Genomic DNA, 144,179 nt, shown 5'->3' on the forward strand with positions numbered 1-144,179 from the left:
TTTACGATTCCAAAATGTTTTTGCGGGCGTAAAATGAATAAGAACAAGAACATGTATTTAGTTTTGTTTTTACCTTCAAGGAAGGTAGACTGCATTAATAGTTTATACATAATATATACAAGTAGAAGAAACAACTAAAACACAAATAGTGCTACAATAACCACATCAACAATAAACACAACGGTTTCATAACATATTTAATTTGTAAATTACAAAGTCACTAAGTATTACACAGTTGTGCTAATCCGAACAGTTTGAAGGCAAAATGTATAAGCATTGAAAAAGGTTGGAAATTATAACAAATCAGGCTTAAGATTTTTTTATACACGTATGGAGTGATTCAGTACAAGGACAAAATTATCAAGCATGAAATCGGACTATGATTGTTGCGAAATAATTTCTGACAAAATATAATCAATATTAAATATTATAGAATATATAAACATGTTCACATAAAATCAATGGAAATAGTTAATAATGGAATAAAGGAATAAGTTGAAGACAATGCAATAACTATGAAACACTGTTCCAGGTTAGGGGAGGGTTGAGGGCTCATAAATATGTTAAACCCCGCCAGATTATGTATGTGCCTGTCCCAAGTCAGGAGACTGTAGTTCAGTGGTTGTCGTTGGTTTAAGTCTGTCATGTTTGTTTTTCATAAATTGTTTTGTCATAAATTAGGTTGTAAGTTTTCTCAATTGAATTGTTTCATATTTGTCATGTTGGGGCCTTTTATAGCCGACTTTACGGTATGGGTTTTTCTCATACAGCCCATACAGTTGCCTATACTTGCTTACCTCCACTTTATTTGAACTTTGGTGGATATATATAGTTGTCTCATTTGCAATCATATCCTATCTCCTTATTTTTATATACAAATTTTGATATTGGCAATGAAAGGAAAAGGGGGTTAAAATGAATATTGAAATTCAAATTTTACACACTCGACTCCTTCAAATTAGTAACAGACGTACAACAACAAAAAAACTCATAAAAGATTCCAGGCTTATCATTGTGAGCGTCATTGTATTTTTTGTTTACAAAACAGTAAAATATCAGAAATTCAAGGAAAATTCAAAACGAAAAATTCTCTTATCAAATGGCAAAATCAAAATCTCAAACACATCAAACGAATAGGAAGTCATATTCCTGAATTGTTTCAGGCATTTCCTTATGTAGAAAATGGTGAAGTAAACCTGGTTTTATAGCTAGCCTAACCTCTCACTTATATGACAGTCGCATAAAATTCCATTATATTGACACAATGTGTGAACAAAACAAACAGAAAAAAAATTTAAATGTCAAACATAGAGGTACAGCAGTCAACATTGTGTTATAATCTTAATCCCTATAAAAAAAGACAAATATGTCAACAAGGAAGAACAAAATGACATACAGACCAAAGCACATAGGCAAAAATATACAAGAATACAAAAATGACCATAGCACAATAACACAATGGCGGGATGTTTAAGTACTGAGCCACACCAAAAGATCCCAAAAGGGTATTACCAAAAAGGGCTAAACAGTAAAAGTTATTTCCAAAGAGAAATAAAAGAACACTACAACACGTAATTAGGATGATAAACAAAGTCAGTGACTACAATCTATACTTCCAGACCATCATGTATTATTTATGCAGTTGAATATGTATCAACAAGGTTTTGGTATCTTCTGAAGAACTTGAGCAAAAGACTCATCAGTGACGAAAAAAAAAATGTTAAAAAGGCAAATCAAGCAGAAAGTTGTATGGCATTGCGCTAAAACACCACCAAACAACACATGGTGCAGATAGACTGACTTGAAAGAGGCCAAACATTTGCTTGGTAGTAGGTTTTCAAATGTTTTTTGACATTTGATATGTTCTCAACTATTTGAAAATATAATATAACCAAACAATTACCACTGATCTGTTTAGATTTAAAATCCTTTTTTCTGATGGATGAAAGATAAGTTCATTTAACAGAACAGATGCTTTATGTCAAAAACATTCCTGTGAAATACCATGTTATGTTAGCAACAACTATATTTACATAATAAGAGCATATCGTTGTGAAATACCATGTTATGTTAGCAACAACTATATTTACATAATAAGAGCATTTCGTTGTGAAATACCATGTTATGTTAGCAACAACTATATTTACATAATAAGAGCATATCGTTGTGAAATACCATGTTATGTTAGCAACAACTATATTTACATAATAAGAGCATTTCGTTGTGAAATACCATGTTATGTTAGCAACAACTATATTTACATAATAAGAGCATATCGTTGTGAAATACCATGTTATGTTAGCAACAACTATATTTACATAATAAGAGCATTTCGTTGTGAAATACCATGTTATGTTAGCAACAACTATATTTACATAATAAGAGCATTTCGTTGTGAAATACCATGTTATGTTAGCAACAACTATATTTACATAATAAGAGCATATCGTTGTGAAATGCCATAGTATGTTAGCAACAACTATATTTACATAATAAGAGCATATCGTTGTGAAATACCATGTTATGTTAGCAACAATTATATTTACATAATAAGAGCATATCGTTGCATTTTTGTTCAAAACTATGTTTATGAAGAGGCATTTTTATTTACAAATGTACATATAAAAGTAGCTGCTTAATAAACACAATATACAAAAGTTAATGTCAAAAAAATACAAAAACATCCTCAGGACAAGATTCTGTCACTGAATTATTTATTTCATATGTACATACTTTATTATTCATTAGACTTACAATTTAGACCTAAATTGACTTTTAAGGTAACATTTAACAGCTTTAAGAGATTAACATACACAATTATGACTGAAATGAAATTGATAATAACCTAAATGCAGCTACGTAGGTTATTCAAAATTTACCAAAATAGTACATATAGTATATTGTATAAAGTTATGACATTTCCTTTAAGTTGCACTTTGTAAATACAGCTGTTTCACAAACCACGCCTCTTTTGGGATATATCCTATTGATAGATGTTTTGTTTACCTACTGGTTCCCAGATATTATATCTATGTTTCATCTCAAAGAGACACATCTTGTGAACTTTACCAGTATGAATACACATGGATAGCGGCCAAATTAAGTTCTGAGAAGGACAAAATGTTAAGTGAGAGGAAGTACATAATTTTAGTATACATGTAGGTTTAAATTCTTGGAAGTTTGAGGCATATAAATGTTGAAAATATGCCGCACAGCCATATGTTTTGACCTTTGAAAAAACAGTAGTGCATATGAACTTTCCAATTACTGGTTCCGAATAATTATATTAAGATACATTAAAATTATTTTATATGAATATAAAATATGTCATGACTGCTTCAAAGTTATCATATCTGTTTTGAAACGAACACTCGTAGGGGGAATACTCAGAAAAGGGGTACATATTTTAGTGTTTTTTCTTACCAAGCATGACACTTACACATGACATATGTTTAATATAAAAGATTGTTATCAATAATATATTGTGATTCATTCACTTTGATGGTTTAAGTGACCAAATCATTAAACATTGGATTGACAATACCTCCTTCTATTCATTGTTTACTGGTGTTTGTCCTAGGTGTCTTTACCTTCTCGTGTAAAGTTTGCTCTGAAAGAAATTACATTTATTTAAAACATGAATGAAGGGTTGCCATATCTGTGCTAGTAACTTCTGTCTTTTCTATTTGATCTGCTAGATCTGCATAAATTGAGTCTTTTTGAAGGGCTTTGAGAAATTCATTAAATCCCTGTTCAGTTTTACGCAACAGCATGTCCATTAAATTCCTGTTCTTTTCCTGTGGTGTTTTACCAGATTCTATCTTCTTCCCATCATCAACTGACAATACCTCTCTTGATATTAGATGATCTACTATGTTCTCGTGTTGTATATCAGTGATGACCTTTAGGTAGTTCTTTTGTAGACGAACTTTATATAATGGAAAATTCCAAACTAATAAGCCTACAAAATACAAAAAGATTTTGTTTTTAAGATAGTGCTATTGACCTTTTATGACTAAAGACGAGGTTAAATCCAGAAAAGTGATTTGAACTACATGAAATTTATAACGTGTATTCATTTTTTACATCACTCGGTCTATACCTCTGCTGGTGGATTATACGTGCCCTAGAGTTTTATTAGCTCAGTATTCAGTAATTTGCTACTCGCATGATTTAAAGCAAACCCTTCTTAAATTTATCGTTTGTACATTTTTAAATTATGCAGAAACTAAGGTTTCAACTCATTCGGGCAAAGTTGGCATTAGATGGATTTGGCCATTTTTTAGTACTTTTCAGGTGTGTAGCCCTTCTGCTGTTTTTGTTTTATTCACCCTTTTCTTAAATCTAATGTCTCATGAATAAGATGAATGCCATCATAGAATGTAGTATTGATAGATATTACATTTCTTCAAACAAATTGAGATATATGCTCTGAATTTATCAAACACATATGATAAGTGTTAGACATTTTAAAGAGAGCTGGTAAACATACTTATTCAAAATTTATAGTTAGTTACCAATTTGTTTGTTATTTTATTTTCTCTCACTTTGATTTTTTTTTATAGTTGACCAAAACTAATGCCTTTGCATTATATATGTTCACTATTCTTTTCTACAGTTGGATCTAAGAAGTGAAATTCATCTGAGGTCATATTTGCCTGATTCGTAACAGGTACTTAATGAATTGTGACTTCATTATAACTGTAGAAAAGAATTTTGGTCTCAATGTCTGAGATCATAATTACTCAATGTCACAATGTCTAAGATCATAGTTATGTAACATAAACTAAAATTAGTCCTGAAAAATTCATCATATATACCAGTGACCTACTTTGGTATGCCAGAAAAGTAGTATACTTATGATAAATTAAATACGACGTAATTGATCTGGTAGATAGTCTTTAGAATCAAATACATTATATCTATTTTGAATGAATATATAACAACATTTAAAAATGAGTTCAGTAAAAATCCTTCTTTGTTTGTGTTTATAATAAACCCTTCAGACATACCTTTAGTTTCAGCAGATGCTGATGTTGGACTTGGACTGAAATCACATTTCAAATCATTAGCGATATCTTCATATCCATAAATACGTAATCCATCAACAAACACACTGTAAGCAGGTTCTCTCCTTTTGGTCACAATATCCAGCAATGCTTTGTTCTGATCATCTTGTCCAGCATGTTGTTCAATACGGCGTCTGTCGTCAACCGATATCACCAGATGTGTCATCATATGGTCTAACATTTGGCTGGTTTGTATTTCCTGTATGATTCTGTTTGCATTATTTCTGATCTTATCTGTAATGATAAAGATTAAATATTCAAAAGATCACAAGTGTATGACTGTTTCACGTATGGCAACAGTAGTATACCGCTGTTCAAAACTCGTAAATCTATGGACGAAAAACAAAATTGGGGTAACAAACTAAAACTGATGGAAACGCATTAAATATAAGAGGGGAATAACGACACAACGTTAAAATGTAACATACACAGAAACAGATTAAGCATTAAACAAAATCCGATGAGAAAAACAAATATAACATCAAAACCAAATACATGAATATGGGATAGAAAAGTACCGTGACAGGTCTTATAGTAATGTGAATTCACAATATCAAATATAAGAGAAAACAAACGACACAACAAAAACACAAAGTTAAAATGTTACACACACAGAAACGAACTATACTATAACAATGGCCATTTTCCTGACTTGGTACAGGACATTTTTAAAGATAAAAATGGTGGGTTGAACCTGGTTTTGTGGCATGCCAAACCTCGCACTTTAATGGCAATGTTAAATATAACATTGAAATGACAACATAATATTACAGGACTACAATACAAATAAATAGGAGAACGTATTAGACAAAGAAACACATGATTAATAGATAATAAAAGGCATCAAGTTTAAAATTCAATACTTCTAACTTTATAAGATATCTTATAAACTTTATTAGATATCTTACAAACTCTATAAGATATCTTACAAACTATATAAGATATCTAATGAACTATATAAGGCTTTTCTACCTCAGACATAGATTACCTTAGCTGTATTTGGCAACACTTTTAGGAATTTTGGATCTCAATGCTCTTCAAATTTGTCCTTTATTTGGCTTTTTTAACTTTTTTGGATTTAAGCGTCACTGATGAGTATTTTGTAGACGAAACGCGTGTCTGGCGTATATGCAAACTTTAGTCCTGTTATCTATGATGAGTTTTATTTATATAAGATATCTTAATATACAGTTTATGAGATATCTTGAAGTTAGATTAAATAACAAAACGGCTTGCCATATTAACCACTGAAAAAAATCATCCATTCAGTATTTTTTCAACAGATCATCTTTATAAACTTACATTGATTCATGTGGATTTCAAATTGAACTGGCTAATTGTCCAATTCAGAAAAGCAATTACAAAAGGTTATATACTTAATTGATAAAATATGTAAAGCCATTACACCAGGCACCAGTAAACTTTAAAATTATTTGGATCATTTTTATATCTTTTGAATCAGTTCCATAATGATGACATCGTTTTCCAGGGGGGGGGGGCTCATTTCACGAATGGTTCATCATTAACATTATTTTCAAAAACGCTCAAACTTTTGTCTTTTGAGGAAATAGAGCAAAATATAAAATAATGTCTTTTACAAAACAAGTTTTAATCAAGTTACATAACCGGCTCTGCTGGGTCGATCTGCTTTTATAAGATCGGCGCTAATTTAAATTTATTCATCAATGTTATATCAAAATTTAAATTTGTTCTTTGCCGAGGTCTGCTTTGACACCAATTTTGACAAAAAGCATGTTTTTGATCAACCTGCTGAGTGATCTTACTTTTGCGAATTCAAATACTCCCATAACATTTTTTTTCACTTGAATCCGGCTGCTAAAATCGATTACTCCACGTTTACATAATTAAATCGTTGTTAATAAAATGTGATCGTAGTCAGTATTCTTATCCGGATTTTACTACGTTTTGACGACAAACTACGAAAAATTATAGTTGCCGTAATCGGTGACTGAAACTTTTCCGGAAATACTGATTTTTATTTTGTTTTCCTGAATTGGGAATTTATATTCACAAACATTTTTTTGGGGCCGCTGGCAGATTTAAGGGCCACTAAATATAAGCGGCCCTAAACTATATAGTGGAATCATCCCTGATATCACAGCACTGTACATTACCATACAACATTCTTATTTGAGGGAATAAATCACATTGTACTGTTTCAGTAGGGACAATCACCTTAAAAAATCCTCCTGTATGCTCCAGATGAAATATGTTGTTAATATTAATATGCTGAATGCTGTTTGATAAAATAAAATATCTTCAACAACAATATATGAGTTCAATCATATAAGAGGTTAACAGTTAATAAAATAGAAACTGAAGATGTTATTTTGTAAAAAAATAAATGGTAGATTGAATAACAATCCAACACCTAAACTAAAGTGGTATAGTCGGGACCCCCTATTGGCATGTTCCTACAGTCAAAACAGTAGTATGCTGAATCAAAAATGCTTAAAAGTATTCCAGTTTTAACTATAACGATACACATATAAACATTTGAAGTAAGGGAACTAGCATATATAAAGTTAATTTGCATATTCTACAAAAACACTAAAACTTATCGATTGTCTTAGTTCAGACTTAAATCAGATATTTATAAGTATGATATAAATCATGGCAATGGCATGAGTCGGGACAGTTAAATAAATACATTGCACTTTCAAAGTTATCTTGTTGATATGAAAAAAAAATGGAGCAATACCGACTAAGGAGACACATTGTTCATGTTGTTAAGAAATTATATTGGGGCTTAATTCTAAATTACGTTTCATTTGTGTATGATTTATGAATCATAACGAGTATAAATAGAATAGCTTTTCAAATATTTCCTGTTAATAGCATATATAACATATTTTTCGAAAAAAAAAAGTTTTTTTTTTTAAGACAAAAAGGATTTCAGTACAAAGTATAAATGTTTGTCATAAATGTGTTGTTGAACTGACTCTTTTTAACTATCATAAATATGAAATCAAACAAGATTTTTTCCATACATGCCATAGTACACGACTCTTGCACTATAGTTTTCTATGTTCCAAACTCTAATATGGCATGCAATTAGAAAGACCATATCATAAAGAACATGTGTACCGAGTTTCAAATTGATTGGATTTCAACTTCATCATAAACTACCTTGACCAAAAACCCTAACCTTAAGCGGGACAGAATGACGAACGGAAGAACGAAAGAATGAGAGACAAACAGACCGAAATACATAATGCCCCTAGGTGGGTCATAAAAAGGTTAAGCAAGAAAAGGATGAGGATAGAGCAAATAAAATTAAATTTACAGTATATATGTTTATGTATTATTATTAAAATTAGTCAACTATCAAAAGTTGATGGCAATTGCTCCTATAAGAAGACATCTGATTTTGGTGAAATATTCTGGGTAGATTTTCTTATCTTTTGAAGTTTCTAGATATATAAAAAAAATGCATGTTACTCTTAAATTCTATAAGAAGTCATTACTGTCATGTGTTGAATATACAGGATTAACATGATTGACACAAGATACACTCAGAATCATTCAGCCAAAGTTTGGATACAGTTGGTCTTGTAAATGTTTTAAAAACTTTATTCAAAATGGACCATTTTGACCGATGTTAAGTCCAAAGGGTCCTAATAACTAAAACGGGTACTAAAAAATCTAAAGCTTTGACAGCATAAACAGTATTTACAGATTTTAGAAACATTTTTATTTTTGGTCGATTATTCATTGTTTTGTATTTTACCTTGTTGACTGATTTGTTTGTGGGTTTGATACGAAAAAAAAAATGATTTGTTTTTAATTTTTTGATATTGTCTTCTTAGTTTGAAATTATATAACCTTTTTTTGTTCCAAACTAGTGTATGGAATATGTTTGAATTGATTTTTATTTTGTCAACTCAGATGACCACAAGCAGCATACTATTATCACCAACTTTTTTCCGGAGACTGTAACTCAGTGGTTGTCGTGTGTGGATGTGTTACATATTTGTTTTACGTTCATACATTTGTACATAAATTAGGCCGTTAGTTTTTTCGTTTGAATTGTTAAACATTTCTGGATCGTTTATAGCCGACTATGTGGTATTCGTTTTGTACATTGTTGTAGGCCGTATAGTGTCCTATAGTTGTTAACTTCACTGTTATTTGGTCTCATGTGGAAAATTGTCACATTAACAATCATACCACATCTTCTTTTAATACAAACTGTTTGTTCAAAGCTATTGCAGAATATAATTTATAGTTGAGTTGACCTATATACTATCTTCTTCAAATGACTTCAAGACACATACAATTTCATCCACTTACCAGTAGCAGTTTCTACAGCTCTTAGTGTTTGCAGATCCACATTTTTTACAACTTCCTCTAAACACCGTGCACCTTTTCTACTATTCACCAGAGCTTGTTCAAGGACACGTATTGTAGGTTTTACTAATCTGTCTCCCCTCCACCTAAACAAAACGTCTTTACTCTGGGCGGTCAGGTCACAATTACATTTGTCTATGTTCTCTAAATCTGCTATAGACAATCCAAGTTCTATTCCTAGTTGAAAGACCATTTTACCAATCTGTGTTGATATGTTATCTAATATTTCATCAGTAGGAATTGAATCTAAGATATCGTCTTGAATACCTGTAATATCATTACAAGCATTACTCAATGACATTTAAACTTTATAAATGTTGTGGATACTTAGAAATTGTCTTGATTTATCTTGATCATAACTCATGAATAGTTGGTTTGAATAAAGGTATATAGGCAAATATGGAAACAATATTTGAGCGTGATACGGCTCTGAATTTGGTTGGAATTACATATTTAACACATAATAGGTTTCTGACACAGAATATCTGAAGTCAAAGAACTTAGAATTGGTTATAGGATTATAATTTATATTCAATGTTTTGCTTTTGTGCAATACACTATTCTTTTGCGAACTGACCTCATCCCCAAAATTTCAAATTTTATTTACCCCCCTTTTTTTGCTTCTGTGCAATACACTATGCTGTTGCGGATTGACACTCCTACCCACACATAAAGTTCTTTTACCACCCCTCTTTTTGCTCTTGTGCTATACACTATGCTGTTGCAAATTGACCCCCCCCCCCCAAAGAAAAATAAAGAAAAAAATTATCCCCCTTTGCCAAAAAAAAAATATCTAAAAAATATTCTTTTTTATTGCTTAAATCTGAAATGGGAAACTATTGCCCCCTTTCTTTTAATTTCAATTTTTTGTTTACCTCCTCCCCTCCTTTTAAAAAAAAATCATTTCCCTCTAGATATGGTCATAATCTGAATTCAAATTTCCTATGGAATTTGCAACCATGATTATCCGTTTAAATAAGTCATAAATGTCTTAAAATAGAAAATGACATACATAATCATGGCTTAAAATAGTTTTTCCTTAACAGCATTTGTAAAAAAAAAAAAATAATAATAAATTGACAGGCAATCACCTCAAGACAATACAACATTTATATATACATAATTAAAAGCAGTGTAAGAGAGGTAATCGAAATTTATAATTTGTCCGGTAATGTTTAATTATCCATTAACCTATTAAACCTTTGTTTTTCCCCTTATTCCCTCAGCAATCCTACCCCTTTGTAGTATAGAAAACACCATACCACAAGTTATTGTCTGAAAAATAGAAAAATGCTAATTTGGGCCCTTTTTGGGCCCCTTATTCCTAAATTGTTAGAACCATAATCCCCAAAATCAATCACAACCTTTCTTTCGTGGTAATAAACCTTGTATTTAAATTGCATAGATTTATATTTGCATTTACTAAAGTTATTATCATGAAACCCAGTGTCTTCGGACGACGGTGATTACGATGTGATACCAATATACGACTGCAAAAATGTTTGACGTCATATAAAAATATCAATGATTTGACCAATAAACAGATAAAGCGCTTAATATGCAATTAAGATATGCTACGCGAGGGGATATCAAAAGCACTAATAATCATGACAATTAGAGAACTTGAAGAACCTAGCTTTGCCATTTTAAATGTAAATATCTGTATAGTTCTAACCAGTACTCACTAGATATCACTTGTTTTCTCCTTCTCATCTGAAAAATGAATAAAATCAGACATTTTAAAAATAGTCAAAGTTCCACAATGCTTATTTAAAAATGATGAGTAGATCAGTGTAAAAAGATGTAAACTTGAAACATCTGAACATTGCTAGTTCAGAAAAGAATAATTTTTGATATCCTTTCCTAATTTCCCTATTCTACACAAAATCTTATTTAACAATATACTTAGCAAACATCACAACTTATGTGTTCTAATGGTTGACAAAAGTTTCAAAATAAATTAGTGATATATTTAGAACATCAGTCATGGGTTTGAACTCATTTTTGATATTAATGGCTTGAACTCAAATCTTGGGAAGGCTAAATGAATAAATAACTTGGTGTTCAAATAAAAAGAATGGCAATATTGTGCCCAAGCTAGATATGGTCGTCTTTGCCTGCTGCATTTTAAGTGTTTGAATCTGTAATGTACGCTTACAGAACAGTTCCCACTTGTAATATAACATTACACGATCGCTCTCCGCAAGATATGTAAACCATATGACAGCAATTTCGAGGAGTTGAATACCAAATATCTGTGAAACTTTGAAACATAGCTAAACACACCATGTGACTTGTGGTTCCAATAATTCATTACAGCTCAACTGCTTTCATATATTGTTATCCAAGCACATTAGACAAAAAGAATCAGAAAGTACCAAAGAGACATTCCAAACTCATCAGTCAATGATAAACTGACAAAGCCATGGCTAAAACGAAACGAGACGAACAGACAAACGAAGTATACACCACATTAAATTAATCAAAGCGCTGTACGCACTGTAGGCAGTTAACCAAAAACCAAGGCAAACATTATTATGAAAACTGTGGCAATATTGCTTCATTTTTTTTTTAAAAGATTTAAAAGAACAAACATTAAACATTCATATATAATTGTACATTTATGTTCATTTAATGAATTAATCATTAGGCAAATGATTCATATGTTATCAAGGTTTTCAATAGCAACTATATGTCAAGTATATTTTTCTTTCATGGTTAAGAGTCTTGAGTCAGCAGCGGAACAAATTCACAATGATTGAATTTCTTCTAGTTGATAGTAATTGTTCGTATTAGTTGACTGTTAGTAGTTCAAGTTGACTTTAGTGTGAGCTTGTAAAAGTATGAATGGACTTGCTTCCCCGGAAAGAAAACTGAGTTTGTGTTCTACAGTACAAAAGTTATGAGACACAAATCAGACAAATGTTTACTACTACAGGGATCAATGGTGAGGTCTGACTGACCTGGCCATAGTAAATGTAACTGACTCCCACCTTCACCCCAAGTCCATGATATCTAAGTTTGGAATAAAATGACAGGTGTTAAGTCTAGCAAAGTGATATGCATATGTGACGCCCATGAGATTGACCTTGTATGGCATTCAATCTTTTTAAAATGACAAACAGGAATGAATATGGTTTGGGAGTTGGTATCTCAATCTTTTACAACTTCACAAAACTCAAAACACACACAAAAGGGTGTGGGTGACCCTAGGGACTAACCCTATGTTTCATTTGATTTTTTATTTTGTCCAATACATGAATATATATGGTTTAGGGGTGGCTATCTCGACCGTTATCAAGTTTTCAAACAGGAGGGGGTGGGGACCCCAGTGACTTCCCCTATATTTCATTTGATTTGTTTTATTGTCCAATACATGAATATATATGGTTGAGGGGTGGGGATCTCATCTGTTTCCAAGTTATCAAAGAGGATTGGGTAGGGTGACCCTTAGGACTCTCCCTATATTTCATTTGATTAGTTCTTTTGTCCCATACATACAAATATATGGTTTAATTTAAAAGTGGGGATCTCGACTGTTTCCAAGTTCTCAAACAACATGAGGGTGCAGTGACCATAGAGACTCCCCCTTTAATTCATTTGATTTGTTAAATTGTCCAATACATGAATATATATTGTGTATGGGTGGGGATCTCAACCGTTTTTAAATTCTCAAACAGGAAGGGGTAGAGTGGCCCCATGAACTCCACCTATATTTCATATGATTTGTTATTTTGTCCCATACATGAATATATATGGTTTAGGGGTGGGGATCTTGACCGTTCCCAAGTTCTCAAACAGGAGGATGGGATGACCCACAGGGACTAGCCCTATATTTCATTTGATTTATAATATTGTCCCATACATGAATATGTATGCTTTAGGGGTTGGGATCTCGACTGTTTCAAAGTTCCCAAACAGGAAGGGTGGGGTGACCCCAGGGACTCACCCTGTATTTCATTTGATTGGTTATATTGTCCCATACATGAATAAATAGGGTTGAGGGGTGAGGATCTCGACTGTTTCCAAGTCTGAAGCAGGAGGTGGTGGGTGACCCTAGGGACTTCACCTATATTTCATTTGATTAGTTATATAGTCCCATACATGAGTATATAGGTTTGAGAGGTGAGGATCTCATCCGTTTCAAAGTTATCAAACAGGAGGGGGTAGAGTGCCCCAAAGGACTCCACATACATATCATATGATTTGCTTACATTCAGGTATCATATAATCTAGTTGCACTATATGTGTAAAATAAGAAACTTCCAGCTATTTTAACTGACCCATCAAAATTGAGAAAAAAAAATACCCATTGAAATTGCAGTAATATGTTTACACTTTAACTGTTCTCAGCTGTCACAAAGACTCACATTGTATTGGATTTTGACATACTGTTCCCAGCTGTCACAAAGACTCACATTGTATTGGATTTTGACATACTGTTCCCAGCTGTCACAAAGACTCACATTGTATTGGATTTTGACATACTGTTCCCAGCTGTCACAAAGACTCACATTGTATTGGATTTTGACATTAAAATTTGTCAAAAAGTAATTTTGAGTTTCAGTACAAAATATTTTCTGTTTTTTCATTCTTTTGCATATATCTTTTGGTTTTCAATTCTAGTGTTTATATTTATTTACCATGCACAGATGTATTTTGTCATCTGTCTGATTTTTTTAAAAGTTCAAAGATCGCCAAAACCCGGAATTACCCATATCCGCTTCCGGAATCAGATCAGATATTGTAATTTTCAGCCATTTTGTTTTCAATGTTGTTTTTGTCAGATACGATTTTACTCGAATTTACACATTATTTGTCGGCGATTTTCTGTATAAGGCTAGCGGTTGAACAAAATGAACATCGCTGTCATGAATAATAATGCTAAAAATAAGTTTTGATATCGTTTATTTGGAGACTTTGGTAAAAAGGTTTGCAAAGTTATTATTATTACTTTTATTTCCCGTCTCAAGTCGGGAATGTCGAGCGTAGCTAGTAACCAAATCGAAAGTCCGACTGCAAAAGTGGAAGTTTGCAAACCTCGGACAATCGTTAATTTGAATCCCTGCCTCCAAATTGAAAAGATACAAAAATTTCGTCTTACAATTTAAAATTGCCGCCAACAGCATGAACAGTGGAACTTATTTTAAGACTACTGACGTAGTTGACTACGTATTGACGACAAACAATATTCCTACGACTTTTGCCATTTGGAAAATCTAAACTACTTGCTTTTAGAGATTTTCGGCGATTAAACATTTCATACATTTGTTCTTTGACAGCTTAGCCAAAATCTCAGGGATAATAAACTGCATAAAGATCCCTAATGTGTCCTACTTCCTATGTGCAACTTCAAAACTTTTGGATAAATCGACGATCATTTAAGGTTTTTCTGATCATATTTTTTGTAATCAAGAATTAAAAGTATGAAAAAACTGTCCAATTAGTTATAAATAACATAATATGCAGCTAGATAATATCAATGGCACATATTTCAGCATTTATTGGGTAGAACACAAATCTAGGGTGCTGGCATAAGGCAGCTTAACTGCCTAAAAACTGAAGACTTAACAAAGCAAACATCAAGCTCTATAAGTAATAAACCACATGTTACTCCTGTAGAGTATGTCGACATATTATACCAATGATGAAGAGTTCGACATTAATTGACCATCAGTTTAATAGTAGTTCTTGGATTTTGAATTTTGTATCTAGTGTTATTCACGTTGAAGTCCGTGCGGTTGCCTATAATTGCTTACATCAACTTTAAATTAACTTTGGTGGATAGTTGTCTTATATGCATTCATACAGCATCTCCTTATTTTCATATTGAGGCATAACACAATAGGGAAATGGTAACTAACTATTCCATCATCAAATTTAGAAACTATTAGTCATATCAATTTTCCAATTCAGGAACCTGACCGAAAAATATTGGTTTAAAGTGAAAATTTGTGTTTCATGTCATTGAAACCAGGTTGAATATAGTTATTAAAATTGCATATTATTTTCATTATTTAAAACATTACTTACACATTTACAATTAACATATAAGCTGTAAAAAAACTAAAACATCATATACATGTATATAAATTGCTTTTGTATACTTATATGCTTTATGTTCAGTAAAATTATCAGGATATGCACAAACAAATGATGCACATTGGAAATAAACTAGATAAAAGGATTGCATTTTTCAAACGATGAACCTGTTTCGGAGATTTAGTATACTCATCAATTATAGTCAATTTCTTTTGCAATGGACATTTTCCTTATAAAAAAGGTAAAAAGAATCTTGGAAACTAGCCTAACAATGAAAACGTTACGTTGGTCGATGAACATTGACAATGAAGTACAGTTGAACTAAACATTGAAAGACTTTTCTACCTCAGACATAGATTACCTTAGCTGGATTTGGCAACACTTGTAGGAATTTTGGTCCTCAATGCTCTTCAACTTCGTACTTTATTTGGCCTTTTTAACTTTTTTGGATTCGAGCGTCACTGATGAGTCTTTTGTAGACGAAACGCGCGTCTGGCGTGTATACAAAATTTAGTCCTGTTATCTATGATGAGTTTATTTACAACCACTGGGTCGATGCCACTGCTGGTGGAGATATATTTCCCCGAGGGTATCGCCAGCCCAGTAGTCAGCACTGACACGAATTATCATTGATATGGTTATATTTATAAATTAACTGTTTACAAAATTTAGAATTTTTGAAATACTAAGGCTGTTCTACCTCAAGCATAGATTACCTTAGCTGGATTCGGCAAAACTTGTAGGAATTTTGGTCCTCAATGCTCTTCAACTTTGTACTTTATTTGGCCTTTTTAACTTTTTTGGATTCGAGTGTCACTGATGAGTCTTTTGTAGATGAAACACGCGTCTGGCGTGTATACTAAATTTAGTCCTGGTATCTATGATGAGTTTATGTACATATACCCGTATTTCATACACTTACTTTAGTTGACCTATTGTGAATAGCATCTTAGAAGCAGTCCATACAACAAAAAGTGTTTTTTCGGCAAAAAACAATGAACATGAGGTAAAGGGTCAGATCAACCCTTAAGACATGTATCAACACCTAACAAGCATTCCAGCCACTAAAAAAAATAACTTATTGCTTATAGTTTTAGACAAAGCTAAATGCACAAAAACTTGAAAATGAACCATGAAAATGATGACCAATTAAAGTTGACCTATTCCCTTTGATATCTGAGAAACATCTATATACAAGGTTTGAAGCACCTTCTGAAAAAGTCATTTTTATATACATAGTTTAAGCCATCGTTTAAGGATCCCTATGCATAGCATTCTTTTTTTTTGCAGGCAAGACAATACAAATAAAATCCCTATTGAAGAAGAATAACTCTTGTAGTGGGTCGCTCCTTTTACAAGTTAGCTTAGTGTTTGTTTTGATGTTTAATAATACAATTTTAGCTATTTTTTAAATATTTATAAAAAAACATGTTACAGTAGTCAATTAAGGTCTAGAACTAACTGTCTATTTTTGAACAAAGATATAAGGATATAACTAAAATACAAACTATTCTATCAGGGGCAAATTCAAATACATTTGACTTGATGTTTATTTTTTGCAAAATATGTCCTTCTCGTTTTCAATTTTTTCCTTGACAATATCTTTAAATTTCTACAATTCCTTCATACATTTACTGCGTTCCTGGAGTTGCAGACTTTGTCCTGTGTTGTTATGAATATCAGTGTATAGATAAACTCAGTAACTCTATCTGAATTTCATTTTTTTTTACATTACCTATCCCTTGATTACATTTTTTCCACAAATCATCAAATGTCTAATTTTACTACGAAAATTTACCTGAGGGAACTAATTAACAAATTACAATATTTTATTTTTCATTTTCATATTCAAGTTTCGTATCGATATACCTATATTTATATATGTAAGATGTTATTATTTTATTCGTACAAACATTAACATAAATGTATGCATCGTATTGAATAAAAAGACAATTATATTGAATTGGATATTCAATTGTTTCAAAACACACAAAATTATTGCCATGGATACAAATTTACTCTAATTGAAAATTGTGCTTCAAACTGGCATTGAACATTGAACATATAATTACATTCAGAATTTTAACTTCTTACCAAATATTTATAAGTTATTCTTCACAAAGAATAAATCACAAAGACCAAATATGATGCAATTCTCCTGAAACCTCTGGGTGAAGTTGACGGGTAAGAAAAACAGAAGAAAAACATGAAGAAAATGAGGAATTTATCAGTATCATACATAGCTTACCATACATAAGGTATGTGTCGTTATTTTCATTTCTCTTAAGCCTTTGGCCAAATCTCCAAAACGTATGCCATGGTTCTCTCTCAAATCAATAAGTGTTAAAAACTTGATCATTTGTGTATTTCTTGGGTAATTCTCTACTATATCATTCCATTCTGTTTCTTCCATTTCAAGATGAATAGCTAAATCATGTATCATGAGTTTGTCACAATTAACAGACAAACGTAGCAACTCTGTGTTACTTGGAATCTGAGATAATGCATCTTCACTCAAACCTTAAATTAATATATAACAAATATATATGACAAATTTTTACAGATACACTACATAAGCATACAGCTTTAACAACATATGAAATATTTATACAATGATAATTATCATATTTCTTAGAAAATGGTTAAACCTGTTTTCATTGCAAGATGAACCTCCAATTTAATTGACAGTTGTTAACAGCCGCATTACATTGACAAAATTTGATGAGAAACCCAAATATATAGGAAATTGGTAAACTTGACAATAATTTGTATCTAGCAGTCAAATGATCTTCTCAGTATACGACTTATTTATTTACATTATTCATAAAAACTGAGTTTTGATATCAAATGAAAGTAGATGAAAATATTATACTTATACTGAATAACGCAACTGTTCACAAATTGTAATAGAACGCTGTATACTTAGCCCGCTACACATGATATTTAATGGAACATCTCTTTGACATTCCTGGTACATGTACTATTAATCTTTCTCAAATTACAAAGTTTAAGTCGCCTATAGAAATTGGTTGATATGCATGATGTGTCTGTGATACAAAAAAAAAAGAAAACCAACAGAAGACTTGTTGTTTATGGAATTGCATATTAAGATACAAAATGTCTTCTGAACTATAATTTACCGATAGCTTCTTATCTTATTGTGAAATTTTAACTAAATGCACATTTGATTGGTGTAATTTGTAAGAACAGTAGGTAATGCTTTCTTTTTTGACATCTGGTATCGTTCCACTTTTAGCTCCAGAGATTTTCTTATGATTTGATTTGTTCCAAAAGTTCAACACCAGTAATCATCAATTGTCTCTAATTTATTTAAAGCAGATATTTAGTTCATATATAGAACTGTTTTTTAACGAGAAAACAAATTTCATTCAATTTCCCTTTAATGTATTATGCATCATCTGCAATGAAAATCCGGTGATGCATACTAAGAACCAATTGGAGATCTGTTTAAATATAAGTGTTATTGATTCCTTGCCATATTTAGCGTCTGAGGGCAAAGTCTGTTCAAATATAAGTGTTATTGATTCCTTGCCATATTTAGCCTCTGAGGGCAAAGTCTGTTCAAATATAAGTGTTATTGATTCCTTGCCATATTTAGCCTCTGAGGGCAAAGTCTGTTCAAATATAAGTGTTATTGATTCCTTGCCATATTTAGCCTCTGAGGGCATAGTCTCAATGTATATTTTCAGAATTTTTATGTTATTTTCAGTGTATTTTTTTTATGAGCAGTTTGATGTCATCTTCAAAGTATTTTTGGTTGGAATCGTAGCTGGAAGTTCTTCACAAATTCGATGTTTGATGACGAAAAACAAGAACTTTGTTTCTTTCGTTCCTTTTTAAAAAAAAAAAAACCTCACTGTTTAATCAAAAGATGTAACTGACCTATGAATGGGGAATTAAACTTGGTATAATTTAGTGTCTAATGAAATCAAACGTTAAATAGTAAAAGAAGTTTATTACAAAACCCAAGAGCATTGAAATCCAATAATTCTCATATGTTATATCATATACAACTAAGGTATCCTAGGGGTTGACACCTTCGTGGTTTAATTAGTTCAGTCAGTTAAGTTCTTCACAAATTCGATTTTTGATGACGAAAAAAAAAGAACATTGTTTCTATCATTCCCCTATTTTTGTAATAAAAAAAACCAACGCACTGTTTAATGAAAAGATGTAACTGACCTGTAAATGGCTAATCGAACTTGGAATAATTCAGTGTCTAATGAAATCAAGAGTTAAATAGTAAAAGAAGTTTATTACGAAACCCAAGAGCATTTAAATCCAATAATGTTCATATGTTATATCATATACAACTAAGGTATCGTAGGGGTTGACACCTTCGTCATTGTTCGTGGTTTAATAAGTTCAGTCAGTGAAGGAAGGAATCACTGAGAGGTCATGTCAATTCTTTATTAACTCTTTTGGTATTATTCTATCAATAACAAAACACAAAGTTAAATACAAAACACATAACTATACCTGTACAATCCGGATCACACTGCTTTTGTTTCTATTAAAGGAAAACAAATATATTACTATAAATTTAACATTCACAAGAAACTGCACAGACACTAGTTATAACAAAGCATATACTTGAACTCTTAACAGGAATTATGACCAGAATTGGATTGATTAACATTAAAATATCTTTCTGTAAATATCTTATTAGCTAACTGCAAACAGATTAACCTTAGAGTTGATATAAAACTCAATAAGGTAAACTCCCTCGTGAAATGTAAGTTATTTCTTGAAATTCCCGTTGAGCAAAAAGAACCATACCTTTTTAACAAATTGTACATATGTATTTAAATGGATTAAAAATTAGCCAATCGTAAATTTACTATTTTACTTTAATTGGTTGCTTTCCAAAACAAGATTAGATTTTATTTTCTGTTTGTGGTCTCGTCACATGTTATAATAAGAAAACAACAATGCGTCCATAGTACATAGATGCTCCACCTGCATTATCACTTTCTGTGTTCTGTGGACCGTGAAATTTGGGTCAAAACTCTAATTTGGCATTAAAAGTAGAAGGATCATAGGGAACTTGTGTACAAAGTTTCAACTTCAACTACATCTCTTTATTGTGAAATTGAGAATGGAAATGGGGAATGTGTCAAAGAGACAACAACCCGACCAAATAAAAAACAACAGCAGAGGGTCACCAACAGGTCTTCAATGTAGCGAGAAATTCCCGCACCCGGAGGCGTCCTTCAGCTGGCCCCTAAACAAATATATACTAGTCCAGTGATAATGAACGCCATACTAATTTCCAAATTGTACACAAGAAACTAAAATTGTGGTTGGGGAAATTAAGTGATTACACAAAAAACTTGCATATTCAATGCTAGTATTCAAACCTGTTTCTGGTTCCAAACCTTCCAGTTGAGTGTAATGTCGTCACCATGGTTACAAACGCACTCATCAGTTTTTAAAGCTAATCTTTGTTCTGGAAAGTAACAGATAAATCTGGAGCAGGAATACTCAGTGTGAAATGGTAGTTGACTGATGACTTTTTCGTGGACAGTGGACTGATAAAATTTCGAAATCCTCTCCAATGTTAAATGCAAACATTCTCTGACATTAGTGGCTATCTCAGGAACTATCAGGCCCTTGGAGCGTTTGTGGACTAGGTACAGTAAGATCTTGTTACCTTCTACACAGACAACGATATTATGCTCTTTATCAACTGATAACCCAACAAACCCAGAAAACATAAGTTTCCTTCCACGGTATTGTTTTAATGTCCACATACTCAGACATGCACATATGAGACGATTTGGTAAGGCAGGAGGTATGATGGTTCCTTTGAAAACAAAGGCCAAACTAAGTGTCCTCTCTGGTGTACATTCTTGTGTCAAGAAATCTGTATTATTTCTTTGTGTAAGCATACAGGGTACAAAGAAGTTTTCTATTGGTAGACGGCTTCCTGTTTTTGTATCATATCTCCGTTGTTCGGATACAATATCTAGATGTATCAGCATATCAAATATGTACTCTTTAAATGGTAAAATCTGACGGAATTCTTCTTGTTCCCAAATCTGGTAGAGGTCTACTTTTTGTATCAATCCATTTTCAGACATCTTTTGAAAGGTTTTCCTTGTTTTATTTTCTTTGGGCCAAAATGCAACATCTATAAAAATGAAATAAAGAATATGTTATCAGACTTAAAATATAGTTTATATTATTAGGTAATACCGGTTTGTAAAAGCTACATGATAAAACAATTTGTATCACTCATTTAGATCATCACTGGAAAAAACAATTTATCCTCATACTTCAATTAAATGTCTTTTATATCAGAACACATTTATTTTGGTCTAGTCTGTTATAACGGGTATTGGTGATCAAAGTTGAATCATTTCCCATTTAGAAGAAAATTATCTGAAACAAGGCTTGCATGTGCTGTGGGAAAACTACTAGATTTCAAATGTTTGCATGGTTTCTACATGTTTTCTGTAGGAGAAACACTACGAATGTTGTATGGCAGTCATCCATGATGACATCTTGTCAGTCAATTACTGTCTTTCATATTTTTACGTAAAACTGAAATTTACGTGCAATTCCAGAGAGAGACATATAATGCTTCCCTATTAGTAATTAGTTATTTATTTTCAGTAGTCAGGCTTTTATAATCCCTATACATCACCACCTGACTATGGTATAAGGGGTTTGATATATAAAACAAACAAACATGAATAATTGATTACATTGGTTTTTTTACCACTAGTAAATAATGTATTGTTACTGCTTCAAAAGACTTTCATTTACATATTACAGTATATTCCTTAAAGAGCAACTTAAAAAGATGTTTTCTTGTAAAACCCAAAATAGGACATTTAAAGAAAAAGTCAAAATAAGCTCCCCAAAACTCTGTGTCAGGCTTGCTCAGCCTATTAATATTAATGGTAGAGCCTCATTTTAATGCAAATTTTTCACAAATGTGTTTTGAGACTTAATCCACTTACTATATTTCAGGATTGCAATATTTCAGTGAAAAATAATGAAATATAGAAAAATGAGAGTTCATTACAGGTCAAAGCTGCATGTGCAGCTTCTCTCGATAGGGTTAATATCACCATTGTTTTTCTCCTTTTAGTCTTTTTTGAATTGACATTTAAAAAAAACGGTTTCAAAATTTATCTTGATAAATTGGCATGAGTAAAGTTTTATTCTGTCCAGTCAAACATTTCGTATAAGATTTCATTGCATATGAGATCACCAATCAAATCCCCCCTCTTTTTTCCTGTTTACAAGCTTTAGTAACCATGTCATCTAGAGTTTCCAAAATATTCTATAAAAGCACAAAAAATAATGGTGCTTCTTAATCCCCAAAATATATTTGAAGGACCAAGAATTATTTTTTTTGCAGTGAAATGCAAGGTTATTTTTCTACAGCTGTTAAATTCAAGGGAATATTTTTGTTGAACCTGTTTCGTAGGAAACCAGATGTGTCATTCTATGATTTGATGGTTTTACATCAAAAAGTTCAATAACTGATCACTAGATTGATCATAGATAATGTATTACAGATAAATATGATATTATAAAATAGGGGCAAAATATACCAGAGGGACATTCAAACTCATAAACTGACATAGCCATGGCTAAAAAAAGAAAACGACAAACAGACAAATATGATATTATAAAATAGGAGCAAAATATACCAGAGGGACTTTCAAACTCATAAACTGACATCGCCATGGCTAAAAAAGAAAAAGACAAACAGACAAATATGATATTATAAAATAGGGGCAAAATGTACCAGAGGGACATTCATACTCATAAACTGACATCATCATGTCTAGAAAAGAAAAAGACAGACAAACAATAGTGCAGAGAACACAACATAGAAAACTAAAGACTAAGCAACAATAACCTCACCAAAAACTTGTGCAACCAACTCGTGATAGTGTCTGTAAAAATTACTTTCAACTTCAATTTAGCAGGAATTCATGTTCTATTGGTGAGGTTCAGATTTCAGGATGAAATATGTTCCCCAATATAAATAGAAAGTGACACAACATGATGTGAGAACTAAACATGAATAGTTGATATTTCATGATCATGGAGAATAAATGTCTGTAGACTTTCAGACAATTGATTAATCCAGGATATCTTCCATCAAAATACAAGTTTCATTTAAATCTGTGTATAAAACTTGTTGTATCTTTTGACAAATATTTCAAAAATGGGAGCCAATGAATAATTTGTAACACTAGGCATCAAGATGGGCATTTATACCATTTTGTAATTGTGTTTCATTTGTGGTCAAAATGCATTGATCCTGCAACAAAATTGAAAATAGAAACATGGAATGCGCTAAAGAGACAACTACCCAACCAAAATGCAGAAAACATCCAAAGGCCACCAACACATTGAAAAAATCTCGCAACAGAGGTGTGCATCAGCTGGTCCCTAAACAATAATGTATGCTAGTTAAGTGAAACTGAATGTCACACTAACAATGTATACATTCACTTTCTATAAAAAGCCTGATATAAGAGTTTCAGTTTAAATATATAACAACTCACACATTGTCTCAAAACATAATTGTGTTGGTAATCAACTCATGACGAGATAGAACTACTTGCACTCTCAAAGTTTTTTAGCATTGTTCAAATATATTTTATATTTTGAAACCATGTAGTTCTATAGTTATACCGATACCTTTATACTTAATAAATATCAGTTTCAGTATAAATTGAAAAAAAACCTAAATAGGGAATGTGTCTATGGGACACAGATGATGCCCCAGCTTGCATATTACGGTAAAAGTGATGCTACCCAAATTTGTAAATGATCTGCTTTTTGGTAATAAGAATTATATTTAAGTTTCATAAAATTTTGTTGAAGTAAATTTAAGTTGGAGGACAGAAACGAAAAATTCCGCATTTTTTCCATTTGTAAAACTCTAGAACTGTAAAAGGGAAGGCACCAAAATTCAAACTTGATCTTTGTTTTGTGGTTATAAGCATTTTGTATAGAATTCATAAAGTTTGGTTGAGGCAGGGACTTTCTTTACTAACGGGACTGGTCACTTATAACGATATCTATACAAATTATCAGACTGATCTCGGCCGTAGCTGATGTCACGTGACTTTATAGAAAATCATTTCACATTTACGAAGTATTCTTCATAACCATGTTTATAAATAAACTATATGTTCAAGTTTAATAAAAAATCGTTTTTATGAAATTTTATAAATTTTGTCATTGCAAAATGCTGTTTTTCAAAAGATTTCTCGGATTGTTTTTTAAATATTGATCTTTGAACTTTGAAGAATTTGTTCGTTGAATTTTCAGTGGCCACCATCTTGTGTGATATGGAAACCATTTTACACAACTGGGTTGTTCTTCAAAACGATACGTCTAAGTTTAATAATTCATCCTTCTTTCAAAATCTTATATTTTTTGTCACCTTAAATCGCTATTAATCAGATTTTATATATACAACAAATAATAATTATACAATTACAATGTAATGTGAAGTACTCAAATAACTACTAGCATTGTACATCAGAGATACAAAACTAAGTTTATAGTTGGGTGGTAGCTTTAAACAGGTGGCTTAATTAGTTATCAGTTAAAATCAATAGAGACGAGCCCCGTTAGTATAGAAAGTCCCTGGTTGAGGCAAACTTAAGTAAGAAAATGGAAACAAAAAATTCAGCAATTTACCCATTTATAAAGGGACATAACTCTAGTATAGTAAAAATGACGCCACACAATTCAAATTTGATCTAAGTACCTGAGTAAACTGCTCGGTTGCCTGCTGTCGTACATCACCAATTACAAAAAAATATTTTCATTCAGAAATTAGTTAAACAAGTGCATGCATTTCACAATTATTAACACTGTGGATAAAAAAAGATTGTTTTTTTAGTAATCATATTACATAAAAGTTCTCACATACCAACACAACTATTAGTAAAGGATATTATCAAACAGTCTGTCACGCTCTAATAAAAGGTAAACACTTTTTGGATATTGCAACATTTTGACCTGCATTATATATATATGTAGGACTCAAATCTATGGCAGGTTTCAAATCTATGGCAGGTTCCTAATCTATTGTATATGTGACGTCAGGCCATCCCAAATCTATGGCAAGTTTTGTAATTTCCTAATCTATGGCGGATTTATGTTATTTCCAAATCTATTGCAAGTTTTGTGCAAATTGAAACTAATGCAGTACAGTTTCGACCAATTACTTGTCTTAAGCAAGTGTAAAGGTACGACAATGGGAGCGTGTCTGTAAACATTTTTGAAATATACATTCCATAATGGTCAACCCCAAAAAAAAATCATAAAGGAAAAATGTATATGCCTTGATACAGATTTCAAGATTAAAATGATGTGCTCTGTAAAAAATAAACATTTTTAATCTGTGCATGGTAACTGTTTAACAAATTCATTTAATCAACTAATAAGACCTTTGAAAAACAAGGAGGCGGTTTTTTATAAAAAAAAAAGAAAAAAAAAAGTAACAAATAAAAATAAACAGTTTGAATTTTCAAATTTTAGCGATATCGTTAATACATCTTTTTTTATTTAATGACGATTTAAATAAAATTTGTATCCGGTAATTTTTTATTTCACTTTATAAACTTTGCGAGCCGTAGACAGTAAACTACTACCAAATAGATATAGGAAGATGTGGTATGAGTGCCATTGCAATTTCTAACAGTAAAAAGTAAAATCACAAAAATACTGAACTCAGAGGAAAATCAATACGGAAAGTCCATAATCACATGGCAAAATCAAATAACAAAACGCATCAAAAACGAATAGACAAGCACTGTCATATTCCTGACTTGGTACAGGCATTTTCAAATGTAGAAAATGGTGGATTAAACCTGGTTCTATAGCGCTAACCCTCTCTTTTTAATAACAGTCTCATCAAATTCCGTTATATTTACATGATGCGTTAAACCATTATAGGTCAACGCCTTCAACAAAAGCCTTGACTTACACCTAACAGCAAGCTATAAAGGGCCCCAAAAACTCTTTTTTCTAAAATATGCGGTACTAAAAATAGCGGTGCCATAATTCATCGAGGCATTCGGCCAGTACAGCACATTTTGTCCATCTTCAGGGTTAATATGTCACATCTTCCTTTAAACTACCTGCAAATTGTTGTCAGGAAAATATCTTCATCTTGAATGGGGTTCAAAACTATATGGGTGAATTATGGCGTTATTCAATTGTGACGTTATATGTTACTCTTTCCTCCAGATGTGCCATAGATTTGGAGAAAACAAAAATCTGCCATAAATTTGAGTTCTTTGACGTTTGTAACGTCACATTTGCCATAGATTAGGAATCTGTCATAGATTTGGAACCCGCCATAGATTTGAGTCCTAAATATATTCACTACACAATGAAAAAACATACACACCTGTGATAAAAGATCTCATAACTTCCACCATAAGAAGGGGGTTGATCATTACATTATCTCTCAGCTGGGGGGTATCAAAATAAACAATCTTCCCCAGAGAATGATGAAAATGTAGAAAATCAGTCAACTGCTCAGGAGACAGGACAGACACCTCGCTGATATCATTTAATTCTTTAACTTCAGCCAATGACATTATTTGTTTTCCTTCTGCCACTAGTTCAGCGATCTCTAGCTCTAGTGGAACACAAGCATTGGGCATTCTCTCACCCCAGCATGGGTGGTCGAATGTAAGTTCTGTTATTGTTTTCTTTAGAACTTCTATTTCTGGGTCGGCTTGATCTTTGGCATTGACAAATATTAGAGGTCGTAGGACCAGATGATGTTTTCCCTCGTGGTCTTTAAACAACTCCTCAATTCCTCTGTTAAGCTCTCCACGTGTGATCTCAATATTCTCCTGTTAAACATAAAAAGTTGATAGAATAATACACTGTAAAGATACTGTATCACACACCTGGTGATTTATATGCATCTTCAATGGTGGAATATTCCACTGCGTACTACATTAATATTTATCTCAAATTTTTGAATGACATACACCTTCTCTTACAGGTCAATTTTACACTGTTAACCTATTTCTTATACTTTCAAAGATAACAGAATGAAATTGTTATCAGTTGTTAAATATTGCATTCCAATGGGAATACAATAAAAAGGGTCTTTTGAAAGAAAAACTTGTTTTTGATACTTTTGTTCGGTAATTCACTTTACCTACCTAGTAAAGAAACACAAATTAACAAAACAAGTCACATTTAATAAGTTGGCAATAAATCTAAAACAGGTCAAGAGTTTATTTGAGACAATATCCGAAAAAGTCTAATTTTTGTCAATAAGAAAAAACAAAAACAAAATCTTTAGACTCGGTATTTTAATAGCACGAATAGAAGAACACACATTAGGGATCTATAAACTGTTGTCTGTAATTCAAACAATTGTTTAATAAGCAAACAATGGCAATTTTAAATAAAGGGCTGCGCTTTAGCGCATGATACGCCCGTTGCTCCTTTAACATGTCTTTTATGCTCTAAATGAATTTATATGATCAACTAGAAATAGTGTGAGCCCTGTCAAATACCCCCCCCCCCCTCCCAAAAAAAAATAAAAAATAAATAAATAAATAAAAATGCAAAAAAAAACTATTAAGGCTACCTCAAATTTAACTAAGTTTGTTGTCTTAATTTTTCATCCATACATTCTATCTTGTTCACAACACACTTTCTGAGTACCAAATACCTTTTATATTTATTAAGGCACACACATTATATAAAAGTTATAGATGAGATAAAATAGACTAAGTTATTCTGAATATTAGCCTATGTCAATAGATATAAACAATTTATCAAAGTTGCATAAAATTTTGTGAAAGTGTTAGTTATTGTCCCAAAATTGGAAAATCCCCCCTTTTTTAAGCATAAAAATTCATAACACGGAAATGTAAAATCTGAAATTTATAAAAATTGAAAGGGAGCTTACATCAATAGATATAAATATTTCACCAAAGTTTCATGGATATTGGTGAAAGCCTTTTTGAGTTATTGTCCAAAGTGTTAAAAATCCCCATTTCTTTATGAATAAAGCCCCATAAATCCAAAACTTAACATCTGAAATTGATAAAAATTGAAAGGGAGCTTACATCAATAGATAAAAACAATGCACCAAAGTTTCATGGACATTGGTGAAAGCCTTTGTGGGTTATTGTCCGAAGTGTTGAAAATCCCCCCTTTTTTATGAATAAAGTCCCATAAATCCAAAACTTAAAATCTGAAATTAAAAAAAAACGGAAGGGAGCTTACGTCAATAGATATAAACAATTCACTTAAGTTTCATGGAAATTGGTGAAAGTGTTTTTGAGTTATTGTCCGAAGTGTTGACGACGGACGGACAGATGGACGGACGGACAATGGTATATCATAATACGTCCCGTCTAAAAGACGACGGGCGTATAAAAATGGTAAAAAAAAATTCCAGTTCTTTCCTGTTACCAAAGTGAATCAATTTTAAAAAGTTTCTAATGGGGATAAGGAATTAGTTTAAGACACTATTTGATGTTTACTAATATATCCTGCAATAGTTTATCAAATGCCAATTATTGATTTTAACATTTGCAATACAAAAGGTTTAGAAATATACTTAAATATAGTCAGACATGTCGGTAACATGAAAGAATCTTGAGTAACAGGACAACGGTAACATGACAGAGTTGGTAACAGAAAGGATTTTTCTGCTTTATTTTAAAGTTTAAGAAAAATACATCATTTTAGATTGGTCACAATTGGAAGATAACAGCAAACAATGTCATTTATCCTTTGAAACTGTATTTGCAAGATGAAATATCTGCCAAGGTAATGAAAAATTATAAAATAAATTCCTTGCTGTTACTATCTACTATACTAGAATTGCACAATGTTCTCTGCTGTTATCAAAGGGAAAAAAACATATTTTTTTATTCAATATACTGTATATTTTTTTTGAAATTTATTTGATAAGGTGGTGATAACTTAAATATTAAATAAAATGGTTGGCATATAGTAGATTATCTTTTCGATTCTTAAGTGAAATTGTCTTGAACATCCTTCCTGTTACTGATGATGGTTATGCTGTTACTTTTTATCAGGTAACATGACAAAACATAACAGAAAGGAATTACGCGATAGTTTTTGTCCTTTTTATCACATTAAATGTAAGTGTATTTCCTGTGACATATATTTTGTAAAAAGATGATATAAACACACACTTAATGTGTGGTGCACACTTAAAATTATTTACAAAAAGTGTAAGAAAAGGCTACAACAGGATAGAACACCAATAAGTATTTTTCTATAAATTCGTACCTTGGATGGGCTTGAATTTTCAAACCTGGCCGCCTTTCCATATATTTCTTTGTACTAATGCATTCAGGAAATGATGCTCTTCAAAATACTTAATGGGATATAACTCTTGGTCTTGTAAACGTTTCCTCAGGTAAAAAAAACTTAGTGGTAACAGGAAGGAAATCACCCCTGGGGACCATTTTTTTTCTCTTAAAATTTGCAAAATGTTATTACATGCTCTTGTTATAATATAATAAACAGCTGCGCCATGAGCGCATGATACGCCCGACGTCTTGTGTGGAAGTTTTATGCAATAATCATAAAAAGTTTCTGAGGAAGTTTTAAGCAATAACCTTTATTGTTTTTGAGACATGGCGGGACATGTGAAACCCCTAACCCCCCCCGACCCACCCTGTTTTTTTCTACAAATATCACTTAAATAAAATTTTGAATCAAACCAAAAAGTATACAGATCTTTAAATTAGTATAACAAAGAAGTGTGTACAGTTTCAAGCAATAATCATAAATTGTTTTTGAGATACGGCGCGACATGTAAAAAACCCTCCCCTCTTTTACAAAATACTAAATAACTCAAAAATAAAATTTTGAGTCATCACCAAAAAGTATACAGATCTTTAGATTAATATAATAAAGAAGTGTGTAAAGTTTTAAGCAATAATAATAAATGGTTTTTGAGATACGGCACGACATGTAAAAAAACCCTCCCCCTTTTTTACAAAATACTCAATAACTCAAAAATGAAATTTTGAATCATCACCAAAAAGTATACAGATCTTTAGATTAATATAACAAAGAAGTGTGTAAAGTTTTAAGCAATAATCATAAATCGTTTTTGAGATACGGCGCGACATGTAAAAAAACCCTCCCCCTTTTTTACAAAATACTCAAAAACTCAAAAATGAAATTTTGAATTATCACCAAAAAATATACAGATATTAAGATTAATATAACTAAGAAGTGTGTAAAGTTTTAAGCAATAATCAAGAAAAGTTTTTGAGATACGGTGCGACATGTGAAAAAAAACACACCCCTGTTTTAGTTACAAAGTGCCGTAACTCAAAAAGTTTAAATCTTATTTTCACCAAAAAGTATACAGATCATTTGACCATCATAAGAAACAACTATATTAAGTTTCATGAAATTTGGATAAGTCGTTCTCAAGTTACGGTGCGACATGTTTACGCCGGACAGACGGACAGACGGACAGACGGACAGACGGACGGACACCGGACATTTGTATACCATAATACGTCCCGTCAAAATTTTGACGGGCGTATAAAAAGACAAATTAGGGGCAAGTTTATTATATAATATATCATATATGTGAGAATCGGACGCCTGTTGAATTAATTTAGATATTATTTGAATGATTTAGTTTTCAAAATAACACAGGGGACAACATGATTTTAGGGGGGGAAGGGGGTTGAACATTTAAATTACAATATTTTATTGGAAGAAATACAAGAATGAGTGTTTAATTAGCAGGAGTTGGTGCATTATATAATTTAGTTTATACTGAAACTTAAAATGTTCAAAAAAGATGGTTGAAAAAAAAAATTTGGACATGGAAATTAGACCTTTTCAGATATTGTCTCATTTGCATTAACATATGGATATTGTTTCAGTTAAATTTTTTGTTAATAAACAATTGAACTTATTTCAAAACAAAGCATGAATTGTCCTCATGCATTCCCTGTCCCCATTTTTGATTTCACCAACCCATCAACATTTGTTTTACATTTTGGAATTTCAAATAGCTTGGCCTCTGACATCGCTGAGATGTATCAAATTGAATATTAATACAAATGCAAACCAAATATCATTTTCTTATCTATAAGTGGTTCTTCATATATTCTACTCTAGTTATAGGCCCTATAATCTGATCTTAAGTCTATTACTCACAAGTCAATTAGGATCTTGTTCTTTCAAAAGTGTAGCTTTACAAGAAGTTTGGTCAAGTTAAGACATGTGGGCATATTATCAATATGTAAGCATTATAGCTCTTATGAAGCAGTTTTTACACATTATTCAAGTGTTTCAAATGGCAATGACTTACTACTATATATCTAACATTAGATCACTCACCGTTGGTACTTTGTCTTTGTGAGTGGCAACAAACAAGATCTTTGGAATGCCTGCATATACAACCTTACAATAGGTCAGGATGGAATTGACCCAATATTGCAAGAATACTACAAAATAAAATCAAAATCTGTCAAAGTATATACATTCTGCATTTTTCATATTTGTGATACATGTACTACACTTTTAAAAAATTTCATTGTCTTTTGTCTTGTTAACCCCTTATTTTAAAAAAAAACTGGATGAATTGCTGATAAATGAGGTTGATAAAGTATCAATACTTTATGAACCTGATTTATTTAAACAGCTGCATGATAATAGTCTTCCTTTAAGTTGGATTCTCTGTCAAAAAGTGACAACTGTTTCAGTGTATATGTTTATTCTATATTGTTGTATTTGTTCTTCAGACTATTTCATTAACACATGATAGTTAAAGGAAAGCATATTACAACCAGATGCTCCGCAGGGCGAAGCTTTATACGACCGCAGAGGTTGAACCCTGAACGGTTGGGGCAAGTATGGACACAACATTCAAGCTGGATTCCGCTCTAAATTTGGATTGTGATTAAATAGTTGACACAGCATAGGTTTCTGACACAGAATGAATATATTCAAATGAACTTAACATTTTTGTTTTCTCTTAGAGCAATTCACTATGCTGTTGAATATTAATCCTCTCAAAAAAATGTTTGAAGAAATTTTCTTTTTATTTATGAAATTTCAAATGAGAAAAATTGAACCCAATTTTTTAATCACATCCCCCTTTCCCTTATTCCAAAACTAATTTCAATTAAAATATTCTAATGGAGTTTGCAACAATTACTACTCATTTAAATACATCATAAAATATTAAGATGTAAAAAAACTGCTTGTAATCACTGAATGGTAAAGATTATTTAAATTTATCAGTTGGTAGTAAAAAGTGAATATACATTGTATATTGTATATAACAAAGATTTAAGTTGATTCTGGACAAAGAAAGATAACTCCAATTAAAAAAAATTCTTGTAGATATTTCTTGCTTACTATACTGGACAAAGAAAGATAACTCTTAATTAAAAAAAAATTTGCTATTTCACAATATTGTGAAATTAGATATTTCTTGCCATTGCACAATACTGTGCAATTGAAAAGACTTGCTATTGCACAATACTTAATATAATAATTTTAGATCCTGATTTGGACCAACTTGAAAACTGGGCCCATAATCAAAAATCTAAGTACATGTTTATATTCAGCATATCAAAGAGGCCCAAGGATTTAATTTTTGTTAAAATCAAACTTAGTTTAATTTTTGACCCTTTGCACTTTAACTAAGACCAATTTTAAAACTGGACCAAAAATTAAGAATCTACATACACAGTTAGATTTGGCATATCAAAGAACCCCAATTATTCAATTTTTGATGAAATCAAACAATGTTTAATTTTGGACCTCGATTTGGGCCAACCTGAAAACTGGGCCAATAATCAAAAATCTAAGTACATTTTTAGATTCAGCATTTCAAAGAACCCCAAGGTTTCAATTTTTGTTAAAATCAAACTAAGTTTAATTTTGGACCCTTTGGACCTTAATGTAGACCAATTTGAAAACGGGACCAAACATTAAGAATCTACATACACAGTTAGATTCGGCATATTAAAGAACCCCAATTATTCAATTTTGATGAAATCAAACAAAGTTTAATTTTGGACCCTTTGGGCCCCTTTTTCCTTAACTGTTGGGACCAAAACTCCCAAAATCAATACCAACCTTCCTTTTATAGTCATAAACCTTGTGTTTAAATTTCATAGATTTCTATTTACTGTTACTAACGCTATTGTGCAAAAACCAAGAAAAATGCTTATTTGGGTCCCGTTTTGGCCCCTAATCCCTAAACTGTTGGGACCGAAACTCCCAAAATCAAGACCAACCTTTCTTTTGTGGTCATAAACATTGTGTTTAAATTTCATTGATTTCTATTTACTTTAACTAAAGTTATTGTGCGAAAACCAAGAATAATGCTTATTTGGGCCCTTTTTTGGCCCCTAATTCCTAAACTGTTGAAACCAAAACTCCCAAAATCAATCCCAACCTTTCTTTTGTGGTCATAAACCTTGTGTCAAAATTTCATAGATTTCTATTCACTTTTACTAAAGTTATAGTGCGAAAACCAAGAAAATGCTTATTTGGGCCCTTTTTGGCCCCTAATTCCTAAAATGTTGGGACCAAACATACCAAAAGTTAGAGTGCGAAAACTAAAAGTATTCGGACGACGACGACGACGACGACGACGACGACGACGCCAACGTGATAGCAATATACGACGAAATTTTTTTCAAAATTTGCGGTCGTATAAAAAAGGTAACAATGCTTAAGACCTGCATACAATTAAAACGTATACAAACTAATATTTCACACCACCAAAATAATGGCAAGTTCAAGTTGCAGTCCTGTGTAAGATTTTATGGAACAGCCCTAGGATTTTGTGTTTGTTCTAATCACTATCTTGTTTTTTTTAATTATCATTTATGGCCGAGAACACAGTTACTCCGTAGTGCATTTCTTTTAAAAATGCAAATTAAAAAATCACACCTGCTCTATCCAAAATGATGTGATATGGAACCTTATGGTACAATGACAGAGAGAACAGTACACTAACACACAAGTTATTCTCCTGAAACTACAAACATGCTTGGTTTTTTGTCCCTTTTTTACCCCTATTTCCTTAACTATTGGTACCACAACCCCCAAAATTATCCTTCCTTTTGTGGTATTGAATCTTCTTGTAAAATTTCATAGAGATCCATTCACTTCAACTAAAGTTATTGTCCGGAAACCAAATGTGTCGTCGAACGACAACGACATACTAGCATTATATGAACCTCAAAAAAAATGTGTGCGGTCGTATACAAATTCCTGTCCCAATTTGACAAGTAATTCCATTCTCCTACTTACTTTTTTAGGCATAAAATATAAAGAAATAAATCTGGATGGTGTAAGAAAAAAAAATTGCAAGTTATACACTGTCACATGAGGGTCACTATTTGTAGACAATGAAAATCAAACGATGATAACTGTGTCCCGGGACCTTACAACAGACATTTAAAGCCAGGTAGTATTGTTGAAAAGTAGTCCACATTTCCTAAGATTTATTTTCAAAATTAGTTTTCTAAAGAAGTCAAAACTGAAAACTAAAAAAATCCTCATTTTTCCAGATTTTGATGTTAATGAAATACATAATATAAACTAGGACTAATTTCAATCAGTTCTAAGAAGGTTACATTATATAGAAATGTTTAACTCAATGCAATAAATGGAGATGCGGATAAGTGGGTTTCTTACGATGCATGTCCTTCAAAACAGATTCAATCATACTGAAATTATGTAGTTAACAAAGTTCTGTAAATCTGGAATTGCATCATTTGAAAATTATATAAATCAAAAAGAAGCTTTATTCCTTCAATTAAAACGTGCGTTAAAGTAAGAACTGATTAAAAAAAACAAAAATTGTCTGAAATGTTAATGGATGGACGGACAAACTACAATATATCAAATGCTATGTTTTGTCTTTATAAATGTGTTCAGTTTTGGTTCAAGCAAAGCAACACCTTCAAAATACCTACGTGATAAATCCTTCTCATCAAAACTACTATTTTTAGTCTTTGGGTAGATATTTTGAGAAATCAGTATGTAAACATTCTAACATTAAATATGTTTTCTGGTTTACTCATTTAAAACAATAAGAATCTCTATAGGAAAACATTTTTTTTAACATTGCTTAATGACTAGGCCATTAATTGTGAATTTGACAATACATTGCTTAACTTACTTTTACAACAAATAACATATTTTGACACAATTAAGGATAACATTTAACTGAGAGCAGAATAAAAAAGGAAAAAACCAATTTTCCTCTTTTTTCACTCTTAATTCTGACAAGTGCAATTAGAGGCTAAATTTGGACCAGAACGTAATAAATTTATTCTATAACCCATGTATTTGAGAAAAAATCATGTAAAACAAAGACAATTCTGTTAAATTAGACTTTATTTGTTACATTTCAAAATAAGTTTATACTGAATTCTACACTTAGCTCTCCATTTTTAGTCAACTCTGTAAAGGATGCAACATAGAATAAATTTATTCTAAATGCATGGTGCTTTATGTATATGATCATTTATAAAATAAATTTATTATGTAGATATCTATTATTAGTTCTAGAAAATCATAGAATACATTTATTCTACATTTAATGTGATTTATGATTATAATAATTTATAAAATAAATTTATTTTGAAAGTAAAGTAATCTGTAGGGTGAGGTTGAGACACAGAATAAAATTATTCTATGTTCAATGTGATTTTTGTCTTGTATAATAATATATAAAATAAATTTATTCTGAAAGTACAGTTATTATATTAAGGTGGAGACACAGAATAAACTTATTCTACATTCAATGTGGATTAAAAGTATTATGATATATAAAATAAATTTATTTTGATAGTACAGTAATTATGTTAAGGTTGAGACACAGAATAAATTTATTCTGGTTATAAAAATATATAAAATTTGTTTAGGAAAAAATACACTGATCTGTATGATTTGTTTAGGCTACATAGAATAATTTTATTTTAAACTAGCGGTATTTTTGATAATATTTGATATGTTCACATAATTTTACCTTGAAAATACATTTAGGTCAGAAAAAAATGTGTTCCTATATAATTTTCTACCTTTCATGTCTATTTACATGTAAGATTCATAAAAATGTATTTTATTTGAAGTTGCGATGTGACTGTTTATAAACCCAACTTAAGACAATGCATATATCTGCTATCAACAATGCAAAAGGACACTCCCTTGAAATATGAAAACATCAATTTCTTCAGCTGATTTTGTTATGTGGGACTGAATAGAAAAACTGTGCAGCTATTTAAAAAAAAAAATATCAATATATAAATGTAAAATAAACAGATAAGAAATAGTAAAAGTTCAACAGGTTTTTCTTAAATTGAAAATATATCTGTTTTTTAAAACATGTCTCTCTCTGTAGATGCACGTGCTAAAAATTGTCTTTTTTCTTGCTTCTGGATATGCCTGATCTGAAAGAAATAACGACAAATTCAAAACAATTTCAAATATTTTTAGTAACCATACCAAAATTTATAATCTTTGATAAAGAAATTGTCTGTCTTTCTTTTAATCTTACTTATGATGTCCATTTTGCTTATATAATATTATTCACTCTCTTTATTGTAATTAATAATAGTCTTCCTCTGTGTTGAAGTCCGTACTTTGACCTATAATGATTTACTCTTATAAATTGTGACTTGGATGGAGAGTTGTCTCATTGGCACCTATACCACATCTTCTTATATCTATTGCCTATGGATACAGCAAGATAAAGATGGCTATGCTATGCACTTGAACAGTAATTATTGAATTTTAATTTATACAATAAATGGATTAACTTACAGTAACTCATTAAACTTTTACAATTTAAAAGTCAACAATTTATCAAATTAAAACCTCATTATTACATACCTAATCTTCATCTTCAGAGACACTGAATAAGTCAGGACTGAATAACAATCTAGTCTTTTTTGCTGGTGTTTCATAACAGTTTTCTCACTCTACAAGAAATATTTGAAGTTTAAAATGCAGGAACACTTACTCTGTTATTGTTTTTCTTCAGGCATATTTCTTTATTTTTATCAGGATTGGCATGTATCATTCCCAACTTCCTGAATATGCATGTAATATTTGCCATTGGACATTCAGCCAGTCATGATCAATCAATCAATCAATCATAGAGTCTTAAAACAGATGAGTGGTTCATGCCTAGGAGACAGCGAACTGAATACACAAATAACAATTAAAATCAGGTTTCATTAAGTCTGAAACAAAACACAGGACTGGTGTTAACAATACTTTTACCTATCCCATTTAACATACCAGAAAACAAGTAAGACATGTTCCAAAAGGAAAAGCAGCTTCCTCAGGTAAAAATGTGATTAATGTACCCAACACATTCTCCCTTCAACAAAATATTCATTTTCCCTTCAAAACGTTAAAGATGCGCGTTCAGCACTCTGATACAAAAATATATTGAAATTTAGGTACATGTACTTTAGTCAACACTTTACACATTTTATTACCACAATATGAGTGCAAATGTCTCGCCTTTGCCTTACTTATCATTGAAATCATATTGAAAGTCTTTAATACAATTATCAGGTATACTTAACTTTATCAATGCACAACTACAATGTATGACACAACTAAAAATTGTCCAATGAACCATAAAAATGAAGTCGAAGTCAATTGAGACCTGTCAGACGGACATTTCCAGCTGACACTGATTCCATACATGATACACCCTATATAGTGGTCTTACTGCTTAAAGTATCTGAGAAATAGACCAAACCACAAACACTATACATTGGCCAATGAACCATGAAATTGAGGCCAAGGTCAGACGGAACCTGTCGGGTGGATAGGTACACCTTACAATCATTTCAATAATCCATACACCAAATATAGATGACTTACTAGTTATAGTATCTAGATACGGTCTTGCTTAAGTTTCTTTATTTTGGATAACTGATCCATGGAATAAGGTCGAGGTCAGGTTAACTCTACATGTACCTAGCTGACGAACATGTAAATGTTGCTAGGAACCCATATACCAAACAAAGTTATCATATTACTCATAATAAGTGAGTTTTTCATTTAACAAAACACAATGTATCAAGCAGTTACTGAACCATGAAAATGAGGTTGCCGGGACAATGACATATGACAGATGGAAATTTCGTAACATAAGGTATGAAGCATTTAGATTGGATAACTTATAAAATATAATGCTTCAAACAAATAGTGTACACCATCGTCGCCGCCGTTGCTTGGTTGCAATACCTACCATGCCATGTCTCGCATACAGGCGAAAAAAAACCCCAAATCACTGCACAACAGACATCAACGTTTCATATAAACCTCTGAAGAAAGAGATACCTTTCTGCGAATTTTTTTTTCCTGCAAGGACCCTTTAATTTGTATTCATGCTGAACTATATTTCTTCTAGAGTTTAATCGTTAATACACATGATATATATGCTACACTTTTACTTTTTTATATAATTTTTATGAAAATTTACTGTTGTTAAAGTGTGTACATTTCCCTCGAGATACAATGTATATTATTTACCATTTAAAATTCCTTGCAGTCAGAATTAATACATTTTTTTAAAAATTATTCGAAAATGCCTGCCCATAACAAGTATTAATTTGATGACCATTCGGGCATTCATTTGAGAAGAAAGATTCGACTGAGGTGTGTTTTTTCAGGGAGGTTCTTTTAGTTCGAAAAGGACATCTGTGGGGGCGCACTACGTTTGCGCGCATTTGGGGATTAAAATATTTTACGTTTGCGCGCAGCTTTTGATTACATTTACGCGCATTTATTTTACAGGTAATTTCAGGTAAAAATATAAATAAAAATTATATTAAGTTATAAATAACTATATTTTTTTTTGTATTTTCATTTTAATAAATTATTAATTTTAAAAACAGTTTGTTTATCAGTCAAATTATATACTGTTCATATTGAATTCTAAAAGAAAGTAAAAACTCCGTTATAGCTTAAGGCTTAAGGTCAAGTTACAATATATGAATGGGCTATGTCACGGATTTTCTTAAAATTTTGCATACACCTTTGACTTACTGAATTGTGTCTGAAAATCGAAAAAAATCTGCGGTTTTATCTCTTTTTTCCCTGCCTTATGAGACTTATACTAAAGGAAGGGGTACTGATACTTGTAAATAATTGAACAAATTAATAGATAAATAAGCATTATTACCTGTATTTTCCCTAAAACATTACTGATTGAATACTTTCAAAATATGTGCCTTATGATAACATTAAGAATGGAAATGGGGAATGTGTCAAGGAGACAACATACTAAGACTAACGGAAGGGGTACTGATACTTATAAATAATTGAACAAATTAATAAATAAATAAGCATTATTACTTGTATTTTACCTGAGTTTACCTGCCAAAAAAATTCGCGCAAATGTAAACGAAAGCTGCGCGCAAACGTAATGATTTTTGCGCGCAAATGTAATGGTAATGCGCGCAAACGTAATGCACCGATCTGTGGTCTACTAAAACAGTGCATAGTTATGAAAATTTGTCAACAGAAGGCATGAAAGGCTTATAATATCTATGTTAATATATAAATACATAAAATAAATACTTACAAACTTCTGTTGTCTATCCTGATATGTTCCTGGTGCCGTTTCAACCACGACAAATACAATACACAAACGGACATTGAATCGTCGCTCCTAATCTTTGAATAACATTCGAAACAGACCTTTCCTCCATGTACTAACTCGAATAATTCAGCGCCCCCTATCCACTACTTTTCTCGAGGAAATGATTCATGGAGTGATCGAAGTGATCGTAATATAAAGACTGGATTATTCGGGTTATCTATGTACTGACAAATATATTAAGATAGAATCAAATGCACACGCTGTTAATTTATTATGTAATTTCCGTTGTTTGTTTGTCATTATCTATCGTGCGAAATTTTACATTCGGATGTTTATAATTTATTAGGTTTATATGATCACGATGGCTACAGTATGTGGTCATTAAAATATGATATGGGTAATTAGCATATGATAACAAATCGTGTTTGAAGAAAGAATCGTAAGATTTTATATTACAATTATCTTTTTCGTTTGGTTCTTAAAATTAAAAATCATTTACGTTATTAAAAAAAATCGAAGTTTTGAATATACCAATATTTTTTTTTTGTATAGGAACATTTATTCCATAGAAAAACAAAAGAATATTGGGTATCGATCCGTGACACAAAATGAATATAAGCTAGCACATTATAAAACACGTACACAAAATAAGCAAAGGAACGCGCTTTAATTGCTCAAAGTCATATTAAACCTTCAACATGCAACAAAAAGGATCTCACCACACTGCAAATGTAAGACGACCACTAGCAACAGCCAGAGCGAAATAGTTTGCAAAAACAATTTGAATAGACTTCGTAAGATGTTACACCACCATTTTGGGCACGTTAAAAAGGGAAAGAAGTACGTATTTAAAACAAAGTAGTTCTTACGTATTTAAATCAAACTTTATTATATGCAGAATAATTTTCTGTAAGTTATATAGATATCAAATGAAAGGGTAAGGACTGCTGATCCTTGTAGAACACACACATTTGACAGATGAATACAAATGATACAAATAGTTATGAACTAATTCTATAAAATTGAGGGCGTATATATTGCCTGTTACTCAGATATGAAGTACCTAGTTTGGTGTATCCAAAGTTATAATATAATTAGTACAGTCTGATGTGTAAATAATGGTATACTTCTCCCCCATATATATATTTGCATGCTGTTTTTTTTTTTTTTGTGTTGACGTCCGAAATAATGCACTGAAGACTTACAGTTAGGGGTTTTTTGCTTGTGAGATATATATATATGTTAACCCCGCCACAGTATTTATGTATGCGCCTGTCCCAAGTCAGGAGCCTGTAATTCAGTGGTTGTCGTTTGTTTATGTGTTACATATTTTTCGTTCATTTTTTTACATAAATAAGGCCGTTAGTTTTCTCGTTTGAATTGTTTTACATTGTCTTATCGGGGCCTATTATAGCTGACTGTGTGGTGTGGGCTTTGCTCATTGTTGAAGGCCGTACGGTGACCTATAGTTGTTGATGTCTGTGTCATTTTGGTCTTTTGTAGATATAGTTGTCTCATTGGCAATCATACCACATCTTCTTTTTTATATTAGCTTATTGTTCCTGCTTTCCGTAAAAAAAGAATGGCTTTTCCATTATATTATATGTTACATTGCTCCTACCAAACAAATAATGAAGGTTAAGAAAACATTCGTTTATATGTAATGAAAGCATTTGAAGACTGGTACGATTGAAATTAGAATAATGTGTCTTGGCAGAGTGGCATGTCTTCTTACAAAGTTATCTGTATCTTCTGAAAAAACGCGTCAAAAAATCTGACGCAGTTTGTCTAGTACAAAACGTGCAAATAACATAAAGCATGTTGTCATTCTGTGTGTATGTAAGGTAAAAGCTACCACTGGACATCAGACATCGTTATTATCGTCATCCTTATCATTCTTTATATAAATAATGACCGGAGTATCTTATGGTAAAAAGGGACATAAAAAAGTGGTTAAAACTTTGATCCATCATGGTTATCAATCTAAATTAATTTAATTCTCTAATTTCGTTATCCTCTTATAAAATACAAGCACTATCATGGTTCTGGAATGATTTATCCGGGTTATTGTTTCATTGGTAAATTTTAAAATAATCATGAAATGGCGAATTAACTAAAAAAATATAAACTATGAAAGAACGAAGCACTTACTTCAAAGTTGATTAAACCCGCAGGGATTTCAAGAATGCTTTTTACACAAGACAAAGTCAATAAAGAGATTTCATTACGAACCTATCTACTGGATTTATTGTTATTTTGTTCAAGTCCTGAATATGTACGTAATTTTAGCCACATCACGTTCAGCAAACTTAAAAATCGTCTCCTTAATTTTTTTTTATCTGAAAACGATGAAAGCTCATTTAGTCGAGGGTTTCGTTGTATAATTAATGAAGCCCCCCCCCCCCCCCATAGTATCTTTTTCCGTACTGATGCCGTTTCCTCCTTCGACTCACTAAAAATCGAGGTATATTAGTCAAGTTACCGCCACTGGATATGAAGCATGTACAATGTACAGATTTATCATTAGCTTTGAAGAGAATGGGATACCAAACAACATATCCATATTTTTGTTTCGCCTATATATTTTTTAGCCTTAAAGTTCTTTTACATTTTTTTAAATTGTTGAAATTTCTATTACAATTAATGCACTTTTGATTATAAGTTGAAACAATATATATATATAATTAACTATATATAATATTACCTTAAAAACGCATGCACGCGATTTTTTGTTTCTTGATCTTTTTGTTTTTAGAGGCCTGAGGCTGTGATGGTTCAAACCTCGCACATGGCAGTTGCGTTCAAATGCAATCTCAAAAAATAAAGTTGAGAATGGAAATGGGGAATTTGTCAAAAAGACAACAACCCGACCATAGCACAAACAACAGCAGAAGGTCACCAACAGGTCTTAAATGCAACGAGAAATTGCCGCACCCGGAGTCGTCCTTCAGCTGGCCCCAAACAAATATATATACTAGTTCAGTGATAATGAACGCCATACTAAACTTCAATTTGTACACAAGAAACTAAAATTAAAAATAATACAAGACTAGCAAAGGCCAGAGGCTCCTGACTTGGGACAGGCGCAAAAATGCGGCGGGGTTAAACATGTTTATGTGATCTCAACCCTCCCCCTATACCTCTAGCCAATGTAGAAAAGTAAACGCATAACAACAGGCACATTAAAATTCAGTTCAACAGAAGTCCGAGTCTGATGTCAGAAGATGTAAACAAAGAAAATTAACAAAATGACAATAATATACAAATAGCAACAGACTACTAGCAGTTAACTGACATGCAAGCTCCAGACTTCAATTAAACTGATTGAAAGATTATGTCTTCATCATATGAATATCAGGCACAATCATTCCCGTTAGTGGTTTAGTATCATTTATTTAGTAATGATTCTTTATGTCGTAACTACAATTCCGTTCCCTTTTCAGGAATGTGACCCGCCGAATTATCACCGAGTTTGTAATAACATGACCAATACGACGGGTGCCTCACGTGAAATTCTTCCCGTTAGGGGTTTAGTATATTGATTGAATATAATTATCAGTTTTCACGACAAAAATCTTAGATTCTCTCTTGGCATTCCGGCTTTCTCCACCATTACAGTTTGATAACCACGAGATGAACAATATTGTTCTGAAAGTTACATTGATTCCGAAAACACTAATAAATCGATATTTCGGTTTTAGCACCCACTACTCAAGGCATAGGGTTTGAAGATCGATTGGAAAAAAGCAACCGTTTCTAATCACAATGTTTCATAATCAAAATAATGCTTTACTTTGAATACATGGAGGGCAAGGCCTCAACCTATAATATACGTTCTCACAAGTACGAGGGTCAGGATGGGGTCAAATTTAAACCATTTTCTCTTACTATTCTTTCTATTTTTTTGTTCATTATTCTCTATTCTGTAAACCCCCATCCACAGTCTCAGGTATAGACGAAGTGTCATATATGTGGTCTAGTAATGTCAGCAGTGTGAACTGCACATTTATCATTTTGTAGAAAAAGATGAACGGGTGGTGTTTATACATTGTTTTGATGTAAGATATGATACATCTTTTCTATAAAATCGATTGATTGACAGATTGTTGGTTGCTTAACGTGCAGTGTCAAATAGTGCATGCATGCATGCACGGAACGAGAAGCTATTTTAAAACAATACATACCATGAGGAATATCTGTAATAAGGGTAGACCGGGATGAAGTGCGGTAAGCTTTTTATAAATCTTTAAAAACAAATAAAGAAAGGATAAGACAAAATGGAACACATTCTCAAACGCCTATTTATCGGTAATAATACTTGAGGGTCTTGTTGGAGTTGATAGAATATCGAATCACGGGACTGGGAAACGCAGAATAAAGGACAAAACATATAGCATATACAAACAAAATATAAAGAATAGAAAATAAAAGGATGATCAAATAGAGAATAATGAGCAAAATTACAAAAAATGCATAAAGAATAGAAATAATGTTTTAAAAATTAAAAGAATACAAAATCGATGGACCATCCATCCAGACTATTACACTTTTGTAGTTGTCCATTTTTGATTAACATATTTTTTTATTAGAATGATATAAAATGACCACACATTAATAACCTCTATGAAATGACACAGATTCAAATAATTTACAATCTTCGATTTGTTTAATTCATGTTAGCAAACAAGTACCGCATATCTATCTGAAGTTGTTAAAATAATTATTGCTAATTATAACAAACGCGGCTTAACAGCCTTACCATTTTATGTAATGTACGCGTACGTTGATTGTAGGCCCCTAGTGTTACCACATGCCGAGAAGACTTCAAATGGAAACACAAGATAATTAATGACAAGACGAAGGCGAAGGACACTGATCTGTAATTTTGTATGATATGATCACTTGGTATTTCTCTCTATGTACGTGCAATGAAGATGACAGAAAAGTGGAAATTAAAAGGAGGGAAGACAAGTTGAACATAGACGGGATAGTTTTCCAGTTTCGTTTATGAAACATTCATCACAGTTCAAGAAATTGGAGGTTAGTTTTGCTCAGTATACTAGAGGTGGGATTAGGGGTGGGGTCAAGGATACTGGGATCCCCTCATAGATCCCCGACATATATTCTCAATGCATACTAGACGTTTTACAAGTCTCTGCGTATGCCCCTTTTCAAATCCTCGATCAATCTGCATCTGCGAATATCAATTTGCATATTTTTCTACAATATTACTTTTACTAGATTTATTTCACTTGACTTGGGCGGAGTTTAAGAAGTTCGTTTATTTAAGACCAGTCCATCTATAGACAGGAGTTTTGGGATAAGATCATCAATGAAGTGTCCAGTTATTCGTCTCATATCATACACTGGTCTCACTCAGTTCCTCAGTTCTTTTGTATATGCGTTTGGTGACACTGATTAGTGATTGGAATTCAATAATAATTATAACGACACTCATCCTTATCACACACATCTTCAAATAGACTATCCTTGTGCGAATTAAAACATAAGCTCCACCCGATCAGTTGAAAAAAAACGTTGGTAAACATGCATCAGAATATCGATCATTCCATAATAAACAAGAACAATTTGGAATATAACATTTATGGAACGCCACAACTGCCTATGATTACTATAATCATATCATTAAGGAAAGAGGTATATCATGAAGCAAATTAAATTAAATGTTCATTCTATAACTAAATTTGACTATACTACTCTGACAATTTGTTATATCACTAAGATAAATTAATATACTACAAGTGTGGACACAGATCAGTGTGGATAGTATGTTTGGATGTTTGACAGTGTTTTGTATGACAAAAGAAGTTCTATGTTTTTCCCATTGGTTTCTATATTATTAACTATGTTGCATAATATGACAACCAACCTGAGCATTGGGAGAGTTGTTTATTTTATATTTAGTTTTTTATGTTCAAGACAGGCATACAAGAGACACTAATTGCATCAATTACCAAATGATTATGTCAGATAGAGTTTGTTCCACATTCTTGATTTTGGATATATTTTGAAGCTAGTAGAAGAGGAACACATAACAAGTTAATTTTTTCATGGTGTGATTTTTTTTTTTATATTGAAGATGGTATCTGAAAACATGTACTTGCTTACTATTTGTATGGTTCTATTTATATTACTTTGTGGAGAATCAACATTATCATAAATACAAGATTTCGTTTAAAAGTCGAAATTGTTTCTCAGATAAGAAGACATTTATTAGATTTTAGTAATTAATTTACTCAGATTAGAAGACATTAGTAATGACAATGCCTGACATGATGCTTGGGGCTAGATGAGACTCAGTTTTATTGTTAATACCCCCCCCTTTTTAAACATCCCTGGATCCGACTCTGAAGACTATGCCTTAAAGCAAGGAATTGTATATTTAAATATAATGATTCCATGCTTAAAGTGAAGAATATATATAAAAGATTGGGTACATGTTTTCTCTTTTTAATTCATAAGTTTGAACGTAAATTTATTAGATAAATATTATTTATTATCTTTTAATTATTATGATAGTAATAATGTTTCTAATTGGTAATCTCATTATTATTTACTACGGGTGAAAGTTGAAGTAATCTTGAAACATTTAAAAAATTAAATGTTCACTTTCTTCACGCTTAGTCTTATAACAGCTGTTAGGACACACTAGCTATGAAATTGTTGCATAGAAAGATGGAACATGTACCTATTATTTGAGCAAAAAGTGAAAGATACCCAGGGGCGGGACCAGCCATTTTTAAAAGAGGGTTCTAAACATTTGTTCCAATTTAAAACCATTGATCGTCAAAAAAGGGGGCGTTCAAAGCACGGAACCCTAACTGGCTCCGCCACTGAATCCAAAGGATATTTATACTCATAAGTCTATGAAACAATAAAACACCATTGCGAAAAACAAATAAACGACTAATAGACTATTTTATGTAAAAAACTAGTTTTGAACATTTTCATAAGTACCTAAAGAACTGTACTCACACTCTCATGCAATCTGTTTGGCACACAGAACAATTGACAAAAAGTCTCCATCTTCATGGATAATATGACGATTTCAGTCAAAATATAATACGCTGTTCTTTATAGGTCACTAGACACTTCTATCAAAAGGAATTTTTAAAGAAACACAAAAGTTTAGAAGGCAGACAAAATGACAGAAGTTACTACAACCACAGAGAACATTAGTGAAGGATACATTTTAAGAAAAATCTACAGAGGTAATTTAAAAGATTAAACTTTTAACTGGCGTGCAAGAAATATCTTAGAATGCTGAAATTAAGAAACATAATTGTTGTTTTATAAAAAGTGTTCTTTCTTATCTCATCGCAAAAGGTTTTGAAAGTGCTAATATAATTCATATTTTGACAATTGTATTTCGGCCGGAATTGTTATTAGTGAATTAAAAGTCATTATTTTAAGAATGCGTGCAATGTATCGGTTACTCTATGTAAAGGAATATATTATGAATTTTAGAGTGAGGGCCTGATATGTGATGTGCAGTTGTACAATCATTTGCATATCTTATTTATACGGCGATCAGATCCGGCTGCTCCTTTAGTCCTTGTACATCTCTCTGAAACATTTGCTTACTTTACAAGTTACAGTTCGTTTTTGACAAGGTTAGTGTAAGATGTTGCATGGGTGGCATAACTTTTACCATCTTGAGTTATGCCCATTTATATATATAAACATAAAAATTGCTGGATTTTTCGCTTCTGTTCTCTAACTTTAGTTTGCCTCAAGCAAATGTAATAAATCGTATACACAATGCATATTACCATAAAACACAGATCAAGGTTTAAATTGAGTGGCATCAATTCTACCGTTCTTGAGTTAAGGCCATTTATAAACATAAAACATGCTGATTTTTTCGTTTCCGTTCACTTATACTTTAGTTTGCCTCAACCGAATGTTAAAATCACAAATCAGTCTTAACTACTTTAATCGTGTACATGTATCTGAATGTGGAAGTTGACACGTGTATATTTACGAGCGGGGGCATTTGTAGCCCATAGACACATTTTCCATTTTTTTTTATATGCACTTTTTTATTTGATCTTTCAGATAGCTGTGGTTGAACGGAATAATGGAAACATGTATTTGGGAATATTAGAAGATAAAATGTTGACATTTACAAAGATAATTGTTCGAAAAGTTAAGAAGAGTTTGAAGATGAATAATTCAAACTACAGATCTGTATGTCAATAAAAGATCAGATTACTTAACGATTAGTACCATTTGCATTATAACGAAGCTTGTCTCTTGTTTGAAAAAAAAAACCAAAATTTTCACTCATTACAGATTTCAGAAATTGAAAAAGAAAATTTCAAATATCATGTTGCCAAAAAAATGAGGGGCAAGGGTATATTTTTTGGGGGTGAGGGTTCAAATAGCAACAGCATAGTGTATTGCACAAAAGCATAAAAAAGAGGTAAATATATTTATTTTTTTTTTTATTTTTTTTTTTTTTGGGGGGGGGGGCAATTCGCAACAGCATAGTGTATTGCACAAAAGCCAAAAATTAAATATAAATTCAAATGATATAACCAATTCTAAGTTTTTTGGCTACCGTTATTCTGTGTCAGTAACCTATATTGCATCAAGTATTTAATTATAATCCAAATTCAGACCTGTATCATGCACGAACATTGTGTCCATTTTTGTCCCAAATGTTTAAGATTTGACCTCTGCGGTCGTATCCAGCTGCGCTTGGCGAAGCAATTTATTGTATCAGTTTGTCTGTAATAAATAAGACCGATGGAATTTTCTTTTAAATTATTTTAATTTTTTATCATGAGATATTTTTAAGATTATTTTTATATAGAACAAAATTCATATTGAATGTAAAATAAATTAATTCTGTGTCTCAGCCATACAGATAACTTTACTTCAAAATAAATGTATTTTATATTTTATCATAATCCGAAATCGCATTGAAACTAGAATAAATTTACTCTGTGTCACAGCTTCATCATACAGATAACTTTACTTCAAAATAAATTTATTTTATATTTTATTATAATCCGAAATCGCATTGAAACAAGAATAAATTTATTCTGTGTCTCAGCCTCACCATAGAGATCAATATTATCATAATCATAAATGACATTGAATGAAGAATAAATTTATTCTATGATTTTCTCGAACTAATAATAGATATTATGGCTCTATATAATAAATTTATTTTATACATGATCATATACAGTAAGCACCATGCATTTAGAATAAATTTATTCTATGTTGTATCCTTTACAGAGAGTTGACTAAAAATGGACAGCTAAGTGTAGAATTCAGTATAAATTTATTTTGAAATGTAACAAATAAATACTAATATAACAGAATTGTCTTTGTTTTTCATGATTTTTTCTCAAATACATGGGTTATAGAATAAATTTATTACGTTCTGGTCCGAATTTGGCCTCTAATTGCACTTGTCAGAATTAAGAGTGAAAAAAGAGGAAAATTGGTTTTTTCCTTTTTTATTCTGCTCTCAGTTATTTGTTTTGCAGCTATTTAATACGAAGTTTTAACAAAATAGATTTAAGGAATAACAACAATAGTGCACACACTGAAATATCTCGCCTTCTTTACTAACCATTTATATTATGTTGATAGTCCTAGATATAAAGTTTTACTACAACTATATGTATCACATAAACTTAGCATGATCCAAGAAAATGAGGTCAAGGTCAGATAAACTAAACAGAAATACATGTACATCTAACAATCATTTAATTCACTTAATGTAGTTGACCGGTCCGTCTACAAAGGACTCATCAGTGACGCTCGAATCCAAAAATGTTAAAAAGGCCAAATAAAGTACGAGGTTGAAGAGCATTGAGGACCAAAATTCCTGAAAGTTTTTCCAAATATACACAAGGTAATCTATTCCTCAGGTAGAAAAGCCTTAGTATTTCAAAAATTCAAAAGTTTTGTAAACAGTTAATTTATAGATATGACCAAGAAAACTTAACATTGACCAATGAACCATGAAAAGGAGGTCAAGGTCAGATAAACCATACCAGGCAGACATGTACACCGTACAATCAATCTATGCATTCAATATAGTCGAACTATTGCTTGTAGTATCTAAGAAACAAACTTAACCATGAAAACTTAACATTGATCAATGATCCATGAGAATCAGGTAAAGGTCAGATGATACATGGAGACTGACATGTACATCATAAAATATTTCCATACACCAAATATAGTTGACCTATTACATATAGTATTAGAAAAAATACTAAACCTCAGTGAAATGAAAATGATGTTAAGGTCAGATCACACCTACAATACTGTGCAATTGAAGATTTCTTGCTATAGCGCAATACTGTGCAATTGAAAATGTCTTGCTATAGCGCAATACTGTGCAATTGAAAATATTTTGCTATTGCACAATACTTAATATAATAATTCACATATCCTGTTTGGTGTGTATCTCCTGCCATATCATTATTATTTGCTTTTATATATATATATCAGAAATAAACAAATAAAAAAAAAAAAAAATGAAAAAAAAAAAAAAAAAAAATCCCCCCAAAATTTTTTGAACCCCTTATGATTCATCACCCCAAACTCAATCCCAGCCTTCCCTTTGTGGTATAATACCTTGCAGTACAATTTCAGAGAGATCCATACTTTTGAACACAAGTTATTGTCTGGAAACTAGAAAAAAAAGCTTTTTGTGTCCTTTTTGGTCCCAAATTCCTAAACATTTAGGGCAATTGCCCCAAAACTCCAACCCAGCCTTCCCTTTGTGATATGGAACCTTGTAGTATAATTTCAGAAAGATCCATACACTTACACAAAAGTTATTGTCCTGAAACTAAAAAAATGCATGTTTTTTTACCCTTTTTGGCCGCTAATTCCAAAAATTTTGAGGCAATTACCCCCAACACCAATCCCAGCATTTCCTTTGTGATATGGAAGCTCAAAGTGGCAATGTAAACAAGTTACGTAAACCTTTAGATTGGCTTACAGCTAATACATTAATGCTAGCAAGACATGCATTTTCATCATCCAACTGCTTTTCTAAAAGTACTTGACGACAGTCTTTTCAGTTGGATGATAAAAAATGCATATCTTCGAGAAAAATAACAAATTTTTTGGCTTCCATTTCTACGATTTCGCTTTATATTTGTCATCTTGTGATGTTTTAAAATTTAGTGTGACTGTCCTTAACTTCAAACATAACGTCCAATAAAATTTAAGTATGATGTATACAAGCTGAAGCCCCGCCTATCTTAATTGCCATGCTTGAGCAAACATTGATACAAGCAAAGCAAGCAAGCAAAACAAAGATTTGTCTTGCTAGCATTAATGTATTAGCTGTAAATATTTAGACAATTTTAATTGTTTTTTTTAATTATCCCCTTGCTGTAATAGAAATGTATCCTGTTTTCATTATCTGAGTGTAAATAACATGCATATTACCTGCTGGAGTTGGCGTCATGTGCTGCCCTGGAAAACACATCACATCAGGGACCTGTTCATGCAAATCTTTGCTTCCATCAAATACTACAAGAAACAACGCTCGGAACGTCATGAAGGTCTGATGTGTTGTTAGATAAACATATTGTCCACCAAAATCCCAGAAGATAAGACGTCCAACTTTCATCTTATACTTCCCACTTTTGAGGACCTTTTCCATTTTCTTTCTTATTTCTTCTTTAGTCATTCTTGTTCTCATTTTCTTTTCCATCTGTTTTACCGTGTGAGGCACATTGGAGGATTTCGTAGATGGTAGAGATTGTGCTGCTGCAGACTGTTCTGAGGGCAAAGAGGAAAGTGTAGCTTTGGCATAACCAGTTGAGCTTGTATCTGCAGCTTTGTTGGTAAGTTCACTCTCCTCCTCTTCTTCCAGAGAGGTCGTTAAAACCTTATGATACACAACATCCAGGGCATTGTAAGAGTCTGAAATTATATTTAATACATCAGGCAAATCAAATCCAAAACAGATGCAGGCTGTCAAAACCAAGTGAAGAATGTAAGAAAAATCAGAATTAAGATAAGAATCATATCTTATCAGGTGTAACATTCATATAATGCTATTAACACATTTTAAAGAGAGTCATATTTTAACTGATTGATTGATGAAATTATTGATTATGGAAAATAAATGTTAATTCATTGCATAATTTTAACATTTAAATTCAATTTCAAAATATAAAAACCTTAACATCTTTCTAATGAGATTAGTAATGATGTTAAGATTTTCATACACAAATAAGATTTGATATTGAATTAATATGGTGCGTGAATAGAAGGCACAAAAAAGATGGCTACAATGTGAAACTAATTTAAATCAGTGCTATAACATCTCTGCTGATAGCGCAGTCCATGCAATAGAGTTTTTTTTAAATGTGGTCAGATGTTTGTACTTATGCCTTTTCTCACCTGGATCAACAAGAATCCACTCTTTTGTAAGAATATCTAGGCCACAGCGACCTTCTACCAGAGAAATCCCATCTGTCGGGTGTCGACCATCAGGTATAATTTCTCCAGCTAACAGCTTAACAAGAGTCGACTTCCCAACAGAAAATTGGCCAGTTACCATGCATCTCATATCAAAAGATTCATAGCTGCCCTTCCCTAATAAACGATTTAACATGGCAGACTGTTGCCCTTTTCCGATGGAATCTAAAAAAAATTAAAAAAAATTGGAAAGTTTTGATTTGTTCATGTTGTGAAAAAAAAATGTATCCATACAAACACTCATAGATAATTTCTCCTCATTTGTTGGTTAATATGTTGATATGTCATCTTTTCGATATGTCAATGCGTTAAATATGTCACAATGTCTTTATGTCTATGTTTTTATGTATTAGCCTGTTTATGTATTGAATTATTGGTGTAATGATGTAGAAGTCTGTTAATGTGGTAATTTGTTAGTGTTTTAATATGTTAATGTGTTGATATATAAATATTTTAATGTGTTGAAATTTCAGTGTGTCAATATGTCTGTGTCGATGTATGAGTCTGCATGATAATGTGTTAAAATGTCAGTTTGTCGATATCTCTGTGTGGATGAATTTATCTGTTAATGTGTTAATTTATAAGTGTGTTGATATGTTTACATGTTGATGTACAAGTCTGTTAATTTGTTATCTGTTAGTGTGCCAATATGTCAAGGTGTATGTATGAGTCTGAAATTTTAGTTAATATGTCAGTGTGTCAATATGTTTATGTGTCGATGTATGAGTGTTAATGTATTGATATATCAGTGTGTTAATGCATTGATGTTTGAATCTGTTAATGTGTTAATCTGTCAGTGTGTTTATATGGCAATGCATTGATTTTTTAGTCTCTCAAGGTATCAATATGTCATTGTGTTGATGTATGAGTCTTGTTCTATGTAGATCTGTCAGTGTTTTGATGTATGAGTGTTTATGGGTTGATTTGTCAGTGTGTCGATGTATCAATGTGTAGATGTTTTAGTATGTTTATGTGTTGATATGTTGATGTGTTGATACAGTACTTGCAACCTTAGGCGTTACTATTTCAGCGATCAGTCAGCGGTCATCGATCAGTCACCGATCAGTCAAGTTCGCGTCAAACTCACGTCAGCAATCCGTCAGACTTATAGTAAAAGTAATTGACTGATCGGACTGATCGGACGGATAGTACCGATCGACCTTGATGACGGATTGAACTTTAATACGTCACATGATAAACTAATACAAATTACGGAATCTTCCCAGTAAACACACGACGTACTCCCGACGTCGGTTAATGGTCGTCTGAACGTCATGTCGTGAGTTTACGTCGTACCAACGTTGTGGGAACGTAAAAATCCAACGTTGGATGCAGACGTACAGACGACGTTATGAAATTACGTCGGATTCACGTAAATTTAGTACCTTGTCAGGACGTAACATTTTATTACGTTGTGACAACGTGCTTTGTTACGTCGTATCGACATTATAAGAACGTAGTGAATACATTGTAAAAATCTGGTTTTATGGGACGAATTTTTGGGGTATGTCATAATGAGTATTCCTGGATATATCAATCATTCACCTTCACTAGAATATATTTACGATTTTTTCGATTTAAAAAAAAAAATCCCCCTTTTTTCCCGTAGACATAATTTGCATCAAGATGTCAAAGAAAATATTACAAATCCAATTTTAATGTTCTAATATATGTATTTTATATGAATATTTATTGTTTATTATATCATTAAAATTTTGTCATCATTTATCACTTGGATTTCATAATCGTTTTTCACGATTTGATTAGTGTAACGTTCAGCAGTACTCGGGTTTTACCGCTGCATCCTATGAAAAGTCTGAGCATGCGCACTGTTGCCGCTTGATTTTTGAAAACAGTGAGGATTTGGCAGTGGAAATTTAGCTTGATCCAGATTCCAGAACAAAGAAAAAGGTAAAATAATGATTGCACATTACACCAAATAGGTTCTCCATGATAAAAACAAGTTTGATTGATGAAAATAAAACAGCTGTTACCGTGTTGGGCGCCTCTTTCAAGTCGGTTATACGTGATCGTGTTGAAATATGATACTTTTTCTTATACTGTCAATATATTGCACTGATACAAGATATTTTAGCCATGATGTGTGTGTTATTTGAATCCATTTATCAAATTTCGTGATTAACTTGTGTTGTTTCTGAAGATATATGCAATTAAAAATAAGTAAAAACTGTAGAAAGTAAAAAAAAGGGGGAGGGGTGCACAGCCACAAGTACTTGTTTTCTATCTGTGACAAGAGCTACTATCCCTATATATTAAGGCTACAAGTGTCTGCTCTGTTATTTTTTGATAATCATTGAAGCATAAAAGTCTTATCCATGTTATCAATATCAGAAAATGTGAAGCTAAACATCTCAGCACTTTAGATATTTGGGTCCATTACAAACTCCGCACATTTCAAACTTGGCATATTACCAACCCGGCCTATTAATGATAATGCTGCATATATCACTGGGGGTCGTCGCTAACATGCATGAAATATTTGCCACTGGATGTTGAGCAACAAACGATCAATCATTGTATCACTGGGTCTGACATGGAAATAGACAATTGTGCCAATAAAGATGTTGTAAAATATAGGCGTCACAGAAAAAAATTAAGATAGCCATCACGGTTGTCGCAATAGGATTAGGTCGTTGTAGGAAGGCGTCCCAGAAAAAAATAAAAAAACAGCCTTCCAAGTCTTGAAAGTGTCATAATGATTTAGACTAGGATCTAGCCTTGAAAGTTGGGTAAAATTTTCTTGTTTTCAGGGTAAAACCCAGTTTACAGGTGTTAAAACAGTACATATGGACATCTTTTTTGCTGTACAATTTATAATATGAAATCTACATGTTTATCAATGACGAGCTACATGTACAATCACTAAATATGTGATCAGAAACCATGTTGTAATCAATCATAAAACATATGAATTTTGGAATGCATTTAAATTTGTCACTTTGTTCTCCTAAAGATTTGTTGGACTAACATTTTTTTTTATATAAATAAGGCGGTGAATTTTCTCGTTTGAATTGTTTCACATTGTCATTTCGGGCCTTTCATAGCTGGCTATGCCGTATGGGCTTTGCTCATTGTTGAAGGCAGTACGGTTACCTATAAATGTTAATTTCTGTGTCATTTTGGTCTCTTGTAAAGAGTTATCTCATTGGCAATCATACCACATCTTCTTTTTTATATGAAACAGACAGAAGAATATAAAAGATAATTGAACGTATTTTTATTTATTTTTCCAGAGTCTTGTATATAAATCCACAGATCCAATGTGTCTGAGGTTGAGGAAATCATTGCAGTAACCATGTAACAGTTAAGCATGCACCAGCTCAAGAATTTGGACCAAGATTTTAAAAAGGTAAACATCAGTTGATCAGCTCTTTTTCTGTCCTCCTTAACTGAGTGATATAGTTTAACTCTTGTACTGTACGTACATACATGTACATTGAACTCAAAATTGGATTTTGTTATCTAACGTTTGCCTAAACCACATGTTATGCAACCAATACACAACGCTTATTATCATAAAACGCAGAGTTTGAATTTGGAGAGCATCTGCTTTACTGTTCTCTAGATATGTCCTTTAAATTAAGTTTGATAAGATCATTTGTGGCTCATGGACACATTCTTCTTATATTAATTTCATTTATCAAATTATAATTTGTTGATTTTATAGATTGCGTTCATTGGCATATGCTATGAGGTCTTGTTGTATCGATGTACATGCTAAATTTATTAAGGTAGAATCCTTTGCATATCTTAAATTAATTGAAAAATGACAATATTGTGAAACCAAACTTCCTTTATTAATTATTTGTAGAATAACCACTGGTTGCTCCAGAAAATATTATGTCCCCTCTCCCCCAGGGAAAGCTCTTTTCTTAAATTTTATTTGGGGGTGGTTGTGTATGAAATACCAAAATGCAAAGGAAGTGTTGTTCTTATTAATTTATAATTCTGTCGGTGCTGGGATTTTTTTTTTAAAAAGGGCTTAGGGCTGTCCCTTAGGGGCGGACATAGTATTTTCTGGAACAGACATAATTTCATTAACACATGTTCAATTTAACAACAAATTTATTTTTTAAATAAGAACGAAGGTTAATCATAAGTTATGAATAATTATATACTGTTGAAATTGTGTTAAATTTCTAACATACATCATCAAAATGTGTATAATTGGCAAAGATACAAACATCTCAGTAACAACATAACATAATTATGAATCTGCAGTTTATTATAGGACCAGCAATAGAAAAAATATTGATTATGTGTAAACACAGGATAATTTTTAAGAACTGCTGTAATTCATAAGTTGGGATCAATTTATTTTTTTGTATTTTATAATTTATGATTTTTTTTTCAGAGATCTGAAACTAACACAAGACCAGCTGGGTCAATATTCCTAATGCACCTCCAAATGAGGAACTAATGCGCCATCAAATGAGGAACTAATGCGCCATCAAATGAGGAACACAAAAGTTGTGTGTAAACAAAAATTTCTCTGTAGTGATATTGAACATGTTTCATTTTTAACAAGTGACTGAGCTTTACCATTTGTGTTGATCTGGAAAGTAGAGGATCATAGTATAAATATGTAAAAACTATGGAGTTTTTTAATGTATTCAAAGTTTTAAATTTTCAAAGAAATTGTTGTGTGAAAAAAAATCGCACTTCGTATTCCGAAAATTTAACCACATATATGTGAAAATGTCTTAGCTTCGAAACAAGCCATCCTACATATCCAGTGTACTATATTGACTGAGCTAGAGTAGAAAACATTACCAATACCAACTACGTGTATGCAGAAACAATTGTGCAAATTGCCCAGCTGATTAGAGGGCAGAAAACCAACATTTGGAATGACATGTACAATGTATACAACCAACACAAGACTAAAATTTGGAATAAAAATTAAAAATTCAGAAACAAACTATTATTTTTTTTATTGGTTCATGTAGCTACATGTACATTGTAAGAAAAAAGAAGTCTAAACTGTTGGATAGGTTTTGGTCTCTTGTGGACAGTTGTCTCATTGGCAATCATACCACATCTTCTTTTTTATACTCTCTCTAGTTGGTCAAAGGAAAAAAGCAATAGTTAGTTGAATTGAATTTCAGGTATTTTCTTCATTTGGGATATTTTTAGAAGTGTGTATGAATTGTGTAGAATATATATATTTATAAATTAGACAGTCAGATTTTGGGCCGATTTTCCTAGCTTGTAATCGTGTAGCGAATCCAGCTGAATGCATTTTCAGTAAATATTAAGGTAAATATGGTAGTTTGTTGTATTTCTGAATAATTCATTAAAAATGGTTTTCCGTCGTCAAAGTGAAACCTTCATTCTAGAATTTCTGCCATCATAGTGAAATCTGAGTTCTAGGCCACTGAAACACTAAACATTCACAATTTGAAGCACTTACCAAGATGTCATGTTGAAGGCTGTACATGTACCTATAATTGCTAACATCATCAATATTTGATTTTAGGATAGAGGGTTGTCTTATTGGCCATCATACAAAATTTCTTTTTTTGAAAAGTATTATGTGTTAAAAGAAAGAAAAGTTGCAAATTTGTTAAATGGAAATGTGTAATTCTTGTACTTCAGTATTGCAAAAGTTAAAAACTTAAGACTTTATAAACCTTAAACAACTATTTTTGGGAAAACTAGACATTTATACATTTCACACTGAAACCTGCCAAAGATTAATAAAAACCAACTTTTTGACAATTTCATATACAGCTGGCAGTTTGGAAATAGAGTACATATAAACAATTGTCCATCTTTCCCACATAGAAAAATTTACAACTTAAAACGGGTCAAAAGAAAAAATAAAGACCCTGTTTACATACTTCTTCAATGGAATTGCATTGATTTTATCAATTAAATGAGGACAAGGGACATTTATAGTTGTGCTGTGACGTTGTTACAACGTTTTATGATGGTAATAAATTACGTTGTGCCAACGTTGTGTGGATGGTTGTCAGCACGTGCCTTGGAGTTCACAAAATTACGTTGTACCAACGTAATTTTACTACGTTGTCACAACGATAGTATTACGTTGTCACAACGTAATGTCGACGTTGGATTGTTTACTGGGTTAGTTTCGTTTAATCTAATTAAAATGGCGACTCTTGAAAATCGAACGTTCAATGCCTTTTGTTTATTAATTATTTAGCAAAGTTTTATGAATTGAAATGAAAAGAAATGTACAGATAAAACCTAAATTAAAATATCATCATTAAAGAATGGTCTTTTTCGTTTTATTTAGGTTATATATTTTCAAAACCGGCAAGTTCTAAAACGGTGTCTACATCGCAATTTTTATTTCATTATTTTCCAAACATTCTCGGGAAAAACTAAATGAAAGAATCAGTTATTGAAGAATGTAGTCTATTTTTTTTTCAATATTTTAAATTTTTGTATCCTTATCATCATACAATTCTTAAAAAAAACTTATCATAATCACGGACTTTCTATATTCTCGTCACAATCGAAGCATTTACAATAACAAATTACAAAAATAACTGCTGTATTTTTTAACAAGAAATAGAAATAATTTTAAACAATGCAAACAACATTACATTATATTTTTCTGATAGTCTTTTTTTAATAAAAAAGATAACTACTCCTAAACAATAAAAAGTACAAAAATCCAATGTTGGTAAACATAAATATATTCCTTAAAAAGAAAGAAATAAGCAGATTTATTCTTGAATAATTCACATTTTCTACAAAAAAACATATGAAAATCATTTATAACAACTGATTGCAATTGAAATTACAATATTTTCCAATATGAGAAGAAATATTTGCATTTTTGCCAACACGTACGAAAAAATAATATCTCTTTCCTTAAAGTAAACATAACTTATGAAGAACAACCAATCCTGATTGACAAAAAGTAATGCAATCATTTATTTTAAGTATTTTAAGTCTCATTACATCTCAATTCTAATTAGCAGACTTTCAAACTGATTTCAAATAAAATAGTATCATTTTTTTAAAAAAGAAGAATAATTTTGGTTATTTTTGACAATGCGAATAAAATTTCAATATGATTTCTCTGCCATTCTTTTAATTTTATGAAAAAAAACTATTCTAGACTATAAAAAGTACAAAAATTCAATGGCGGTCAATAATTTTCAGTAAAATGAAGAAATATTTGCATTTTAGGCAACGCGTATAAAAATTTTATATCTTTTTCCTAAAAGTAAGCATATTTTATGAAGAACAGCCAATCCTGATGTACAAAAAGTACTGAAATCATATGACGGTTAATAATTTGCATCAAAATAAATCAATAACTACATTCTTATTCCACAAAAATAAACGTTTAAGTATTTTAATTCTCATTATATCTGAATTCTGATTAGAAGACTTGTCTCAAGATGGTAAAAATAATTGATTTCAAATAGAATAGTATCATTTTTGATAAAAAGAGGAATAATTTTGATTATTTTAAACAATGCAAACAAAATTTTAGTATGATTTTTCTGATATAATTTTAAATTTATGAAAAAAAACTATTCTCAACTATAAAAAGTATAAAAATCCAATGGCGGTCAATAATTTGCAGTAAAATGAAACAATATATGCATTTTAGGAAACGGGTACAAAAGTTTTATACCTGTTTCCTAAAAGTAAGCATATTTTATGAAGAACAGCCAATCCTGATGTACAAAAAGTACTGAAATCATATGACGGTTAATAATTTGTATCAAAATAAATCAATAACTACATTCTTATTCCACAAAAATAAAAGTTTAAGTATTTTAATTCTCATTATATCTCGATTCTGATTAGGAGACTTTTCTCAAAATGGTAAAAATAACTGATTTCAAATAAAATAGTATCATTTTTGATGAAAAGAAGAATAATTTTGGTTATTCTAAACAATGGGAACAAACTTTTAACATCATTTCTTTGACATATTCTATTAATTTATGAAAAAAACTATTCTTAAATATAAAAAGTACAAAAATCCAATGGCGGTCAATAATTTTCAGTAAAATGAAGAAATATTTGCATTTTAGGCAACGTGTACAAAAATTTTATATCTTTTTCCTGAAAGTTAGATTATTCTATGAAGAACATGCAGCCAATCATGATGTACAAAAAAAAACTGAAATCATATGAAGGTTAATAATTTGTATCAAAATAAATCAATAAATGCATTCTTATTCCACAAAAATAAAAGTTTAAGTATTTTAATTCTCACTATATCTCAATTCTGATTAGAAGACTTGTCTTTAGATGGTAAAAATAACTGATTTCAAATAAAATAGTATCATTTTTAATAAAAAGAAGAATAATTTTGGTTATTTTTGACAATGCGAATAAAATTTCAATATGATTTCTCTGCCATTCTTTTAATTTTATGACAAAAACTATTCTAAATTATAAAAAGTACAAAAATCCAATGGCGGTCAATAATTTTCAGTAAAATGAAGAAATATTTGCATTTTAGGCAACGCGTGTAAAAATTTTATATCTTTTTCCTAAAAGTAAGCATATTTTATGAAGAACAGCCAATCCTGATGTACAAAAAGTACTGAAATCATATGACGGTTAGTAATTTGCATCAAAATAAATCAATAACTACATTCTTATTCCACCAAAAATAAACGTTTAAGTATTTTAATTCTTATTATATCTGAATTCTGATTAGAAGACTTGTCTCAAGATGGTAAAAATAACTGATTTCAAATAAAATAGTATCATTTTTGATAAAAAGAAGAATAATTTTGATTATTTTAAACAATGCAAACAAAATTTTAGTATGATTTTTCTTATATAATTTTAAATTTATGAAAAAAAAATATTCTCAACTATAAAAAGTATAAAAATCCAATGGCGGTCAATAATTTTCAGTAAAATGAAACAATATTTGCATTTTAGGAAACGCGTACAAAAATTTTATATTTTTTTCCTAAAAGTAAGCATATTTTATGAAGAACAGCCAATCCTGATGTACAAAAAGTACTGAAATCATATGACGGTTAGTAATTTGCATCAAAATAAATCAATAACTACATTCTTATTCCACCAAAAATAAACGTTTAAGTATTTTAATTCTTATTATATCTGAATTCTGATTAGAAGACTTGTCTCAAGATGGTAAAAATAACTGATTTCAAATAAAATAGTATCATTTTTGATAAAAAGAAGAATAATTTTGATTATTTTAAACAATGCAAACAAAATTTAGTATGATTTTTCTTATATAATTTTAAATTTATGAAAAAAAAATATTCTCAACTATAAAAAGTATAAAAATCCAATGGCGGTCAATAATTTTCAGTAAAATGAAACAATATTTGCATTTTAGGAAACGCGTACAAAAATTTTATATTTTTTTCCTAAAAGTAAGCATATTTTATGAAGAACAGCCAATCCTGATGTACAAAAAGTACTGAAATCATATGACGGTTAATAATTTGCATCAAAATAAATCAATAACTACATTCTTATTCCACAAAAATAAACGTTTAAGTATTTTAATTCTCATTATATCTGAATTCTGATTAGAAGACTTGTCTCAAGATGGTAAAAATAACTTATTTCAAATAAAATAGTATCATTTTTGATAAAAAGAAGAATAATTTTGATTATTCTAAACAATGCAAACAAAATTTTAGTATGATTTTTCTGATATAATTTTAAATTTATGAAAAAAAACTATTCTCAACTATAAAAAGTATAAAAATCCAATGGCGGTCAATAATTTTCAGTAAAATGAAACAATATTTGCATTTTAGGTAACGCGTACAAAAAATTAATATCTTTTTCCTTAAAGTAAGCATGTTTAATGAAGAACAGCCAATCCAGGTGTACAAAAAGTACTGAAATCATATGACAGTTAATAATATGCATCAAAATAAATCAATAACTACATTCTTATTCCACAAAAATAAAAGTTTAAGTATTTTAATTCTCATTATATCTGAATTCTGATTAGAAGACTTGTCTCAAGATGGTAAAAATAACTGATTTTAAATAAAATAGTATCATTTTTGATTAAAAGAAGAATAATTATTTTAAACAATGCGAACAAAATTTTAGTATGATTTTTCCGATATTCTATTAATTTATGAAAAAAAAACTATTCTTAAATATAAAAAGTACAAAAATCTAATGGCGGTCAATAATTTTCAGTAAAATGAAGAAATATTTGCATTTAAGCCAACGTGTACAAAAATTTTATATCTTTTTCCTGAAAGTTAGATTATTCTATGAAGAACAGCCAATCATGATGTACAAAAAGTACTGAAATCATATGAAGGTTAATAATTTGTATCAAAATAAATCAATAAATTGCATTCTTATTCCACAAAAATAAAAGTTTAAGTATTTTAATTCTCACTATATCTCAATTCTGATTAGAAGACTTGTCTTTAGATGGTAAAAATAACTGATTTCAAATAAAATAGTATCATTTTTAATAAAAAGAATAATAATTTTGGTTATTTTTGACAATGCGAATAAAATTTCAATATGATTTCTCTGCCATTCTTTTAATTTGATGAAAAAAAACTATTCTAAACTATAAAAAGTACAAAAATCCAATGGCGGTCAATAATTTTCAGTAGAATGAAGAAATATTTGCATTTTAGGCAACGCGTACAAAAATTTGATATCTTTTTCCTAAAAGTAAGCATATTTTATGAAGAACAGCCAATCCTGATGTACAAAAAGTACTGAAATCATATGACGGTTAATAATTTGTATCAAAATAAATCAATAACTACATTCTTATTCCACAAAAATAAAAGTTTAAGTATTTTAATTCTCATTATATCTGAATTCTGATTAGAAGACTTGTCTCAAGATGGTAAAAATAACTTATTTCAAATAAAATAGTATCATTTTTGATAAAAAGAAGAATAGTTTTGATTATTTTAAACAATGCGAATAAAATTTTAGTATGATTTCCCTGACATTCCTTTAAATTTATGAACAAAAAATCTATTCTAAACTATAAAAGTACAAAATCCAATGGCGGTCAATAATTTTCAGTAAAATGAAGAAATATTTGCATTTTAGGTTACGCGTACAAAAATTTAATATATTTTTCCTCAAAGTAGGCATGTTTTATGAAGAACAGCCAATCCTTATGTTCAAAAAGTACTGAAATCATATGATGGTTAATAATTTGCATCAAAATAAATCAATAACTGCATTCTTATTCCACAAAAATAAAAGTTTAAGTATTTTAATTCTCATTATATCTCAATTCTAATTAGAAGACTTGTCTCAAAATGGTAAAAATAACTGATTGCAAATAAAATAGTACAATATTTGATAAAAAGAATATTAATTTTGGTAATTCTAAACAATGAAACAAACTTTTAATATCATTTCTTTGACATTCTTTTAATGTCATGAAAAAACAACCTATTCGAAACTATTAAAAGTTCAAAAATCCAATGGCGGTCAACAATAACCATTTTCGTAGAAATAAGTTCATGTTAACAGAGTCATATAATACAATTATGTATTATATGTCTCTGATGTTTATAATATCTAATACGAAAATATTAATCAACACAAACAATTTAACGCTCTAAGCATCTTATTCTGTTAAACTATTTTTACTTTTGTATCGCAACTAATTTTATTACAAATTATAACGTGTAAATTAAGGTGTCTTCGTAGAGGTCCGTGTTCATCGATTGTAAACACTGTGGAGTTCGGTTTACATAAGAATTTTAAATATATACGTATCCGTCCGATCCGTGCATAAATTTAATTTACTGATCGACCGGTGACAGTTGTCAGGGTAACTCTCACATAGGTTATTTGACTTATCTGACGGATCCTATGGATCACCGATCACCGATCACTCATCGATCAGTCAAACATCCGTCACCGATCAGTCACCGATCAGTCAAGTTCACGTCAAACAGTAACGCCTAAGGTTGCAAGTACTGTATATCACCAAGGAAAAATGAGGTATTTTTCCTTGGCACTATTTTTGAATAATTTTGTATAAATAAATCTATATTTTCTTTATTTCTTTAAAGATGTATTAAAGTGTTAGAATGCCAATATGTCAAAACTAAGTAAAGGCTGAATGCAAAAAATTCACATCTCAAAGAAAACATAATTAGACTGTCTTTCTTAATTCTGGATTAGGGATTAAGGTAAACTTGAGGTAAAGCTATTAGCACCTTCAAAATATTACAATAAGACTGTAATTAGCTATTTCCTATTTAAGATAAAATACAATAGAAGTGTTATATTTTAGTTACATAATTTATACTTTAACTATATACAAGGTATTTGATAAAAAAAGGTATCTAAGGGACCAAAAGCAATGATAAGTTGAATAGTAAGGATAAGAATAATTACCCTCCCCTTTTTGGGAGTTTAGGTTTTTGATTGGTCAAGTAACTTTGATATAGATAAAATGATTATTGAGATATATGGAGACAGAGATGAGTTTTAGAAAGGGACTTGGATATATTAACTTTATGTAATTTACATGATTTAGAGGATTGGATTAATTTTAGGCTTTGTCACATCATGGTGACTTAGTCCCATATTCGTATACATGTATGACTTGTGTTGTAAATATAAATGCTTATCTATTCGAGAATAATTAATATACAATCATCGAACTTAGTGTTTTATTGACTTCTTGTGCGTTATATAAAGAAAACCAGACAATGCGTTACCTATGCTCTACCATCACTATACTGCTATACAGAGTTAGTTCCCTACAAAATAATATGATCAAAATTGGTTCGCAGAAGGTCAGCTAGTTCCCCCACTTATTGACATGCGATCCAGTCCGGTCATAGATAGACTAGTGCATCATGTTCAATGATATTCATGTAATAACAGTAGCCCATCTAGAATTATTCAAAATGTTACAACTTACATGAACATCAGTGTACAGGTTAAACTTAATATACATTTTCCGTTTTTACAGGAAAATAATGTTATTTCGTCTTAGATTTTATGCTTAAAAAATTCTCAATTTGATGTTCAAGGGACCCATTTGAAAACACCTGGAATCATCCCTGTCACGTAACTTTAACCTTGATCACTGATCCATGAAATGAGGTGGAGGTCAGGTGAACCCTATCTGACGGACACGTAGACGTTGCAAGGAACCCATATACCAAATGTAGTTATCCTTTTACTCATAAGTGAGAAATTCACAATACAAAAAAAACATATTTTTTTTCAAGCAGTCGCTGAACCATGCAAATGAGGTCAAGGACAATGGACATATGACAGATGGAAACTTCCTAACATAAGGTATCTGCATACAAAGTATGAAGCATCCAGGTCTTCTACCTTCTGAAATATAAAGTTTTATACAAATAGTTTACGCATTTACGCCGCCGCTGGATAGTAATACCTATGTCTCACTCTGCGACTTTCGTCACAGGCGAGACAAAAATGGAACATATATCCGGAGTTAAAAGTCAGTAATATGAAAATAGTCTATTTACAACAGATCTCTCAAATTATGTATATTATTTGTACATGTAAGCACTTCTCCCCAACTCTGATTTTTAAAACATGGTTGATATACATATTTTATCAACTTATTTACTGTATAACATATTTCGTTTAGATATGGGGTTCTGTCCCTTCAAATATCTTCCAACTGTTAAAATTTCATTCTAATCAATCAGCTGCAAAGGAAACTGAAGTTACAATCCAGAACTCCTTTTTTCAATTATGTATCAATGACTTTGAAACACCAGACCTTTTTATCCAAGAATCAATGACTTTGAAACACCAGACCTTTTTATCCAAGAATCAATACGCTTTGTAAACCTTCCTTTATGTACATTCTTACAAAAGTCTTTTTATCCAAGAATCAATACGCTTTGTAAACCTTCCTTTATGTACATTCTTACAAAAGTCTTTTTATCCAAGAATGAATACGCTTTGTAAACCTTCCTTTATGTACATTCTTACAGAAGTCTTTTTATCCAAGAATCAATACGCTTTGTAAACCTTCCTTTATGTACATTCTTACAGAAGTCTTTTTATCCAAGAATCAATACGCTTTGTAAACCTTCCTTTATGTACATTCTTACAGAAGTCTTTTTATCCAAGAATCAATACGCTTTGTAAACCTTCCTTTATGTACATTCTTACAAAAGTCTTTTTATCCAAGAATCAATACGCTTTGTAAACCTTCCTTTATGTACATTCTTACAAAAGTCTTTTTATCCAAGAATCAATACGCTTTGTAAACCTTCCTTTATGTACATTCTCACAAAAGTCTTTTTATCCTAGAATCAATACGCTTTGTAAACCTTCCTTTATGTACATTCTTACAGAAGTCTTTTTATCCAAGAATCAATACGCTTTGTAAACCTTCCTTTATGTACATTCTTACAAAAGTCTTTTTATCCAAGAATCAATACGCTTTGTAAACCTTCCTTTATGTACATTCTTACAGAAGTCTTTTTATCCAAGAATCAATACGCTTTGTAAACCTTCCTTTATGTACATTCTTACAAAAGTCTTTTTATCCAAGAATCAATACGCTTTGTAAACCTTCCTTTATGTACATTCTTACAAAAGTCTTTTTATCCAAGAATCAATACGTAAACCTTCCTTTATGTACATTCTTACAAAAGTCTTTTTATCCAAGAATCAATACGCTTTGTAAACCTTCCTTTATGTACATTCTTACAAAAGTCTTTTTATCCAAGAATCAATACGCTTTGTAAACCTTCCTTTATGTACATTCTTACAGAAGTCTTTTTATCCAAGAATCAATACGTAAACCTTCCTTTATGTACATTCTTACAGAGGTCTTTTTATCCAAGAATCAATACGCTTTGTAAACCTTCCTTTATGTACATTCTTACAGAAGTCTTTTTATCCAAGAATCAATACGCTTTGTAAACCTTCCTTTATGTACATTCTTACAAAAGTCTTTTTATCCAAGAATCAATACGCTTTGTAAACCTTCCTTTATGTACATTCTTACAAAAGTCTTTTTATCCAAGAATCAATACGCTTTGTAAACCTTCCTTTATGTACATTCTTACAAAAGTCTTTTTATCCAAGAATCAATACGCTTTGTAAACCTTCCTTTATGTACATTCTTACAAAAGCCTTTTTATCCAAGAATCAATACGCTTTGTAAACCTTCCTTTCTGTACATTCTTACAAAAGTCTTTTTATCCAAGAATCAATACGTAAACCTTCCTTTATGTACATTCTTACAAAAGTCTTTTTATCCAAGAATCAATACGCTTTGTAAACCTTCCTTTATGTACATTCTTACAAAAGTCTTTTTATCCAAGAATCAATACGCTTTGTAAACCTTCCTTTATGTACATTCTTACAGAAGTCTTTTTATCCAAGAATCAATACGCTTTGTAAACCTTCCTTTATGTACATTCTTACAAAAGTCTTTTTATCCAAGAATCAATACGCTTTGTAAACCTTCCTTTATGTACATTCTTACAGAAGTCTTTTTATCCAAGAATCAATACGCTTTGTAAACCTTCCTTTATGTACATTCTTACAAAAGTCTTTTTATCCAAGAATCAATACGCTTTGTAAACCTTCCTTTATGTACATTCTTACAAAAGTCTTTTTATCCAAGAATCAATAGGCTTTGTAAACCTTCCTTTATGTACATTCTTACAAAATTCTTTTTATCCAAGAATCAATACTCTTTGTAAACCTTCCTTTATGTACATTCTTACAAAAGTCTTTTTATTCAAGAATCAATACGCTTTGTAAACCTTCCTTTCTGTACATTCTTACAAAAGTCTTTTTATCCAAGAATCAATACGTAAACCTTCCTTTATGTACATTCTTACAAAAGTCTTTTTATCCAAGAATCAATACGCTTTGTAAACCTTCCTTTATGTACATTCTTACAAAAGTCTTTTTATTCAAGAATCAATACGCTTTGTAAACCTTCCTTTATGTACATTCTTACAGAAGTCTTTTTATCCAAGAATCAATACGCTTTGTAAACCTTCCTTTATGTACATTCTTACAAAAGTCTTTTTATCCAAGAATCAATACGCTTTTTAAACCTTCCTTTATGTACATTCTTACAAAAGTCTTTTTATCCAAGAATCAATACGTAAACCTTCCTTTATGTACATTCTTACAGAAGTCTTTTTATCCAAGAATCAATACGCTTTGTAAACCTTCCTTTATGTACATTCTTACAAAAGTCTTTTTATCCAAGAATCAATAGGCTTTGTAAACCTTCCTTTTTGTACATTCTTACAAAAGTCTTTTTATCCAAGAATCAATACGCTTTGTAAACCTTCCTTTATGTACATTCTTACAAAAGTCTTTTTATCCAAGAATCAATACGCTTTGTAAACCTTCCTTTATGTACATTCTTACAAAAGTCTTTTTATCCAAGAATCAATACGCTTTGTAAACCTTCCTTTATGTACATTCTTACAAAAGTCTTTTTATCCAAGAATCAATACGCTTTGTAAACCTTCCTTTATGTACATTCTTACAGAAGTCTTTTTATCCAAGAATCAATACGCTTTGTAAACCTTCCTTTATGTACATTCTTACAAAAGTCTTTTTATCCAAGAATCAATACGCTTTGTAAACCTTCCTTTATGTACATTCTTACAGAAGTCTTTTTATCCAAGAATCAATACGCTTTGTAAACCTTCCTTTATGTACATTCTTACAAAAGTCTTTTTATCCAAGAATCAATACGCTTTGTAAACCTTCCTTTCTGTACATTCTTTCAAAAGTCTTTTTATCCAAGAATCAATACGTAAACCTTCCTTTATGTACATTCTTACAAAAGTCTTTTTATCCAAGAATCAATACCCTTTGTAAACCTTCCTTTATGTACATTCTTACAAAAGTATTTTTATCCAAGAATCAATACGCTTTGTAAACCTTCCTTTATGTACATTCTTACAGAAGTCTTTTTATCCAAGAATCAATACGTAAACCTTCCTTTATGTACATTCTTACAGAAGTCTTTTTATCCAAGAATCAATACGCTTTGTAAACCTTCCTTTATGTACATTCTTACAGAAGTCTTTTTATCCAAGAATCAATACGCTTTGTAAACCTTCCTTTATGTACATTCTTACAAAAGTCTTTTTATCCAAGAATCAATACGCTTTGTAAACCTTCCTTTATGTACATTCTTACAAAAGTCTTTTTATCCAAGAATCAACACGCTTTGTAAACCTTACTTTATGTACATTCTTACAAAAGTCTTTTTATCCAAGAATCAATACGCTTTGTAAACCTTCCTTTCTGTACATTCTTACAAAAGTCTTTTTATCCAAGAATCAATACGTAAACCTTCCTGTATGTACATTCTTACAAAAGTCTTTTTATCCAAGAATCAATACGCTTTGTAAACCTTCCTTTATGTACATTCTTACAAAAGTCTTTTTATCCAAGAATCAATACGCTTTGTAAACCTTCCTTTATGTACATTCTTACAGAAGTCTTTTTATCCAAGAATCAATACGCTTTGTAAACCTTCCTTTATGTACATTCTTACAAAAGTCTTTTTATCCAAGAATCAATACGCTTTGTAAACCTTCCTTTATGTACATTCTTACAGAAGTCTTTTTATCCAAGAATCAATACGCTTTGTAAACCTTCCTTTATGTACATTCTTACAAAAGTCTTTTTATCCAAGAATCAATACGCTTTGTAAACCTTCCTTTATGTACATTCTTACAAAAGTCTTTTTATCCAAGAATCAATAGGCTTTGTAAACCTTCCTTTATGTACATTCTTACAAAAGTCGTTTTATCCAAGAATCAATACGCTTTGTAAACCTTCCTTTATGTACATTCTTACAAAAGTCTTTTTATCCAAGAATCAATACGCTTTGTAAACCTTCCTTTATGTACATTCTTACAAAAGTCTTTTTATCCAAGAATCAATACGCTTTGTAAACCTTCCTTTATGTACATTCTTACAAAAGTCTTTTTATCCAAGAATCAATACGCTTTGTAAACCTTCCTTTATGTACATTCTTACAAAAGTCTTTTTATCCAAGAATCAATAGGCTTTGTTAACCTTCCTTTTTGTACATTCTTACAAAAGCCTTTTTATCCAAGAATCTTTGTAAACCTTCCTTTATGTACATTCTTACAGAAGTCTTTTTATCCAAGAATCAATACGCTTTGTAAACCTTCCTTTATGTACATTCTTACAGAAGTCTTTTTATCCAAGAATCAATACGCTTTGTAAACCTTCCTTTATGTACATTCTTACACAAGTCTTTTTATCCAAGAATCAATACGCTTTGTAAACCTTCCTTTATGTACATTCTTACAAAAGTCTTTTTATCCAAGAATCAATACGCTTTGTAAACCTTCCTTTATGTACATTCTTACAAAAGCCTTTTTATCCAAGAATCAATACGCTTTGTAAACCTTCCTTTCTGTACATTCTTACAAAAGTCTTTTTATCCAAGAATCAATACGTAAACCTTCATTTATGTACATTCTTACAAAAGTCTTTTTATCCAAGAATCAATACGCTTTGTAAACCTTCCTTTATGTACATTCTTACAAAAGTCTTTTTATCCAAGAATCAATACGCTTTGTGAACCTTCCTTTATGTACATTCTTACAGAAGTCTTTTTATCCAAGAATCAATACGCTTTGTAAACCTTCCTTTATGTACATTCTTACAAAAGTCTTTTTATCCAAAAATGAATACGCTTTGTAAACCTTCCTTTATGTACATTCTTACAGAAGTCTGTTTATCCAAGAATCAATACGCTTTGTAAACCTTCCTTTATGTACATTCTTACAAAAGTCTTTTTATCGAAGAATCAATACGCTTTGTAAACCTTCCTTTATGTACATTCTTACAAAAGTCTTTTTATCCAAGAATCAATAGGCTTTGTAAACCTTCCTTTATGTACATTCTTACAAAAGTCTTTTTATCCAAGAATCAATACTCTTTGTAAACCTTCCTTTATGTACATTCTTACAAAAGTCTTTTTATCCAATAATCAATACGCTTTGTAAACCTTCCTTTATGTACATTCTTACAGAAGTCTTTTTATCCAAGAATCAATACGCTTTGTAAACCTTCCTTTCTGTACATTCTTACAAAAGTCTTTTTATCCAAGAATCAATACGCTTTGTAAACCTTCCTTTATGTACATTCTTACAAAAGTCTTTTTATCCAAGAATCAATACGTAAACCTTCCTTTATGTACATTCTTACAGAAGTCTTTTTATCCAAGAATCAATACGCTTTGTAAACCTTCCTTTATGTACATTCTTACAAAAGTCTTTTTATCCAAGAATCAATAGGCTTTGTAAACCTTCCTTTTTGTACATTCTTACAAAAGTCTTTTTATCCAAGAATCTTTGTAAACCTTCCTTTATGTACATTCTTACAAAAGTCTTTTTATCCAAGAATCAATACGCTTTGTAAACCTTCCTTTATGTACATTCTTACAAAAGTCTTTTTATCCAAGAATCAATACGCTTTGTAAACCTTCCTTTATGTACATTCTTACAAAAGTTTCATTTTAATCTAACAGCCAAGGGTGGTGAAGGTATCTGGAAACCATTAGTTTTGGACAAGGGACAAAAAGACTGAGACAAAACAATAAACAGCTGCGCCATGAGCGCATGATACGCCCGATGTCTTGTGTGGAAGTTTTATGCAATAATCATAAATAGTTTCTGAGAAAGTTTCAAGCAATAACCATATATTGTTTTTGAGACACGGCGGGACATGTGAAACCCCCAACCTTGTTTTTTTTTTACAAAAAACTAAATATCACTAAAATAAAATATTGAATCAAAACCAAAAAGTATACAGATCTTTAGATTAATATAACAAAGAAGTGTGTCAAGTTTTAAGCAATAATCATACATTATTTTTGAGATACGGCGGGACATGTAAAAAAAAACTCCCCTGTTTAACAAAATACTCCATTACTCCAAAATAAAGTTTTGAATCATCACCAAAAAGTATACAGATCTTTAGATTAATATAACAAAGAAATGTGTAAAGTTTTAAGCAACAATCATTAATTGTTTTTGAGATACGGCATAACATGTAAAAAAAACCTCCCCCTTTTTTACAAAATACTCAATAACTAAAAAATGAAATTTTGAATCATCACCAAAATTTATACAGATCTTTAGATTAATATAACAAAGACATGTCTTAAGTTTTAAACAATAATCATAAATCGTTTTTGAGATATGGTGCGACATGTAAAAAAAACCTCCCCCTTTTTTACAAAATACTCAATAACTCAAAAATAGAATTTTGAATCATCACCAAAAATTATACAGATATTAAGATTAATATAACTAAGAAGTGTTTAAAGTGTAAAGCCATAATCAAGAATCGTTTTTGAAATACGGTGCGACATGTGAAAACCAGATGCTCCGCAGGGCGTAGCTTTATACGACCGCAGAGGTTGAACCCTGAACGGTTGGGGCAAGTATGGACACAACATTCAAGCTGGATTCAGCTCTAAATTTGGATTGTGATTAAATAGTTGACACAGCATAGGTTTCTGACACAGAATGAATGTGTTCTAATGAACTTAAAATATTTGTTTTCTCTAAGAGCAATTCACTATGCTGTTGAATATTAATCCTCTCAAAAAAATAATTGAAGAAATTTTCTTTTTATTTATGAAATTTCAAATGCGAAAAATTGAACCCAATTTTTTAAACACATCCCCCTTTCCCTTATTCAAAAACTTATCTCAATTAAAATATTCTAATGGAGTTTGCAACAATAACTACTCATTTAAATACATCATAAAATATTAAGATGTAAAAAAACTGCTTGTTATCACTGAATGGTAAAGATTATTTAAATTTATCAGTTGGTAGTAAAAAGTGAATATACATTGTATATTGTATATAACAAAGATTTAAGTTGATTCTGGACAAAGAAAGATAACTCAAATTAAAAAAAATTCTTGCTATTGCACAATAAGATATTTCTTGCTTACTATTCTGGACAAAGAAAGATAACTCTAATTAAAAAAAAATTTGCTATTTCACAATCTTTTGCAATTAGATATTTCTTGCCATTGCACAATACTGTGCAATTGAAAAGACTTGCTATTGCACAATACTTAATATAATAATTTTAGATCCTGATTTAGACCAACTTGAAAACTGGGCCCATAATCAAAAATCTATGTACATGTTTAGATTCAGCATATCAAAGAGGCCCAAGAATTAAATTTTTGTTAAAATCAAACTTAGTTTAATTTTGGACCCTTTGGACTGTAATGTAGACCAATTTGAAAACAGGACCAAAAATGAAGAATCTACATACACAGATAGATTTGGCATATCAAAGAACCCCAAGATTCAATTTTTGATGAAATCAAACAAAGTTTAATTTTGGACCCCGATTTGGACCAACTTGAAAACTGGGCCAATAATCAAGAATCTAAGTACATTTTTAGATTCAACATATCAAAGAACCCAACCGATTCATTTTTTGTCAAAATCAAACTAAGTTTAATTTTGGACCCTTTGGACCTTAATGTAGACCAATTTGAAAACGGGACCAAAAGTTGAGAATCTACATATACAGTTAGATTCGGCATATCAAAGACCCCCAATTATTCAATTTTGATGAAATCAAACAAAGTTTAATTTTGGACCCTTTGGGCCCTTTTTTCCCTAGACTGTTGGGACCAAACTCCCAAAATCAATACCAACCTTCCTTTCATGGTCATAAACCTTGTGTTTAAATTTCATAGATTTCTATTTACTTATACTAACGTTATGGTGTGAAAACCAAGAAAAATGCTTTTTTGGGCCCCTTTTTTGCCCCTTATTCCTAAACTGTTGGGTCCTAATCTCCCAAAATCAATACCAACCTTCCTTTTGTGGTCATAAACATTGTGTTTAAATTTCATTGATTTCTATTTACTTAAATTAAAGTTATTGTGTGAAAACCAAGAAAAATGCTTATTTGGGCCCTTTATTGGCCCCTTATTCCTAAACTGTTGAAACCAAAACTCCCAAAATCAATCCCAACCTTTCTTTTGTGGTCATAAACCTTGTGTCAAAATTTCATAGATTTCTATTAACTTAAACTAAAGTTATGGTGCGAAAACAAAGAAAATGCTTATTTGGGCCCTTTTTGGCCCCTAATTCCTAAAATGTTGGAACAAAAACTCCCAAAATCAATACCAACCTTCCTTTTATGGTCATAAACCTTGTGTTAAAATTTCATAGATTTCTATTCACTTTTACTAAAGTTAGAGTGCGAAAACTAAAAGTATTCGGACGACGACGACGACGACGACGCAGACGATGACGCCAACGTGATAGCAATATACGACGAAAATTTTCTCAAAATTTGCGGTCGTATAAAAACACACCCCTGTTTTAGTTACAAAGTGCCGTAACTCAAAAAGTTTTAATTTAATTTTCACCAAAAAGTATACAGATCATTTGATGATCATAAGAAACAACTATGTTAAGTTTCATGAAATTTGGATAAGTCTTTCTCAAGTTACAGTGCGACATGTTTAGGCTGGACAGACAAACGGACATACAGACGGACGGACGGACACCGGACATTTGTATACCATAAAACGTCCCGTCAAAATTTTGAAGGGCGTATAAAAACTATATATATGCTCCATTTTGCACACCAATGAGCATAAACAAACTTCTGATTTTTTGGATTTCATTTTTTTTGCTGCTCTCAACAATGGAAACTCTTTCAATTTTATACTTAACCAAAGCTGGCCAATAACAGTCAAACCATTTTTACTACATTTAACTGTGTCATGCCATTTTCTGATCTTTCAAATGACCATATCTCTCCTTAGTTGATCTCCGTTTTGCCATCAGCAACATATTTAAATTTGAAAAGAATTGGTAGAACATCCCGTACTTTTACATATTATTGTCAATAACAAGTGTGGAAACAGACTAGCGTGAAAAGTATCCAGCATTCTGAGCAATAGTCAGATAATCTCCCCTTTTTTACAAAATACTCAATAACTCAAAATAAAATTTTGAGTCATCACCAAAAAGTATACAGATCTTAAGATTAATATAACAAAGAGGTGTGTAAAGTTTTAAGCAATAATCATAAATTGTTTTTGAGATACGGCGCAACATGTAAAAAAAAAACTCCCCCTTTTTTACAAAATACTCAATAACTCAAAAATGAAATTTGGAATCATCACCAAAAAGTATACAGATAATGAGATTAATGTAACTAAGAAGTGTGTAAAGTTTTAAACAATAATCAAGAATCATTTTTGAGATACGGTGCGACATGTGAAAAAGAATCACACCACTGTTTTAGTTACAAAGTGCGGTAACTCAAAAAGTTTAAATCTTATTTTTACCAAAAAGTATACAGATCATTTGACCATCATAAGAAACTACTATATTAAGTTTCATGAAATTTAAATAAGGCGTTCTCAAGTTATGGTGCGACATGTTTACGCCGGACAGACGGACAGACACTGGACATTTGTATACCATAATATGTGGCGTATAAAAAATAAGAGACATCCAACAGATGAGAACACAGATTTTAAACATTTGTCTTTCACATTTGCCAACATGTATATTAGGCAACAAGCTTGGAATTGTCAACTTACATTGTTAACTGACAAAAATTACTACAATGACATTGAAAACTACAGGCAACTGTTTTATTGTAATTTCTTTGTACCAAGTCTGTTTTGTCTCTCATAATCTGTGAATATCTTTTAAAGTAAGACAAGACTATTTACCTTAAGGAAGTCCATCACTTCTTTCTTCTTCTCTTCAGAACAATACTCTGATATTGTTACCAGATCATAAGGAGTGTCACCCTGAAATACCATCAAATAATCTTTCATTAATTATACACATATATATCTTTTATTTAAAAAAACTGTAAAACATTAAGTAATAGGTAACTGTTGAATAAATTTTACCTATACAACATGTACAATGTAAAACGATAAATAATAGGTAATTGTTGCATTAATGTTACCTGTATAATTCAAAACGATAAATAATAGGTAAATTATTGCACTAATGTTACCTTTATGACATGTATAATGCAATAAAGTAATAGGTAACTGTTGCATCAATTTTATTTATACAATGCAGAATAGTCTTATTTATACTTGACATAAAGAACAGTGAACCTAAACCAACAACAAATATGAAGTAACATTATAAAGAAATCAATGAATAGTATTTGAGATTTTACTGTTAAAGAAAGTATTGCAGTATGTAAAATATCACATTAAAACCAAAAAAAATACGAGAAATCAATCTATCTTTATGATAATTCAACAATCTGTCTGGAAACTACACTTAATTTTGTCTGTGTCATTAACTTGTAATAAGTAACAACAGAGTGTTAGGGATTTTACTAACTCTACATATTTGGAACATATGAAAAATCTCATATTACTGGTACAACTGTTATATTAAAATACATTTTGAAAAATACAGCTGGGATTGTTTCTTTATTTATACATATCTCTGATTATTTCTTGAACAAATAATCATGTTTATGTGCGACTCCTAGTATATTCTTGCTTGCTCTATATTCACAAGTTTAATAGCACATGAGCAAAAGCCTGACATGTATTACTGTGGAGTTTTATTATTCGTATTTTGTGTTCAATTCAGAGTAATATTATTCTAGTACATACTTTATTGACAGCTTCTATGACACAAGAGTAAAATGCTGACTATGTTACTCTGGAGTGTACTTTTTCGTGATTTTTTATCGATTCACATGGATGATGACAGTCCATATCATTATTCCAGTACGTGCTTTATTTACAACAACTATGACACATGAGTAAAATGCTGACATATGTTACTGTGGTGTGTCATTATTCGTGATTTTTGTTTGATTCCCATTGACAATGACAGTAATATTATTCTAGTAAGTACTTTATTGACAACAACTATGACACCTGCATAAAATGCTGACATATGTTACTCTGGAGTGTCATTAGTCATGATTTTTGTTCGATTCACATGGATGATGAGAGTCCATATCATTATTCTAGTACGTGCTTTATTGACAACAACTATGACACATGAGTAAAAAGCTTACATATGTTACTGTGGAGTGTTATTATTCGTGATTTTTGTTCGATTCACATTGACAATGAGAGTATTATTATTCTAGTACTTGCTTTATGACAACCACTATGACACATGAGTAAAAGGCTGACACATGTTACTGCAGAGTGTCATTTTTTGTGTGTTGTGTTTCGATTCAAATGAATATTAATATTATTATTCAAGTATGTGCTTTATTGACAACTAATATCACAAATGAGTAAAAGGCTGACATATGTTACTGTGAAGTGTCATTATTCGTGGTATGTGTTCAATTCACATGGATAATGAGAGTATTATTATTCTATAAAGTGCTTCATTGACAACCACTATGACACACGAGTAAAACGCTAACATATGTTACTGCGGAGTGTCACTTTTCTTGTTTGTGCTCTTTTCAATATCATAATATTAATGACACATGAAGAAAACTGTAATATATGTTGCTGTGGAGTATCATTTTTCTTGTTTGTGCTCTATTTACAAACAAAATGACACCTGCATTATAAAAGGCTGAAATATGTGGGTAACACTGTTCTTGTTTTATACTTTTTATATTGGCTAATTGATTAATTAGTGAATGCTTGGTATCAAGTGTGTTGGTAAAGTATGATAAGATTGCAGGGGTTAAAAATTCCACTAGCCCGACGCCCGGGACTAGATCATTTACGCCTCGGGCAGTTAAAATGTGTAACCCGATATGCCCGACGGACTAGTAACAAAACATTCTTGACGTTTCCAAAGTAGAAAGTGGAAAATCCCTTCATAACTATTCTATGTAAGCCAATCCGATTCAGTTAAGTCATCCGGGATTCCAAGAATTCGAACTGGTTTATACAGGTCCTGTTGTACATATTTTAAAAATAGAAAAACAACTCTGGCTGCTCGGTATCATGTGTTGATTGCAATTCTCGTACTTTAAAATATCGATTTCTCATACCATGGCCTAGGGTATTTTACCTTGCTATGCTGAGATTTTCAATTAACGGTATTTGGGGGTATGATGTATTGATCGGTATTGACCTGTCTTGTCGCACAGCTCTTGAACACAAAACCATGCAACAAAATATTTCTTAATATTTTAATACGGGAACCACAGGAACTTCATCAGTTTCAAAACGAAAAACTGTAAATAAAGGTGTAATGAGACTGACAATTCATCCCCCCCAAAATGCCAAATACGACTGAGAAAAGCGGAAATGTTTTATAGTGTCCAAGACAGGAAGCCTGCCAAGTCTTTAGCCAGTCAGGGGACTTACTGAAATAAGTGATTTTTAAATCACTTATTTGAGTAGCAAATTCGAAGTTTTGTCTCAAATCAGGATTTTGTAGTTTTTTCAAAATTTTAAACACATAGGTGTTAAATAATATCTTTTAATTATTAAAATTGAAAACAAATATACTTTTTGCTTCTTTTAAGTAGCAAGGTTAATGCCTTTGATGCTATTATTTAGCTGAAATTTCTATTTTATTTGAAAAAATGCTAAAACAAGTTGCTTTCTTTAATAAAAGAAATGCAATCGTAAACCCAAATGCTTGTTTGGTATTAAATATTAGATAGTTGTTTAATAAAGATGTATTGTTTTATATAATTATTGTGGTATAAGAATTAAAAACAGACCTTGATTGTTTACTTAATGAAATTACAATTCAATGTGGGTTGATATATTCTCGCTAAAGCTGGGATCACACATTCACGATTTTTACTGCCGTCCTTGATAGGATCATTTCCGATTTAAATTTGTCAAAATTCTGATCAAGATCCTGTGAATCGTGGATGGGAATTCAAACAAATTAAAATTTGTATTTTTTTTTTTAATCACGACAACAATCAGATATTGTTTAGGAAGCGTCGATATTCAACCTTTTCTAAGAGAATTTTTTCACGATAATCCCGTTCTCAATCCGCTTCTTATCCGATTTGTATCTTTCGCAAGGTAAAATTCGACCGAATTTGTCACAACTGCATCCCGATTCTACCGAATGTAATCCGACAGAGATCAGACATTGACCAGACAGTGAACTGACGCTGACGGAAGTTATCCGTTCAGGTACTGTCGGAACGTATTTCTATCACGATCCTTTCTATCGCATTGCAAACGTCTTTGTCTGGTCTCAGTCGTATAGTATTTTGTAATTGTCGGGACTCTAACGTGGGTATCATTGACGAATTTCGTATTAATAACGGCAATGTTCCGAAACGATTTCGGCAAAGACGGTTTAAAATCGACTAGATCTGGATGCAATCTGGATTCAATCGGCAGAAAAACATCAATGAAAAATTTCTCCAGATCATTCCCGTTCCTCATGACACCGTCCAGAAAACACACAACAATGTTAGATTTTGGTCCGTGTAACAATTATTAATTCCAAGTTTTAAAAAGTTTTGAAATTTTAGATTTTTGGAATTTTGATCAAAGTTTTAAAATATCAAAATTCTAAATTGCGTAAAAGTTTTGAAATTTTGAAATTTTAACCAAATAATTAAAATATTAAAATTCTAACTATCGTTTTTAAATTTGATAGTTTAGAAATTTGATCAAACTTTTAAAATACTAAAATCAACGTGCAATTTTGATTAGTTCACTTTTTGAAAGTTTGATATTTTAAATTTTAGATTAAAATCTCAAAAATATAAAAGGGGCGAAAAGAGGGAAACATATAAACACGGCACTGAATATAATCATTCTTAGTTAGGAATAAATAGCACGAAATATATCAAATCATTTTTAAATACAAAACAAAAATTAAAAGAAGAAGTGTTTTTTTTTTATTTTAACATTTTAAATATCACATGGGATAACAGTATTGAAATTATAAGATTGTGCATCTATTAAAAAAAACTATTTAAACCGGCATCAAAAAGGCCAGAGGCTCCTAAATTAATTGGGACAGATGCAGGCCTACAAATGCGACAGAGTTAAACATGTTTCGTGAGATCAAAACCCTCCCCCTCTACCTCTAACAAATGTAGAATGAAGTAACATTCACACTGTTAAACACACTTTAAAAGAAATACAAGTCCTATGTCAGAATAGGAAACAAAAGAAACTAATCAAAATGACAATGATAATATTTAACAAAGGACTACCATATATATATAAAGCCAGCTCCAGACCTCAATTAAACTAATTGAAAGATAATGTCTTCATCAAATAAATAACAAACACAAATCCTCCCTGTTGTATTTATTGCTATCATTCATGAAATATTTGTCAATGACAACCAAAAATCGATAATTCAAAATAGGTTCTTTACAAACAAATTTCAAAGAAAACTAATGATTCAGCTCGCTCGGGCAAAGTAGCCCTTATAGATGAATTTTGATATGTTTAATAGATATAGAAAGATGTGGTATGATTGCCAATGAGACACCTATAGGTTAAGGTAAGGCCTTCAATACGGAGCGTTGGCTCACACCGAACATCAAGCTATAAAGGGCCCCAACAATTACTAGTTTAAATCACCAACGGTCTTATCTATATCAAAACAAGAGGCTCTCAAGAGCCTGAATCGCTCACCTGGTAAACAATGCCTTTGGCCATGTTTTTTGACGAAATAGAAAATGAAACACAAACTTTCTTTTATACACCCTACTGATCCTTCAAATGAAGTTTGGTTGAATTTGGTTGAGTAGTTTTAGAGGAGAAGATTTTTTAAAGTTAGCAAATATGATGAACAAATTGTGAAAAATTGTCATTAAAGGACATTTACCCCTTAAGGGGTCAATTGACAATTTTGGTCATATTAACCTTTTTGTAGATCTTACTTTGCTGATCGTTTTTGCTGTTTACAGTTTATCTTTATCTATAATGATATTCAAGATAATGACCAAAAACTATAAAATTTCCTTAAAATTACCAATTAAGTGGCAGCAACCCAACAATGGTTTGTTTGATTCGTCTGAAAATTTCAGGGCTGTTAGATCTTGACCTAATAAACATTTTTACCTCATGTCAGATTTGCTCTAAATGCTTTTGTTTTTGAGATATAAGCCAAAAACTGCATTTGACCCCTATGTTCTATTTAAAGTAAGGGCGGCCATGTTTTTTGACAGATCAAAAAACGAAGCACACACTTTGTGCAGGATAATCTAAGGAACTATCATGCTAAGTTTCATCCAAATCCATTCAGTAGTTTCAGAGGAGAAAATGTTTGAAAAATTGTTAACGACGACAGACGACGACGACGTCGACGACGACGACGTCGACGACGACGACTGACGCCAAGTGATGAGAAAAGCTCACATGGCCTTTTAGGCCAGGTGAGCTAACGAAAAACGAGAAACACGTATGAACGACAACCACTGTACATCAGATTAACTTCATTTTGGCGAAACACCTCTTCAATTGATTCGGTTCTTATATATACTTCACTTTCAAATATTTAGTTTTCAGCGCTCTGTAGGTGAATGCTTTACTTGAAATTCAGCATTTTACAATGTACTGGTTTTTTTTACGAGAGCAACATAAAGTGTATGGCCAAAAATTGGCCTTGCAAAATCCATCATGCAGTTGACAGCGTGGCACACTCTCTTTACACGTCCCATTCTGATTGGACGTATCTGTGTTCTTTTACTTTGATCAAAGTTGATTATCGTACGATAACTTAAAAATGCATAAATAACAAATACGGAAAAATGATATCCCTTGATACAAAAAAAAAACCTTTTCCTTTTATTTGCTATTTAAAAACAGAGGTTGATTTAGAGACCCCAATGGAGCTACGTATATGATAAATGCATATACTTTTTACAAGAATCAGTTCAAACGTTGTCTAAGGGAGCAACCATTTTACCTCAAAAGTTGGTTTATTGAAGTGAGAAAAAAAAATCGTGCTAAGCGCTTAAAATGTAATTCATTAAGTTTTTTATTGCTATTTATCAAATTATTTGGTTCAAAATTTAACACTATAAGGTATAGGGGAAATCTGCATTCAGATATTTGTTTTGTCCTCTGCTTGCACAGATTTTTTCCCCATCAAACTCGGGTTCAGAATATTTTTATGTACCATTATTGAAGCCCCTCGTAGAAGTATCCTAGTAAAATAAAAAAAAACAACAAAAAGTGTCACCTTAGTGACAATATTTATATATCAGATTCCCAAAAAAGATTACCGTTTATCGCTGATATAAATTATTCAAAATATTTTTTTAATTTTCAAAATGCCAACGCCTACAAATGGATTAATAGAGGTATAATGTACAGCGGCAACTTTTATGCATAAATATGAAGGCTGAAAATAATGTTATGGTATACGTTTATAATAAATATGATGAATGTGTTCAGCTTTTACAAAACCAGAACGATAAGTTGGATGTTAACGTTTCTCAGTATTATTTTTTTTGCCTTTGTAATTTAATTTCACTTTATTGTCTTTTTTTAAACTTAATTTGATTCGAGCGTCTTTGATTAGTCTTTTGTAGACGAAACACGCGTCAGGCGCAAATACAAAATTTACACCCGGGTAACTATCTTTTGTAGAAGCCTTATAAAAATTTCCTGACTCCAGGCTACCAATAATTGATCTTACTATTAATTTCGGCGTTAAAAGATATCGAAAACCTCCCAATTTCCAGACTATCACAACGTTCATTAGGACACCATGAATTCAGATTCCCTACTGTACCAATACTTAGAACTGAAATCATTGATACAAGGCAATATACGATCGTCATGCAAACGGTCATATAACTAGAGGCTCTCAAGAGCCTGTATCGCTCACCTGATTCTACTTGGGTTTTTGAAATCATATAAAAAAATATAAAATTTGGCTGGAAGTGAAAACACAACCTCATTTATAAGGAAAGGAACATGTTTAATTTCATTCAAAAGTCCCCCCCTGGCGGCCATCTTGGATGACGGATCGGCTACAAAGTAACAACACTTGGTCAGCACCTCATAAGGAACATTCATGCCATGTATGGTTTTATTCCATTCAGTGGTTCACTAGAAGAAGTCATTTGTATGCATTTCCCATAGGGTCCTATGTTAAACTAAGTCCCCTGCTGGCGGCCATCTTGGATGATGGATCGGCTACAAAGTAACAACACTTGGTCAGCACCACATAAGGAACATTCATGCCATGTTTGGTTTCATTCCATTCAGTGGTTCACTAGAAGAAGTCATTTGTATGCATTTCCAATAGTGTCCTAAACTCCTATGTTAAACTAAGTCCCCGTTGGCGGCCATCTTTGATAATGGATCGGCTACAAAGTAACAACAATTGGTCAGCACTCCATAAGGAACATTCATGCAATGTTTGGTTTCATTCCATTTAGTGGTTCTCTAGAAGAAGTTATTTGTATGCATTTCCCATAGGGTCCTATGTTAAACTAAGTCCCACGCTGGCGGCCATCTTGGATGATGGATCGGCTACAAAGTAACAACACTTGGTCAGCACCCCATTAGGATAATTCATGCTATGTTTGGTTTTATTCCATTCAGTGGTTCTCTAAAAGAAGTCATTTGTATGCATTTCCCATAGGGTCCTATGTTAAACTAAGTCCCCGGCTGGCGGCCATCTTGGATGAAGGATCGGCAACAAAGTAACAACACTTGGTCAGCACTTCATAAGGAACATTCATGCCATGTTTGGTTTCATTCCATTCAGTGCTTCTCTAAAAGAAGTCATTTGTATGCATTTCCCATAGGGTCCTATGTTAAACTAAGTCCCCCGCTGGCGGCCATCTTGGATGATGGATCGGCTACAAAGTAACAACACTTGGTCAGCACCTCATAAGGAACATTCATGCCATGCTTGGTTCCATTCCATTCAGTGGTTCTCTAGAAGAAGTTCAAAATGTAAATTGTTAACGACGACGACGACGGATGACGGACGCCAAGTGGTGAGAAAAGCTCACTTGGCCCTTCGGGCCAGGTGAGCTAAAAATGAAAACAAAACGTTAAAATTAACGACCGAGGCGCTTTTCTGGATCAGGAACGCTCAAAGCTGAATATCTAAGGCCAACAATTAACAAAGAAAGGAAATAGTTGTTAATTAAAACTTTAAAGATGATCGTTAAAGATTTATTCATCTGCAGAAAGTAAGAAATCGTAGAGCAAAACAAAACATGTTGAAATCAAATGAAATAATACAACGTGTATTGAACCATTTTATTGCTTAAAGTCCAGCAGAAAAAACACATATATACTCAACCTAACCATACTATTTGACCTACTACGAGTTAGTCAGTTTTTACTCTTACTCCTAAAATACGGGTGCTGGGTAAACCATCATGTAAAATGGTCATTATCAGAGCCCTGTGTCTTGTTTCAAAATGAATTCTTTTCTTTTGAGAAATATTTATTTTGTCATCCCATTTTTCACCTCATAGAACTGTCCGTACCTGTGGTTTTATTTTATAAATTAACTTTTATGTATCAGCATGTTTTCATTTCATTCTGTTTCGTTTCGTTTCGCTTTTATTTCGTTTCGCAGTTTACAGGTACCAATCTTTTTGCCCCTTTTCTATTTTTGATATTTAAATCAAAAGTTTAAAAAATCAAACATTCAAAAAGCGAAATAATCAAAATTACACGTTAGTTTTAGTATTTTAAAAGTTTGATCAAATTTCTAAACTATCAAATTTAAAAACGATATTTAGAATTTTGATATTTTCATTATTTGGTTAAAATTTCAAAACTTTGATCAAAATTCCAAAAATCTAAAATTTCAAAACTTTTTAAAACTTGGAATTGATAAGTGTTACACGGACCGTTTTTGATCCGATACAGCAGAATCTGTCACGACATAGTCACGCTTGTCATCCGACTAGACAAAATCGACTGAGTTTCTCCGATTGTTACGGGACGCACCTAAATGTCGGGGTGTTTAGCCGACCTATCAAGACCATTCCCAACCCGTAGGTATCTGTTACGAACTTAAACGACTGCGTTCAGACAGTGATAGGACATTCAAGATAATTGAGGATAGTTATCCGACTTTTTCACTTTTCGTGTCTTATAACTGTCTGATCTCAAACGAGAGCAATAATCGGCAATGTGTGAACCCCGTATTAAGGAATCATTGGCCACGACCAAGGAATATTTTTTTCTCCTCTCTCCCGAAAGACAATATGTTGAGTCACCCACTGGATGTTCCATTTTAAGGTGCTGTTTTTTTTTATAAGAGTTAGTTTTTTAGGCTATTTCAAAATACAAATGGGAAGAAATGTAATTAATTGATGATTATTTGTGTTCAAGAAATGCAATACGTGAACCTGTGAATAGCTATGTTTTTTTATGAAATTTGATATGTTCATGGTTATTTGAACAATGGCTTGATATTGATCATTATTTATATCTTTACACCTGCTCTGTTTTTAAAATATTGACACTTAAAGAAGTGATTTTTGGGAAGGAAATTGAGGTATGGTACTTAAACAAGTGATTTTTTATGTCATTACCCTAGATTCAGTACAAGGTCATCATCTGAAATGACCTGGTCATCCTAGACAACACAGATGTTGGTTCTGATAAGTTTAGAAACATAATTAGTCCCTGGATCATTAGTATTCTATATTTAAAACTACAATAACATTAAATCACTTAGTCTAGTCTGATTAAATAGGTGATTATTAAAAAAAGATAACTCTTATTTTCAACCTTTATGAACAAAATGTTACTTGAATCAGTGATTTAGAAAATCACTCATTTAAGTAAGTCCCCTGACTGTTAGCGCAAGATTCACACATTTTTATGATAATTTGGAAGCATTTACCTTTGATTTTTTTGTTTTTTTTCTATGATCTTTACAACCTGGCAAAAAACACACGCATTTACCATATTCATGATATTTACTACCTGTAAAAAAAAGTTGGCAGAACTAGGACACAATGAGTCCCCTGGCAAGGTTGGCTGTTGCTGTTGTAAAAAACAGATGACGCTCTGTAAAAATTACCGTTAATTGCCCCAAGCACGCCAATAAAAAGTCTGCTTTGAATGTGGGAACAACTAAGTTAGGTTAAGCACAAACAGAATAAATTGCAGATTAACAAAAATATGAAATACAGTGTATAATGTCTCCTTCAAACAAAGGACACACACTTTGTATTATGCAGCAAACTCTTGATTTTTAAGGCATACTAGGGCTAGCAGGTCAGTTTTGATGGACTAGCAGTCTTCCAACAGGGCTAGTGAAATCCTGCTGACAATAAGTCCTGGACTAGTTAGCTGTTACAAAAATTTTTAACCCCTGGATTGTAGTTGTGTTGGTAGTGTATGATGTGTTGCTGGAGTAGAATTAGATCATAGCTTTGTTAGTAGTGTATAATTGGTGTAAGGTATGTTGGTTGAATATGATTAGATGGTAGTTATGATGGTAAGGTTTGATTGGATGGTTGATGTGCTGGTGGTGTAGGATTAGTGTTAGATGTGTAATTGAACTATGATTAGATGGTTGATGTGTTGGTAGTGTATGATTGGTGTTAAGATGTGTAATTGGATTGATGTAGGGTGTGTTGGTACAGTATGATGAGATGGTAGTTGTGTCAGTAGTATATAATTGATGTAGGGTGTGTTGGTGGAATATGATGGGATAGTAGTTGTGTCAGTAATGTAGGATTGGTGTAAGGTGTGTTGGTGGAGTATGATGAGATGGTAGTTGTGTCAGTAGTGTAGGATTGGTGTAGGCTGTGTTGGTGGAGTATGAGATGGTAGCTGTGTCAGTAGTATATGATTGATGTAGGGTGTGTTGATGGAGTATGATGAGATGGTTGTTGTGTCAGTAGTGTAGGATTGGTGTAGGGTGTGTTGGTAGAGTATGATGAGATGGTAGCTGTGTCAGTAGTATATGATTAATGTAGGGTGTGTTGATGGAGTATGATGAGATGGTTGTTGTGTCAGTAGTGTAGGATTGGTGTAGGGTGTGTTGGTAGGGTATGATGAGATGGTAGTTGTGTAAGCAGTGTATGATTGGTGTAGGTTGTGTTGATGGAGTATGATGAGATGGTTGTTGTGTCAGTAGTGTAGGATTGGTGTAGGTTGTGTTGTTAGAGTATGATGAGATGGTAGTTGTGTAAGTAGTGTAGAATTGGTGGTAGGTGTGTTAGTGGAGTATGATAAGATGGTAGTTGTCAGTAGTGTATGATTGGTGTATGGTGTGTTGGTAGAGTATGATGAGATGATAGTTGTGTCAGTAGTATATGATTGATGTAGGGTGTATTGGTGGAGTATGATGAGATGGTAGTTGTGGCAGTAGTTTAGGATTGATATAGGGTGTGTTGGTAGAGTATGATGAGATGATAGTTGTGTCAGCAGTATATAATTGATGTAGGGTGTGTTGGTGGAGTATGATGATATGGTAGTTGTGTCAGTAGTTTAGGATTGATGTAGGGTGTGTTGGTAGAGTATGATGAGATGGTAGTTGTGTCAGTAGTATATGATCGATGTAGGTTGTGTTGGCAGAGCATAATGAGGTGGTAGTTGTGTTAGTAGTGTACGATTGCTGTAAGGGGTGTTGGTGATGTATGATGAGATGGTAGTCGTGTCAGTAATGAAAGATTGATGTTAGGTGGGTTTGTGGAGAATGATAAGATGGTAGTTGTCAGTAGTGTATGATTGGTGTAGGGTGTGTTTTTGGAGTATGATGAGATGGTAGTTGTGTCAGTAGTATATGATTGATGTAGAGTGTGTTGGCAGAGTATGCTGAGATGGTAGTTGTGTCAGTAGTTTAGGATCGATGTAGGTTGTGTTGGAAGAGTATGATGAGATGGTAGTTGTGTCAGTAGTTTAGGATAGATGTAGGGTGTTTTGGTAGAGTATGAGGAGATGGTAGTTGTGTCAGTAGTTAAGAATTGATGTAGGGTGTGTTGGTAGAGTATCATGAAATGGTAGTTCTGTCAGTAGTTTAGGATTGATGTAGGGTGTGTTGGTGGAGTGTGATGAGATGGTTGATGTGCTGGTAGTGTATTATTGGAGTTAGATGTGTAATTGGAGTATAATTAGATAATCGATGTGCTGGTAGTGTATAATTGGACTTAGATGTGTAATTGGAGTATAATTAGATGGTTGATGAGCTGGTAGTGTATTATAGGAGTTAGTTATCAAAGGTAACAGGATTATAATTTACTACATCATATGCTACTGAAACACCTACCACCAATCCTACATTACTGATACAATTACATGTGTAATTGGAGTATAATTAGATGGTTGATGAGCTGGTAGTATATTATTGGTGTCAGTAGTGTAGAATTGGTGTAAGGTGTGTTGGTGGAGTATGATGAGATGGTAGTTGTGTCAGTAGTGTATGATTGGTGTTAGGTGTGTGAGTGGAGTATGATGAGATGGTAGTTGTGTCAGAAATGTAGGATTGGTGTAAGGTGTGTTGGTGGAGTAAGATGAGATGTTAGTTGTGTCAGTAGTGTATGATTGGTGTAAGGTGTGTTGGTGCAGTATGATGAGATGGTAGTTGTGTCAGTAGTGTAGGATTGGTGTTAGGTGTTTGAGTGGAGTATGATGAGATGGTAGTTGTGTCAGAAATGTATGATTGGTGTAAGGTGTGTTGGTAAAGTAAGATGAGATGGAAGTTGTGTCAGTAGTGTATGATTAGTGTTTGGTGTGTTGTTAGAGTATGATGAGATGGTAGTTGTGTTAGTAGTGTAGGATTGGTGTTAGGTATGTGAGTGGAGTATGATGAGTTGATAGTTGTGTCAGTAGTGTATGGTTGGTGTAAGGTGTGTTGGTGCAGTATGATGAGATCGATGGTAGTTATGTCAGTAGTGCAGGATTGGTGTTATGTGTGTGAGTAGAGTATCATGAGATGGTAGTTGTGTCAGAAATGTAGGATTGGTGTTAGGTGTGTTGGTGGAGTAAGATGAGATGGTAGTTGTGTCAGTAGTGTATGATTGGTGTTAGGTGTGTTGGTGGAGTATGATGAGATGGTAGTTGTGTCAGTAGTGTATGATTGGTGTAAGGTGTGTTGGTGGAGTATGATGAGATGGTAGTTGTGTCAGTAGTGTATGATTGGTGTTAGGTGTGTTGGCAAAGTATGATGAGATGGTAGTTGTGTTAGTATTGTAGGATTGCTGTTAGGTGTGTTGGTGATGTATGATGAGATGGTAGTTGTGTCAATAGTATAGGATTGGTGTTAGGTGTGTTGGTAGAGTATTATGAGATGGTAGTCGTGTCAGTAATGAAGGATTGATGTTAGATGTGTTGGTGATGTATGATGAGATGGTAGTCGTGTCAGTAATGAAGGATTGATGTTAGGTGGGTTTGTGGAGTATGATGAGATGGTAGTTGTGTCAGTAGTGTAGGATTGGTGTTGGGTGATGGCAGAGTATGATGAGATGGTAGTTGTATCAGTAGTGTAGGATTGGTGTTAGGTGGGTTTGTGGAGTATGATGAGATTGTAGTAGTGTCAGTAGTGTTTGATTGGTGTTAGGTGTGTTGGTGGAGTATGATAAGATGGTAGTTGTCTCAGTAGTGTAGGATTGGTGTAAGGTGTGTTGGTAAAGTATGATGAGATGGTAGTTGTGTCAGTAGTGTAGGATAAGTGTTGGGTGTGTTGGTGGAGTATGATGAGATGGTAGTTGTGTCAGTAGTGTAGGATTGATGTTAGGTGTGTTGGTGGAGTATGATGAGATGGTAGTTGTGTCAGTAGTGTAGGATTGATGTTAGGTGTGTTGGTGGAGTATGATGAGATGGTAGTTGTGTCAGTAGTGTAGGATTATTGTTAAGTGTGATGGTGGAGTATGATGAGATGGTAGTTGTGTCAGTAGTGTAGGATTGATGTTAGGTGTGTTGGTAGAGTATGATGAGATGGTTGTTGTGTCAGTAGTGTAGGATTGGTGATAGGTGTGTTGGTGGAGTATGATGAGATGGTAGTTGTGTCAGTAGTGTAGGATTGATGTTAGGTGTGTTGGTGGAGTATGATGAGATGGTAGTTGTGTCAGTAGTGTATGATTGGTGTTAGGTGTGTGAGTGGAGTATGATGAGATGGTAGTTGTGTCAGTAGTGTAGGATTGGTGTAAGGTGTGTTGGTGGAGTAAGATGAGATAGTAGTTGTGTCAGTAGTGTATGATTGGTGTAAGGTGTGTTGGTGCAGTATGATGAGGTGGTAGTTGTGTCAGTAGTGTAGGATTGGTGTTAGGTGTGTGAGTGGAGTATGATGAGATGGTAGTTGTGTCAGAAATGTAGGATTGGTGTTAGGTGTGTTGGTGGAGTAAGATGAGATGGTAGTTGTGTTAGTATTGTAGGATTGCTGTTAGGTGTGTTGGTGATGTATGATGAGATGGTAGTCATGTCAGTAATGACGGATTGATGTTAGGTGGGTTTGTGGAGTATGATAAGATGGTAGTTGTCAGTAGTGTATGATTGATGTAGAGTGTGTTGGTAGAGTATGATGAGATGGTCGTTGTATCAGTGGTGTAGGATTGGTGTTAGGTGGGTTTGTGGAGTTGTGATGAGATGGTAGTTGTGTCAGTAGTGTATGATTGGTGTAAGGTGTGTTGGCGGATTATGATGAGATGGTAGTTGTGTCAGTAGTGTAGGATTGGTGTTAGGTGTGTAGTGGAGTATGATGAGATGGTAGTTGTGTCAGAAATGTAGGATTGGTGTTAGATGTGTTGGTGGAGTAAGATGAGATGGTAGTTGTGTCAGTAGTGTATGGTTGGTGTAAGGTGTGTTGATGCAGTATGATGAGATGGTAGTTGTGTCAGTAGTGTAGGATTGGTGTTAGGTGTGTGAGTAGAGTATGATGAGATGGTAGTTGTGTCAGTAGTGTAGGATTGGTGTAGGGTGTGTTGGTGGAGTATGATGAGATGGTAGTTGTATCAGTAGTGTAGGATTGGTGTCAGGTGGGTTTGTGGAGTATGATAAGATGGTAGTTGTCAGTAATGTAGGATTGGTGTAGGGTGTGTTTGTCGAGTATTATGAGATTGTAGTTGTGTCAATAGTGTATAATTGATGTAGGGTGTGTTGGTAGAGTACGATTTGATGGTAGTTGTGTCAGTAGTTTAGGATTGATATAGGGTGTGTTGATAGATTATGATGAGATGGTAGTTGTGTCAATAGTATATGATTGATGTAGGGTGTGTTGGTGGAGTATGATGAGATGGTAGTTGTGTCAGTAGTATTTGATTGATGTAGGGTGTGTTGTTGGAGTATGATGAGATCGTAGTTGTGTCAGTAGTTTAGGATTGGTTTATGGTGTGTTCTTCCATACAACAAATATAGTTGACCTATTGCTTATAGTTTAAGAAAAACAGACCATAACCCAAAAACTGAACACTGAGCAGTGAATCCTGAAAATGAGGTTAAGGTCAAATAAAACCTACGCGACTGACATATTGATCATAAAATATTTCCATACACCAAATATAGTTGACCTATTGTATATACATTGTGTAGTATTAGAAAAAAAGACCAAAACTCATAAACTTAACTTTTGGTTCATTTTTTTTTTATATAAATAAGGCAGTTAGTTTTCTCGTTTGAATTGTTTTACATTGTCTTATCAGGACATTTTATAGCTGACTATGCAGTATGGGCTTTACTCATTGTTGAAGGCCGTACGGTTAATGTCTGTGTCGTTTTGGTCTCTTGTGGACAGTTGTTTCATTGGCAATCATACCACATCTTCTTTTTTATATTTAACCATTCAACCATGAAAATGAGGTCAAGGTCAGTTGACACCTGCCAGCTAGACATGTACACTTTACAATCATGCCATACACCAAATATAGTAGACCTATTGCATACAGTATAAGAAAAGCAGACCAAAACACAAACACTTAACTATAACCACTGAACCATGAAAATGAGGTCAAGGTCAGATGACACCTGCCAGTTGGACATGTACACCTGACAGTATCCAATAGTATCTGAGATATAGACTTGACCACCAAAACTTAACCTTGTTGAATGTTCACTGATCCATGAAATGAGGTCAAGGTCAAGTGAAAACTGTCTGACGGGCATGATGAACTTGCAAGGTACGCACATACCATATATATATATACCAAATATATATATACTATTACTTATAAAAGAGAATTTAACATTACAAAAAAAAGTGCTTTTCAAGTAGTCTCTGAACCATGAAAATGAGGTCAAGGACATTGGAAATGTGACTGGCGGAAACTTCGTAAAATGAGGCATTCATATACAAAATACGAAGCATCCAGGTCTACCACCTTCTGAAATATAAAGCTTTTAAGAAGTTAGCTAACGCCCCCACCACTGCTTGATGACTATCCCTATGTCGAGCTTTCTGAGATTAAAGTCGCAAGCTCGACAAAATACAATCAGTTTAAAGGGGGCTCGCGGGTCTGAATCAGTTGTTTAATTTTTTTTTTAAATTGGGTCACCGTTCTTTTACGCTCACAATCTGCCTTCGAAAGAATCATACATTTTTGTTAATGTAATTTTTTTCATTTGACCTAATAAGGGAAATAGTTGTAATATCAAAATAAAAAAAGAACTAAATTACAGAAATCGCTTAAATTTTACAGTTATTTAGTTTATGTACAGCTTTTTCGAAAGAAAAAAAAATATAGGTCACCGATGAGTTAAAAAAAAGATATTTCAATTTTAATGCCAAAAATGGTATTTTTGCACAAAAGGGAGATAATTTGGAGCTTTTCAAATGATATCTACATTTTAAAAGTCACCTGAGGCCAACACCAATTGATTTTTTGTAATGTTTCTTGTACCATAATGATAAAGTAATAACTACTTAAGGTAATAAATGAAATTTGTAATGAAAAATTATTGTTTCATTTTTTTCTGAAAATCTTATACCCGCGAGCCTCCTAAAGAAAACTGTGTTCATTCATTAAGTGTATTAATAAAAAGGTTTGTCCCTCCATGTAAAAGTTAAGCACAAACTGATTTCTTCATATTTAGTTTAACCTGTTTATTATACAGGTATTTCATCATAAACTTAAAAGTTGTACTTTATTATATTTTATCTGCAGCTGTTTACCCTCAACTATGGTATTAATATTTATATTGTAATTGTACTTTCTCTGTTGACTTGTATTTAGTTTTTAGAGAATAAAATATCTATCTATCTAATAAGAATAAAACTGAATGTTACCTCCAATGATTTCACCCAAGGACTGCATCCTTTATCTGTTAAACATTTTGTTACATCAATCTGTCCAAACTGAGCAGCAAGATGTAAAGCTGTTTCTCCATCCTATAACAATATAAAAATATAAACATGTAAATAGTGTGTGATAACAAAATCATGAGAAGAGTCAAACAATTTACCAAATGTAAGAAATATAACATTGGGTAAGAAAATATCCAATTATATTTGTGTATAAACTATTAAATAGTAGATTAAGATATATAAATGCAATGTATATTTTCTGATTCAGATAAACAAATAGTAAACTCTTAATTATATAAGTGTAACAAGTCAAATAATAGCAGCCCTCACTTTATATAAGTCTCACAAGTATTTGTTGTCCATTTAACATGTTTGATCAACAACATGATTTTATGTTGATTCAGTAGCATGATCAAAGTTGAAAAAACAACTTTTTTCAAGAAACATTAAAAAAAGTTATATTTTCTGATTCAGTACGAAGAGACAAGAAAAATAAGACCCCACTTTATATAATTCTGTCAAGTATTTGCTATTTTTAGAGATGTTTTACATTAAATCTTAGAATCAACATTATCTGACAAAAGATGTTAACACAGTTTGTTCTCATCAACTTCTCTTTAAAATCAGATGTTTACAAAATCATTTTTTGTCAAGAAACAAAATAAAACCTTTACTATCTGATTCAGTTCTGTGTTACGAATAAAATGAGACCCCACTTTATATAATTCTAACAAATATTTGTTGTCCATTAAACCTGTCTGATTAACAACATGATTTTGTGTAGATTCTGTATAAAATGGTGTTTTGTCAGAGTAAGGTCATTATATCTATCATTACCGGGTCTGTAACTTCTAACTGACTTCCTTGAGTGACTAGGAAAGTCACCACCTCCAGGTGTCCGTTCATAGCCGCCAACATTAATGGTGTCATTCCAATCTGTAATATCAACATATAACAGACATCAAAACTTGCGTCATAAACTGGACAATGTTGTGTAATAAATATAAACAGAATATATATCACATGAATCAGTGGTCAAAACTGAATAAAATGACCAGTCACACTTTTATTTATATTCTACATAAACAACAAATAAACAACATGTTTTATTGTGAGATGTCAGAACTTCCATCAGAACTGTCAGGTTAAAAAAAAAAACTTTTTTTAAGAAACATTGAAACGAGTAATATTTTCTGACTCAGTGCGAAGAAACGAGAAAAATAAGACCCCACTTTATTTGTTATTTTTAAAAGATGTTTTACATTGGAATTAACATTATCTGACTAAAGATGTTAACATAACTTTTTCTCATCAACTTCTCTTTAAAATCAGATGTAAAGAAACAAAATAAAACCTTTACTATCTGATTCAGTTCTGTGTTACGAATAAAATGAGACCCCACTTTATATAATTCTAACAAATATTTGTTGTCCATTAAATCTGTCTGATTAACAACATGATTTTGTGTAGATTCTGTATAAAGTGTTGTTTTGTCAGAGTAAGGTCATTATATCTATCATTACCCCGTCTGTAGCTTCTAATTGACTTCCGTGATTGACTAGGAAAGTCACTACCTCCAGGTGTCCTCTCTGAGCCGCCAACATTAATGGTGTCTGTTCTCCCTGTAATATCAACATATAACAGACATCAAAACTTGTGTCATAAACTGGACAATGTTGTGTAATAAATATAAACAAAATATATATCACATGAATCAGTGGTCAAAACTGAATAAAATGACCAGTCACACTTGTATTTATATTCTACATAAACAACAAATAAACAACATGTTTTATTGTAAGATGTCAGAACTTCCATCAGAACTGTCAGGTTAAAAAAAAAATCTTTTTTCAAAAAACATTAAAACGAGTTATATTTTCTGATTCAGTACGAAGAGACAAGAAAAATAAGACCCCACTTTATATACTTCTGTCCAGTATTTGTTATTATTAAAAGATGTTTTACATTAGATCTGTAGAATTAACATTATCTGACTAAAGATGTTAACACAACTTTTTCTCATCAACTTCTCATTAAAATCAGATGTTTACAAAATAATTTTTCGTCAAGAAACAAAATAAAACCTTAACTATCTGATTCAGTTCTGTGTTACGAATAAAATGAGACCCCACTTTATATAATTCTAACAAATATTTGTTGTCCATCAAACCTGTCTGATTAACAACATGATTTTGTGTAGATTCTGTATAAAGTGATGTTTGGTCAGAGTAAGATGATTATATCTATCATTACCATGGTGTCTGTGGCTTCTAAGAGTGTCATTGTTATGTCACATGTTGGTGTTGACTATAATAGTGTCTTTGCTATGTCACATGTTAGTGTTGACTATAAGTGTGTCATTGCTATGTGACATGTTAGTGTTGAGGTAGAGTTTCATTGCTATGTCACATGGTGGTGTTGACTATATGAGTGTTATTGCTATGTCACATGTTGGTGTTGACTATAAGAGTGTCATTGCTATGTCACATATTGGTGTTGAGGTAAAAAGTGTCATTGCTATGTCACATGGTGGTGTTGAGCATATAAGTGTCATTGCTATGTCACATGTTAGTGTTGACTATAAGAGTGTCATTGCTATGTCACATGTTGGTGTTGAGCATATGAGTGTCATTGCTATGTCACATGTTAGTGTTGACTTATGGGTGTCATTGCTATGTCACATGTTATTGTTGACTATAAGAGTGTCATTGCTATGTCACATGTTGGTGTTGACTATAAGAGTGTCATTGCTATGTCATATGTTGGTGTTGACTATAACAGTGTCATTGTTATGTCACATTTTGGTGTTGAGTATAAGAATGTCATTGCTATGTCACATGTTATTGTTGAGTATAAGAGTGTCATTGCTACGTCTCATGTTGGTGTTGAGTATAACAGTGTCATTGCTAAGTGACATGTTGATGTTGAGTATAAGAGTGTCACTGTTATGTCATATGTTGGTGTTGAGTATAAGAGTGTCACTGCTACGTCACACATTGGTGATGGGTATACGAGTGTCATTGCTATGTCACATGTTGTTGATATGCATAAGAATGTCACTGCTGTGTCACATGTTGGTGCTGAGTATAAGAGTGTCATTGCTATGTCACATTTTGGTGTTGACTATAAGATTGACATTGCTATGTCACATGTTGGTGTTTAGCATATGAGTGTCATTGCTATGTCACATGTTAGTGTTGACTATAAGAGTGTCATTGCTAATAGACATGTTGTGTTGATTGAAAGAGTGTCATTGCTAAGTGACATGTTGGTGTTGACTATAAGAGTGTCGTTGCTATGTCACATGTTGGTGTTGACTATAAGAGTGTCATTGCTATGTCACATGTTGGTGTTGAGCATATGAGTGTCATTGCTATCTCACATGTTGGTGTTGACTATAAGTGTGTCATTGCTATGTCACATGTTGATGTTGACTATAAGTGTGTCATTGCTATGTCACATGTTGATGTTGACTTTAAGAGTGTCATTGCTATGTCACATGTTGATGTTGAGGTAAAGAGTGTCATTGTCATGTCACATGTTAGTGTTGAATATAAGAGTGTCATTGCTAAGTGACATGTTGGTGTTGACTATAATAGTGTCATTGCTATGTCACATGTTGGTGTTTACTATCAGAGTGACATTGCTATGTCAAAAGTTGGTTTTGATTATAAGAGTGTCATTGCTATGTCACATGTTGGTGTTGAGGTAAACAGTGTCATTGATATGTCAAATGTTGGTGTTGAGGTAGAGTGTCATTGCTATGTCACATGTTGGTGTTGAGGTAAATAGTGTCATTTCTATGTCACATGTTGGTGTTGACTATAAGAGTGTAAATGAATGTTGTATAATCAGGTGTCACATGTCATGTTCAGTACTTGAATGGGTAAACTGGAATGGGTAATGAATGCTGCATGTCACATGTCATGTTCAGTACAAGTGGTAAATGCAGGTTGTATAATCAGGTGTCACATGTCATGTTCAATACAAGAGTGGTAAATGTATGTGGTATAATCAGGGATCACATGTCATGTTCAGTACAGAAGTGGTTTATGAATGTTGTAGAATCAGGTGTCACATGGCATGTTTAGAACAGGAGTGGTCAATGAAAGTTGTATGATCAGGTGTCATGTCTCAAGTCATGGTCATGCAACATTTTTTCTAATCAAAGTAATGTTTTTTGTGTAGAATACTATGTTACGTGTAATAAAGTAAATCACAATGTTTCAGTTGTATACAGTTACGAAGTATCAGACAGCAACCCTTTGACATACAAACTGGAGTGGTATTGATCAGTGTAATAAAGTAAATCACCATATTTCAGTTGTATACAGTTACGAAGTATCCGACAATAACTCTTTGACATACAAACTGGAGTGGTATTGATCAGTGTAATAAACATGATAAAGTTAATCACAATAATACTATGTTTCTTAATATTTTGCAATAACTAGAATGTACACTGAATCATTGAACTCTAACAAGGGCAGTGTTTAACGGATCCATATTAAGTGTACTATATAATAAATATCTGTAAATGTGTTAAGCATTTTACTTTACCATTGTTTACTTACATAATCTCTACATTCCAAGTTAGCTCGGTTCTTTATACATAATTCTACCTCTTTTAAATTCCCCTGCTGTGCAGCTGTAAGAAGTTTCTGTAATCAAAACAAAGCTTTTACATTTTCCTCTAGAACATATAAATATATTATAAATGTAATAATTGAATTTAACAAGCTACATTTTTACAGTTTCAACAGTTTATACCAAATACAGTGATTACCAAGAAGTGAAATTGCTGTCTATAATTTCAGAGGTTTTTTTTTAGAAAAGTCTGTAGACAATTGTATTATGCATCAGTTTTGAGATCAGCCTAAGTTTTTGTTGAGGTTTGTGTTGCTCGGTCTTTAGTTTTCTATGTAATGTTTTGAATATAAAAAGAAGATGTGGTATGATTGCAAATGAGACAATTCTACAAAATAGACCAAATGACACAGAAAATTACAACTATAGGTCACCTTTTAGCCTTCAACAATGATCAACGCCCATATGGCATAGTCAGCTATAAAAGGCCCTGAAATGACTAATGTAGACTGTTGAATTTTGATTGTTTTTCATTTTTTTCCTTGGCATTGTCAGATTCTCTTCGACTTAAAGAGTTGTGAATGTCCTATAATATCTTACGTTTCTTTTTTTTGTCTCCTGGAATTTTGTATATTGAAATTCTGTTCACTGTAGTCATTTTGATTTCTCCTGTTCTCCCCCTGAGAATACTGCACGCCTGTATCTTTATATACAGTTTATAGACAACATATGTCACATGATATACATGTAGGTCAGATGACACTGACTTTTAAGAAGAAAAACTTACCTCATCCCAACTTGCCATTATATCCTGTGAAAGAAAATGAAATCATTGTATATTTATAAAAATAAGGAATATGATTACCAATGAGACAACTATCCACTTAAGTTCAAATGAAGTGGATGTAAGCAATTATAGGCAACGGTACAGCCTTCAACAATACACTGTAAGGACAAGAGGCTGTCAAGTGACAGCAAACCAGATTTTCCTGCATAGGTCGAACCCTGAACAGTTGAACAAGTATGGACACAACATTTAAGCTTAAAACAGCTCTGAATTTGGGTTCTGATTGAATATTTATAATAGATTATTTTCTAATTAAGAGGGAATGCCACGAACCAGCAAGCTTCCTCCTTAATATTTATTGAAACTACATTTTTAAATTAATACAGTCAGGGGACTTACTGAAATAAGTGATTTTTAAATCACTTATTTGAGTAGCAAATTCAAAGTTTTGTCACAAATTGGGATTTTGTAGTTTTTTTTCAAAATTTTAAACACATAGGTTTAAATATATCTTTTAATTAGTAAAATTGAAAAAAAATGAACTTTTTGCTTCTTTTAAGTAGCAAGGTTTATGCCTTTGGTGCTATCATTTAGCTGAAAATTATATTTTAGTTGACAATGCTACAATAATGGCTTTACATATATAATGAACTGATACTTTCTTAACAGATTTTTCACAGCAGTGGGAGTATTTTTCCTGTAAAGTTCAAGGTTTCATCTTTCAGATTATGCAATAAAATTCTACTGTTCGGGATAAAAATTTCACTGTTCGGGGGTGTTGAAATTAGTGGGGGTTATTATAATAATACTTAAATAAGTGATTTTTGAGGAGGAAATTGAGGTATGATACTTAAACAAGTGATTTTAATGTCATTATCCTAGATTTAGTACAAGGTCATCACCTGAAATGACCTGGTCATCCTAGACAACACAGATGTTGGTTCTGATAAGTTTAGAAAAATAATTAGTCCCTGGATCATTTGTATTCTATATTTTTCTAGTGATTAATTTGTACTACTTAAATAGGTGATTATTCAAGAAAGACAGCTCTTACTTCCAACTTTTATGGAAATAATGTTACTTAAACCAGTGATTTATAAAATCACTCATTTAAGTAAGTCCCCTGACTGTTAATAATGAAAATGATATACCAATGGTAGCACTTGAACTCTTCAATTTGGAGGTAAAAACACAGTAGCGTCTAGATTCTACACACTTGGTAAAGCCGGAAACAAAAATATACGTCAACATTCGTGCATTTGTGCATGAAACATACACTCGAACTTCTATTAGTTGATTAGTCTCAAAGGAGCAATTTGAAAGCTTTGCGCAAATACTTAAGATCTTTACGCAATCAGTTTCTTCGTTGAATTAATAGAGATGAAACATTGAACTCTTTTAAAAAATTATGAACTAACCTGGGAAAAATCATTAAAGTCATAATTTTACATCTCAAAACTTGAGAATTTTGGTGAGATTGTAAAAAAAATTACTTGTATAAGTAAATTTTTGAGAAAATTAAGGGGAGATTTTTCAAACATTATAATTTACTTATATAAGTATCTTTTTGTTTACTTCTTCAAGTAAATAAAAATTACTTATACAAGTAGTACCCCTGACTGGTCAAGGGTGAAGAGAAGGGGAGTAGATCGTAACCCTTGGCTAGCAAAGAAGAGTAAATGGTATCTGTCTGACAAAACAACATTAAAAAACAATGGATGCCATCAACTGGAAATGAAGACAATTACAATACCGGATCAGATTCTGGGGTCGGATAATGGTATTTTCAGGGTTTTGCGATCGGGACGGGACGATTTCAGAGGGGCGGGCGGGGATGAATATTTATCAATTCATTTTAATTAGCCAAATGGACAGGGAGAGACTACAGAACACAAATAAGATTTAATAGATGAAAACCGACAGAATTTATCAGAAGGAAAAGGAGGATTACATTAGTTTTTAGGTTCCTCTAACAAATTGCAGCACGAAGTGTCAGAATCAATAACATGTCATCTTTAAGTGGCAGGGTTTGCAAATACCCGGGTTTTATTAGTATTGCCCATCCAAGGGGGAAAAACTGGGAAAACCCGGGTTTTACTGAGTTTTACTGGGTTATATAGTATACTGGCTTGAATTTTATAGATAATTCAGTAATCAAACACAAATACAATACATTTAAGATATATATAAACAAGTTTACTTGTTTGACAGTCTTATAATATATACATACAAAATTACAAGTGTATACATTTGAGAACATGGAGAAAGAATTATTCTAATAACTCTGATAAAAAAAAAATTTCATCTACATTTAACTAGTATAAAGAATTTAACGATGACATGAACATGTAAGAAAAATTACTTTTAAATAATTTATATGTACAAATGTACAAAACTAATTAATGAGTAAATTATTCAGATTAGAACACAGATATGTTTATTTATAACAATAATCAGTCTTTTCATGTCTATAAGAGTTAATGACAAGACCCTGTAGGGTGTTTATTTAGCAATCATGATTGAATATCAATGCTTGGAAATTAATAATCCTAAAATGTGCAAATCTTGCCAGGAAAACCCGGTCGGGTAATACTTTGCCAACCCTGCTAAGTGGTCACTACCATGATTATATATGTCAAATGGTAGATTATACCTGATTTAATGTAAATTCCACCAATTAATGGTAATTCCTGACCTATTTACATTGTAAGCACAATTTTGATTCTAAATGAAAGGTTCACGACAAGTTTTTTATAAAAACAAAATTGTCACAAAAAAAAGTGACAAACATCAGCGCCGCCCGGTCTCACTAATTAGCGACAAGAATAATGTTAGCGATAAGAAGCATCAAGAAGCGACAAGAAGATTTTTTTAGCGACAAGAAGCGACAAGTAATATGTGATAATTAAATAAATGGGGAATGTGTCCAATACAGTGAAGGTCATACAGTTCCCTCGTAATTCACTGACAATTCAGTGAAGGTCATACAGTTCCCTCGTAATTCACTGACAATACAGTGAAGGTCATACAATTCCCTCGTAATTCACTGACAATACAATGAAGGTCATACAGTTCCCTCGTAATTCACTGACAATACAGTGAAGGTCATACAGTTCCCTCGTAATTCACTGACAATACAATACAGTGAAGGTCATACAGTTCCCTCGTAATTCACTGACAATACAGTGAAGGTCATACAGTTCCCTCGTAATTCACTGACAATACAGTGAAGGTCATACAGTTCCCTCGTAATTCACTGACAATACAATACAGTGAAGGTCATACAGTTCCCTCGTAATTCACTGACAATACAGTGAAGGTCATACAGTTCCCTCGTAATTCACTGACAATACAGTGAAGGTCATACAGTTCCCTCGTAATTCACTGACAATACAATGAAGGTCATACAGTTCCCTCGTAATTCACTGACAATACAGTGAAGGTCATACAGTTCCCTCGTAATTCACTGACAATACAGTGAAGGTCATACAGTTCCCTCGTAATTCACTGACAATACAGTGAAGGTCATACAGTTCCCTCGTAATTCACTGACAATACTGTGAAGGTCATACAATTCCCTCGTAATTCACTGACAATACAATGAAGGTCATACAGTTCCCTCGTAATTCACTGACAATACAGTGAAGGTCATACAGTTCCCTCGTAATTCACTGACAATACAGTGAAGGTCATACAGTTCCCTCGTAATTCACTGACAATACAGTGAAGGTCATACAGTTCCCTCGTAATTCACTGACAATACAGTGAAGGTCATACAGTTCCCTCGTAATTCACTGACAATACAGTGAAGGTCATACAGTTCCCTCGTAATTCACTGACAATACAGTGAAGGTCATACAGTTCCCTCGTAATTCACTGACAATACAGTGAAGGTCATACAGTTCCCTCGTAATTCACTGACAATACAATGAAGGTCATACAGTTCCCTCGTAATTCACTGACAATACAATGAAGGTCATACAGTTCCCTCGTAATTCAGATTTTATAAACAACATTGTGTACTTATCTAACTGATATTTCTTGATTTCAGGTGAGTATTTAGTGGTATGTACTTTTACACAAGACAGGCACGTGATATCTAATTCTTGATTGCAGGTGCGTATTTAGTGGTATGTACTTGTACACTAGACAGGCATGTGATATATCTACATGATCTAATTCTTGATTGCAGGTGTGTATTTGGTGGTATGTACTTGTACACAAGACAGGCACGTGATATCTAATTCTTGATTGCAGGTGCGTATTTAGTGGTATGTACTTATACACAAGACAGGCACGTGATATCTAATTCATGTTTCAGATTGCTAGAGTAAAGGAGGGGGCTAGATACGGGGAATTCTGTAATTCGAAGAGTGAAGCCTATGGTTTGCATACATGTACCTGTCTATTTGTTATATCACAGTGTTTTTGTTAAACAACTGATTAACATTGTTATCACAACTAATTCAAATTTTCTGAAGATAAAAACCAATTTAAATAGCCTTGCCAGACGTCATAATTAGGCCAAATAAAAAATGTATGTGTGGTTCCAGTTACATCTGAAAACTAGAGGCTCTAAAGAGCCTGTGTCGCTCACCTTGGTCTATGTGACTATTAACATGATTAAACAAAGGAAGCAGATGGATTCATGACAAAAAATTGTATTTAGGTGATGGTGATATGTTTGTACATCTTACTTTACTGAACATCCTTGCTGCTTACAATTATCTCTATCTATAATGAACTTGGCCCAGTAGTTTCAGTGGAAAATGTTAGTAATAAAAATTTACAAATTTTATAAAAATTGTTGAAAATTGACTATAAAGGACCATAACTCCTTAGGGGGTCAATTGACCATTTCAGTCGTGTTGACTTATTTGTAAATCTTACTTTGCTGAACATTATTGTTGTTTACAGTTTATCTCTATCTATAATAATATTCAAGACAATAACCAAAAACAGCAAAATTTCCTTAAAATTACCAATTCAGGGGCAGCAACCCAACAACGGGTTGTCTGATTCATCTGAAAATTTTACGGCAGATAGTCTTGACCTGATAAACAATTTAACCCCATGTCACATTTTCTCTAAACGCTTTGGTTTTTGAGTTATAAGCCAAAAACTGCTTTTTACTCCTACAGTACGGGTAGGGACTTATTTTTATGGATGCCTTAATCCGTCTAGTCGGATATGAATAATCCGACATTTTTATGGTAGGTAGTATGTTCATTAAACAACAGATCCAGGTGTGAATGGCCCTTTCATCTTAATCCGTGTTGCTAGAATTACGGTTCACTGATTTCAGAATCAGATTACCTGTAATTTTAACCTCTCAGTCACTTTATTGATTATATTAGTTCTACATCGTATTTGACATAAAATATTTTTACAGGTGAAGTACTGGAGAAAACTTTGTTTAATAAAAAAAAGCCTATTTTTGTTAATTATGGTTTTGATATTTCAACTGCTAATATTTATTTTCTTTGTTCCTAAAAATTATTTTTATTTTATGTTCCTTTTCGTTTTTTTTTTTTTGTGTATCTTTTTCTTATTTGTTTGCATAAATTTTTTAAACATATATATTTTTACATGTATTCTATTTCTTGAAGCTTACGGTTATTTTTATTTTACTGATTTATTTTCCACGTAAATCCATTGATTAGCAGAATGCTGTCTCAATTTCCGTGTTTGTTCATTATGCTAAATTAATATAATTGATCTGCATTTGGGGGTAGGGGGTAAAATGGGTCCGGATCTCGAGATCCCGGGCTTAAAAACACGAAGTCCCAAGGTCCCGAATTCAAATAAATTTAAATCCCGACATCGCGAAAAAAGAATTCCCAGATCCCGAAAGGGTTAATCCCGAAATCCCGAACTTAATTGCATAATATTAATTTACGCATAATCCATGTAAAAAAGGAAACTTGTATGTTATATTTTTTATAGCAATCTAAAAAGAAAAAAATTGCCGTGAAAAGACAATTCCATGATACACATATCAGTGATCAACAGCGTGTGCACGTGGTTGAACTTTAACTTGACTCCACTCGCAATAATATTGAATGCTAATAAAAGATATTAAAGATCGATTTTGTCCACTGCACGAGATTTTTATATGGCGGGAAATGTCGTAACAGTAAACACAGGTGACCTTACTGACCGACCGTGGGAAAATTCATTCATGATTAAATTTGATGTTGAATGACTGACATTTATTGTGTTTTAGTTTTGAGGCTCTTGATCGATTTACTAGAATAGAAATTTAATCGATTTACATACATGTATAATCAAAACACGATTTAGTCTTCTTTAACTATTTTTTGTTTTATTTTTATCAGTCATTTCCCGGATTCCCATTTAAATAATCTATTTGGAGACCTCCTTTAAACTTCGGAAATAATACAACATCGATTTAAAAAATCATACTGACTGCGCGAGCTTTAGAATGACTAGAAGTACGACGAAAAAGTAAAGACAGCTGATCATGACTAGTACGACTAGCCTTCAACCCCACTGGGATATAAATGTGCATTTAGTCAATAAACTATATAAGGTTAAACTTTGATTTTCGTGTATCGATTTGATACAATTTGTAAAATATATTTATAACACCGGCGATTTTAAAAAAAATAAAAAAAATAGGAATCGAAATATGATCTCGGTGTTATAAATATTGGATTAAAGGAAACCAATTGTTTGACTTTCAAAGAGATTAACGGGAAATATGTCAAAATAGAAAGCACGAGTGATCTGTCTGACCAAAATGTTTCACTTGCGAGAAATGATTGACAGGTGTGAATAGATGTAGAGGCTCCGACGGGGAAAGTTGTATCAAAAGGAAAATAACTTAATTCACAATGCCTATACATATTTCATAAATACGATATGTTGGCCTTATACTTAAAATTGAGTTTCTTATAATAACATATAAAGGAACAGGACGTTAAAAGCGGGAAATAATATAACCATCAACGAAAACTCGTATAATTTACGGGATTGAAGTCTCAACAATTTGATTTAAACTTCTATTGAAAACAGTCTTGGTTGTTATTAGGCTTATTATTTTGAATTAGATGAAATATTTACGGTTTACAAATACAAATACAAAATAGTTTATTGGCACAAAACTATTGAAATAATTTGCAACACAATATATTGTTAAAAATCGTCTTTATTTCATTTTCAAATTATATAAAAAAAAAAAAATTATATTCAATTTTAATTTTTATTCTTATATTCAATTTGAATTTTATTTCTTATATTTAATTTTAATTTTAATTCTTTCTCTTTGAATACAAAACAATATTTTACATTTATCTATCCTCCATAAATACTAATATATCTGTACAGGTAAAATTTAATTCTAATCAAGCTGGTACAGATTGATTTACGACCTTCCACTTGGATATTGCACAACAGGTGTTTATTACACTGGGACAACTGTCCGACCAGTCTGACATCTAGACGGATTAAGGCATCCATAAAAATAAGTCCCTACCTGTACTGTATGTTCTATTTTTAGCCATGGCGGCCATCTTGGTTGGATGGCTGGGTCATCGGACACATTTTTTTAAACACGATACCCCAAAGATGATTGTGGATAAGTTTGGATTAATTTGGCCCAGTAGTTTCAGAGGAGAAGATTTTTGTAAAAGATTACTAAGATTTACAAAAAATGGTTAAAAATTGACTATAAAGAGCAATAACTCCTATATAGGTCAACTGACCATTTCGGTCATCTTGACTTATTTGTAAATCTTAGTTTGCTGAACATTATTGCTGTTTACAGTTTATTTCTATCTATAATACATTTTAAGATAATAACCAAAAACAGTAAAATTTCCTTAAAATTACCAATTCAGGGGCAGTAACCCAACAACGGGTTGTCTGATTCATCTGAAAATTTTGGGGCAGATAGTCTTGACCTGATAAACAATTTAACCCCATGTCAGATTTGCTCTAAACACTTTGGTTTTTGAGTTTTTGAGTTATAAGCCAAAAACTGCATTTTACCCCTATGTTCTATTTTTAGCCATGGCGGCCATCTTGGTTGGATGGCCGGGTCATCGGACACATTTAATAAACTAGATACCCCATAGATGATTGTGGATAAGTTTGGATTAATTTGGCCCAGTAGTTTCAGAGGAGAAGATTTTTGTAAAAGATAACTAAGATTTACGAAAAATGGTTAAAAATTGACTATAAAGGGCAATAACTCCTAAAGGGGTCAACTATGTTGACTTATTTGTAAATCTTACTTTGCTGAACATAATGGCTGTTTACAGTTTATCTCTATCTATAATAATATACAAGATAATAACCAAATACAGCAAAATTTCCTTAAAATTACCAATTCAGGGGCAGCAACCCAACAACAGGTTGTCAGATTCATCTGAAAATTTCAGGATAGATAGATCTTGACCTGATAAACAATTTTACCACATGTCAGATTTGCTCTAAATGCTTTGGTTTTTGAGTAATAAGCCAAAAACTGCATTTTACCCCTATGTTCTATTTTTAGCCATGGCGGCCATTTTGGTTGGTTGGCCGGGTCACCGGACACATTTTTTAAACTAGATACCCCAATGATGATTGTGGTCAAGTTTGGTTTAATTTGGCCCAGTAGTTTCAGAGGAGAAGATTTTTGTAAAAGTTAACACAGGACGACAATGGACGACGATGGACGCCAAGTGATGGAAAAAGCTCACTTGGCCCTACCTTTAGGGTAGGCTATTTTTAAGGGAGTTCGCTTCTCAGTTTCAAAGTAATTAACTTTTCAAAAGATTAGTTTATATTGATAGGGGATTAATAAAGGAATCCATAGAGCAAAAAAAATATATAGGTCGCCGTGCTCGTTTTCGATATATAAGCCATTGAAATTTTGGCGGGAAAATATTTTCTCTTGACTTTTCATAGCTTTATTATTGACAAAGTCTTCAAAAACTATTAAAAAGTAATTGAAATTTTAAAAGACTTAAACAGACAGCTTTAAACAGGGGTTACGAAATTTTGTTATAGCTTACTAGCCCAGGGTCAATTGGTTGCAAGATTTTACTAGCCCAAAAGACTGACCTGCTAGCCCTAGTATGCCTTACAAATTCAGAGTTTGCTGCAATAACAATGAATTCTATAAACTTAACAATTTTTATCCATTCACGGCATTGTACAGTAGATTTTTGCAAATTGGATATTCAAAACTTATATCAGCAAAAAAATTAATCGATAAATGAATATTCACTGAAAATTCTGATATAATGAGTTGACCAAATCCGCCAAATAAAAACTATACATCATGTACATGACGTTAAAAAATTATAAAAAGAAAAATGGGGGTTACCGGGCAAAATTTGTTTATGCATTCCAATGGATAAAACCAGAGGATGTCGAAAATCTGACCAAAATTCCAAAACATGACAAGCCAGCTTCCTGAAGCCGAAAAAGTAGGGACGGTAGGGTTACCAGTCAGGGGACTTACTGAAATAAGTGATTTTTAAATCACTTATTTGAGTAGCAAATTCGAGGTTTTGTCACAAATTGAGATTTTGTAGTTTTTTTTCAAAATTTTAAACACATAGGTTTAAATAACATCTTTTAATTAGTAAAATTAAGAAATATGAACTTTTTGCTTCTTTTAAGTAGCAAGGTTTATGCCTTTGATGCTATCATTTACCTGAAAATTCTATTTTAGTTGAAAAAATGCTATAATAATGGCTTTACATTTATAATGAACTGATACTTTCTTAAAAGATTTTTCACAGCAGTGAGAGTATTTTTACTGTGAAGTTCAAGGTTTCATCTTTCAGATTATGTAATAAAATTCTACTGTTCGCGATAAAAATTTCACTGTTTGGGGGTGTTGAAATTAGTGGGGGTTATTAAAAGAATGATACTTGAAGAAGTGATTTTTGGGAAGGAAATTGAGGTCTGATACTTAAACAAGTGATTTTTATGTCATTATCCTAGATTCAGTACAAGGTCATCACCTGAAATGACCTGGTCATCCTAGACAACACAGATGTTGGTTCTGATAAGTTTAGAAACATAATTAGTCCCTGGATCATTAGTATTCTATATTTAAAGCTACACTAATATTAAATCACTTCTTCTAGGGATTAATTTGTACTACTTAAATAGGTTATTATTAAAGAAAGACAACTCTAACTTCCAACCTTTATGGAAATATAGATTCCTACACTGCAATAAGTGTATTACGATATTTCTCCACTCGAGACAGTTAAATTTTATTATTTAAAGCGCGAGGCTTGCCGAGCTCTTTAAATAACTAAAATTTAACTGTTGAGAGTGGAGAAATGCCGTAATACACGAGTTATAGTGTAGAAATCTGTTTCTCTAATGATTTTTATCCTTCTTTTTCAAAGATTTTCAGAAACTTGTGTTCTTTATACAGGGATGATTCCACTATATAGTTTAGGGCCGCTTGGCGGCCCTGAAATCGGCTAGCGGCCCCAAAAAAATATTTGTGAATATAAATTCCCAATTTATGAAAATGAAATAAAAATCGGTATTTCCGAAAAAGCTTAGGACTTTATTCGTTATAGGTTGAAAAATATAGGCAAAGTATAGATGTTTATGAAGTGTCCTATATTTTGACTTCAGTGGACGATTTGATTATCATGATTATGTCATAGATATCTATGATTATGTCAACATGTGGTAAACAATTTAAACAGCCAGATTCAATTGATTAAAATGTTATGGGATTATTTATTTGATCTCGTTAAAGTAGATCGCCCAGCAGGTTGATCAAAAACATGTTTGTCAAAGTTGGGGTGTGAAAGCAGATCTCGGCTAAGAGCAAATTCAAATTTTGAAATAATATTGATAAATCCATTCTAATGGGCGCCGATCTCGTAAAAGCAGATCGCCCAGAAGAGCTGCATGGTTATATAATTTGATGAAAATAAATTATTTTATATTTTGCTCTATTTCATCAAAAGACAAAAGTTAGAGCGTTTTGGAAAAATATTGTTGATGATTAGACCATTCATGAAATACGATATGTCACCAGTTACAATGAGTTAATATGGAACTGTTTCAAAAGTTAAGAAAATGATCCTTTCTTCTTCTTTAGAATACCATCAACTTTTTGAGAATTACTTTCCGGTGCATGCATAAATCGTTTCAAGTTAATTTCAAATATTCTTTTATTTATTTATGAAATCTACAATTTTTCCAAATAATTTTAAAGTTCACTGGTCAGTTGCTTTTAATATCTTATCTATTAAGGTTTATGTACCCTTCTGTAGCCATTTTTGTACGAACTTTTCAAACTTCAATTGTATCAAAACTACAGATATAATGAATAATAGAGATAGGCCATTTTGTACATATTTCAAGGGGAAACTTGATGCAAAGCATTATTTTTTACTGTTCCATTGCATTTAATAGAAAAAGAGGACTTTGTGGCAAATAAATCAAGATTTTTATAGAAAATCCACTACTACTTGTCCGAAGACCTATATTCTGACATTTTTCTTATTGGTCCAAACAAAGTTTTGCAAAAATCTATTAGTCCGAATGAAATTTTACTAGTCTGGGGCATCGGACTAGTGGCTAACCGGGCAGACTGCTCACACTACTTAAGAATTATAGGGAGAAGTGACTTCTCTTTTTGAAACTGATAGGGAGAAGTGGTGAGATTTGAAAGAGAAGTGCTCATTCGCGCGGTGCGCTACAATGTTTGGATTTTTACTATAGTATAAAGGGTCATATTTAAATAATGTTCTTTTTATATTTTTCAATTCATATCTGAGTATACAATAAAAGTAACATTTCAAATTAAAAAGTTTTTTTTAGTTTTACTAAGGTTCTTGTGAGAAACTACCAACTAAATATTTAATATCTAGCACTAAAAAAATATTTTTTTATTTTAAAAAATGTAAAGAAATTATAATATATCAATTACAATTTAATTCAAATCTATCTTGTGTATGAAATTCAGTGTTTCTCATCAAAAAATGTAAAAGTCATAAGCTGGGCCATAATATAATTAATAGTCTCAGAGTTAAGCAACTTTGAAACAATCCATAAGGCCACACCAAATTAATTAATAGTTCTTTGAGATTTTACCCAAAAAAAATGGGGCGAGCGAGCGAAATATAAATTTATATTTTTAAATTCTTCGCCTCAAATTTTGAAGAAATATGGAGTGAGCGATATTTTTTTTCTCTAAATTTTTATATCTTTTACCTAAAAGAAGCAACTGAATTTTCAACTCACTTAATTGAAAGGGGACATAATTTGATATAATTAAATTATCTCCCTTTTTATATGTATTTCAACTTTCTGTATTCTTTTTCATTTTGTTTTGTTGTTTGTATAATTAACACTGCACAAATATACACTTTTGAACATATTTTTTTATGCATGAACTTTATATGGCTATCTGCTTTTAATATACACTGCTTTCATCTGTAGTATATGCACCTTCTGGTCCTTAGACACCCTCTGTAGTATGCTAGCTAGCTTCTTGTAACATAACTGCATTGTGTGTGTTTTGTGTTTATGCATATGGATTACTAACCAGTCAATCCAAGCACAGTGGAAACTGGGGGTTCTAGCTAGTGCTACTTTACAATTAAATATCAGATCAATGTTTGAGGCCCAATCAATGATATCAGAGTAAAGTCTTTGTGGCCCAGTGAGCTGTTTCCCAGACAAGGGGACAGGTTTATCAGGCATGTGTAACTCATTTTGTGAGCTCATGAGTACCGAAAATGCATTAATTCCACTTGGTTTTGAATTTGATGCATCTTTAGTAGCAGTAGATCCATCATCAATTGTGAACTGCACATATTTAAAGTTTAGGTCATTACATATTGACCATACCATATTTTCGTCAGATATTTCGATACTAGAATCATCGAAACTGTTCGACTTACTTATTTGTATGGTTTTAATATTAATAATCTCACTTTGTGCATCGCTACATCGTTCAATGGCTTCTTGATATAGTTCCCTGAATGTCCGACATTTTGTTTGTGTTGCCGCATTTTTTAATATGTATGCCCTGTTGTTATTTTTGTCTGAATGTTTCACCACAGAAACAATCAGCACGTTTTCCATCTTTGCAACTTTTTTGATCAGAATCAAAAATATGCTTGACAAATGACAAACACTGCATATTTTCAAACGCTTAAGGTGGTACCTAACACTACAGGGAGATAACTATGTAAAGTCATCTAAACGTTTTAATTATGCTGTGTTGTAAAAGGAATATTAAGCTTCTCAATGATCAAAATTGGTGTTTGTCAAACTGCTATATAACCAGTGTAATTTTTCTGACAAAACGGTTGGTTCAAAATTTTCAAAATTTTTATATTTTTGTTAAAGGGTCAAAGTAAATAATTTTAGTGAAAGTGTTGGGTACCACCTTAATTGATAAAGATTTTTTTTAATACCGGAATCGAGTTTGTCGAAAATGCGGATTTATTTTCGACGTGCGGGAATTTTATTTTTATTTTTTGGTTTTGGCAGGTGAGGTGCGGGAAATTTATTTTTATTTTTTTATTTTAATTTCCGCAATTTAGGTGCGGGTTTTCCAAAGAACTACTAATTAATTTGGTGTGGCCTAAAAATATAGGGAATTATATACACCAATCAATTAGATGTAACCAAAAGTCTCTTAATGTGTGTGGAATGCGTAATTTTTCGCTTTGGCATCAATATTCTTCTGTCAACTGTTCCATCCGTGCGTCCGTAGTAATTATTGTAAAAGTACGGATTTCGGTCATAGCTGGTCCGCTTCAGATCCGTAGTTTAGAAATCGGTCAATGGCGGACGAATGCAAGAAAATTTACAAAAATAAACGATGTTTGACAAGTTATTTGGAAAGGAACATGACGTTTTTAATGCAATAAATGGATTAAACATTTACTGGAGACAATTTTTATCACGTTTAAATGAAGTAGCAAACTTATTTTGCCGCCGAAATTTAGGTTGATGTACGTTTTCGAGTAACAAGCACCGGTACTTGCGGAAATGCACGAAGTGATAAAAAGTTGTATTTTTTCAAATAACCTGCAACACACTGCAAAAACAATGCTTCAACCTCTTTTCTTTAGATAATGAATCGTTTATGTCTAAATTTCTTTCATTATCAATAAAAAATTGATGTTTCATCAACTTGGTAAAAATTGAAAATGTCCGATGACGGAAGCGACTGAAAGCGAGTATCGTCAAGAACAGGGCGACTTGTTTTCGCTTTTGGGGGTTGGGGAAAGCGAAGTGACGGTCGGGAAAGCGACTTCTTCGCCCAAGTCTCCTGGTAGCGTGAGCCCTGCTTATGTAAATGGAAACTATAGAAGATATCTTATATTAAATGGGATATCTTATATAACAAATTTATGGAATCTCTTATATATTACACGAGATATCTTGACATTTGATTAAATAGTAAAACGGCTTGCCATAGATTTATGTTAGCTGGAATATATGATTATGTATATGTAATATGCTTAGGTTACGTCCAAGTAAGGCGTCAAAGAAAAAAATATATAATAGCCTTTCAGGACGTCATAATTATTTGGACTAGTGCATCATGTGCAATGATATTCATGTAATACCACTTCCCTGGTCCCAATCCAATAACTTTCAAGTAATCTGGTGATCATATCTATGAGCAGATGAGGTCAGAATCATATATATCATAATCAGTAGCCCATCCATAATTATTTAAAATGTTATAACTTCTTAAATCAGTGTAGTCTAAGAGGTTAAACTTAATATACATTTTCCGTTTTTACAAGAAAATGATATGATTTCGTCTTAGATTTTATGCATAAAAAAATCCCAATTGGGATTAAAATTCCCAATTTGATGTTCAAGGGACCCATTTGAAAACACCTGGAATCATCCCTGATTATATGCGACGTCATCAGGCATGGTCGCCTGTTTTCATGACGTCACAATAGGAAAATTCAGAAGAAAACAAAACATTTAGACGTCATAATCAAATTTCGACTAATCATTTGCCGAGAACAGATTTTTCACTAGTGAGGAGAAATATTTTTCTCACACCGGTCAGGAAATGTGAAAATAGCACAAAAATTAGAGAAATTATGTTACTTGAATCAGTGATTTAGAAAATCACTTGTTTAAGTAAGTCCCCTGACTGGTTACTGGAACCATAAAATTGAGAAAGGAAATGGTGAATATATATTTTTATTTGGCCTTACATGTATTTGGACTAATTTCTGACCCTTTTTACATTGTAAGCACAATTTTAATTCTAAATGCATTTATAAAAGTCTTACTGAAAGGTTCAGGACAAGCTTTTTATAAAAAAAATACTTGTCACAAAAAAATTGACAAACATCAGCGCCGCCTAGAGGCTAAAAACTTTTCAACTGTTCAAATGCAACGCACTAAGTTTTACTGTCTTTTAACTTTCAAATTTGGTTTCATAAATACTTCAACCTTAAAGAAAATAAAAATACTCAGTTAATTTCTTCTCAGTCATTAGAAAGTTTCGTCCAAATGCAAAGAAGAAGAGATATGGAAACCCGGAAATCGACCTGTTACTAGGTTACTGTGTTCAAAATGTAAATAAATATTTTTTAAATGAGATAAAATGAGTAGGGCCTATGTCATTTCTTCACGTGCGTCAGATATAACAGAAATATTCAAAACTTACCCTTTAAAGTCATTGAAATGACATCTTATTGGTTAAAAATAACTGTTGTTTGTCGATCCGAGAACAGGAAGCTTTGTCAAAACGAGACTCTGAATGACGGGATTGGGACAAGTCGGACCAGGAAAACTCGGACCAGTTTTAAAGAAACTCGGATTAGATTGAACGATCTGACCAGTTTGAAACACTGATTGGGCCCATTTAAGGTCAATACAATTTCAATGACACCTCGGAACAATGTGAAACACTGATTGGGCCAATTTAAGAACGCTTCTCAGTGGTTGATTCTTAGGGGGGAAAGCGGGCGTAGAGGACGTAAGACTCGGCCTCCCGTTTGATCGACAAATAAATAACAAGTTGCTTTCTTTAAAAAAAAGAAATGCAATCGTAAACCCAAATGCTTGTTTGGCATTATATATATATTAGATAATTGTTTAATAAAGATGTATTGTTTTATATTACTTTTGTTGTGCATAAGAATTAGAAACTGACATTGCCTGTTTACCTTATGTAATACCGGCTTCACACATCAACGTATAGATCCGACGTACGTCGGCCGTGCTAAAAAAAAATCATGCACGCTACCAAAACGCTAGTAAATTTGATGCATTCAACCTGTCAATCATATCTGTATCGTGTGCACAACGACCTAAAACGTGTATTGGGTGTGCGTAAAGCGTACAGGTCTATGCGTTTCTCCTAGTCTTTCTACATTCCCGACTGCAGGTCTGTCTATATGTGAATGTTTGTCAATAAGTCTGTCACATTCCGTTTCGCCCGTCTGTTTACATGTTTACCAGTCCGTCTATGCCCACTGGTTCGTCTACATGTTCACTAGCTTTGAAATAGCTTTCGGTAAGTGCGATTATTTCAGTGATTTGTGTCTATTGTTTTTATGTAAGTGATTATTGTGCACCTTACCCATATTTTTAGGGACGCGAATTGCAACTGATATTTTACAGTTTTTTTCTTGCGATGTGTTGTCCTTATGGTTTGGTTCATTAGGGAGGGTTGGGTTTATGGCCACCACATTGTTTATGTACCAATGTCCATTCTAAAGCCAGGAACATGTAGTACAGTGGTTGTTGTTCATAATTCATGTCGGTCAAGTTTTTTCCTCTGGTGAGCAACTAAGTTACGCATACGATGATACGGACTTTGTTAATTTTCTTTTTTGACTGATTATTTTACATTGTCTTTTCGGGGCCTTTTATAGCCGACTATGCGGTACGTGCTTTGTCTGTTGTTGAAGGCCGTACGGAGACCCATAGTTTGTACTTCTGTGTTATTTTGGTTTCTTGTAGATAGTTGTCTCATTGACACCAACCCATATCTTATTTTTTATATTCGATATCTTATCGGCGACCTGGTTAAGTCTGCTAAAAATGCATGCATGATTCATTTTTAGGTTATCAGTCGTAATGAAAGTGGCACATTTAATTCGTAGTTTCATTGCTTGAAGTATCATTTCTTACATCTGCATGGTCAAATGTGTATTTTTTTAAAACAAATTTTAGATTTAGATTTCAGTCACGGTTATTTCCCCCCTTTTCATATTGAATATCTATACTTATTAGTCGCATTTTAATGACGAAAAGGATTCAGAGGTTATTATGTGACCTCCTTGTTTAAAAAAAAAAGGAAATAATGTTGCAATATTTAAACAAAGAAGATAACTTTAAATTTGCAATATTAATGAAATAGATACGGACATAACTTTTATAATTAATTTTAACGTTATTTTCAATAAACGATTTTTTTTTTTTGAAAAATCCTCGTTTTTACACCTATTTGAGGCACGTATTTATGATTCCCATGTCCTTGGTCTATCCTAGACGTAAAATTTCAAAAAGTGCTAATACTTTTTTTTAAAGATTTTATTTTTAATTGTTCTCGTTCAAAATATTTTATTTTTTCATTTTTAATATCTATTTAATTTTATTTTTAATAACCATTTTTTTTTATTAAAGTTGCAACATTTAACAAAAAAAAAAAACTGTAATTTAATCATATGCAAGAAAGACTTCCCTTTAATTTCAGTATAAAAAACATGTACATCTTCACTTAACGTAAAATCTAAAATAAAATGCTACTAAAACTCTTTCTAAAGATTTTATTTTTAATTATTCTCGTTCAGAATATAAAGCGCATTGTTTACATGAAATCTTATCTCATATCTAGCACAGCTGGTTACATCGTTTGACTAATTAAAATACTACGCATGTAGGTTAATATTAGCAGCTTGTAATCGTGTGCAAGAAAGTATTATATAAATTTCAGATCAAACGTAAAATATCTCTATAGCAACTTAAGATGCTAATGCATATTCAACAGATTAGTAAGCTATTGCGCATGCATTTGAAAAGTGGTCATGGAAAGAACAGAAGTGTTCCGAATAACATCCGGTGTTCCGAAAGACTACATCACTCGTCCAATATATACTGCGTAAACCCCTGAGCAATAAATATTTTTTCCCGGTATATATATATATAGATTTTTTTATATAAAAACGTCCAAACATTTTTTTTATTTAATTGTCTTAAAAACTGGTCCGAGTTGTCTTAGAATGATATTGACAAAATTTCATTGTTTTATTCATGAATGAGTCTATAAAAAAATTAAGTCACCGGTAAATCTGCAAATGGAGCCACTGATTCACATAAATTTGCCAATGAATATTGACTGAACGCTAACATTTCCCCAACAGGAGGATCTTTTCCATTGTCACCTCAGTGAGGGTCTGGAATTGGGGGAGGGGTGTCGTATCTACAAACTGATTCACCTTTGTGACACATGCAACCGAGTTACGGATCCAGCCCCCCTTTTTTTAACGATCAATGAATTTAAATGAAGACATATAGTTGGACCCCCCCCCCCTTTATCCTGGGTTGGGACCTCCTTTTAAAAATGACTGGATCCGCCCCTGCATGCATGCATGTAATTCAGTACAAAGAGTCACATTTTCCTTAGTCAACTTTGTGACACATATATAATTTCAGAAGGTCAATTGGCAATGTGTTTTGGTAGAATAGTACATTTGTTTTGTACAAGTTCAACTTGTATGTGAACCACGTGATGCGAACACAGTCGTGTGAACTTGTATGCGAACACAGGCATTTGAACTTGTATGCGAACACAGTCGTGTGAACTTGTATGCGAACACAGGCATGTGAACTTGTATGCGAACACAGTCGTGTGAACTTGTATGCGAACACAGGCATGTGAACTTGTATGCGAACACAGGCATGTGAACTTTTTTTGTATGCGAACACAGTCATGTGAACTTTTGTTGTATGCGAACACAGTCATGTGAACTTTTGTTGTATGCGAACCAGTGGCGTAGCTTGCATGTATGCTCAGATGCTCAAGCATCCACATCATTTTGACAGAAAAAAAAATTATAAATAAAGATATGTTCGCAGCAGTTAAACTCGGAGGTATCCGTATGTAACAAAGGTTAGGATATGAGGATAGCATCCAGTTATTTCCGATGAAGTATGCGTGGTCTTTTATTAAGGATAATTTAGTTCATGTAATAAAACAAGATATCGCAGAAAAGTGTTCTCGATTTTTTTCGTAAAAAGACTACGTCGTCGTCTACGGCAAGTGCAGAAAATGATGCACATATGCTCGGACATGTTTCATCTGAAATTGAGCCTAGCGGAGCGATGGCTTCTACAAATGACTAACAACATAACTGACAACTAAACCACCATATCCTGATATCGTTTCCTGTGAAATGAACGACGACGTGAAAAAACTAATCTGTAATAGAGTGTGATCATTCCTAGGCTTATCAGAAAATTCCAGTTCCTATCTAGGTCCACATATTAATTTTATTTTCAATAAAAGAACAAAGTTCCTATGTCCCCTGCATTGCACATATTTTATGTAACCAATGAACAAGAGCAATAACTAATAAAATTGAAATTTTTACCTTTTCCTTTTATTTTTAATGGAGAAATAAAAGCTTTAGAGAAAATGCAATGGGATTTCCATTTTAATTTTCATTTCAAAAGGTCAAAGCTTAGGACTTATTTTCGAAATTGTCATTGCTGATGATAAAAAAATCTGGCAAGAATTGTACACATGAGAGTGCAAACAAGACCGGATGGACGGACACCAGGTATTTCGATGATGTCCCCTGCGACGCGTTAATGGGGTCACTTCAGTTCCTATATTCCGAAGTGCCGCCGTGATAGGGCCGTTTTTTGAGAAATGCTAGAAAAGGGGATGACTTCAGTTCCTTTATACAGAAGTGCCGCTGTGATAGGGCCATTTATGAGATGTCAAATATTAAGATTGGTGGGAAACTTTTTCATCAAATAAATACATTATGAATTTCATTCAGTTTCGAGAATTTCGAGAAAACATTAGAATTATGTTTGAAATACAATTATATGAATTGGTTGGTATTTTGAAATTAAACAAAAATCTATATAACCAGTGTCGGATTCTATGGGAGCAAATGTGCCTACAGGAACAATATCTGAAAAAATATAATTTTCTGCATAAAATAGTCCAAAAAAATCGCTCCGCTCAACCCTGGCTACGCCACTGCGAACACAGTCATGTGAACTTTTGTTGGTGGCTTTATTTCAAGAAATAATAACTAACCTGTTCCCTTGGGAAATGCAGAAATTTTCACTTCCGCATACAAAAGTCTTAACACTTTCTGATACGTCAAATCGTCTGTTTGCTAAGAAATTATCTCCCGGTAAAGGCTTCGATAATTTTCAGTTATTTTCTTGTTACTTGATCGTCCACCCTCGCGTGCACCCAACCATTAGACAGTATATTTAACCGCAGAGGGTCACCGACTGATATTAATAGACAAAAATTACATGTAATAACATCTGGACTTGATTTATTAATAATTTTATATGTCTCTAATGCCATGTTTCTTAATCTTCTGATTTTTAGTGCTGGTAGCTTAAACTGTTCAAGAAGTGTATCGTAAGAATTTGTGTAGTCGTCATAAATAAATCTGAGTTCTCTTTCTTGAATTTTTTCTATTTTCTTTGTGTTTTGTTCACTGCAGAAGTGCCATGTAAGAGGACAGTAGCTGAGGTTTGACATGATAAATGAGTGGTATATTGTAAGTTTAGAAAGTCTGGTGAGATGAGTGCCAATTCTTTTTAGAACGTTTAGTTGTCGTGCAGCTTTTTTTTTGCAAATATTTGAAATGTGAGTGTTGAAATCCAGCCTAAAGTCTATTGTTATACTGAGAAGTTTCACTTCGTCGTCACATTTTATATTGAATCCATTTAGGTTGAAAACAATATTTTGAGTGTGTGTGGTTTTTTTTTACCTATGGCAATTGCCTGGAATTTTTCTGGGTTTGCCTGCATTTTGTTGAAAAAAACCATGATATTAAGGAATTACTATCTCCCTCTAAGGGTTTAAAAATTGATTCCAAAGTAGTACCTGTTTTTGAAAGGTTGATATCATCAGCATAGTTATATAAATCACAGTGTTTGACAAAAAGACAAATATCATTTATGAATACATTAAATAATACAGGGCCTAGTATAGATCCCTGAGGAACACCTTTATATATATCTTGCATTTGACTGATACTCTGGCCTATTTTTACACACTGTTTTCTTGCAGTCAGATAGCTTTTGAGTAATTCCAGAGCAGATGGACTAAGGCCATATTTTTCCAATTTAAAAAGTCATGTTATTACATGTATGTTTTGTTTATTAGTATTAGTCGGTTTAAAGAGCTATTAAGGGCTCATCATGTTCATTGTTATTGTGTATATATGCAATCCGACTTTAAATAAAGATTACTTTACTTTACTTTTACTTTTTACAGTGTGGATGGGGTATATAGAATATAGAATAATTGGGGGAGCAACATTGTGTCCGATACAGAGTCACGTATGTATGGTTTGAACAAATCATTACTAATCTGAACACAATCTTATATCTATATAAAAATCAGATAAATAGTGAACAGAACTGGATTCAGTGCTATATTAAACTTATAGAAACGGGGGCTACAGGCGGTGACACAAGTGGACACAATATTATTTCTATATAAAACGTATAGAAACTTGTGGCTACAGGCAGACACAGCTGGACCCAGTGCTATATATAAAACTTTAAAAAAACAGGGGGCTACAGGCGGACACAAGTGAACACAGTGCAATTTCTATATAAAAACTGAATTCAGAACTTGTGACTGTTACAGGGGGCTTCAGGCGGACACAATTAAGTGGACACAACGTTATTTATATATGTAGGACTCGGAGGTGCGATGGGGACGCTGAAGTGCGATGGTCACGCTGAAGTGCGATGGTCTACGCCGAAGTGCGCTGGTCCTTTCGCTGAAGTGCGATGGTTTTGCATATGACGTTTGAATATTGTGATGTTTTCAAATACAATGTTATTACAAAATCTCAAAATTAAATGTAGGCAGGAGCATAAGATGATTTGTAGCTGAAAGTTTCATGCGTACAAAGAATCGGAGATAGAATGAAACGAACGATTCAAGTCCCAAACAATTTTGATCATTGGGTTACCAAAATATGTAAATCAATAAGGAGAAGTCGACTAAAAGATAAGATGATCTTGGTCTCTAGATGACCTAACCAGTGTTCGGAACTACAAAATGTATGCCGGAAAACTTTTGTACGACAAGTAAAATGTCTTGATTTTATTATTAATTTTGACTTTTTTAAAGTATCCTTCACATTATTTTGTCTTGACAACTTAATAATAAGATAAAATTAATCATAAGCATTCTTTTTCGTTATATCAAGTAGCGATAATTTTGTTTTATTCAGGGCTAAGATGAACCCTGTTTTGTAAAAAAAAAAAACAAAAAAAAAAACACGCACAATATCAGTAATTTTATTGTGCTTACAGTATTAATCTTCTGCAACGGGATAGGCAAAAAATAAACCCGATTGGTCCCAACTGGGTCCTGAGTGGAGAAGAAACTAATTACCCGCTATGAGTCAATCATAAAACTGTTATGATATCAGATAAATGGATGACTGGGTGTTGTGAGCAATTTCTTAGATATGATATGACAAAAAAAGTTACTAGTATATTTGATAAAATAAGTTGGATCCTACTTAGTGAATCAATTTTTATTATCGCACTTCAACACGTAATATAAAGACATATCTCGAAAACAACATCGGTGACTCCAATTTGTTTCTCTTAAAATTCCGAAAAAAGTATAATCTATCTTTATGCAAAATTTCAATGATTTATTATTAGTAGACCAAGTAAAAATAGTGCGATTTCCCTTTAATCTCAGCCATCAAGTCTATTTTCTGATCCCATACTGCTGTCTGCTAATATAAGAGGATGATTAGCATATTAAAAATTAAAGTCTTTGGTTTAACCTGAACAGAAATATAAACCCGATCTCTCAAACATGAGGCTAACACACTAACCACTACACCTCTACATAAAATAGGATTCCAACTTCAGACCGTCGCATTTAATTAGTATAAACAACGTCAAAATTAGACCATCGCACTTCAGCTTACCCACCATCGCACTTCAGCGTATCCACCAACGCACTTCAGCGTTTCCAACAACAAGTTAGCGTCACAATGTCACCATGGCACTTCAGCGTGTTAACCAACGCACTTCAGCGTAGACCATCGCACTTCAGCGTGACCATCGCGGTTCGGAGTACCATCGCGGTTCCGAGTCCTATATATATAAAACTTATAAAAACCGGTGGTTAAAAGCTGGACACGCTGGACACAGTCGGACAAAATGCTATTTCTATAAAAAAAAAAAAAAAAAGAAACACTTAAAGAAACAGGGGGCTACAGGCGGACACAGCTGAACAATCTTATTAAAATATAGATCTCTGATTTCGTTATAGCACATCTAATTAAAATATAGATCTCTGATTTCGTTAACTAAATATCTTAACTTTACTTGCATTTAAGAAAAATGTCAGGCGGTGACGAAATTCCGTTATATGCCGCTTCTAGGCTATCAACCCCACTAAAACTTGTTATATCGTAAATCCAAATTGATTTATCTTTACAGTAGTGTAGAAAACGCCTATATTTGTTGTCGGAATCACCCGTAGCTATCCTTCCCAAGTATGTCAATCGTAATAATTTTGCCAACCCGGGCGCGGAAAATTTGGCAATAAACGTCTCGCAGTAAATGATTTATTATAAAAACTGTTTCAGAAAAAGCTGTTATTTTTTGTCTGAATAGAACTTATCCTCCAGCTAGTTAAATTGTATAAGATACCGTGAAAAAACCTAACAAGTGTTATTAGGGTGCTACCATTTGATTATTAGGGGGGGTGCTGGCTAGAATGAAATTTGAAAAAAGGCAGGACAGGAGTTTTGGGTTAAAAAAAAAGCAGGATGAGCAACTTGGTAAAAAAAAAAGACAGGATGACATTTCATGTAAAAAAAGTCAGGATAAATTAATAAAAAAAATCAGGACCGAATAGAATGAAAAACAAAAATGCAGAACAAATTTTTTTTATCCTACATGCTTATGTAAATATATAGAAAACCTTTAAATTTGGGTGTCTGTCCAGCATGGAGATTTTAAAATTTATAAATACATTGCAAATAAGGCAAACAATGTGATGCTCTCAGTCTGATACCAAACTAATTCTCACCTGCAGAATCCTGATAAAAGCCGACAAGAATTTTAGGCAAAATTCAAGAGATAAAGGATATTCAGTGAATTAGAGCCTTATCCGAACCTATCCTTACCATCCAAATCTCAAGGATATTTTGTTTGCATAAAAATGATTTTTTCCCCACTTTGATTGGATGAGGAGACCACCATTTTGACTTCTGATTGGACCCATATGTGAAGGATATCCCCAACCTGTGTATGCAACTTCTTACTTGTGTAGTACAATAGCCTAGAATTTACATTCATTTAGTTTTTCGGTCCACATGATGCAATTATATACCCAATGCTTAACTATAACAAAATTTCTGCATGGGACACATGTTCTGGTACACCAAAACTGGTACCTGTATGACCCGACAATTGTTCGTTCAAAGTTCACATTTAGGATTTTGTATATTTCTTTAATCTATGCTTTTTATTATTATTCCGAGTCTTTATTGCGTTTTAATAATTTATTAGTTTATTGTATTTTACGCTTTTCAAAAGTTACTTGTATTTTACACTTAACTATAATCCTTTCATTTAGATTAATTATCAAAGATTTATATCCGTCTTTAAGATAAAAGGTTCGGTAACAAAGAACATAGATAATTTGACACTAAGTGATAACTGCCGAAAGCCATTCTTGACAAACTTATACGAAGCATGTTTTTAATCCGTAATCCCCGCTTTCGGCAAAACGCGAATTGATATTATTTAATAAAAAGATATTTGATTGGTTCATTTTCCATATGTCAATCAGTCTTTTGAATTGTATTTTATATTTGTTTTTATGTTGTTATTCAGTGATGTTTTAATATTTGAAATATATGGATGTGAAATAAATATGTAAACTTTCCAGCGACTTGGACTTTATCTCAACTACCGCTAGTTTCCCCCAGAAACTAACTAATATGACAGAGGTGACCAACAACCCGGTCATATGTGGTGGATTAATACCCGTGATTTCAGAAGTGTACCTCAAAAGCCAAGCGAGTGACAAAATGTACTTTTAATTTTAACAATATTTCGATATAAGTGCTAATGACAAAATTTTAGAGAGGAAATGAAACGACGAAAGAAGAGAAAAATGTGTTTTCCGTTTCCAATGGATATATTCCTATCACAAATATGGTGAACTTTTAATATAAACATAGATCTGTACAACTGATTTCAAAATGGACCCTACTAAATTATTAGCTAAATTCAAAGGTGACTTTACCGAAAATCCAAGTCGTTGGTGGAAATTATTTGAAAACTTTGTTTCTTTATATTACGATGAATCTAAATTTTGTAATGCATTTCCACTATTTCTAGAAGAAAACGCACAAATATGGTTTAATGGATTACCGGAAGATTTAACAAACACTCGTGAAAATTTAAAATGCGAATTTCTGAAGAAGTATCAAATTTCATACGGACAGAACTTTCAAAAACTTTCGGACTTTATAGATTTAAAACAACAAGAAACAGAATCCGTTGCAGAATTTATTAACCGAGTTAACGCTTTGTCTGAAGACCAAGATGTGGGACAACAATTCAAATTGACGAAACTGCAGTATAGATGTAAACCAGAACTTGTTAGACTTATGTCCCTAGGTAAATGGCCGGAAACAGTCGAAGAGGCAGAAGTGCGCTTGCGGTCAGTAGAAGCAAACTCTAACTATTTAGAAAAATGTGAGAAGAAGGAAACCGAAGACAAAATTATGTCAGAACTGAAACCTAAAATAGATATGATGTTTCAACAAATTAGTGCCGTTCACAGCAATACAATAAAACAACTTACAACCAGACCTACAATGGTGGAACCACTTCTTAATTCGAATGATGATCGCAAAGTTCAACATCGTACCAGAACGCCAAGACGACAACGCAGACGTAACCCATGCTACAGATGCGGTGAGTGTGACCATATACCATCTCAATGTCGCTTTATTAGAATAAAATGTAATAAATGCAAATCCAAAGGCCACAAAGCAAAAATGTGTAGATCAAAACAAAAACATTTTTCGGCGCAACCAACAAAATTTATTTCGGCAACAGGTTTTAATAACACAAAAGCATCAATTTTAATTAAAATTCGGGTTGCAAATCATTTTGGTATGGCTATGGTTGATTCTGGAGCTACTATTAGCGCGATTTCGGCAGATTTTTATTATGCAAATTTGCATAAAAAGGTTACACTTAAAAAGGCATCTCTTCTTGCAACTGGAGCAAGCGGAGCATCTTTAAGAGGAATAGGAACAATTGAAGTCCCTATAGAAATAGGTCGTTTAACCATGCAACAAACCTTTCATATTTTTGAAAATTTCGCACATTCAATTATTCTTGGTTTAGATTTCTTAGATCAACAAAAAGCTAGGCTTAATTTTGATGACAAAACCCTTGTTCTACAGTCTGGTATTACTGAAGTTCCCCTTACTAATGGTGATAATAATGACAATAGCATATGCTTTATTTCTTAAGTTAACGATGAAGTAATTCCCAGTAGGTCAGAAGTCATTATCCCCGTTCAAACTGTTGACAAAAGTATAAAATCTAAATTAGGTATTATTGAACCGAACCCAGCCTTGGTTGGTAAATAGAATATTGTAGGTGCCACATGTCTAGTACAAATAAGAAACAATAAAACATTTTTACAAGTTCTTAATCCTACAAATGCCAAAGTACGGTTATCAAAACACACAAATATAGGCAAGTTCAGTGAAATTATAGAGAACTCGATTTCAAGTGAAATCACTGATGACACAATAGAAATAAATTCAATAGATAAGGGCACACAAAATAAATACAATGAAGCAAAGTACATCGAAATAGCTAAAAGTTTAAATTTCAATTTTTCTGACTCTGATTTAACAACAGAACAAAAACAAAAACTAATGGTAATGTTAGGTACAAATAGGGACGTTTTTGCTATGAATAAATCCGAACTTGGTTGTACAGATCTCCATCCCCAACGTATTGAAACAGGCGACGCGCAACCTGTAAGACAAAGGTTCTACAGGCAATCACCAGCCGTTAAAGGAGAAGCCAGCAAACACGTAGAAGAGATGTTAAAATACGATATCCTAGAACCCTCACAAAGTGAATGGGCGAGTCCCATTTGTTTAGTCCAAAAGAAGAGTCCAAAGTCAGCATCATCAACACCCAACACGCCACAGTATAGGTTTTGCGTTGATTTCCGTCTCCTGAATACTTTGACGACTAAAAAAGTGCACCCGATTGTTCAAATGGGGACGATATTGTTGATATGTTAGGCGAGGCGAAGGCGAAATTCTATAGTACCGTCGATATGTTCAATGGATTCCATCAAATAAAGTTAGATCCGGAAACTAAACATAAAACCGCATTCACATGTCACGAAGGAGTCTTCGAATTCAACCGACTACCATTCGGCCTCTCTAACAGTCCGCACACTTTTCAGCTTGTAATGTCCGAAGCCCTCCGCGGAATAAACTGGAAAAATGCACTAGTCTACATGGATGATGTACTCGTTTTTTCAAGAACATTTGAAGATCATCTGCAACACCTTACGATTCTATTTCAAAAGCTACGGGAGACCAATCTAAAACTTAAACCTACAAAATGTACTTTCGCTGCAAAAGAAGTAAAGTTTTTAGGCCACGTTTTATCAAAAGATCGGATTGCTGTTGATACAACCAAGACAGATGCAGTAAAAACATTTCCTGTTCCCCAAAATAAAACAGATGTCAGAGCATTTTTAGGACTTGCAAATTACTACAGGAAGTTTGTTAAAGGTTTTTCTGAAATTGCTAACCCGTTACACAGACAGCTTGTGAAAGGAGCTAAATTTATTTGGGACAAGAGCTGCCAACAGTCATTCGAAGAGATAAAGAAACTTTTAATCTCATCTCCAATACTCGCGTTTCCAGACTTTTCAAAAGATTTTATACTCTACACGGACGCTTCACAGATCGCTATTGGTTACATTCTTGGACAAAAAGATCACAAAGGCAGAGAACAAGTCATTGCTTATGGTGGACGATCATTACGAGGAGCTGAAAAGAACTATTGTATCAGGGATCTTGAATATTTAGCGTTGGTTGAAGGTGTTAAACAATATCATGTTTATTTGGCTAGCCGAAAATTCAGAATATATACAGATCATGAAGCACTTATACACATCCAGAAGCTCACGAAGGAGAAAATCACAGGCCGACTTGCAAGATGGGCTATGTTTCTACAAAGCTACGATTATGAAATAATTTACAAAAAGGGAACGGCTAATGGTAACGCTGATGCATTAAGTAGAAGACCATATGACAACGAGATAGCTACTATTACAACAGCTACAGTCGAGTCGTCAACACAGACAGAAGCCTCTTTCATCGAGTTAGACCCGTATGCGTCCATTTGCGAAATAACCACAAGTCCAAAAGAAAAAGTAGTAAATGATCAACGGACAGATGAAAATTTCAAAGATGTCATTAAATATATATTGGATAAAGAACTACCTGACAAGACCAGACAAGCTAGAAAAACGGTTATTGAATCACAAGATTATATCATAGACGATGACGTATTATATCATTTATACTACCCGAAAGGAAAAGGTCACAGAGCGGATAGGATAGTTAAACGATTGGCAGTACCATTAACCCTAAGAGACGATATCCTAAAGTCATACCATGACAGCTTACTCGGTGGACACAATGGCATTGAACGTACTTACCATACAATACGATATAAATACTATTGGCCTGGTATGTACAATGACATTCAAGAGTACGTACAGACGTGTATACAGTGTCAAAAAGCTAAACCTGACGCCCATAAGCGCCCGACACCACTGCAACCACTTCCTGTGCTGGACGTATTTAGAAGAGTACACATGGACATCTTAGGACCATTTAGAAAAAGTTCCGGCGACTACACACACGTTCTACTTATAGTCGATTCATTCACAAAATATATGGAAATACTTCCTATGAAAAATACAGGCGCGAAAGATGTAGCTGACCTATTTTATAACCAGTGGATATGCCGGTATTCAGCGCCTGATGCGATCCTGACAGACAAAGGACAAAACTTCATGTCGAATATATTGAAGGAGGTTTGCAATATCTTCGAAATCCAAAAGATAAATACCAGTAGTTACAGACCCCAAACAAACAGTACATGCGAACGGAATAACAAGACAATAGCTGAAAAACTTCGCACATGCATTGATGCAACCAGTTAAATTGGCCAGACAAATTACCAAGTATTGCTCATGCTATGAACACGTCAGAATGCACTGAATCGACACAGTACACTCCGTATTTCCTCGTATTTGGAAGAGAATGCAGAACGCCTATTGACACAGTTTTAACAGAACCGTCCAAAGTCGGACCAGCCGCTAAGCAGTATATAGACAAAGTACATGAACACTTAGTTTTAGCTAGGGCAATAGCGCGGGAAAATGCCCTCGAAGCACAAAAGAAGTACAAAGCACAGCACGATAAAAGAGCAAGAAAAATTTCTTACAACATTCGTGATAAAGTATGACTGGATACTAAGAAAACGGAAGTTGGGTTATCCCGAAAACTTTGTAATAAATGGCAAGGCCCGTATTACATAACCGAAGTTAAGGGTAAAAGCACGTATAGACTCCGGCGCTGTTCTGACGATGTACCAATTAAAGGACTTATCAACGTCAACAGACTAAAGAAGTTTTACGACCCACAAGACAGGCCTACAAACAATGTTGATGTTCCAACTGACGACGAAATGTCAGACGATGGTGACAATGAAGAGGAAATTATTGAAGATGACGACGAAATTATTCAAACGGATACACAGCCGGACTCAAATGACCCTTCACAAAACGATACCCAGGTACAACGGCACACAAATGATGACCGAAAGAACGATGATTCAGATCTGTATCTAGTAGAACGGATAGTAAAAGCAAAACGTATAAACAATAAAATGCATTATTACATAAAATGGTTAGGTTTCGGTAGCACAAGCAATTCATGGGAACCGGAAGAAAATATTCCTCCAGAATTAAGACACGAATTTAAAGTTCGTATGGATCAGGCTAAACGTATAAAAGCACGTAAAACAAAGAGATAGAAATGAACCCTTTTTTTCTTCTGAGGAATTAGACATTACACTTACAAATCATTTTCAAGTTAAATAGCAAAACTTACATACAATGTACAAGCTCGTTTTTTTTACCTCGCAATTGGATAAATATTTACATAATCAAGTACTTCAGTTTTTCAAATTTTTTACCCTCAAACGGTAATGTTAATAGTATAACAACATTTAAATTTATATTGGGTTGTCATAGTATGTTTGTTGTAAATTTGGACCTAGTGTTTTTTTACACAAGTTAATGGTCGTATTATCAGACAAACATCAGTGACAGTTCATACATCAAGTAACTGCAATTTTAAAAAAAAAATTGGTGTTATTTTCATGTTCTAACAATGGTATAACGGGTACAGTCGTACCAAACTTTTGGCATTTATTTCGACCCCTTTCGATCATGACTTGGACTCGTCACCCAATTCGTGTTCAAAGGAGTTTTAATATAGGAGTGACGATCCTATGCTGAAACGATCAAACCTTGAAAAATATTTTCAACTGCTTATTGCAATTAAAGAAACCATTGTTAAACTTTTATTTTATTTCAAAACATGAATTTATTTTTCAAACAACACCATGACACAAGTTCATTCGCATATATTAGAGAATAAAAAGGAACTTCTTTATTCAGACAAAATAGTGTCTTAAAATTTTCTTATGTTCTATTTTCTAATATTCTCAATTTGAAGTTCAACAGTTTGACCCCCCCCCCCCCCCCTTTTATTTCTTACCAGCATTTTGCATCCGTAGCCAAGTTGTCATAAGATTTTTAGATGAGTTTGTTGAGATTTTATTTACTTGCAAATATATTTTTTTAGCTTTACAATCAGTATAGCGATGTTTCATACAATGCCTTTTCAAGTTCCGAAATGATCTACATTTTGAGTTTTTGTTTATAATAGTTATCAGGTATAAGCGACATTTTGATAAATGGTTACATTCACATAGATGTATTGACTATATTAGTACAAAGATGTGTACATACATATTCGTATATTGCTTCAGAAATAGTTCGGACAAATGTTCCTCAAACTTAAAATATGTAGAAACAAAGTTCAGATTGAAGAGAATCTCCGTGATATTCTTAGTGTTTATTTCAGGCCGAAATAGAGTTGGTGATGAAAACAAATTTATTTGACAGAACAATGACTTTATGCAATGACAATGCTTATATATATATATATTTACTGATTTATTTTATATTCCCGTATATAGATTCAAGTATCGAATTTCTGTGAGAGAGACACAGTGTTCATATGTTATTTGCATGGTGGCAAATATTACAGACTGTTCATTTTATACTTATTGATTCGTGATTTATTCGTGTTGGTATTTAGACACACTTAGATTTAATTACATGTACTTTAAAGATATTTTGAGACAGAAAATTTTAGACGACAAATGTTCGTAATAGCGCGCTTGTAAATAATGTAAATAAAATTTGCTCTTTTTGATTTTTCCACTATGCATTTTGAAATAGTATTCGTTCATAATTTACACATGCTGATACGTGAGTATCAGATAGGGACCGACGGGGTAATATGACCCAACAATTGTTCGTTCAAAGTTCATATTTAGGATTTTGTATATTTTTATAATATTAGCTTTTTATTATTATTCCGAGTCCTCGTTGCGTTTTAATAATTTATTAGTTTATTGTATTTTACGCTATTCAAAAGTTACTTGTATTTTACACCTAACTATAATCCTTTCATTTAGATTAATTATCAAAGATTTATATCCGTTTTTAAGATAAAAGGTTTTGTAACAAAGAATATAGATAATTTGACACTAAGTGATAACTGCCGAAAGCCATTCTTGACAAACTTATACGAAGCATGTTTTTAATCCGTAATCCCCGCTTTCGGCAAAACGCGAATTAATATTATTTAATAAAAAGATATTTGATTGGTTCATTTTCCGTATGTCAATCAGTCTTTTGAATTTGTATTTTATATTTGTTTGTATGTTGTTATTCAGTTATGTTTCAATATTAGAAATATATGGATGTGAAATAGATATTTAAACTTTCCAGCGACTTGGACTTTATCTCAACTACCGCTAGTTTCCCCCAGAAACTAACTAATATGACAGAGGTGACCAACAACCCGGTCATACTGCTATGACGTCCATAGAGATGTTCGAAATGTAAAGCCCCGATCACAACAGATCGTACGATTTTTTGTCGTGGAAGATCGTCAAAAAAATGTTGTCGTGGCAATGTCGTGCAAAATCAAATGCCAAAAAAATATTTAGAGAGGTCACATCAGCTACGACATGTCTACGATGGTTCCACGATGGTTACAGTACAGGAAAAAAGAATTGTAACTGTACTGTCGTGGGTTTGTCGCAAGTGAGTCTTGTGAAAGTCGTGCGACTGTCGGGAGTTGTTGGGTCTATTTTTCATATTTTCGTGTCATGGAAATATGCGTGTTATCGTCGTGTCACTGTCGTGCCACTGTCGAACGACTGTTGCACAACAGTCGTGTGTCACTCTTACGTTTGACTCCGAACTGATAGTATATACAGAAGGCCCGATTTATTGCGTGCCATTTGCCTTTGCTTTCAATATTGGTCAGTGTCATCATAAGGTTGGTCCAAATAAACGACGTTATTCGTATTATATAAAAAAGAAGATATGGTATGATTGCCAAAGAGACAACTGTCTACAAGAGACCAAAATGACACAGAAATTAACAACTATAGGTCAACGTACGGCCTTCATAAATGTGCATACCGCATAGTCAGCTATAAAAGGCCCCGATAAGATAATGGAAAACAAATCAAACGAGAAAACTAACGGCCTTATTTGTATAAAAAAAAAATGAACGAAAAACAAATATGTAACACATAAACAGACGACCACCACTGAATTACAGGCTTCTGACTTGGGACATGCACATACATACATAATGTGTCGGGATTAAACATGTTAGTGGGATCCCAACCCTCCCCCTAACTTGGGACACTGGTATAACAGTACAACATATAAGAACGAACTATAAAAATCAGTTGAAAAAGGCTTAACTCATCACATGGACAACAATACAAATGGACGTGGCCGGGTACTTGTACATCCCGACAACACAAAAACAAAAAGACACTAGGAATAGATCTGAGAGTACTCGCAGTTATTTGACAGCTAGATCAAAGCCACTAACAACTAATAAAAAAAATTATGCTTCTAAGACTAAATTATCAATCCGTTCACATCTAGCATCCAAAGGATTTAGTGTAAAGACGTCATAAACAGGCCGAGAAAAACATGACCTTGTGCAATGCCAAGTTACAAGTATCGACAGATTGTAGATCCATGAATGTGTATACGTATATAACATACTTAGTTTATATTATAACTGTTCAGCGAATTTTAACCAGAATGCCCCCGAAAAGAAAAAAGTAACAAAAGAAATGTGGTGGCAGTAAACGTGGGTGATATTGTCCAGACGGAGGACCCGCTACCACAAGCTGAAACATATGACGATTCGGAAACTGCTGGAGACGACCCTACTCATAATATCGTCACTGTGACGGGAGACGTGGACATTTCCGCCAGATTGTATTTTTTCTAAATAAAACGAAAATATGTTGCCCGACGAACGTATTACTGTCGTACGACAGACAATCAATGTTTTGCGAGCATCGTACGAAATTTGGTAATCTTGAGACAATCGTGCGACTGTCGCGAGATTGTCGTACAACAGTCATGCGAAAGTCGTACGAATGTTTTTATTTTAATGGTTTATGTTGGTACCCACGACAATGTGTTTATCGCACGACAGTCGCACGGCTACTATGGTAAGACACTCACACGACAGCCACAAGACAGTGACACGACAAAATATCGTAGAGCAAAACAGGTGCATGTTCAATTTTCGTCCCACGACACACGACAGCGCCACGATGCTGAAAATATCGTGCGACTGACGATCACAGATAACCCACGATTTGACCAAATTTCATGTCGTGTCGCTGCATATATGTGTCGTGGGCTCACTGAGAGCATGATGAACGATGGATGTGGGACCCAGCTCCCGTTTTCACTTTCTGCTGAAAGATGATATTTTTGGGGGAAAACTTAGATAATCTAGTGACATTACTTAAGGTTATTGATAATACCCGAAAGTGCTTGTTTATATACCATAATTGTTTACCTTATACCACCTGAGCCCCGGGGTATTTGCAATACATAAACAATACAATCCATATTTGAGTCGATTTGAGGCTCTATACGAGTGCGACAGTGGATATTACAAACACAGTAGCGGAATTGAGGCTCTATACGAATGCGACAATGAATATTACAAACACAGTAGCGGAATTGAGGCTCTATACGAGTGCGACAGTGGATATTACAAACACAGTAGCGGAATTGAGGCTCTATACGAGTGCGACAATGAATATTACAAACACAGTAGCGGAATTGAGGCTCTATACGAGTGCGACAGTGGTTATTACAAACACAGTAGCGGAATTGAGCAATAAAAGTAGAGAAGTATTGTATTGCTAAGGAATGTGTAACACCTGAAAACGTGTATCAACTTATGGAGGGAATGAACGAAAGATTAACCACAACTGAAAGGGGGTTGCCACAAGTCACACAGATAAATAGAACTCTAACTAAACGGGTACGTAAGGGAGCTACCATTTGATTGTTAAGGGGGGGGGGGGTAGGATGAAATTTGAAAAAAAATGTAAAAAAAAGGCAGGATGACACATGATGACAATTTAGGTAAAAAAAAGTCAGGATAAACTTAAAAAAAAAGCAGGACCGAACAGAGTGAAAAATAAAAAGACAGGACAGAGATTACAGCTAACAAAAATTGTAGAACAAAATGTTACATTCATCCTAGCACCCCCCCCCCCCCCCCCCATAAAAATCAAATGGTAGCTTTTAACTTTGGTGAGCTTAAAACGAAAGTAAGCAACGACGTCGTGGAGTCTGATAAACACGAAATCTTTCTGACAAATTGAAACACCTATAACTATATATATATAGTTACAGTCATTCGAACTTTTTCTATCTTTGACTGTTATGATTTTAATTATGATTGTTTATTGGGCCATTCCGTTTGTTAACCTTGCGTCCTTGCTTCAGTGGTCGCTACGCCATGAAATCCTCATCTTCAAACGCATTGACCGTTCGTTATATTTAGCGATAGTCTACACACATGTTTAATGACTTGTGATGTATGAACCAAAATAATTAGTAATAAATCCATACGAAATTCAAATTAAACTACAAACGATTTTCTCCATGAACTTGCAGTGTGTTTAGTCCGCGCGAGATGAAGAATTTCCTTTACTATTCTTTTTTTTAGGATTATTTGTTTACGAAATATAAGGTAATTTATGGTCAGACCGGTTCTTAATTTTTATGTTGTAGTGTAAACGCACTGGATTAAATAAGATCGATATCGTCCATTAAGGATACACTTTTTTTTCAAATACTTCCAGAACTTGACTTATATTAGACTCTTATATAAATTAGTATCACATGTAACTCTTTCAAATCCCCCAATCACGGGAATAACTTAGTTCGGGTACACTCATGCTTTGTTTATCAAATGTGAATCAATCCTCAAAAACATTTTTGTAACTCGTAACTCGACTTTCGTAACTCGTAACTCGACTTTTGTAACTCGCAACTCGACTTTCTTAACTCGCAACTCGACTTTTGTAACTCGCAACTCGACTTTTGTAACTCGCAACTCGACCTTTGTAACTCGCTACTCGACTTTCCTAACTCGCAACTTGCAACTCGACGATAAGATACCCTCGCGTGCACCCTACCATTAGACAGTAAATTTAACTGACTCACCGACTGATATTAATAATAAAAAAAGTATACATGTAATAACATCAGATACACATACAACACAAACATACAGACAGACAGCACACATATATGTATTAATACATAGATAGCACATGCAGAATATAAGTAAAGCAATAGCAAGTTATATATAAAAACTAATGTCAAATATTAATATCCTCTCAACAATAGCTATTGAATAGTACTACAGCGGGAGGGTAAAGAATTTCTGGGGTAAGCATTCTGTAAGGCCGAAAATTTCGCTCGAAACATAGAAATATGGCCAAATTCGATATAATATGCGTTGGGGACACCCACTTTCCGACCCATTGTCTCATTTGTTCTTTATGGCTAGGGATTATAGACGCTTCACAAATTATTACCATTTGAATAGTACTACAACGTGAGGATAAAGAATTTCTGGTGTAAGCATTCTGAAAGGTCGAAAATTTCGTCCGTAACACGGAAAAAAATGTCAAATTTGTTAAAATACGCATTGGGCACTTTCCAACCTATTGCCTCGGCAGTTCTGTATGTCTAGGGATTACAGACTCTGCTCCGGTACCTCGAATTACCGAATAACAGTGTTATTATCCGAATAACTCATGTAATTACCGAATAACTCTTCAAATATCAATATTAACACATTTAAGTGACTTTTAAACATATATTATTGAATAAAATTATAATAGAAGTGTATTTTATAACCTAAAAATAAAAAAAAAGTTGCAGGTAAGTTAATATTGATCATTATAAAATTATGGATATCGGTGTGTACTTCCAAGATGGCGACCAAGGAAAACGTAAGAAATGAAGAAAAGAAAGATTGCATATATGCCTTCAAAGGAAAACGCTATGAAAATATAGTATTAAATAATTTACTGTATATACAGAGAATTGTCTAATAATTGTTTTTCAGAAAGGATTTGAAAATTTAACCAGTACATCAAAGCAATGCAATTACTCCAATCACTAATTACTTTTCATAACAATTTACTCAACATTAAATAAAATGTAATTAAGAATTTTCACATATTCAATTCAAATCTAATCAAAAAATTATTATAATTGATTGTTTTAATAAAAACAAAGCTTCTGAATGGATGATTTTTATGTTTATTCTAATAAAATTTTCTCAAAACTAAATATAAGATTTTCATTGGCAAATATAAATGTTTTTACAAGTCACTTTAATTTTGTATAAAAAGCCATGAATACATGTGTGCTGTCTTCCATTTTCAAAATGGCTTTATATCCGTGTGTTCAATGTGATGAAGAATGTGTTGATTGCACCATTCAATGCAGTTGTTGTGATCGTTGGGTTCACAGTGCTTGTGTCCCAATGGATGATGCATTGTTATTGGCCTGGTCAGATGTGTCTCTAACGTTCCTTTGTAAGGACTGTTGCTTTACAGACAACAAGTATGACATGGCCAAGGCGTTAGAAAGGTAAGTAATTTTCATACATACCTTTTATTATAAGCTATACAAATGCGAAATTGGGTTTTTTATATTATTAATAGAGAGTGAAACATGGTACAAGAAAAATAAAATAAAATATTTAATTTCAAAGAAGACAATCTTTCACCTAGTTTATTATATTTCATTTATTTCTTATTTCATTTAAAATGTATTTAATTTACTTAATTTAAATTACTAAAAAATCAGAATTAAAAAAAATAAAATAATACTAAATTAATATTCTTCTAAAATTAGTATTTACGTTTTTTTTATTGCTACTTTTATTTATTTTCATACATTGAATAATTTGAAAGTGATAATGAGTTAATTACTTCCAATAAACAAAATAATCATTACCTCACACTTCTGTTAGATTGTTAATTGGGTTGTTGTTTACTGACACGTGCCCATTACATAATTAATCATTAAGAGATAATGAAATTATATTACAGTATGGACACTCTGCATTAAACAGGCTTGTGACTGTCTTGGTATACCAAGGCTGCATTACCAACACCAATAATTATAATAATGAAAAATAGAACACAAATAAATATTTACAACTATATACAATATGTACATCCTATGTTAGTTTTCTGTCAAAGGGTAATAATGTTCAATGTTTCACCAATAATTTTTGATTATTTAAAATAAAAAATTATTAAAAAAAGATATTTTAATAAAGTTAATTTGAGTTTTCCTGTTAAAAAAAGCTTTCTTCTGGCAAATTCTAATTTGTAAATTATAAAATATGTAAGAGGAAAGTGTAGCTGTTGCCGAATATTTAGGACAGTTCCCAGGCTTAGCAATAGCTCTGGAATAGTAGTACAGCGGGAGGGTAACGCATTTCTGGGGTAGGCATTCTGCACTTAAGTTTGCACTTAAATAGTAAATACTTTTCGTCTACTGAAGTAGTACTGGCCGAAAATTTCGCTCGAAACATAGAAATAAAGCCAAATTTTATAGAATACGCGTTGAGGTCACCCACTTTCCGACCCATTGTCTCGGTTGTTCTTTATGTCTAGGGATTATAGACGCTGCACTAATTAATAGCTATTAGATAGCACTACAATGTAACATTTTCAAGACATAAATTTGTTAAAATTTTTAAACAGTTAATATATACGTTTCGCCTACTGAAGTTCAGTATATACCAGAACTATTGTAGGATATGTACTTTTGTTCAGCTCTTATTCGTTTTTAAATGGGACTTTTCAACATTCTATTTATAAAGGAAAAGTAGTTTTTAGATCTATTATCTTTCTATGTTTGCTACACATTAAAGGAATATCATACATATTGAAGATTGATGAAATATAGCACATGTACCAGTTGTCATGGTTATACTTGATGTTGATGCTTTAGATTGATGAAATATAGCACATGTACCAGTTGTCATGGTTATACTTGATGTTGATGCTTTAGATTGATGAAATATAGCACATGTACCAGTTGTCATGGTTATACTTGATGCTTTACAGTATGTCTGTTGTTATGATTAATATATATCACATGACCAGTTGTCATGGTTATACTTGATGCTTTACAGTATGTCTGTTACTATGATTAATATATATCACATGACCAGTTGTCATGGTTATACTTGATGCTTTACAGTATATCTGTTGTTATGATTAAGATATAGTCTAAGTTGATATAAATATGAATAAACTTTGAAAATCAAAGACTAAAGTGAAACTTATATTCTACTCTATTTATTGTCACATGTGTATGTCTGTTATTATGATTAATATATAGTCTAAGTTGATATAAATATGAATAAACTTTGAAAATCAAAGACTAAAGTGAAAGTTATATTCTACTCTATTTATTGTCACATGTGTCAAGTAGAATAAGATAGAGCTACCTGTATCGGATTAATGAAGTATCTGTATATATATTAAATGTTTGTTGAAGATTAATATTAAAGCGAGACTTATTTAATATTGTTTGCCAGAATATATACATACACAGGCCCGTAGCCAGGAATTTCAAAAGGGGGGTTCGTTTGACTCAAAAACTCGACTTTAACAGTCACAATTCGAACAGAACATTGACTTTAACAGTGCTTATTTGTTTTCAAGGGGGGGTTCGTCCGAACCCCCCGAACCCCCCCTGGCTACGGGTATGATACATCTCTACACAAACATGATAAGTTAAATGTGAGTTTGTTAAAGGTGAATTTGGGAACAGATGAGTCCATTCAATTCCAATTGTAACAACCAGGTCTGAGATTAGAAATGTTAAATTATCTGAACATTTAACATTTAATACGAAATGTGAAGAAGTGGTATGATTGCCAATGTCAATGAGAAAACACCACCAGAAAGCAGATGTTAATCAATTTAAGGCAATGTACAACCTTCATGAATGCGCCACAAAATACACCACATATATAATATCAAGCTATAAATTGTCTGAAAGTTACAATAATACAACTACGTTCTTGTTTGTCAATGGTTCTCGTCATTGTTTTTGTAATAAACTAGTCTCAGTGTTCTTGCTATATTTTCACACCTAAGTTATCGAGCACTCCGGTCTGCTCTTGTCACATGTACATTCAACAGAGAAATATTGTTTTTTTGTGAACATAAAAATCTAAAAGTCTCTCTATGCAGGTTAAAATAGTTAAAGATAACTATTTTTATAAATCAGGTATCTTTCTACTATTGTGTATACAATTTTAAGAAAAGGTCGTCTCGAATTTTGTTCAAGTATTTGCGGTCTTCTCGATCTATTCACATTCAATGTTTACATCGAGCTAAGGTCTGTTTGAGTTTCCTTAATTTCAAAAGTGCCAAGCTTTGCTGCATATCAATCGATTCCTTTGGAATTTTTCCTGACTTTCTCTGATCTAGCTGTATATATATGTAGGACTCTGAACCGCGATGGTACTCCAAACCGCGATGGTCACGCTGAGGTGCGGTGGTTTGACGTTGAAGTGCGTTTTTGATCACGCAGAAGTGCGATGGTGGCATTTTGACGCTATCTTGTTGATAACTACGCATAAGTACGATGGTGGGTACGCTGGTATGGTGGAGTGCGATGGGTTACATAAATTGCATATTGTGAGAGTTTTTCATGTCATGTCGATGAAGAAGTAAATATCTGTGCTAGCAGAAGCTTTCTTGTTTATTAAGTAAATAATCGAGAATATTTCAAGTCATAATTGTAACGTTTAAGTTTACTCTCAGACTTTGGACAAAAAAGTTAACATTTATTCAATTGTTCGAGCCGCTTTACATGCCAACATTTTTTTCCATTAAACATAGTGCTTATTTTAATGACTAAAAATGTGATAGCTGCTAGCTAGCTTAAAACGCAATATAATAAGTACCTTTACGTACGATTGTGCTTGGAAATCTTTAACTATATATGGGTCCGCTGACATACTCTTTGTGTTATGAAATTACGGTAAATGGTAAGCTAGGACTGAGGTGAGAGTACTATAACACATAAAGTAATCTCAGATGAGGACAAGGATAAGACAAACTGTTAACACCGAAAAATATCCTCATGCAGCAAAGTTAAAGAGAATGATCTCTCATTTAGCATCAAACTATAAATAAGAACATATATAGACCATCGCACATCAGCTTACGGACCATCGCACTTCGTCGTAGACCATCGCACTTTAGCGTCCCCTTTGCACCTCCGAGTCCTACATATATACGAGAAATTAGCTTGTTCCAGAGAGATACAGACAATAAAAAAAAATTAATTAAAGTGGGTACTCCAAGAATTTATTCGCTTAGCAACATTTTGAACCAATTTTACACCACGCTTCTATAGCCTACTGTACTCGCCGTTTGCTACTTAAGGAGGAAAATGATAACATTGAGTGAAAGTTTTGTTTTTATTTCAACTAATTTCTATTTTAACTTTACCAGAATGTTTTTCTGTGATACCATAATCGATAGCATCCTTGCTAAAATATGACAACATAGAGAAGATCTAGTAGCTTTCAGTGTTTACAGGGGAGGTAATATTTTGTCACTAGATTTCCCACTGGGTTTTACGGGTTATATTCATATCACATTAACATGTTCTCTTCCTAAATATGAATTCATCCATTGTTATAGTAGTAAGGAGGCTAAAATAAAGATGTACACGTAAAATATTCATTCATAATCCTGCGCCACGATCACCTAGCATATACGATACAAAACATTAATTTCATAAGAAAAGAGGTGAACTTAAAATCAAGAGGTTACTTTCTTGATAAAATGCAAACTTCATTTTATAGTAAAATTTCAATGGCAAGTCAATATTGGCATTAAAAGACATCCAAACAAGAAGGGATTTTCAGATCCCCGAACCCGAAAGGCGGGGTACTTTCAACAGCCTATTTTGTGCGGAGGTCTTTTATTGTCAATATTATCTAATCATTGAACTTTCACTGACTTGAAATCTGTCAAAATTCAAGAAAGTTACAGAAACAACATTTGCATTATAAACGACAAGTTTAAATAGGATTCAATTCATATGACAGATAAACAGAACTTAGTATAAAGATACGGAGAAGTGGGTTGATTGCCAGTGAGACAGATAAACAGTACTTAGTATCTTTCACAGTACTTAGTATAAAGATACGGAGAAGTGGGTTGATTGCCAGTGAGACAGATAAACAGTACTTAGAATAAAGATACGGAGAAGGGGGTTGATTGCCAGTGAGACAGATAAACAGTACTTAGTATAAAGATACGGAGAAGTGGGTTGATTGCCAGTGAGACAGATAAACAGTCCTTAGTATAAAGATACGGAGAAGTGGGTTGATTGCCAGTGAGACAGATAAGCAGTACTTAGTATAAAGATACGGAGAAGTGGGTTGATTGCCAGTGAGACAGATAAGCAGTACCTAGTATAAAGATACGGAGAAATGAGTTGATTGCCAGTGAGACAGATAAACAGTACTTAGTATAAAGATACGGAGAAGTGGGTTGATTGCCAGTGAGACAGATAAACAGTACTTAGTATAAAGATACGGAGAAGTGGGTTGATTGCCAGTGAGACAGATAAACAGTACTTAGTATAAAGATACGGAGAAGTGGGTTGATTGCCAGTGAGACAGATAAACAGTACTTAGTATAAAGATACGGAGAAGTGGGTTGATTGCCAGTGAGACAGATAAACAGTACTTAGTATAACGATACGGAGAAGTGGGTTGATTGTCAGTGAGACAGATAAACAGTACTTAGTATAAAGATACGGAGAAGTGGGTTGATTGCCAGTGAGACAGATAAACAGTACTTAGTATAAAGATACGGAGAAGTGGGTTGATTGCCAGTGAGACAGATTAACAGTACTTAGTATAAAGATACGGAGAAGTGGGTTGATTGTCAGTGAGACAGATAAACAGTACTTAGTATAAAGATACGGAGAAGTGAGTTGATTGCCAGTGAGACAGATAAACAGTACTTAGTATAAAGATACGGAGAAGTGGGTTGATTGCCAGTGAGACAGATAAACAGTACTTAGTATAAAGATACGGAGAAGTGAGTTGATTGCCAGTGAGACAGATAAACAGTACTTAGTATAAAGATACGGAGAAGTGGGTTGATTGCCAGTGAGACAGATAAACAGTACTTAGTATAAAGATACGGAGAAGTGGGTTGATTGCCAGTGAGACAGATAAACAGTACTTAGTATAAAGATACGGAGAAGTGGGTTGATTGCCAGTGAGACAGATAAACAGTACTTAGTATAAAGATACGGAGAAGTGGGTTGATTGCCAGTGAGACAGATAAACAGTACTTAGTATAAAGATACGGAGAAGTGGGTTGATTGCCAGTGAGACAGATAAACAGTACTTAGTATAAAGATACGGAGAAGTAGGTTGATTGCCAGTGAGACAGATAAACAGTACTTAGTATAAAGATACGGAGAAGTGGGTTGATTGCCAGTGAGACAGATAAACAGTACTTAGTATAAAGATACGGAGAAGTGGGTTGATTGCCAGTGAGACAGATAAACAGTACTTAGTATAAAGATACGGAGAAGTGGGTTGATTGCCTGTGAGACAGATAAACAATTCTTAGTATAAAGATACGGAGAAGTGGGTTGATTGTCAGTGAGACAGATAAACAGTACTTGGTATAAAGATACGGAGAAGTGGGTTGATTGCCAGTGAGACAGATAAACAGTACTTAGTATAAAGATACGGAGAAGTGGGTTGATTGCCAGTGAGACAGATAAGCAGTACCTAGTATAAAGATACGGAGAAGTGGGTTGATTGCCAGTGAGACAGATAAACAGTACTTAGTATAAAGATACGGAGAAGTGGGTTGATTGTCAGTGAGACAGATAAACAGTACTTAGTATAAAGATACGGAGAGGTGGGTTGATTGCCAGTGAGACAGATAAACAGTACTTAGTATAAAGATACGGAGAGGTGGGTTGATTGTCAGTGAGACAGATAAACAGTACTTAGTATAAAGATACGGAGAAGTGGGTTGATAGCCAGTGAGACAGATAAACAGTACTTAGTATAAAGATACGGAGAAGTGGGTTGATTGCCAGTGAGACAGATAAACAGTACTTAGTATAAAGATACGGAGAAGTGGGTTGATTGCCAGTGATACAGATAAACAGTACTTAGTATAAAGATACGGAGAAGTGGGTTGATTGCCAGTGAGACAGATAAACAGTACTTAGTATAAAGATACGGAGAAGTGGGTTGATTGCCAGTGAGACAGATAAACAGTACTGAGTATAAAGATAGGGAGAAGTGGGTTGATTGCCAGTGAGACAGATAAACAGTACTGAGTATAAAGATACGGAGAAGTGGGTTGATTGCCAGTGAGACAGATAAACAGTACTTAGTATAAAGATACGGAGAAGTGGGTTGATTGCCAGTGAGACAGATAAACAGTACTTGGTATAAAGATACGGAGAAGTGGGTTGATAGCCAGTGAGACAGATAAACAGTACTTAGTATAAAGATACGGAGAAGTGGGTTGATTGCCAGTGAGACAGATAAACAGTACTTAGTATAAAGATACGGAGAAGTGGGTTGATTGCCAGTGAGACAGATAAACAGTACTTAGTATAAAGATACGGAGAAGTGGATTTTGTGTGGAGGTCTTTAATTGTCAATATTAACTAATCATTGAACTTTGACTGACTTGAAATCTGTCAAAAATTCAAGAAAGTTACAGAAACAACATTTGCATTATAAACGACAAGTTTAAATAGGATTCAATTCATATGACAGATAAACAGTACTTAGTATAAAGATACGGAGAAGTGGGTTGATTGCCAGTGAGACAGATAAGCAGTACCTAGTATAAAGATACGGAGAAGTGGGTTGATTGCCAGTGAGACAGATAAACAGTACTAAGTATAAAGATACGGAGAAGTGAGTTGATTGCCAGTGAGACAGATAAACAGTACTTAG

At 32.7% G+C, this 144,179-nt stretch overlaps 1 protein-coding gene and 3 long non-coding RNA genes across 4 annotated transcripts; 2 read left to right on the top strand and 2 right to left on the bottom strand.

Annotated features, from left to right (window-relative positions):
* Window positions 1–2,673: 2,673 nt before the first annotated feature.
* Window positions 2,674–52,787, bottom strand: LOC143051538 (uncharacterized). Its single transcript, XM_076224431.1, has 11 exons — window positions 52,549–52,787; window positions 51,586–52,065; window positions 31,878–31,984; window positions 26,905–27,358; window positions 20,864–21,636; window positions 19,983–20,013; window positions 17,731–18,002; window positions 11,126–11,153; window positions 9,384–9,707; window positions 5,013–5,303; window positions 2,674–3,961 (listed from the first exon to the last, which is right to left on the bottom strand). Exons 1-11 carry the CDS (start codon window positions 52,760–52,762, stop codon window positions 3,627–3,629), a joined length of 3,309 nt encoding a protein of 1,102 aa, XP_076080546.1. The 5' UTR covers window positions 52,763–52,787; the 3' UTR covers window positions 2,674–3,626.
* Window positions 36,386–40,256, bottom strand: LOC143051521 (uncharacterized). Its single transcript, XR_012970822.1, has 3 exons — window positions 40,117–40,256; window positions 37,401–37,489; window positions 36,386–36,958 (listed from the first exon to the last, which is right to left on the bottom strand). It is a non-coding gene; the product is annotated as an uncharacterized LOC143051521 (long non-coding RNA).
* Window positions 44,935–48,419, top strand: LOC143050959 (uncharacterized). Its single transcript, XR_012970511.1, has 3 exons — window positions 44,935–45,174; window positions 47,236–47,366; window positions 48,214–48,419. It is a non-coding gene; the product is annotated as an uncharacterized LOC143050959 (long non-coding RNA).
* A 1,700-nt stretch (window positions 52,788–54,487) lies between the features above and the next one.
* Window positions 54,488–57,569, top strand: LOC143051522 (uncharacterized). Its single transcript, XR_012970823.1, has 3 exons — window positions 54,488–54,537; window positions 55,881–55,996; window positions 57,002–57,569. It is a non-coding gene; the product is annotated as an uncharacterized LOC143051522 (long non-coding RNA).
* Window positions 57,570–144,179: the final 86,610 nt, after the last annotated feature.

The sequence above is a fragment of the Mytilus galloprovincialis genome, chromosome 11 (assembly GCF_965363235.1).
Source record: "Mytilus galloprovincialis chromosome 11, xbMytGall1.hap1.1, whole genome shotgun sequence".
NCBI lineage: Eukaryota > Metazoa > Mollusca > Bivalvia > Mytilida > Mytilidae > Mytilus > Mytilus galloprovincialis.

Coding starts and splice junctions, on each gene's coding strand:
- LOC143051538 (XM_076224431.1), bottom strand. CDS start 52,762: ATGTTAAATCGTTTATTAGGGAAGGGCAGCTATGAATCTTTTGATATG. Junction 11,154..17,730: donor CGACACATACCTTATGTATG/GTAAGCTATGTA, acceptor TTCATTTTTCAG/ATGAGAAGGAGAAAACAAGT. Junction 5,304..9,383: donor AGCTGTAGAAACTGCTACTG/GTAAGTGGATGA, acceptor TTATCATTACAG/ATAAGATCAGAAATAATGCA.